Raw genomic sequence first — 121,896 nt, 5'->3', positions numbered from 1 at the left:
AGCAGTTTATTTTCCAGGTTTGACAGGTTACCCTGAGTAACCTGGATCTGTTTGACAAAATGTGATTATTACTTGTAACTTTTGAACCTCAGTAGTCACAGAGAAGCTCCAAGTGGCTCAGGAAAGGCATTTTGGCACCTTTCATCTGCTCCTCATGCTTGTAAAGCCCTCACCAGCACGCTAAATCCATCATCTGTTGGGCCAGAAAGCTGCCTGAGCCCGAAGTCATCTGCTCCTGGGATGATCAGGCCCAGGGATGGAGGGAAGGAAATCCTGCTGGGAGATGGGGAGCTGGCTCAGCCACAGTCCTGCCTGGCCCCTCTCCCAGCACCCTTCCATCCCTGCCAAAATCCCTCAGTCCCACGAAGGTGTGTGGGCAGGTAAGAGCTGTGAAGAGCAGCTGTTGCTTAAAGAAATTCTTGATGCTTGAGGAGCCTTCTTTCCTCTCAGTGTGTCACATTTACCAGCTGATGTTGCATCTAATCCAGGGGAAGCCAGAGCTGGAGAGGAAATGCCCTTCCCTCTTGCCTGCAGCACTGGGGTTGCACAGGGAAGGCAAAGGGATGGCTCACGACTGCACTAGGCTTTAATTTCACTTAAAGGCAGGTTTGTCCATCACCTTTAGGGCACAGAGCAGCCCGACCCCGGGCTGAGCCAAACCCCAGGCTGTCCCTGCTGGAGATCTTCACCCCGTGGGCACCTGGGGTGCCTGCTTAATTCTGACAGCTGGCAAGGAGGACATCATTTCTCCTGTCTCTGCACCCCAGAAAAGCTTCCAATGGGGAACTTGCTAGCAGTGTGTCCTGAGCTTGTTTTTTAAACATCACCCATGAGTCAGGGTGGGCCAAGGCAAACCCAGCAGTGTGGAGCACAGCTGGTCAGCTCTGCAGCACCCACAGGGCAGAAATATGGACACATTGTAAAACTGACATATTGGAAAATTGGCATTTTGCAATATGGACACATTGCAATATGGACACAGTGTAATCTGTTATTACATATTGACGATGTAATAACTGAGATGTCACTGCAGCACACGGCTGTGCGGGTGTGTGACGTGTCCTGGGGCAGTGGCACCTCACCCATGGTTGTACAGGTGTGTGACATCACCCATCATTCAGGTGTGTCACCTCACCCATTGTACCGGTGTGTGACGTGTCCTGGGACAGTGGCACCTCACCCGGGGCAATGCAGGTGTGTGATGTGTCCCTCTGTCCGGGTGTGTGAGGTGTCTCTCTGTTCGGGTGTGTGACGGGTCCTGGGACAGTGGCACCTCACCCGGGGCAATGCAGGTGTGTGAGGTGTCCCTCTGTACGGGTGTCTGAGGTGTCCCTCTGTACAGGTGTCTGAGGTGTCCCTCTGTCCGGGTGTGTGACCCGGTCCCCCCGGGCTCGGTCCCGGCCCGGCCGGAACGGGGGCGCGGGCCCTTTAAGTGAGGCCCCGCCCCCTGCCCGTCCCGGCTCCGCCCGCTCATCCCCTCCCTCCACACCGCCCTTTCCGGGCTCCCATTGGTCAGACGGCGCTGAGGTCCCGCCTCCCGGCGCCGCCAGCCAATGGGAGGAGCGCTCGGCGAGACCGTGGCCAGGTTGGTGCGGGGCCGATGGCGGCGGGTCCGTGAGGGGAGCGCTGGGAGGGGGGTGAGAACCGGGACGCCCTGAGGGGAGCGGGGCCTCTGGGGGGAGCGGGGCCCCAGGGGAAAGCGGGATCCCATGGAGCACTGAGGAGAGCGGGGCCCCAGGGGGGAACGGGACACTCTGAGGGGATCCGGACCCTCCTCAAGTGCTGAGGGCGATGGGGTCACCTGAAGCGCTGAGGGCAGCGAGACCCTGTGAGGAGAGCGGGACCCCCTTGATGTGCCGAGGGCGGCGAGAGCTGAGGGGACCGGGACCCCCGAGGTGCCGAGGGCGGCGGGGCACGCTGAGGGGCGAAGGACTCTCCCGAAATGCTGAGGGGACCGGGAACCCCGGGAACATGGGGATCCCCCTGAAGTGCTGACGAGGTCGGGTCCCCAGAGGAGCCTGGGGAGAGTTCGGCAGCCCCTGAGGAGGGAGCTGTGCCGGGGAGGCCGGGGTGTCCCACAGCAGCGTCCAGCCGGCTCCTGGGTGTTGAGCTCCCTCGGCGCGGCTGAGCCCGGCCCGCAGCTGTGCCGGGGCCGAGGAAATACCATTAAACCGTAGTGGCTTCACCTGAAGAATCCCTGAGGGGTAGATGGAGAACGTTAAGGTCAAGGATCCATAACAATGCGGGGTTTTCTTACCTATACCTCATGCTGACAACAAATTGTTTGTGGAGCTGAGGATTGAAGGGAAAAAAAAAACTGACCCGAACTTGCAGCTGTAGGCTGAGCAATAATTAAAGTGCTCAGGCAGGTTCTAGTCTTCGTGCAGCAAAATGAAGTCTTGTTATTCGGGTTGAAGTTAAGTGTAGCATGAGCTGTTCTTATTTAAAAAAAAAAAAAAAGTGCTTTTCCAAGAACTTAAAATGTGGATTCCTAAAGTGTAGAGAGCTAAGGACTTCTGGAAAGGATAACTTTGCTCAGTTTTTAATGTCTGTTGGTAGACCTGATGTATGTTTTGACCGTAATTAAAGACAGTTTGCTCAAGGGACTGTGTTGCTTTTTTAATAAAATTTAGAATGTAGCATTTAAAATGTTGAGCGACATAGTTATAAAGTGGTTGGTTCACAGGTAGACCAAAAACAAAAATTGGAAAAAAATTGTTGATTGCTGCAGTTTGAGTACATAACTTTTCTCATATTGCTGGTAGAATGACACTCTGGATTTGCCCCTTTGTGTGATGAGTGTTCACACCTGCCAGCTTTCTATGCATTCTCTGAATCTTTCATGCTGAGAGCTAAACACGGGTCTTGAGGAAACTGAACACGTCTGGGTTTTGTTCCAGGGGCTGCTGGTGTGAAAGATGAGGCTGCACGAGAGCCGGACAAGGCCCTTCCAGGCTCCTGCCACTGTCCACACCTTCCCGGGCAGGCAGGTGTTCGTGTTCCCCAACGGCCGCTCCGACTCGGAGGAGTCCTCGGAGGAGGAGCTCAACGTGATGGAATTGCGGCCCCGGGGCAAGGAGCAGCAGCGGGGCAGCGCCCGGGGCAGGCTGGGGGACGTGGTGCTCCTGGAGAGGGAGATCACCGAGGAGGACAGCCTCAACAAGCTGGCCCTGCAGTACGGCTGTAAGGTGAGGCTTCACCGCCCCCCAGGGCGTTCCCCTGTGGTCTGGTGGTTCTGACACCGGCAGGTGTTGGCCCTGTGTGTTGTATGAACGGTCACTGTCCAAGTAAAACCGGAGAAAGGCAAAAATAACCCCAGACAAACACAAAAAGGAGTTGTTCAGCCAACAGCCTGGGAAGATGTCAGCCTAACACCCTGCCTGACCTGCTTTCCTGTTTCATTTCAGTGACTAAGTGCAGGTTGTACTAAGTTATTTCCGTGAGGGCAAACATGAGGGAGCTGAGTGTGGAAATGAGGGCCAGGGCTCTGCTCTCAAGGAACATTGGAGTTTTTGAAGCAAATTGAGCAGTACAAAGAAACACCACAGTTACGGGTGAGTTTTTTTTGTTTTTTGAAAGGTATCAGCTTACATTTTGCAAGGAAGGTCTGAGTCTAACAGGGGTGGATGTGCAGAGGTGCCAAAGTTCAGTCCCAAAGTCCAGCTGGTGTGTGTGTTTGGGTTTTGGTTGTTTGCTGTCATCCCAAAGCGTGCACAGTTCAGGTGCCTGTGGCCAGGAGGGAGGGTGTGTGCACAGTGCGATTTCTGAGTCAGAACAACTACACAGCACGTTTTCTTTGTTCCAAAAAAGAGCAGAACTGCTGGAAAGTTTAATTACCTGCTCTGAACGTTAGAAGCCCCCTGTTATTCAGCAGTTGGAGCTGTATTTTTAGAGCCCCCTTTATCTGCAAGCTGGACTGTGATTTCAGAGTTCCATGATGAAACAATTGGCCGGCGACCGCAGCAGGGATAAGGATACAGCTCTGGCTCCAGTGCTGCCCTGCCAGTGCAGTCTGTCTTGCTTAACCACACAGCAGCTGTATGGTGCAGCTGAGGCAAGAGGCCTTAGAGGGATTGCAGCAATTCCTCCCCTCCCATGCCCTTAGAAACAAAAACAAAACAAAAAAGGCACCCTTGTAGGTTCTGCTGACAAGCCCGATGCGTGTGGAGAAGCAAGTCTGGTAGGAGCTGAATAGGCCTTGATTGGCCCCAGGAGAGCCTGAGAAGGCAGAGCTGAGCTTTGGTTGGGTTTGGAGCTGTGTGCTGCTCTCAGCAGCACCTGGGCAGACTCCCAGCAGTTGGGTGAACTCAGAGGAGGGAGATTCTGAACAGTTCTTTGCTTTATGAAGAGTCCTGCTGTGCCTCTGCACTGTCACCCAGTTCTGTCCCTGCTGTGGCTGCTCCTCTGCTGCCCCACTCCCGGAGCCTTTCAGCCCCTCTGGAGGCTGCTGGGCCTGCCCAGGGGAAAAGCAAGCTGATGGAAGGGACCACGTGACAAAAACTGTCCTGCTGCCTCCCTCCCTTCCAGAAAGGGCACTTCTGATTGTTCCAGTTAAACTGAACAGGTACAGAAGTCCTTGTTGTAGGAGATTTGTCTATTGGTATCTTTAGACTGGCATGACAGTTTTCATGTGTTTTATTTGCACAATTAAACAGCTCCTGAAAGGTCACCAGGACAGCAGTGAGAACTGTAACCACACATATATAGGAAAATGCGTGTAAAAATCCAGGATGAACTTCTCCTTGAAATCAATGAGAACTTGACATTGGTTTCAGAATCTGCCTGGGGAGGGGATTGTAAGACAGTGCAACAAATAGCTCTGTGTGTGTGCCACAGATAACTTGGCAGAGATGCAAAGCACTTCAAAATTCTCATTTTTACTCTTGACCATTTATAGTCCTGGCTTGCTTTTGGCATTGTTCTTAGGCTGGGACAAGAGGAGCTCACTGCAGCCAAAAAATGAGTACAGAAAATAAGCCCAAATGCTTGTGCAGCCCAGTCTCTCGCGTGCTTCCCTTCAGCTTTGTTTGTTGTTTCTGTATGCGTGCTGCTCCACTTTCTGTTTCTAGAGTCTTAGCACCACACTGCAGTATTTGATTGCAGACACCACGGGGGATATTTACTGTCCCAGTAATTTGTTTTAATTGGAACAAATCCAGAAATTGAAGCAGCACCTCAGGAGGCTCTGGGTGAGATTGTTATTTCATAACTAAGAAATTTTGCAGGGTTTAAGTCCAGAGCTGACCCTGGGGCTGGCTGTGAGGAGCCTGAAGCAGTGTCTGAGGATTCCTTTGCCTCAGGGTCCCCAGATCAGGTCCTGGATTACATGTGCCATTTTCAGAGTTCTCAAGCTTTGCAGAGTAAACATGAGATTCAGGCCTCCATCTCCTCTCCTCTCTACCTCTGAGCAGAGTGCTTAGGAAGTAAAGTGGGTTTTTTTTTGTTTTAGCTTCCCAGTTTCCTTGGCAGCCTCAAGCGTGTGTGCAGTGAATGCAGGTCATGCTGTGATTTCTGAAGAGCAAAGCACAGTCCCTGCACTGTCTCCTTGCTGTGATGGATGAGAGGTGCTTTACCTGTTTGTGTTGCCTTTTTCTTTGCTTTGGCTCTGGCTGCTGTGTTTTGTGCCCTCCAGCCTTTTCCTCAAGGTTCTTTCACATCTCCTCAGCTGCAGCAGAGAGCTCCTGGCACTCACTGACATCCTGTTCCTTTCTTCTGACAGAGGGTTTAGTGCAACTGAGAAGTTGCTGTGCTTGCTGGGTGGCTGTGAGTGGCCCCTGCATCTTCTCTAATTAGTGTTAACTGAGGGATGCTGCCTTGCCTTTGTCTTTGCCCTGGCACTGCCTGTCCCTGTGTCTGATGCTGTTTCTCCCTTGCTCCTCCTGCTGCTGCGTGGGGAGGCCACTCACAGACAGGAGCCCTACACAGGAGCACCAGAGGTGGTGTCAGGAGCACAGAGGGGATTGTCCTTCAGCAGGACATGCTCGGGAGGACTGGGCTGGATGAGCTGCTGTCCTGCAAAGAGAGGTGTTCCGTGAGCAGAGGATGCTCGTGCCCGTGCGGGAGATCCTCACCTGCTCTCCAGGCTGTGCCCGTGCTTTCAGAACTGCTGTGCTCCCAAAATGGAGCTCTGATCACTCTGAAATCATTTCCTGAGCAGGAGGTGCTCACACTGGTGTTGTGCTGTTACCTTAAGCACTCGTGTAAGTTATGAAAATGGTTTTTAAAAGGATCTGTTAGTTAAAAAGCTTCTTCTTGCCTTAACTGAGAGAAGGGGAAGGAAGAGCAGTATGGAGCAAAATACAGCAGGTACAAGAGGTGGAGGTTGTAGACTGGTTTCACAGGGGACTGACTGTATCCTGCAGGGCCTGGAGCACCCCTGGAACTGCTGGAGAATCTCTCAGAACATCACACCGCTTGCATCCAGGGCCTGATTTTATTCCCTGACGGTTCCTTGGTTTTGTAGCTGCTTCCTGCCTCGCTCCTGGGCTGTCCTGCCCTCACTGTTTGTGTCCTTTCTGGATTCCTTAGGTTGCAGATATCAAACGCGTCAACAACTTCATCCGGGAGCAGGACCTGTACGCGCTGAAGTCCATCAAGATCCCGGTGCGGCCGCACGGGCTGCTCACGGAGAGCGCCGGGGCCCTGCGGCCGCCCCCGGCGGGGCCCGCCCAGCCCGGCCTGACGCGCGTGGAGCCGCCGGAGCCCGACCCCGGCGAGGGCGGCTCCGCTGGCGGCCGGCGGCTCAGTGAGTACTTCAGGGGCATCGACCAGAGCATCCAGGACGCCGTGCAGGTGGAGGTGCAGCTGAACGCGGAGTACGGCGGGGAGGGTTTGGAGAGGCCCCTGCCCGAGGCAGGGAAGCGGGACGCTGGGAACGGCGCGGACTGCGGAATCCAGTGGTGGAACGCCGTGTTCATTATGCTCCTGATAGGAATCGTCCTGCCAGTGTTTTATATCATCTATTTTAAAACACAGGGCCTGGTGGCCCACACCTCTAACATGACAAATTCAAACGTTTCAACAGCTGGATAGGAAGGGAAATTATCACAAGGCTTGGTCGCAGGAAAAGAAATCCTAAGGTGAAGGGGCAGCCCGCTTCAGCCTCTCCAGCAGTGATGCCCGTATGCTCGTGACTGACTCGAGTGCACCCAAGGGGATACGACAATACTGATTATTTTTATTTTTATAAGTAGCTGATGATGTAATCCTGAATTTGACTGAAAATGAGGTGATATGATTTTGATAGAAAATCAAGGATGCTTTATTGCTCACCAAGGTGGCTTCAGAGTTGGGAACTCTGTTGAGGGAAAGTATTTTATAGCTATTTACTCATTATGGTTGCTTCGGGTATTTCTTAATGCCGTGTCCAGAAGCAAGTTGTTTGCTGCTGAGCTAGAGAGTGCAGTATTAATGTGGTTGGAAAGCTGGGGGTTATTTGCATTTTAAGGAAACACTTTTTGCTAGAATGGAAGTGGGGGACACTATTTCTCAGAAGTGTCATTTTTGTCTCTTGCAGACCATGGTGGTTTTGGCCTGCTTGACCCTAATGATGCCTTCTGGGGCTCTAAGCTGGGTGTGCCAGGGCATGGTGACACTGCCAGCACCCCACCTTGTCACCCCCGTGAGCAAATCTTTGAGCTGTGTTCGGTTGGGATGCATCAGGCCCACCCCTGGGAAAGGTGAGCCCAGGCCTCTTCCCCTCAGTGAAATCCTTGAGAGATGGCTCCTGAGATCAGAGTGCTGAGTGTCCCAGGGTGCTGCTCAGCCCTGCATGGCCCCGGTGGGCAGGGGGTGCTGGATGAGGACAGCAGAGCACGAGACAAGGAGTCACAGGCACTTCTCAAGGGCTCGTTTGCTGGCAGGAGGTCTGGTCAGTATTATTTGCTAAAAAAACTAATAATAGTCCATAGTGGTGCTTCTCAGACACCCAGGCTCAGTCATGGAATTACTTCCTTGTGTGCAGTCTGAGTGGGAGTGAAGTGGGAGCTGGGTGCAGGTTGCAAGGTCCAGGACCGAAGTCCAAGAAGAAAGAAGGGTGAAGCCTTTCTGGGAGAGGACTGTGAAGCTGCTGATTGTGACAGTTTCTGAACTGACCACGTGCACGGGAAAGCTTCACAGGGCACTGGAGGTGTTGGCCAGCCCCAGGGCTGTGCTCTTCAGGGCCACTCAGCAAACACTGCCTGCTGCAAGGGAGCAGCAAGGGAGGCCTTGGGAGCTTTGCTGAAGAGAAGAACTTGCCTCAGAAATTTGATTCAGCAAATTCTGGGCTTGTGGGCAGAGGTAAAGGCTTTCCTGGAACCAACCACTAAATGTGTGGGCAGGTGCTGTTGGTGCCGAGGGCGAGGGCAGCGCTGGTGGGCAGCTGCAGGAAGCCGCTGTTCGTTGTCCCCACCTCGGCCCAGCCCCGTTTGCAGCTTCCCGGCTGCCAGCAGCACCACAGGGCTTTTCCAGCTTCCCCTGGCAGCCTGAGGCCGGCTGGGGCAGAGCAGGGATGGAGAGGGGCTGTGGTACAAGCGCCTGCAGTGCAGGTGTGGCCTCAGCCTAGCCTGAAGAACTGCCTCTGCCTGGCCAGCGAGGACTAACGCTTCTCCAGCAAGGTGAGGACCCCACACCACACAGGCACAGCCGTGTGCTGCTACAGTGAGAACCTGCGTTCCCTGCAGCTCTCAAAAGTGGGAACCTAATTTTATAAACGAACACTCCAAAGTATCTGATACTGAACAAAATCTTGTATTTTTCTTCTGTGAAGAGCTGTATCTCTTTGTTCTGGGGAGGGGGCGGGACCAGGTTCTTACGTTTTTAAATAAAGCCACATGAAATAAAAGCACAAGGGCACAGCTTGTGCTTTATTTGCTACCACTCAGCTGCGCACCTGCCTTAGAACCAGGGGCCCCTTGCAGCCTCACCTCAGCCTCTGCAGTGGGAGCAGCAGGAGGAAGCGGGGCCGAGAGGCAGGACTGGCCCCGGGCTCTCCACTCTCAATGGACCCCGGTTCATCTGCCAGTTTCTCCACGTTTTATAGAAATGTTCTTAGCAGGCATCAGTCCTTGAGTGCAGTAACAAGCGTGCGTGTATCCCTGTGGATGAGCATCCCCTCGGCTGCACTTGAGAACCAGCACCTCGCACCTGGACTGACGCCTGGAGGGACGCGCGGACGGGAGCAGTGCTCTGCAAACACGAGAGAGGCCGGAGTACACAGTAAAAGCCAGTATCTTTACTTTAGTGAATGCAGGATACAAATATTTTACAACAACCTCTAGCATTTTCTTAACCATTTGATAAAAAGTTCACTAGAATATTTATTGTATATTGAAGAAAAAACAACACATTCAGGGAAAAAAATTGAGATTAACTTATTTTTTTTCTTAAAAGATTCGTCTCAAGGATGGCAACAAAGTCCAGCTTGTGCCGCCAAACGGCTTATCAGCATTAAACCGTGAACAGCTTCTTGTGAACTGTTGACTACAAACATTTACCAAATACATAAATCTCTTTTAAAAAAGCCATTTTAAATATAGCAAAGCAGTGTTCTCTTGCACAGCAAAGTGAAGAAAGGTTCTACTAAGATTTAAATGTTTACATTGGTTAAGTCTTTCTTTCACATTCGGATTTAACTTCTGCCCAGGATCAATTGTTAGGAGTTGTTTTGTTCCTTATTTACTATGTATTTCTTGTGCGCACAGTAACTCGCAAGTTTCTGATGCATTAGTGTCCTTGGAGGGAAGGCAAGGCTAAAGCAGTTCTCTCTGACGAGTCCCTGACAACGTGGCGTTCTCAAAACTATCGTGAGAGCTCGAGGATGGAGGTGATTTGTCACAACAGAGATAAAAATCTTAAATCGTTCAGACCTGACTGGGTTCAGCCCAGGATTGGATCCACTTGCACTTCAGTCAGCAGAGATAATTTTAAAAAGTTTTTTTTTTTTTAACCTGTTGAAATATCTGTGCTATGTCATCTCTTTTTTTTTTAATATAAAACATTTTTACAATTTCTAAAAAAGTATGTTTCAAAGTGAGTTACTTGTTATTAAAAACCAGGATTCCCATGTCCTCGGTGGCAGGAGGTGCTCCCCGAGACCGGAGGGCTGTGGAAGGACGTTTCTGCCGGGGCTGGGGCAGCACAGGGCCACTCCCTTGCCCAGCTCTTTAGAACTGATTCTTTTTATTTTTTTTTTTTAATTCATTGGTGCAATTTCAATACAAACTCTAACCCTTGTGTAGCTTTGTCTTTAAGAAAACAGTAGTTAAGTACTGTTTAAAAACCTGCATAGAAATAAAGACTATTGAGATACAGTCAGCAAAGCCATCTGATAAGGCACACAAGAAAATAGACAGTAAATGTGAATGCAGAACTCCCACTCGGATGTACAGCAAAGTTCATACAGGTGCATAAATCATGGAACTCACATCACTGGTCAGAGCAGCAAAAGGTTCCAGGGAGCAGCAAGTGAATTCGGTCACTGGGGACACGGCGGCCATGGGAACGTGTCCCTCCTGCCTCCACCCTCCTGCCAGCCGGGATGAACCCAGGAACGGGAAAGCAGTTCCAAGGCAAGGGCTGGAGGGCACTGGAGCCCCTGCGGGTTTTAACCTTGCCCAGCTGGAGGCCTCAGCTACCGCAGGGACACCGCCCTTCTCACCCCTCCCTGACAGCATCGAGGGATTTTCTTAACTGGAAAAAAAAAAAAAAAAAACAAAAGGCCCAAGCAAAAAAGGTAATAAATATCAGGGCTAACTCTGAAGAGTTTGGGCAACCCCACGGCTCTGCAGCTTCCACCCAGAACCAGCACTGCCAGCCTGGAGGTGACCGGGAGCACCGGTGGGATCGCGGCCCCGCATCCAACACCAAACTGCTCCCGGCCCAGTCTTGGGGCACAGGGGGGCTCTGCATTCCTCCCTCTCTTGGAAGCAGCAAATTTTTCCCAAACCACTTGCCAACTCACAAAACCTTTTGTGCTCCTCTGATATGTGTCATTTCCCTACCATGAGAAATTAGGTCAAGTTTTTCCACTGGTTTTTTTTCCTCCTCAGAAGAGGCAGCTTTAAAATGATGCCTTAAAATGTGTTGTAACAGATTTTGTATATTTATGCAGGATGAACTTAACACCGGATTTTTTTTTTGCCACTTTGCTATTTATATACATATATATAAAATGTATAATGAAGCTTAACCATACAGCACAGAGATTACAATTGAACGGCACACATTCACCACCAGTGAGGGGGCCAACCCCTTTATACACCCTCTGAAAAATCTGGATAATAATATTAATAATAATTAAAATCCAAAGAAAGTACAGTATATTTAACAAAATAGTAAATATTAAACAGTGAATACTCTACTTAATAAGGACCTCGCCTTGTTTCAAGTTGGCGTCAATCCACAAAAATATACTTTTTAATCTGGTGACCGTACAATACATAGGTACTTACACCAAAGGTGATAATATATTTAGGATGCTATATACACAAAGAGTTTGGCTCAAATTTAAATTTACATATAAGTGTTCATGGCTTATTTTTCCCCCAAGGTTCCGCCTGCAAGTTTTTCCTTTTCATCTTTGAAAGCAAAAACTAGAAAGTCAAAATAAGATAAAACTATACTCTACAAAAAAGCTACAACATACAGCTTTGGCTTATATAAATAATTCATAGCAGAATGTGTTCAAAAGTACTGTATATAACTTTATATATAGTCTTCAATTCATTAGGGTATTGTTTTCTTTAATATAAAATATACATGAGCTAAAATCCGTTTCTATATTTTTCAAAGGTATGAACGTAAAAACAAATTTGTCAAACATATTCCAATTATAACTTAATATATTAATTTTATTTTGTTAATGTTCTATTTTCTAGGCTAATATTTTCTGAGTATTTCATGCGAGTTCTCTACGCTCTCTTTCACTCATTAAAAAAATCACTTCTTTGACCCAATACACTTTTTTTTTTTTTTGCACGTGCAAAACAGGGTTTTTGTTTTTTTTTTTATTTCTTATAGCATCAGCCCTTCTCCATGCACCCTCTGCAATAGAGACCCATGCCAGGTTGGGTAATAGAAAGGTCAGTTTATGTACAGTATTGCTTTCTTCTTCCTGCTTTTCTACTGCTCTGCTGCTACAAAGCAATTATTTCTTAACTACGAGTAACCATAGAGCTGACTACACACAGGGACGGTACTACAGGCGAGCCCTCGCTCGGGTGGGTGTGGAGGAGGAGGAGACACTGCGGGGACACCGCTCCGCGCGGGCCGGGCTGGGGTTACACACGAGTCCAGGTAAGTGCCAGACTAGAGATCAAACCTACGGGATTGTTCTGTTACTGTTACCAAGGGACATCTGCAGCTATACAAGAGTTTGTCGTAAGTGCCTGATGATCGGTGTATGCTACACACACTAGCACATATATATGCATGTGAAGATATATATATGCACGTATGTATATACATATAAATATACTTATTCACGTCCTTATTTATAAATTTAGATATGTCAGGACAGTTCATTTTGAGAACACAAAGCTGAGAGGGCGACGCCGCGGGTTTATGTCACCCACGTGTCCATCCTCATCCGTTTTACCGAGGGGCTCTCCCGATCCTCCGCGGTGGGCGGCCGCCCCAGCACCACGGGCGAGTGGAAGTCGCCGCGCGGGTCCTCGCGGTCGCTGCCGTCGTAGGAGCTGCTGGAGCTGCTCAGGCTGTCGACCGGGGAGCGCCCCAGCTCCTGGCGCGACGGCGGCGGCGGCGGCTGCGGCTGCTGCGGCTGCTGCGGCGGGAACCCCGAGGGGGTGACGCGGTCCCGGGGAGGGGAGATGGGTTCCGATTTGATGTTGATGTTTTGGTTGGTGTTAATGGAGAGGTTTGAACCCTGAGATAGCTGGCTGCCAGTGCTGGGGAGAGAAAACCCAAAGGCGCGAATCAGAAAACGCGGAAAGCGAAACCGAGCGGCGACCGACGCAATTCACGCGTCCGTGAGGGTGAGGGCTTGGGGCTCGGCACAGAAATAAATGCAGTTTACTGGGAAGAGCAAAGGTGAAAAAAACGTTAATTAAAGGTCTGAGCTGCATTTACAGAAGTTCAGAACAAACAAATATTTTCTATTGCCAAACAGTCACCACACAGGTGCCCCCTGGGAGAAGCTGAGCCTGCAGGGACACAGCTCATTAGCTGGAGACTGGAGGTGACTGAAGGGACAAACACCCCGACACACGAGTGTTTTCCAGCACAGACACGAGCTGAAAATATGATTCCTGAATATTCCCTTGGTGCAGCTGCTCCAGCACCCCCGTGCTGCCCTGCCCTGGTGCCTGGGTACTTACACAAGAGAGCTGAGGGCCGCGGGACGGAGGTGGTGCTGCTGCCAGGCAGACACCTGCCCCAGGGACAGCATTCCCGGGGAGTTAAACCCCTGCAGGGCAGACAGGTCTGCGCTAGTCAAGGAGTAATCTAAGAGGGAAAAACAAATAAACAACAAAGTCATGTACAGGGGGGTTTATATATATAACATACATATACACATAAACACAAATACAACGGCTTTCTGACCAAAACAAATAAAGGCAGCTGATCCAAAGGAATCCGAATGTGAAAACTCCTGAAGTCAGGGAGCAATGCTGCCAAGCTCGCAGGGAGCTTAACAGTACAGAGGCCTCCAAATGCAAACTTTTTGCATTCTGCTTTCAGGTCCTCCATGCTGCTGTCTGGGAGCTTGTTCCAGCCCCACAGGTACAACACAGTGATGCAGTGTATGTACAGAGGTGTGCACCTTACAGTAGGACTTGGCACTTTGGAAGACATTTCAAAATGAAACAAAAAGGGAAGAATCCATGTGAGTCTAGGCAGGGATGGTGGCAGCTCCTCAGACAAGACACAGAGAGCTCCTGGGGGACTCACCTGCCAGAGCTCCTGGTCCCACAGCCTCCACCCAAAGCCAAGCCCCGAACAGCACTGGCTGCCCAGGCAGGCACAGGGACCCCTCAGTGCAGTCCTGCAGCAGCACATCACATCCCCCCCTCCCCACAATACCATTCCTCAATGTCTGACTAAACTGCCATCTCTGGATCACAGGAACAAATAATGCAGCTAATTGTGTAGTGACAAAAGAAACCTCTTTGTGTGGAGCAAGAAAACACCATTCTTTAGAAATTCAACTTAAATGGAGCCCAGAGGGCTCAATCTATTCCCTCACTCCTCACTTCATTCACAGAACTGAAGTTGTTTGCACTTGATTATTATCACTCATGTTTTCTTTCAGGTTTGAAAACAAAGTCAAACTCGCTTTTAATTATTTTCTAATAAAACTTCCTTAAAATAATTTTTAGTCTCTTGAAATTGGGACAAAATGTGAGCAGCCAAACTCAGGCTGTACTGCCACCAGAGGAACCAAACATTCCACTTCAGCTGGGTTTGGCTTTGATTTGTATTTGGGGGGGACTTGGGATTTTTTTTTATATCATTGTCCTAAAATGCCACCAGCATTACAATCTCTCTCTCCTGAGATGAGCCTTCTTGAACAATCTCCCCCTCCCATCCACTGACCTGTCTGCAGTGGATAGATTCTACATCTCCCTAAAACAGCTCATCTAGGGAGGAGAATCCAGGGCCAGCAGGGCCCTCTGCTGTCAGAGACCCACAGACATCCCTGCAAGAACCTTCCTGAAGGCTTCAGGAGTCCCAGCTGCTCCCAGCAGGTGAAGCTTCTCGGGCTGCCTTTTTCTTTTTGATGCATTTCTTCTCAGCTGTCACTTCTACTGAAGATCTGAAAACCCTCACACGTATTTCTGCACAGCTTCAGAAAGGTTTGTCCCAAGATGATTGACCCAAAAAGCCCCTTTTGCAAGACTAAAATTGAATTTAAAAAATAAAGAAAAAATAACAACTGTGCAGCCCCTGCAGCGACGCAGACATGCACCGAGCCTTCAAAGCAGCCAGGCCTCCAACACCTGCCCAGAGCAGCCCAGGCACGCCTGGAGATGGATGTGCTGGGCTGATGGGATTTGTCAGAGCAGACCTGAAGGAAACACTGACAGGAATTCAGTTCCCATGTAATTTTTTTCCAGTGCAATTACAGCTTTTATGACCATGGACAATTAACTTCTGACACTTCAGCCAGCACGTGTCTGGTGACAGGGCTTTGAGGAGGTATTTTTCCAAAGAGCACACATGTCACTACACAATTAGCTGCATTATTAATTCCCTAAGGAATCACGTATCTGCTGGCAGTGACAGGACAGCCCTGCTGCAGGAGTGACCAGATGTGAGTGTACACACAAGAGCACCCCCTGCACCGCAGACACCATCGCTGCTGGGACCCCCACAAGCAGCGCTGGAAGTCTGTACCTCTGCAAAACAACTGACCTGAAGCCAGGAATTTATGGCTTGGTGTGCTCTGCTCAGGTGTCAATTACTAATTAACTGATTGCAGAGGGTTTTAATTTTTTTTAAAAAGCCTGGATTGTTTTAGAACAGTAATTCAGTTGGTTCTGGCCCTTCCTCCAACAATCTACAGAGTACCAAAAAAGATTACATAAAATAGGGGCTCCTATTTTTTGCACAAAAATTTTGTGGAAAACTGATATCCAACATTTTAACCAAGGATCCAAGAACTGAAGCTCCCCCTTCCAGTCCTGAAAAAAACAACCTTATCAATCCAGAAAAACAATTAAGGTATTTAAATGTTATCTTAGTCCTTGAACTGCAAAACTGAAATTGTGCTGTAAGTGGAGACTACCTTGAGAATCCCCAGGCAACAATTTGGTTTCAACATCAAATTTCTTCCTGCAAATCCCCTGAAAGGTTCAATCAAATAGAAATGATTCTAAAGTGTGTGAAAACCACTAAAGGCTAAAAGCTTTGCACAAATTATTTGCATTCTCAAAGGAAATGGGCTGAGTTCAGGATTACACCGCAGCACTCGTCCATTACGCAGGACATCAGCTCCCACTGCCTTTGCTACTTCTGAGACTGCAGCCCCCCTCAGCTCTTGGTGCTCCAGCCAGCAGCTCCCAGGTCATTGTGAGTGAGGGATGCACCCAGCGCTGCTCCCTGAAACAGCATCCACCTGCACAGAAAGGATGTGTCAGCTGAAACCCAGTGAGGCTCCTCTGAGCAGGGACCAGAAGGGTTTGCTTGGAAGAGCCACTGAACACAAGAGCTGAACCAGCCCTGGGGCAAGGGTCAAACCAAGGCCTGCTCGTCCAGCTACTCCCACTTCAACTGATCGCCCACAGCAAGGCCCCGCTGTGCCCGAGGGGCTGCGGCCCAACTCCTGCACTCCCCGCTTCACACTGCACCCCCTCAGGGCAGCTGTGTTTGCAGCGACTCCAGCAACCGGGCTGGAGCTGCTGCAGGGCAAACACAGCCCTGGCTGAGGGGTGTGGGGACAGCACAGCCCCTCTCCCAGGACAGCCCCTGGCTGGTGGGTGACAGCGGTGACAATCCCTCTCTGTGCACATTCCTGGCTGCTGCACTGCCCAGGGCACAGACAGGATCTCGGGGCACTGCCAGCTAATGAGTTCATTAACACAAAAAGACACAAGAGGATGTGAGGTGCTTGGCTGGCTAAACTAATACTGCAGTGAAGACTTTCAAAGCTAAGAGTGGGGAAAATATATAAAATCCCATCTTTGGAGATGTGGAATTCCACCAAAGCCCTGGTGAATGCTGGACAACCCTTTTGGTGAAGACATTTCCCCCAATATCGAACCTAAACCTCCCCTTGTGCAACTTGAGGCTGCTGTTGCCTCATGGTTCCATCACTTATTACTTGACTTTCATGAACTACTTTCCCAACCAGCAAACCAGTCATCACTTTTACATTACCAAATGCCTTACATCACACCCAGCTTGGATAAAAAGTAGTTTTAAGGTGCTGCAGACAATAAAACTATCTGAAGAAGTGCTGAAGGATCGGCTACTGCCTGAACGTGAGGCACTCCAGTTCCCGGCGGGATTGCTACAGGCTCAGTTTTGATGAGTAAGAGCCTTCATTTGAACTGAAGAGGAAAACAAAGTCAGGCGTCACAGAAATGTGAATTTCCTGGGCTTCTGACTCCCGTGTGCAGTCCCAGCCCTGACCCCAGCTGCGGAGGCCAGTGGGCCAAGAGGGAACAGAACCCAGAATGCTCCCCGGAGGGAGAAGCCCTAAGGCGACAGCCTCCAGTTAGGGTGAGAAGAAAGCTTTTCCCAGCATGCCTTGCTGCTGCATGCAGATGCAGTGTATCCTATTGGTCCTTCCCCTCTGCTCCGCCCCTGTGCCCTCATCCCATTCGCTCTGGTGCTCTGTCCCACCCCTCAAGATCCCTATAAACCCCTGCTTCCCGGCCTCAGGGGCCCTTCAGCCCTGGGCTCTCCCTGGAACCCCACGCACAGTCCCCACGGTCCCTGCAGCCCCCACGGTCCCTCGGTGTGCATCGCCCGGATCCCAGGAGAGTGGGAATGACCCGGGGGAGCACAGGGGGGAGCACAGCCATGCCTGTGCCCCCAGGGCTCTTTTCCAGGACGCTCCTCCAGGAAGGCGCGTGGCCCGCGGCGCTTACCGGTGCTGGGGGCGCTGTCCCAGGTGGCCGTGTACACGAGTCCCTGCGGGGGCAGGCTCGGGGTTGTCACCGACAGCACGGGGGTGGCCAGGGGCTGCGTGGACTGAGAACTGCTTATCCTTTGGGTGTTCTGCAAGGGAGGGAAACAACAAACCTTGTGAGCCCGGGGAGAACAGGAAATGCAGCGCCAGTGTAACAGAGCACTGCATCCCAGCGGGCTGCTCTGCTGCGTCTCTGAGTTAGGAACACATCCTTTTTGTCAGGATTGGTTTTCTAAAAAAGCTAAAATATTTCAAGACAACCAAAAGGATCTTGGCAAACTGAAATGAAAAATTAATTAAAGGCTCACTGGGCGACTTCCCAAGCATGCAGATTTCAACAGTGTTAGCGTTGTGGGACACACAAAAATTAATGCGATTTCTTAGGGATACACACAACAATTCTCAGAAGTTCTTAAGTGATTTAAGAGTTTTGAGTCTTATTTTTAAAGAGGTTTTAGTGCAGATGGTGAGGTGCAGTTCCACCAGAAGAGATTCTCCCACTTCACAGTTGTTTATCCAATTTTCCAAATTTCCGCTGCCAGTTTTGACACTGTGCTGACTACACCTGTCCTGAAAGAAACACAGAGATCTTCTAAATGTGTGTTGATAAGACTTCAGTGATAAAATAATCTTGCTGTTCCCATGGTTCCTGAGAAACTGAGAGAGGACTTGTTATAATGCAGATATGTTTCCAAGCAAATGACACCGGAGTTCACAAAGAGCAACGGTGCCTTTCTGACAGGGAGAATAGCTAAACTAGACTGTCTCGGGTAATTCAACTGTGGGCACAATTTGGCTTTTTATGAACAGTCTTTCTTTCCTACACGCTGGAATGAACATCTGCAGCAAACATATCACTCCAAATAAGCTCTAACCAAATTTGCTGGTTAGAAAATTAATTAAACAGTGTGGTGAACAGCACCAGACAGCAAAGCTGCTGCCACAGAATGTTCTGCTCTCCATGGTGGTAACTGCAAATCTGCCTGAAAAATATGAGGTTCAACACCATTTGGCCATGACAAATACTGTCAAGAACATAAAACGCTAGGGTTTTATTTTTCAAGAATACATATTTACTTTTATTTGCAGTATTCTTAGAAACAGCAGCAGTTCCTACACCCAGGATTTCTACAAGGAGCTGGGTTTCAATCTACTGGAAATACATTTTCTTAAAGCAAACTTCTCTCTATCTCTGAAAAAAATATTTGCTAGAAAGGAGCAGTTTCTCATCTCTTTGGTAGGGATCCATTTCATAACTTTACAAGACTGAAGTTACTACTCCTTTCCCTTATTTCAGACACAGGTATTTCAGGATCTGCAGCACTTAAATTTTTTCTCCACTCTCATCTTGAGAGAACGAGCAGCATTAAAAATGCATCATTCCCTTAAAAATATCGGAATGAGCAGGTACAGAAATGGGGCTGTGTTCAATTTAAAGCTTAAATTTGTGAAGATGAATTGAGGGTTATCAATCTTGTATCTTTCCCATTTAAAGCAAGAAATATATATCACCGCTCCCATATTAAAATTAGCCACAGCTGTCACTGGCTGCCAGCTTCTGATCTCTCTTGTGTCTGGCTGCTCTTGAATTCCCATCTTTGAGCCTCCCAAGGATTTGGGGGCTCTTTGGCATTTGTTGCCAAACACACAGATTGGCAGATGTGACCACTCTGCTTCAGAGCTCCCAGGTTTCAAAGCTCCCACAGAAAGCCCCTCTGATTTTCTGTAATTGATCCCTTTAAATCACTTATGTACTTCTGAAAATCTCCCCTAGCCCAAGTTTATCTGGCATAAAGAGATGTTATTAGAGCAGATTTTTGTGTCTGTCAGGAATTGACCTTTCTCCAAAGCTTTCTTGGATGGCTGCCTATAAAGTTGGGATTACTGCATAATGGAAAAGTAAAGAGGAATATACTGGGAAACAATCCAGACCAAAGGATTTCCTTATGGGATTTTTTTTTTTTGAGTGGCTAATAAAGGTGGTTTTCTGAGGTAAATTCTTTCTGAATATAATTCTTGGAACACTCAGCCACACAAAGACACTAAGCAATACTTAGATGAGCCCAATATTTGCTGTCCTTGCATGAGAAATTTCAGGATTTTTAAAAAATCTTTTTAATGTAGCAGGAAGAATTCAGTATCTCCATTTCATGCTCTGCTACCATGGGCAGCTGCTTTTCACATTCAGTGCTCAGCTCCAGCCACACAGAGCGAGCGCTCACAGCTGGGATTTGGAGCTGCTTCCCCACACGGGGATCAGCAGCAGACAGAACCCTGCAGGTGCAGCCTGAGCTTCTTTGCCACGCCTGAGGCAGAGCCGGCACCTTTCCCGTGCGCGCTCGGGCAGAGCTGCTCCCAGCTCCATCACTAGATGGCCCACGCCGCACACGGGATCCGCGCGGCTCCGCGCTGGGGGAACCCCCCAGGCCAGGGGCTTGCGTCCCAACTCCAATCCCAATCCCAGTGATATCTGATCAGGTGTTTTTACACTGAGATTTCCTTCTTGCACTGAAAACCAGACGCTCCTCTCTGAAGGCAAGAGGAAAGTGGGAGAGCTCTTTCACTGCTCAATTAGCAAGTCATCCCAATAATGCTTAAAAACTCCAATTTGAATTTCAAAAGCCATTTTCCCTTACTTTTTAAATCTATTTCTGATATTTAAGGTAAAAAAATCAACCAGCAGCATGCATTCATCAAGAAATTTATCTAAATCACTAAATTTTCCATGCTTTCATGCAATTAGAGCCTCATATTAGCAACAGGTCCATGTTCGACAAGTCAAGGTCTGCAATAGTCGATTTATTTCTCTCTGATTCTGACACAGCATCTTGTGCCTGGTTTGTGCCACCGCAGCCAAACAATTTGAAATTTGCTCTAAAAATAAGTTACAAATTATTTTAGCCTTACGTTAATTTTCCAGACAGAATGCCAAACGTTAAAACCTTTGGGGGAAAAAAAATAGAAAACACACAAATCCCAAGAGTTTCCTTTTAAAAGCAGAATGTCTTTCCACTGGAAAAAAAGGTAGAATTATTCATTTGCAAGTCTCTGTTCCTTTTGGTAAACAGGGAACACCCCTGTGGTTTGATAATCTCACGCAGGATGAAATAATTCTAACCTCCAAAAAGGTGACCTCACCAGCAATGATGTCATCTCCTTGAAAGGAAGAGAAGTAACACAGAGCTGGTGTTACAATCTGAAGAACTTCACAAGTGAAGCCACTTCCTAAAAATACTCCAATAATTTAGGGGATGGGAAGTGATTATTTGTATTTCATCCTATACACATGGACAGTTACTTTGTAAGGCTCTTTTCCAATGTTCCCTCCAAGAAAAACAGAAACATTTTCAGGAAAAACAATTACAAGTTTACAAATGGCAAGCACTGACTTTGAACGTGTTTTCAACTTGAATTGGTCGGGTTTTTGGTTGATAAAACAAATGTATTTTTGTCTGCTACCAAGGGAACACTGGAATTATTTAAAATATGTAATGAAACTACAGTTAAAAAGCTGTAGTGAAAGACATTTCCAGCATCTTGTTGTCTCTCAGCAAACAGCGGCCCAAACTCACCAACTCCAATTCATCCTCCTCCGACTGTACTCAGCAAACAAGAGGGATAACACAGTTACTAAAAATAGCATTGCTTTCAAATGAAAGAAAAAGTCACATTTGTGCTTCAGGATTTTGATTCATTTTAATTAATAATGTGGATTTGCCACCTGATTCGGTAGATAATACCGCTAGAAATGTAATACTTCATGAAAGTCGTGTCACATAAAACCTGCTGTACTGAGAGAACAATGGCTTTGGGGAATCGGTGCAGCAAGAGCTTGGTGACCCCAAGGACACGGCTGCACACGTGGATGTGCAGCACGGCAGTGTCTGGCTGCACTGATCCAATAAACCAGCTCAGCAACAAAATACTCTTCACATACAACCACCATTCCATGCCAGCATCTACTCTGAAATCTCCTAATTCCCCCAAAAACACAGACAAACCCAAAGCTGAATATGATGCTGTTCTTCACAAGACAGCATTAAACAGATGCTGTGCACTGCTAACATCCGAACTGCATTACTGCTCCTATTTCTAATTAAAAGTGTAATTGTCACTGTAATGATCAGCCAGTGTACTTCCTATCTCTCCTACACTTCAGTATTCCTAGAAAAAAAAATTTTTTTCAAGAATCATTACTCTGAGGCTAATTATAGCTTTTGTTACTTGGATTAATTTGGCATTATTCATCATGAGTACCAGTAACAAATGTAAGCACTTGTTGTAGCTTAAAGACAAATAGGAATTATACAGAGAGTACTTGTGTTGTTTATATCCTGCTCCTCCTGGTTATGGCCCATTCTCCCATGTACAGAAAACATCCACAGAGACACTGAAAATTTCTACATGGCAGCAAAAAACTAGGAGCAAAGGATCTGGCCAAGTAAATTAAAGGAAAAACAGAGCAACACTTCCTGCAAGACCTGTTCTGGGCTTGAGGCCGTGGTTGCCTCATGGCTGACACGAAAGCCGTGTGCTATTCCCAGCCTGGCTGGACAAACGCCGGTGCTCAGATGCCACAGAGCAGAGCAGCACTGCAGAGCACCTCAGTGCCCTTTGATGGCCCCGCTGAGGACACGAGAGCCCCGAGGACAGCCAAGGTCACGTTCCACGGTGCCACATCAGAGCAGTGCTGCTCTCAGCCCTTCCTCACCACAGAAGCTGCACTTCACATCCCACAGCCATTAGGACCCAGGAAAAACAGGTACAAAATGTGCTTTAGGGCACATTAATAGAGCTCACATCACCAATAAGATCAGCCATTCCTCCACGGAATAATGGATAACCCTTTTTAAAACCCACATCCTCCAAACCACCGGAGTTCTCAGTACCAAGTCAGAGGGATGTCAGATCAAAACACCCCGGCCCTGTCTCTTTGATTGCGCTCTTACCACATTCAGGTCAGACTGCTGTTTTACAGCTGTAAAAACTCCTTACAAGCTGAACTTCTCCCCACGTCACAATCTGTACTTCTGATTTTCATCAGTGGCATTTCAGAATACAAACACCCCTCTATTCCTGTACCCTGTGGTAAGCAGGTGAGACAGTTTCTCCCTGTGCACGAGGGCAGAACAGCCCATTTCCACAACACCAGACCCAGAACTTTAAATGTTTGAACTCACCAGTGGCGGCATCATGCCCTTGCTGGAGGGAGGGATGACGACACGGAGGTCGGGTTTGCGGTTGTTCATGCCAAGGTTTCCTCCTCCTGGTGGAGGTGGGGACTTTGTAGGCATGACTTTGCCTAGGCCATTCCCACCACCACTGGTACCAAGTAGACTTGGTGAAGCTCGGGAATTCACAAACCCATTTCCTGCAAGAGGAAAAAACGGATGGACCGTAAGACCGAGGAGAAGGACAGTACAAATTTTGGTGCTCATGTACCAGTTATGAAATATTTATTTTGTAAAACTTCCGATAACAAACCTCCCACGAGGGGCTGAGTATTGAACAATTGAACAAACACAAACCACTCTGACCAGAGGATCAATATGGAAAGGGAATATCACTTCAAGGGCACGCTGTGGCAGCTTAAACGCTGAGAAGAGCAAATTGCCAAAGAACTATTTCTAATAACATCCGTTGTGTTTAGTTTGCCCTTTGAAGCTCCTCCAGGCTGAGCCTGCAGAAAAGTGAGGGTTTTGCACAACCCCACTTGGTCCCCACCCCCACAGAGAGAGCATGGACTCCACTGAATTGCTGCCTGTGAGAACAAAAGATCAGCTCTTAAAGTCTCTGTTTCTAAAATTTATTCTTCATATACCTCCAAGATGTGTGGGACTAATTTCAGTATCAATATTCACTGTCTGATTATTATATTTAGCAACAATGAGGGGAACAAATCCTTTCCCTTCAAATTCATTCCAGATATACAGATCATTTATGCCCAAAGGTTTATTTAGCAAAGTCTTTATCTTACTCCTGGTACTCATTTTAAATGGAATTGGACAAGCCAAAGCTTACAGGTCCAGGATTCAGCACTGAAATCTCCAAGAGTTGAATCCACTCAAGGTAGAGGCCTCAGCTTACACTCAGAACTGACCAGAAAACAGCACCAAGGCAGTAAATCAGTGAAGTGCCCAGTATTCCATTTTCCCATCCTGACAGAAGCACCAATCATATTAACCAAAATATATTTCTCAGAAAAAAAATTCAAAGCCACATTCCAATCACAGAAACATATTTATAGCAACAATTCCCAAAATACACAAACCTTATTCAGCTGCAAACAGGAAAAAAGCCGTTAAGGAGAATTTTGCAACAGGGAACCTCATAGTTCACCCTACAGAAGCTGTGTGTGTGTGTATAAATAAACACAATTCATAGTAAGATTCTGTTTGCACTAACACTGCAGGTCTGAAAGCAGCTTTTATAGGCACAATCAGGGAAAAGTCTGTGAGACAAAGTTCACTGTGTGGGAAATTCTCTCTTAATCGCCCATAGCGCCACGCTGGCATGAATTCTGCATTATTATTCTAATTTGAATAGGCCCCTATGCCCAATCCAATTTTATTGCATTAAATACATATTAATCTAAAAGCAATTAAAATAAGAAAGTTGTCAGTGTCACATTCTACCTTCTTTAGCAACATTTTTAATGCCTTTAAAAGCAAGAAGGAAGAACAGCAGCATGTCTCAGCAAGGGCAAAAAACTTCACGGAGGTGCCTGGTACTACCAAGATACTCAGCCAGGCACACTGAGAACCTCGATGGGAATTCACCAGGATGCTGTGAGGAGGCCTCCTCTGGAGTTACTCACTATGTGGATTTCCCACTGTGCCAAAAGCCTGACCATACATGGACGATCTGATATGTCCCTTGAGTTTTCCAAGGTTAACAGAGCAAGGAGGAGTCATTCTAATTTAGTACTTTCCTGAAGCATTTGCATAGGAGGTATGGGAATATGACTTTTAACTCAGAACTTATGGGGGAAAGAAGGAACACAGCAGAAAGTAAAGTTTTAATGTCAGCATTCTTCCTTCTGTATTAAAAACCACAGCAAAAACTCATTTTGTGATTAAAGGATCTACATTCCTCAGCAGAAAACAGCAGAATTTATTCAGATGCTTCTAGGTTAGAGATAAAATTTAGGTGGAGTGGCTGAAAAGTTGGGCTGGAGCTGAGAATACACACTAGAGCTAAATATACTCTTGACTGGTAGGAGAAAACTCTCCACAGCTGGGTCACATGGAAAAACCAACAAGCCAAAAGAGAAATTTAGTTCTGTGCTACCCTTAAGGTTCCTGAAACAGAGACGGTTTTCGGAGAATCTTGATTTTGTTAACACAGTTATGCATCAATTCCTATCCATTAAAAATGAGAGCAGCATGAGCTACAGTCAGCCTGCAGAGATTGAGAGACATCCTACACAATGGACAGAGTAAAAATTAAATGGATTTGCAAACACTCTAGGGAGGAAAAATACCAGAAAATGGAGTAATTTTCACCAAATTATATCTGAAACTTTGTTATGGCACCTCCCATTTTCAGCAAAAATGCCAGGGCATTTAAAGAACTTACTGTTGTAACGGTAGTAAAGTTTGGCTTTAATGCAACAATAAATAGCATTTTATTACTCACTGGGGCTGTCAGTGTCACCTTTCCATGGCAGGGCTGTGAGTTCTGAGCAGTTTAAGCTGCACAACAATCCCCCTCTGTACAAACAGTGGGGTTCTGTACACTTTGGGCCATCCTGTGATACCATTTCCTGTCCTCCGGTTCAAGTATTTCGGTAGCCCGTGTGTTAAATCTGGACAGTGTCTCTCTTCCACACCCAATCCAGTCATTTCCTGAGCCCTTATTCCAAGGCTCTGCCAATCCTTCAGAAACATTTCATGCTTTTAGTGGTGCTGTCAAAAACAACAAACTCCCTGCCACTGCCTGCTCTGGGCAGTATCAGGCGGCAGCAGGGCAGAGTCAAAGCATTTCTTCTGACAAAAGGCTGAGCACTTCTCAAAAGGAGTGTTTAGAATATACTAAAATGAAAACAGTAATAAAAAATATCCTAAGTGTGCTGTACTATGGGTATGAATCCAATAGCAGCCATTTGTGATAAAGAGCTGGCACTGAACACTGAGCAAACACTGGAGTGTCTGTATTGATCACCTGAAGGATCATATGCTGGGGCTGCAATAAGAGTGCAGAATATTCATTTTTAGTATGAAACTTCAAGCCTTTTTCCTTTTAATAATCTAATAAGAAAATCAAATTACCAGTTAAGAGTGAAAGGATAACTAAATGTGTGGTATTTCTTAGAGCAAGGTCAGGAGCCAGAAAAAGATAATGAGTACAGGATGATGCAACTACACAGCCCTTTGCCAAACCGAGGCCTTAATAACCCCATAAATTCTACTTACTATTTCATATAATACAGAAATTGTTTCTCCTCTGCTCGCTATAGATCTTCCCCAAAGACAATACTTTATGTTTAAAAATGTTTTCAAACTGGAAATCGAAACAGAATATAAAATCCCACATATGTGCAAAAATACAACTGTTTTTACTCCTGAATGAAGAGTTTTATTTAACTCTAATTCCTTAAAACAGACGTGAAAGCATGTTCAAAACAGTCCTTTGGAAAACAGACACCAATGCAAATATAAGCTCTCAATTATATGAATCATAATTTAATTAGATTTGATGATAACAAAACCTGCCAAAGTACATTAGCTTACTTCTTGTTTAGTCAGAAAGTGTTTACTTTTGAAGCAACTTCTTTTCTGAAGTGAAATGTTAGAACCCACCCATGATACCAACTGGATGCTCTGCCTTCAGAGACATAAAACAGCTTAATCTCATTTACTGTCCTGCAGCCCAAGACACAGCATTCAATTACATGAGCCAGACTCATATTTCACTATATAAATCACATCAGCTGAAACAATGAACACACGTGGCTGGAAAGTACTCCATGTACTTATTACTACTCAAGGAATAAATTACAGGCATTGATGCCATTAATCTTTCTTTTTTGGTGTTTTTTTTTTTTGGTTTGGTTTTTTGGTTTGGTTTTGGTTTTGTTTTTTTGGTTGGTTTTTTTTTGTTCATTTTGGAGAAAGACTGAACACAGTTATACATGGTTTTGGAATAACTGTGGGCAAGCAGCTAAACCATGTAAGATTAAGCAAAAGTAAGGATTGTAGTAAATAAATATTTATGCCTCCAGTGACATCATGAAAGCCAACAGACGTCACACAATTAGAAGCAAACTGAAAATTGTGTTTGCAGCAAGCCATTGATTCACAAGGCATCAGGAGGCCAGATGAGATCTACTGGAGGAAAACATTTACATGAAGAACCTTGGGCAGGGGGACATATTGCAAGTAAAACCAACAATAGCATTTCTGTATGCATTAGTTGCTCAATTTGTTTACTCTGGGGTTAGTATGACAGATTCAAGTGCAAATTAAAAACAGCATATGCCATTCCTACCATTTTCAGCTCTGTACAGCACTCACTGCTGATTCTATCATTGTTTCAAAAAGCTTCAGTTCTGTTTTAGCTTTGGAAAGAATTTACTGTAATATCTCAAGGAATCTGAAATAAATGTATTTCTACTTTACAAATCAATACCTCAGATAATACTACAATTAGAATTAAAATATACCTTTGATAGTAATATAAGGTCTTGAAACATGTCTAACATGTAAGACTTATGCTTCTAAGGCAGTACTTCAGATATTAAAAGGCAGCAAAAAAGAAATACACATGACTAAATGTCAAGGGAATGCTTAGTCATGTTACAGAACTTTAAAAAGAGCTCATTTCCCAGGTTGTTGGAAATTTTCTTTTTGCCTACAGCTACATAAAAGGAGAAAGAATTTTCAAGGATATTTAGAATTTAAAGGGGTGGTTATTATTCAGAATGCAATAGCAAACCAAAATAAAGGCATATTGCTTTGTAGCTGAGTGAAACATCACCAACAGCAACTGGATGTCCTTTAGATCTTCTGTCAATTAGACAGATTACAGTTAATTACATCAGTTTACTTCCTAAACTTGCTGATTTCTGTGTGTCTATACAAAGCCAGTGTAAAGAGTGGCAAAGAAAGGAGGAGAGAAATGACATGTTTACAACAACCCGGGATGTGGCAGAGTATCCTGGGCAAGGGGACATTATGTAAATGTTGAGACTTACTTTAACCCAGCTGGGAGATCAACAATTTGTTTCCTATGTGGCAAATTCTAATCAGAATTGTCATGTACCTCTCAGTAAATCAGAAATTTTGGTAAGATAACAAACACATACAGCAGGATATGAAATTTCAAGTGAAACTAAAGGTAGTTCAGGGGCTGAACTGACCTCATGTCATGCAGATGGGTGGTTTCCAGGGAGAAAGAGCTACAGTAAAAAAAAAAAAAAATCAAATACTTTCTTTCTTCTTTCCAGCACATTTTTAATGCCGATTTTAGCCACTCATTTCTTGTGAGCTGATTTAATCAGAGAGAGATGGATGGATCAGCCTTTGTTATGTGCTGACAACGTCCAGCAAAGGAAAAGGGTTCAGCTCACACCCTGTGGAACAGCTGCTCTGCAGCCCACTCCCAGAACTCCCTTTCCTTCAGGAGAGCCTGGAAGCTGTAGCAGTCCAGAGGCTGGACTCTTACTGATTGAGAGTCTTAACAGATGAGGCTGTTCCTCAGGGATGCCTCAGCCCCTTCCCTGGAGGAGGTGAAGCCCTGACTGCTGTACTGACCTGAGCCCTGCCAGAGATCAGAGCAAGGCAAGCCACGATGCCCTGACACCGCTGAGAGCACAGCAGGACCCTCTGTGTGCTGCACTCAGCAGCAGGTGAGCAAACGGTCTGAAGTCAGATCCCCTCCATACAGCTGGGAAGTGAGGAGCTCTGACTAGGGAAGGGCTGCCTGGGACTGCTCCTACCTGTCACACTGCAGAGGAAGCACAGACCTGAAACACCACAGGAGGGCACAGCCTGAAGCAGGAACATGCTCTCAGGGTTCATTTACAGCTGCTTTCCTAAGGTGGTCCTCTCCCACAGGGCCAAGGCCTGTAGCTGACGCAGGTTAACAGGCTGGCAAAGGGGCATTGTGGAAAGGTCAGAGTGGGGCAGAGGCAGAAGAAAGCTGCTTTCTTAAGGAGGAGGCTGACAGGACCAACGCAGAACATTTGCCTGCAACTCCAAGAGGTTTTTTTCAGGAGTCAGTTGGACACCCCTGCTGGGGTGTCTCATTTCACAAAGCAAACTCGACTAGAAAGGTGTGCACAGAGAGCCCTTCTGGTATTGAAGCCTCTGGTGCACTCCAGATTGCTGCAGATTCAGACTTGTGCAAAACCAAGCTCAGGCATTCTTTTATCCTCACAAACAAAAAGACTCCCCCATCAGCCAAGCCCTCAAGACAAAGGGAACCATTTACAGGTGTGGCTATTCTCAGTTCTGTCTTGATCCCTTTCTGGTAACTCCAAGCAGTTTATAGGTGTGTGCAAGCTGTCAGTGCCCCCTCTGCAAAACCCCTCCTCAGGCCAGGATAAAAGACCACACATGATCTAGACTGACTCTTAGTAGAGATCCAACAGCTCTCAAGACACAGCTTTTCCAGCAGACACACCCTTCAGTTTTGCTCTAGAGAAAATCAGTATTCCTGAGGTTACTTCACATTCTCAGAACCTAAAGACTAGTGAGGACATTAGAGAAGACATAGCTCTGGAACAAAGAGCAGAAATTCAGTACTCAAGCAGACCAGATTTTTTTATCCATTCTCCTGGTAAAAAAAAAAAAAAAAGTAAGAGGAAAGAAAATTTCTTTTTCTTCTTTTCTTCTTTTCCAAAAGATTAACTGTGTCCATAATCTGCATTATTGTCAGAAGGGCTATTTCACTGACACAGAAATGTACAGACAGAAAATACTGTGTCTTTGTGAAATCATAAACAGCCTCCACTTCCAAAAATTCCTTAAGAATCCCCTGGGACTGGGAAGAACTTAGGTCTCGAGGTTTATGGTTTTCATGCAGCCCTGGCAATGAAAACCAGCTCAGGTCCTTGGCATGGTTCTGGCTCAACACCACACATGAAAGGTGTGGAAGAAAAAGTAGAGACCGAGTAATTGTGGTGGGATTTCTGAGCTTTTCTGATTCTCAGAGTCCTCAAGGATGGCACAAGGTGACTGCAAGTGCATTTCACTGGGAACCTGTGGATGCTTCATGGCATGATACCAATCTACTGGAGCACAGCAAAGCAGAACTCATGGCAAGCTGGAATGTCATCCATCCATCCATCCATCCATCCATCCATCCATCCATCCATCCATCCATCCATCCACCCATCCATCCATCCACAAGCCAAAGAAACTCTCCCCTGTATCTGGGCACATGAGGCTCTACTTTGCCTGAAGTGTTGCCCCCATCCTGGTGATATGAGACTCCTGGAGCACATTTGATGCCCATCACAAATTGAACAGGGTTTAACATTGACCAGGAGCAACAAGATCATCAATGTTTCTACCTCAGAAACATCTAATTATAAGAAAAAATAAGTTAGCTCTGGAGCAAACTCCATTATAATGCTGGACATTTTTTCCCTCTCAAAACTGGTGTATTTGCCAAGTAAAAATTTTCAGCAAATGTTTTTTATGTGGTGGGTAGAATTTTAAAAATATTACAAAATGAAAATGCTTTTTCAGAGTTATGACAGCTGCATGTGAAGTAAGCTCTCAGTATTATAAAGTGATCACAAAATTTTCTGTTCTGGATATAAAAAACCACCTACCAATCTTTGCTACAACATGCAGATATTTTTACTCAAAGTTATTTTCCACAGAAAAACTGTTAAGTTGGCAGATTGACTGCTAAAGCAAATCATTTCCATTCCAATCAAGTTACACAGGACTTGAGAAAAGGACTTGTGTGAACTCAATATGAGCCATTTTATGCAACATCTTTGTTTGAACTGGGTCCCAAATAAGCAAGATAACCTTTACTTGCTTGTTACTAAGAGATAAAGGCATGCATCTTTCAAGAAAATGAGAACAAAACCTCAGATTCCCAAGAATTTCATAATATCGAAGAAGATGGAGTTTTCCTTTATTTATTTATAAGAGAATATATGGGAATATGGATATGCCAGTATTCCATCTTTACCTCTGACATTGCTCCTATAAACTGTGAGCTGCAAATTTGGCACGTGACCTTTCACTAAATCCTCAGGAGAATTCTCCATTCCTGAGAAGTTTTAAAAAAAATCCAAAAAAACCCTGGAAACTAAAAGCTGAAAATATGTCTTTTAAAAGTGAATTCTACAATAAATGTAGCAAGAAACTAAAACCATTGTTGTCTGCAGACATAATTAACATGAGATACATTTCAACAGCAGCTGTCAAGCTCAAGTTGACAGCAGATTTAGTCAATCTGGTTACGTATGATTTCTTGATTGTGGCTGTAACTGAGAAGGTTCCTGTGCACCTGTCAATAGTTACAAAGTTTTTATGCCATAACTTACAGCAAGTGGAGTCTGACAACTTTGGGTACCCCTCTAATTTAGCATTCTGGCGTTAACCAGGTATTTGAGTTTCACTAGAGGTACTTAAAGATGTTCCCCTGTTCTTGTACAGTCACAACTCTCACTTGCATGACAAACCTTTCTAGAAGTGAGTGGGTACATGTATAACATCTTGGGTGTGATGTTCTGCAAAGTAAGAGATAAGTGATGCATTTTGACTTTTTACATAAACTATTAATAAATGCAAGGAGGAAAACATTTTACTGCATTAAATATGTCCCCCAAGCTGCTGTAACTGGGCATTTCTAGAGTTTGATACCCTATAGCAAGCACTGTAACCACTGTTTTATTTGCTTATTGAAGGAAGGAGTCTTAATTCTGAAGCTTCTCTTAATAAAGCCTGATTTGGGAAAAGAGGCCTGAAACAGCCTGATAATAAACTTATTTAGTCTGACTTGAAAAATTCTATGGAAATCAACATCTGACCTCTACAGTTTCTAAAAATAGTCATCTTTTTTCAACTGAGGAAGCTTCCTCCATTTAAAATCTTGCTTACCTAAACCACTCTTTAATATTTCATATCTTTGCTGCACATAGCCAAGGAGTGGATAAAGAGTGGAAAGTCAATCCTGTGCTTTCAGCCTTGGAGAGTTGCAGCATTTTTTATTCATCAATTCAATTGCCTGACTTGATGTTCAAAGAACTTTTTCCCAGCTGCCACACTAAGTAGCCAGTGGGCAAACACTGAAAGGTCAACAGTTGCTTCTCTAATTCCATGCTATGAACACTTCCCAAGGGGAGCTGGGGTGTGTTTGCAACACTGACCTTCAGCCAGCACGGCTTCCAGAGGCACAGGAGGAATGTGACCAAAGTGGGTGAGCTGTCATTTATTTTGTCTGTCTGTGGCACGACACATTTCAGTGGCTGCCTGCCCCTCTATCAGAGTGCTAAATTTTGTTTAGGGGAGACAAAATATTATTGAAATGAAAAAGTGCTATCATATATTTTTACTGAAGGCCAAAAAATACTGTGGATCTGATTTTTGGCGAGATCTCTAATTTGTTTTCAAAAGAAATTCTGATCATCATCCAAAACTAAGACAGATCCTAGCTATCAGTTTCCAAGATTCATTGCTTTCTTCATGTAATTGATAGAAAATGATTAGCAAGATACACATGGCAATACAAACAATACAGTCTGTATTTGCTTCATTCTCATTGGCACCACTAGCAGCATCAAACATCCAGGTCCTGCAAATACTGAAGTTGAGAACTGAGCTGAGCTGCCTTCAGTACAATAGTTCAGATTTGGCAAACATAAGATGTTTTTGGAATGCTGTAATTACACCTGTAGAGAAACACAAAAGCAGCAGCACGCTACTACTGAAAACCACTAAAATAAAAAAGGCAAATATTACTGAAGTGGAAAGGGCACAGCAATAGAAAGTTAAATTCCTGATAATAATTTATAAAACTTGACAATAACAGTGCAGCTAAAAAAATTACGACCTTTGTTCTCCCACAGCCACTTTTTCCAAAGAGTCAAAATAAAAAATTGCTTTTGAATAACTGAGAAACTGAAACCACGAGACTATTTTTTATAACCAAGACACGATACTGCACTTACCCACTGGACTGGTACCAGCTCCATTTGGCACTGAGAGATCAGTTGTCCCCAGCATTCCACCTAATCAAAATAAGCCAGAGCATTAAACTGACTTGCCCCATGACAGTATCGTGGAATTCTGTACATCAAAACCCCAGCTGTGCAAATGCACTGACAGCACTGAGAACCTGTTACTCGGGAGGGTTCCTATGGGCTCTGACAGGGTGTGCAAGGAGCACAGAGCAGAGCAGAGCTCACCTGCGTTGCCGGCGCTGGGCGGTCTCTGCGGCGCCCCGGGGGACACGTTGCGGTGCAGGGCGCTCTGGGGCGGGGACAGCATGGTGGTGTCCGTGAGAGAGGAGCTGGCAGCCAGGGATGGGGACACCAGGGAGCTCCCGGGGTTGCTGTAGGTTAAAGTGTTGGGATTGGACACTGGAACCGTCACCGACATGGAGAAGTTCGGGGCAGGCAAGCCGGGCTGAGGGAGAGAAGACGAGGAACAACAAGACAACGCCGTTAGCATTAACTGTGTTTGCAGAAACAGCACATTAGAAAAATTCTGTCACAGCAGTTTGTTGCTTTTTATTAAAGTTAATTCTGTTAGTTTTTAAACTCTATTAAGCGTCAAGTTTTAAAACATCCATTTGTTGTAAAGAATGTTAAGAATATAAATTCTTATACATCACATAATTTGCAGTTCCAAAGAATTACTCAAACTTCTCAAATATGTAAAGTTCAAACAGAGAAATCTAAAAGTATTCACATGAATTCACAAGCTTATAAATACAATAAATCTAACAGTTAATTTGGATTATTACAAAGCAATGACAAGCTAAACATGTCTACAAATCAATGAACTGTTGTACCTTCAAAATGTAAGCATAAACATGCACATTACAATTATCACACAAAAAAGAACAAGTTAGTAATAACATTTTCTAGTAACAACTTTGCCAATATATTGCTACTAATCTCTAACACTTTGTTTTTCAACAGATTAAACAATTAAACAGATCTTTAGAAAATCACAAAGTTCAATAACTTGAATTTAAACATTTCAGGCTCCCCAAACCCCTGTTTTAATAACCATTCCATCTTTTTTGCAAATCTAATTTTTTCATTCTGGTTTTTACAGCATCATTTAAAAGGCAACTGTTTTTCTGCAGTATATATGTTTGTTATTCAACAGCTATTGAATCAAAAGCTGAGCTGCCTGCCCATCTATGGTACTCATTTGGTCATGACTAACTTCTTTGGCCTTTGTCTCATTCCTATCCTTTGACAGTGATGGGTTTCTGAAACAAAAGGGACTATTTTTTTTTCACAACTCTCATAATTACTGGAAACAAAACCATGACAGGTACAATTTAAGGACAAAAACGCAGTAGTATTTATTGACAGAATAGAGAGAGATGATAGCTGTGATTAAGGGGGTCAAAGTGACCAACACACATGACCTAGCAAATATACTTTAAAAAATGCAATTTCATCATGCGTAGCTTAAAAATCACTTAGAATGATACTTCTGCATGAAAAGTTAGATAATACAAGAAATATAACAGTAACTATGCTAATAAAGAGAGCAGAATATATTCTCTACAAGAAACAAAATCTCTTACGAGTGAGAGCCAATCACAATGTCCCTACTGAAGCATTCTAAGAATAATCATCAATTTTTGGCACAGATGGAAGGAAAAATTAATGAAGCAGAGCAACACAAAGCTAGCAAATCATTCACAGTATCTAACCAATGACAAGCCCTGCTGGTGCTCGTTTTCAGGGGAAACTACTGGAAACTACTCAGTATCTACCAAAACCAGGGTGTTTTTACACAGCACGCTGTCAAGCAGCTCAAACTGGAAATACCTAAAGTATGCTGAACACACTGCTAGGAGGCAACAGCTGGAACATTTTTTCTGTAGGTTTCTCGATACAGAACCAATAAGTGACAGCCTCCCCCCACACCTTACAATAAGGGCTGTCTGCCCATCTATGGTGTTCATTTGGTTACGACCAAATTCTTCACGCTTTGCCTCATTCCTATCCTTTGACAGCAACGAGTGCTCGAGAACAAGAGAAACTGTGTTCTTATACAGCCCCAGAAGTACTGGAAACAGAAACATAATTGGTCAAATTTGAGTTACAAATACGGAGCTGTAGAGCTAAAAAATAATGTTGCCCTTTTTATTTACAGTGATGTCCACGCAGACATCTGGGCTGCTCACCAAAAACCCATTTAGCTGTAACATACTGAGAGATGAGGCCTGAAGACGACAGAAATGTCAGATATCAAAATCTTCAAAACAGAGAAAACCCAAAATACATTGGCTTTATTCAAGCACAACAGAAGTGATGCTGGGTGTCATGACTGTCAGTTTGCTGTTCAGTCCCCAGAGATCTCTCAGGCTCTGAACGATGAAATGATTTCCAATACCAGCAGTCATTTGGAGGCACTACTCAAGTGCCCCGGGGTCTGTGCAGATTAACCCACCCAGTTCATCTCCTTTAACTGCTACAAGATTTGCATTCTTAAAATATTCAAAGGCTGTGCCAGAGCCCTGTATTATATAGCTCGTAGAAAATACTTAGTAATACTCAACACTAACTGATTTTTGTAGGTGGAAATTAAATGTCACCGTGAACACCTCCACAAAAAACATGCAACATTTCCACTCCTTTTATCCCCAAACTGAAGTTCTGGAGCCAAGTGACTTATGGCTGCACATTGGGTTGGCACTTGGGAGAAAATTCTCAAATATCCTTCAGTGTTCAAGGAAGTATCTGTTAGAATTTCAGAGGAGCAATCTTTTGAGGCTCTCATTCTGCAGCAGCCTTGATTTTAAATATCTAAATAACTTTCTATGTCCAGACTTGAGCAAAATAAATTCTACTGGTTAGATGACAAAATTAATCCAATTCTATGTGCCTGCTTGTCACATACTGTAAAATCTTGATCACCAGAGAGATGAAGACCTACAAGATGTAAATAAAAGATCCTACACCCCACAACAAAAACCTATCTTGGTAAACATATTTTAGGTAGGATTAGGTAATTCAGTAGGCTCCTGAAATTTTTAAATGTCTTGCGTTCCAAAGGTATGAAAAACTGGGAGTGTAAAACCCAAGCTAGAGACAATTCTTCTTATTCTTTACAAAAAAATGTATTTTAACAAGAGCAGGTATCACAATCTCATTCTTCCTCAGAAGTCCTTTTCCCTTCTCAAGCCATTACATCCTCTTGTCTTTGAAGCGGTTTTCAGTGGTAAGCAAACACCATGAAAATTCTCATGCATGTAAGAGAAGCACAAACCATACTTTAGTACTCACTGCGATTTTATGATTCCGCATCATATTATCAAACTCTTCATTAATTTTTTTATATTTTTCTTCTGTATGTGGCGTGAGCACATATGAAGTGTCAGGGTCCGGGCTGTCGCACCCTCTGTGTTCCTTCTTGTTCAGAGCCTAAATAATGAAGTTAATAAAAAGGATCAACAAATAAAAAGTAGAGATAAAATAAAAGTACTTACAGGGCCTCGCTTGAAAATAAAATCACTATCTTCATTTAGTTTGCTGAATCTGTCCTCCGATAGTGGACTGTGCTCAAAGTAATCGTCAGCATCAGGGCTCTCACAACCATTAAGGCCTTTCTTTCTTAAGGTCTGAAATACAATTGGAAAATTCACATACAAATCATACTAACTCGCCAAGAAGTTTTGTACACTACTGAATCATTCAGAGCCCCTGAAACTACATTAAACTTTCACAGACAAAACTCACTGTGCAACAGACAGAATCAGTCTTTCAAGATAGTGGCAAAGTACACAAAGAGAAAAGGTTCACCCCGGTGCCCTCTCACAGGTAACTTCCCCCTACAACCACTTCATCTCCCAGCACTGCATGCAAAATCATTTTTAGACAAAGGCTGATGGAGAGAAGCTTCCTGACAAGGAACATTCAAGCTTGTAGCAAAGGAGTTCATGCCTTCACTGGTAATTAAAAGCCAGTTTACTGGATCTTTAATGAATTTATTTTAACATCCCAATTTTAACATTCACATTTTCAAAAGTATACAGTTATATTCTGACAAACACAGTGGCTAAAATTCTGATCCAGTTAAATAAATGCAGGACATTAATATCTGTACCATTTGGTCTCAAAAGTTGACAAAGACAGGATCTTCCTGTCATCCTGCACGATAACAAGAACTGCAAAAAAGAAATTACATAATGCCTCTCTAAAATGACTTCGTTTGCTAAATATAAGCTTTTTTAGAGTCCTTCAGACTAACTTTATGGAGCTACTTCCTGTTTTCTGATGGAGAACTCACATCAACATCCCCTGGGAAAAAAAAAAAAAGGCAAGCTTGTCTACAATCCAGCCATTAAAGAAAGGATGTGAAACTACAGGCCACGTGACCAAATTACAAGATATGTTTGTATTTCTTGTTTTTCTTTTTTACCCTATTACACAATCAGAAATTTTTCTCTGCAAGCTCTAATTTATAACAATACAATATTTAACGCACTACCTGTGAAAAAAAATCTTTAATTTTTTTTAAAGTTTCAAAAGGAAAGCAGTAAAAATTTTAAACAGATATATGTTATTCATACATAAAGCAGCACCAGGACTATACAGGCATGAGGGAGTTGCATACTTCCTTTCTGTCAGAAATTATCTATATTCCATGAATTTTACATTAAAACCCCTAAAGATCAGAAATCTGCAAGCTGACGTTTCCAGCACCATAAAAATCCCCATGTTTTCCTAAAGAAGCAATTTCCATTAAGCACTGAAATTCTGATTTACAAAACATTTCAGCTCATAGTATTCACCAGCATTTTTTTTCTGTCAACTGATTTTTAGTACAATAAAAAATACATACGACTTCCTCACTATTCATATATATGCAAAATCCTGCTTATTTCTACCGCAATTTGAAAGCAGGAATTGAAAATCCAATTTGCTGCCTGAAATTCTTTAATATCACAGTTCACCATAAGCTGCAATTCCTTCTCAAGTTTCCTGGCTTGCTCCACGTATCCCACACAGTATCTGGAACTCCCACAAAAATGTAATCACTAAATCAGCATATGGGAAAAACAGGTGTAGGCTCCTCCAGCACCTGTCACAGCTCCGATGCCGCTCCTCCAACCAATAGCCGGACACGTAAATGGACTTGGCCATACAAGGGCCGGCTGCTCGGCCTCTCAAGGTCGGAGCCTGTTATCCCTCTCGCAGCCCTTCCCAACAAGTCAGCCTGCCAGTCTGCTACACTTTGATATCAGCAGGGAAAATGTTAACGCTGTGTAATCTGGATTACACTTAACCCCTGCAGCCCACGGCGCTCTGGAAATAGAACCCACACGTCTTCGGGCGCGTTGGGCGTCAGCGCGCGGTGCCCGGCACACGGCGACAGAGCTGCATGGAGGCTCTGCAGAGAAAGGGCTGCAAGACATGCACGCACAGAGTGCAGCTCCTGAGACAAAAACTGAAGTCTTGCAGCAAGGCAGCTTCGGCAGAGCTCCTTTCGATAGTCTAAAGCAATCCAGGGAAAGCTTTTAAATGTAATGCTGCCACTTCATCCCCCAGCCAACGGTAAATTATCCTCCTCCGATTTAAACAAAAAGGAAGAGATTTAAATGTAAAAATACCTCCTTCCTCTCGGTGACTGCGTGTCATTTTTGCTAACAATGGGGTTAACTCTGCTTTGTGTCATGAGGAAGGAAAATGCCTCAGTATCTCCCGTTTCAGGCTCTGGAAACCGTCACTCCAGATGGGGTTCCTGTCATTGTGGAGGGATTTAAGCCACAGTTCCCTGTCACAGATAATAAGGCTGGGTCCAACAGCCAGAGCTCTGCCTCCTTATCACCAAAACACCAAGTGCCACTCGGAGGACCTGACCATAAAAAGCCTGCGAACTTTTATCAGCGCCCAGCAACACAATAGTAAAGCATTCCTGCTCGGTGGCCGGGGCTGCGCTCGGAATGCCGCGGGCTGCTGGCACGGGCGGGCCGAGGCGAGGCGAGGCGAGGCAGCCCCGCCAGAGCCCGGCCCCGGCCCCGGCCCCGCTCGGAGCAGCGGCCCCGGGCCTGCCAAGCGCGCCGCGGGGACGCAGCGAGGCCAAACGCCGCACACAGGGGCTGCCTCCGCCCTCGAGATTCTCCAGGGCTAAAATTCGTTGTTTCTCCAAATAATGTAAATAACTCGGCTCTCCGAGCAATTTCCAAGATGTTATCACAGAGATCAACATTTTACTAACTTTGAGGTTGTTCAGAGGAAAAAATTTGGTGAGACGAAGTAATTTGCGTAACGTGAAGAGAGTTTTATTTCTCTGCTGCGATACACAAGCTTGTGTAGAACAAAACCATAGTATTTGCACTGAAGACTAATAGATATAAGGCATATTTTTTTCTTACCACAGCAAGAGGGGAAAAGAACATTAAATTTCAGGTTTTGTTATTGGATGCTCACTGCAATTACCTTCTGGTGTGAAGTCTTGTTTTCCAGATCATGTAAGGGAATGTGTAGCCCTTTCAGTAAATCTGTGTTACTTTCCACTTCCTCTAAGACTTAGCCAAAATTACTGGAAATTGTTCCAACATGTTTGCCAACACACTGTATTGTGCCCCAGTAACTAAGATTGTGCAGCTTTGATCTCAGACTGCACTAACTGATGAGAGAAAAATACTGGTTTTACTCAGAAAATAATGCTAAGTATTTACAACGAACCAATGCAGGTGTGAAATCTTCTTTTAAAAAGAATGAAGGAAACACAAAAATACATTTTTGTGACACACAAGTGTTCCAGACAGCTCTGGTCATCTTGATATTGCAGAATGACCCAGAAGCTGTGAACTGCTTCTATTCCTCTACTAGTCTAGTGCTGATTTATTTTGATTGGAATGGCAGAGCTTAGAAAACATTGTATGAGAATGGCTGGACCAGCTATGATGGGTTTAAATATTGCAGTCAAGCACATGGTACATGAGCCCCAATATTTTCCTGAACTTCCCCACACATATGCAAAGTAGTTTTTAATTGCACTTTGCAATTAAAATTAGCATTTTGCTAATTTAAGAAAAGAATCATGCCTTGGCAAGAAGCAGCTAAGGAACAGAAGAAGGGCTTCTTGCAAAACAACAACACAAAGGAATAACTGGCTTCTCTCTACGATTCAATAAAAATTTTACTGAAACTGATAATACAAATAGCAAAGAGTATAAAAGCACAAAAGCACAATAAAGTCATTTATTGTTTGATCCTTGAGGAAGCAGAGCTGGTATTCAACCATCTCATCTTCCACAAAATCCAACACAGACACATGGAAGGCAGGAGCCTGAAGGCTGCTGAGCCCCCAGAGCAGGAGATGAAGCCACCACCTTCTCCAGGCTTGTTCCAGCCTGGCTCCCAGGGGCTCCAGACACTGCTCAGGGGCAGCTCTGGGATCCAGAAACTCTGAACCAATAAACATGGATGGGTCACTGCTTCCAGAGAGCAAGTGACAGCCCGCAGCTGGCCCCCTCCCATCCAGACCCTGGCCTTTCCATCCCACTCCAAAAGGAAATGTTGCTGATGATTAAAGAGCACAATCAGCGCGTTTTGTGCTCCCATCAGTGAGTTTGGTTAAAAAGCCAAGACTTCTGATATTGCGATCTGGGCTCCTTACCAGCCCTGGCAGAACTGTAAAGAACTTGATTATGTTCATTGTCACGTCAGGAAATGATATTTTTTTGCCTTAAAGCAAGAATGTAGGATGACCTCATGTGTAAAAAGTGTTATGAAGTGTAAAAAAGTGTCAGGTCATTCAAAACACTCAATGTTTGGTTTCTTGTAATATTACACAAAAAGGAAATGGTTGCTGCTGTCAAAGCTACCATGTATCATGTTAACAGCTCTATTTTTGCACTTACTATTGGAGCTGGCCAGAGAGGATTTTTGTTGGTGTTTCATCCCAAATCACTGGGAAAACCATGTCCAAAATTTGACTAAGACTGAAATGAAAAGTGATTTCCCTTGGAAAAGGAAAACCTTTCACTTAAATCCTGTGGCTAGTTCTCCTTCTGCTCTTGCAATCAGAGCATTAAAAAGCTGCTAAGCAGCACAAATTTGGAGTAAATATGTTTTAAATATCATAACTGTTTAAAGTGTAAATATTCCTCAGGCCTGAAGTAATGGAAAAGCCCTACCAGTACTGCTAAATATTACTGCTGCCCTGGTAGGCACCTCCACCATGGATATCAAAAGGATAAATGATGAAAGTTTCCTGATGCTCTGGAGATGCCATGCAATAGTGGAGAGTTTTTTTTCATTTTAGTGAGACAAAAATAATTCTCCTTGGCCATTCTTTAATTAACTTATTTTTGCTGGTTTATACTCATCTGCAGCAGGAATAGGTGGGTGGCCAATGTGTGGCAGAGGAGGCAGAAGGACTGGCCCAGCCTCGCTGGTAGCAGCAAACCTCAGCCACAGCACCACTGATAGTCACATCCTACATGAAAAGCCACACCTTTTTTTCCTGTGATAGTCACAGAAATGAAGGACAAATAAAGCAGCCACAGCACCAGATTCCCACCCAGTTTTCTTTCTTACTACATGAAAGATCAGTGAGACAAAGCAGGGCATATTCCTTTGCTGCAGCTCAGCTCCCTTCCCACAGCAGGCAAGGACTACTTGTATCACTACAAGCTTTGCATGCAGAGAAACATCCTGCTGAAAGCAGGACAATTGTTTTATTATTTGCTTCCTGATACATATTATTGCCAAGAAGCTGAGCCTAAAATCTGGCAGTTTTTCTCTTCTTTTATAACACAAAATATTCCACTTTCATCAGCCTGAACAAAAGAAAGGTGTCTCATCCTTTAGATATCATTATGTCTCCCCTATTATGTATAAAACATATTCAAGTACCCGAGGAGTATTTTTAGTCACCAAAAGCTATTTTTAGTTTCTTAACTTCCTGCGGGTCAGTTTGGCTACAGAAGCATCATCATTGCTGTTTCTTTCCTCCAAATTAACAACACAGCTCTGCAGAGTCAGACCTTGACCCTACAGTGCCGGGTACACGAATTTACCACTGTCTAAAATCCAAACAGGAGTGAATCCCCACGAACATCCAACGAGAACAGCCAGAGAAAAACCAGATAATTCAACTCGATAAAGGTGTTTTGTCTATTTAAACTCATCAACATTATTTCTGTAGGCTGAAATTTCTTTTTCCACAGATAGATGTAGTGTATTGTTTCATGTGATGTTTACAAACTCAATATATTTTCCTCAGGCTCTATTAATATTCTCAACTTCAACCACTGAAGCATCTGCAAATTTCCTTATGAAGCTGTTTTCCTGTCCTTTGAGTTGGGAGGCTACTTACATTTAGCCCTAATACTGTTCCTTTCAGTATCCCTGACACATTTTCAATTACATTTTGCCACGCTATCAGTTCAAATTTCACATTCTAATTATAGCCACAAACACATCCATCCCAAACCAGCTCAGGGAAGGAGTGGTGCCCGGCTTTCAAAACTTCCCTGAAACGCACAGGAGGCCAAATTAGATTATGACAGACATTTCCATGAGCTAAGCAACTTGGAGAGCTTAACTTCTTAAAGAACAAGACCTTCCAATCTTTCTGGCAGGCTCCCCAACCATAATACTGCATGCTAAAGAAAATTTGAACTATTGACATAGTCTACTTTCAGCTTACTTTAAAAATATTTTCAATACTTGTGCTCAATTAGTAGTGATATTTAAAAAGCAAATAATTGACATTATGCAAAAATACATGGACATGAAAAATTCTGAGTGAAGTACTTAAAGTTTGCTACAGCTATTGTATTTCTTGGCCAAATATTATAGCTTGCTATGGAAAAATAAAAGGAGGTTTAGGATTAATTGCTTATTCCAGGGTTTTACAAATAAAAAACTTCTGAGCCTGCCCAGCATTATCCATAAAATACAAAGAAAAAGCAGAGCCCTTTTAGCCACGCTTTATGTTCGATTTTAGGCAAAGGTGTTCAGCATTTACAAATGAAAAATGTTCATGATTTGAAATTTTATCAGTGTCCCTGCTATAAACCACTCTAAGAAAAGACACTGTCTTGTTTCAAATGTTGGACCACTTCCAGTATCTGGCAAATTTTAACATGTATCCCTGGCTTGCCAAACATGAAAGCTAGCTGTCAAATTCCTCCCAGATATGATAAAGATGGCACTCAGGATTCAAACTCTCATTTATATAAAATAACACATACAAAAGGTTTTTAGACTTGATATGGCATGAAGTTTAAATTCTAGCCTGAAGCATCTTTGCTGTGAAACATTATTTTAAGCAGATAACCACAAGCAATTACTAAAGAATTAGAACTTTCTGGGCTATAAAATCCACACTTCACCCCCAGAATATTACCCAGCTCTGGACTGGAAGGTATGGGAAAGGCAGCTGCATGCTTGTATTTGTGATGTTAGAGAAACACTATCTTTGAACTGTGCACTTCTTAAAGCAGTTGCTGACCTACAAACAAGCTGGATTGCTTGGTCCTAAATGAACTCCTTGAGGCTTAAAATGATTAGTAATCCATTAGCACTGATAATGCTGTTTCCACAGTGACAGCTTAGTCAAGCTCTCAAAGTCCAATTTTTGATGCATTTGTCTTTGTTTCACTTTCTATCCAACTCAGTAGATCATTAAATTTTATATCACTGAGCAGATTTGCATTTTACCTGTTTTACAGACAGAACCATCAACTAGATTTTCCCATTAAAGAGCACTAAAGTGCCAGTTTAACTTGATCTTTTTCAATCTTTTTCTTAAAAAAAAAAAGACAAACTAGACTGATATTCATCTTCAAGAAACACAAATTACCCCTTAGCATATAAATTAAATACATTTTATAGTTCTTCCAGGGACTATAAATTTGCAAGCAAACAAAATTAATGGCAAAATGGAGCAAAACACAGCTCTATGTTAGAACATTCCAAGAGATATTTCATGGTACATAAATGCTTTATTTCAGTCCTCACCCAAATAATAACACATAGATGCACAAACTCAGCCTCCCAAATACAGATCTTCACGTACTTGCAATGGTTAAATTATAAATCAGCAGCAGCAGTAGCTGACTGAAGGCCTCCTTTCAGCAACAGTGCACTGCAGATAAGCCATATGGAACATGAAAAGTTTCCAAGTGCAGCAATCCATCTGCATAATATCCCTCATAATCTTTTAGAAGTTCTTTAGGAAAAATATTATCTCCTACTCAGAGTTTGCCAAGAAAAAAAATGGCTTAACTCTGATCAGAATTCATTTAATAAAAAGAATGGGGTTCTTTAGGTCTACCTGCCCATGTAGTATTGCAATTACAAATACTTTTTGTCCTGAATAGTTCTTTACAGCTTTAAAATTGGAAAGGATAACAGAACTGTTTCAGAGTCTTGGTACTAAAGATAATTTAGTGCTGTCAAAACAGTAATTACAACACGAATGGCAACCATTCCCAAAGAAAATGTTTAGTAGATTCCAAGGATTTATGCTATTGTTAAAATACTGTTCACATGTAAGATTATGGGCACTGACTACATCTCCCAGAACAAGCTCTAACACCTTTAATACTTGTATGGAACCACCACCTTGTTTCACCAAAAAACACCCCAAAAAAGAGCAAGCTGAATAAGACAACTGAAAGCAGGTATTTGGAAACACCAGCTGACACCAGTGTGTACAACAGGAAGCAGAAAGCCTTCCCAAAAATAAGGAAATGGGGTACAACCAATTACACCTCTCGTTTTACTGAACCCAAATAATGAGAATGTGGGACTTCCAAACACAGCTCTAATAATGTCCCAATTCATGTTTCAAATACAGAATTTCTCAGTTGTGTGTCAACACAATAGATTTTAATATGTTTTTTTCCTGCATAGCCTTCATTTAGTGCAAATTATTCAAAAGCCAGAGCACCTCTTTGAAGACTGTCCTGACTTAATGTGAAAAGGGTGGGAAATGAAAGGTGGGACCTTGAGAGGTGGAAAGAAAAGGCCATACAGGAATCAGGAACAGAGAAATTTGAGTAAGATTTTTCATGTAAATCACGTTCAACATTAGATAAAGACTGGCTCTGGAATGTTTGGGGTTTTTTTTCTTTTTAAAAAGTCATTTTAATCAGCAAGTACTGAATTTTAAGTTATTTGCAGGAAAGAGCAGGGCTTTAAATGGTACCAGTTTGTTACAGTTATAGAAGAGTTTACAGTGGGACAATGTGTAACAGCTTTTGTCTAAAAAATCTTTACAACATTCCCAAAATATTTGGAATTTTTAAATAAAAAATATATTATTCACTTTCTGTTGAAATTACCTAGTATTTCCAGTAAAACATAAAATTTAAATTAAAATTCACCCTACTGCCAGTTTAACTAACTTGCCTAGCATTGCATAGTCTACACTATGACTTACAGGGCTCCCATATGAAATATCACATCACTGATATGACACAAGATGTACCAAAAAAACCTGGGTAAGTCACTAACTGGATGTGTACTCATCCACAAGTATTGTGAAGAATGTTATGTCACGCGTTGTGTGTCACATGTCACATGTCAGTCACATGTCACACATTACAGGCTGTTAGGGTATTCAGAGGTCTGTACCACAGGAACTGCCACCACCAATATTTTCCTTCTTCAGCTACAGCTGGTCCTCAAACCACTCCAGGAGCAATCACCAAGGGAAGTGTTTTGTTCAGGTGAGTGCTGAGCGTTACAGCCCCCATGGGCCACAGCACCTGCAGTAAGACCCTGGCAGGGAATAAGCCACAGACTCCCTGAGCCTTCGGCTGCACAAGCAGCATCAGCTCGTGGCACAAACATTAGGATTATTCCAAAGCAACATATTATAAACTGCAGAAATGGTGAGGTCCAACAGGCAGGGAGTAGTGAAGCACTGGAGATGACCCTCCCCTGCTTTGGGCAGCTCATGTAAAACAGAGGCTGAGGAAGAGACACGATCAAGAAGCTGCACTGCTGCTGTCCCTCCTGCAAGGTGGCTAATCCCTGGCAGAAGACACAACCAAACCCACGAGCCTGAAGTCAAAAGATGGGATTACATGAAGTCTCCACTGAAATCAAGCCCACCACACAAAGAACAGTCCTTCATCTTGCTGTAGTTGCAGGAGATGCTTTGTTCTGGGTCTATTCTTTCCACGCACAGCTTGTGTGAAGTCACTCTCTCTTGATCAACAGATGCCATGGTCCTCACTTTGAAATTGCAAAGTAAAAATACACTTTTCTGTCACTACAGAATTTCAAAAGCACCAAATTCTGCAGCAACACAAGGGCTGCAGAATACACGAGACCAGCACAGCTTGAAGAACTTGTTCATACAATAATTATGTCTTTGTGTGACTGCCTGCATGAACTCCAGCACTAACAAGCAATGAGCTGTTGCGGATTTTCTTGGAGTCAATTTTCAATCCTGCTTAACACAACCTCTCCAGAACAGCTAAACCCAGAACTCAATCTCTGACAAGCGTTTCCCGAGCAGTGGGTGTGAGAACTGGACCTTGTGTGTCTGCCCTATAAATGTAAAAAATAAAAATATTCTCCTAACACAGAGCAGAAACAGTTGGAAAAACATCGCTTGCGCAGCTGGGAAATAAAACCAAGTTTCAGACAGAGGAGAATCCAGTCCCTGCCTATTGCAGGGCTGACTCTGCAGAGATTTTTGGTAGAGCACGCAAAAGCTCTGTAGCACTATCTGACACGGATTTAGGATTCTGGCCCTCCCAGCAGCACAGCCTCCAGAGGGGCATCCGATCCAATCTGAGATTGTAATGATGCACAGCCAAGTCAGCTGCCACTCATCACTCAGTGATCAGCTTTTTCTGGTAGTTTATTAAAAAATGAGAACATCACAGCGAATTTCAGTTCACAGCTTTAAAGTCATGTCACTGGTGTAACTGTGACAGGGCTGGCGTAGGACAGAGAGCACCCTGAACTGCAGCTACATAAAATCACTGCTGGCAATTGCGCAGCCAAGTACAGTCCTTATTAGCAAGACTTCAGAAATTGCTATAAAAAGATACATTCTAGACAAACTTCAGTTATCTATATGCTTTAAGTAGTGACTAAATCTGGAATTCATCAAAATTCAGAATACCGGCAGAGCATGGTAAATTTAAAGCACCGGCAGTGTTTTAAAGAGGTAGAAGAAATAATGTATTCTTAATCCTAAAACAAGAAATTTATTCACTGCTTTAGATACAAGGGAAGTACAGCTTTAGATTATTTGCAGGCGAACCAAAGCTGCTTCAAAAAAAAAAAATCGAAGTCTATCCTACTTCTGAAAATTCTTTATATATCAGCAATGAAGGAATGGAAAACAACATTAACTCAGAACAAAAACTTTTTGCTAGCACTGTCAGCTTTCTTAAAGTCACCGGTAATCTGATATTTTGAAATAAATAAATAAAGAGGTACGTTAATCATGTGTATGTCCAAAGCAATTTCAGCACAGCCAAAGAATTAAAATAATACTGTTGAGTAAAACAGTATTACCAAATGCAAGATATGGAAAAATCAATAAGAGTAAACAGCTCCAAAAAAATACTGTGGGAACTAAGTGTTGAATTTAACCTCCCAAACTAAAAAGAAAAAGATGGAGGGAGAAATGAGAGACAAAGACACAACCAGGAGGGGCAATCGTTCTGTTCAGCACAAAATGCACAGCTGTCTTCTGTCACAATACTGAAAATAAGTATTTGCTACCTTGACCACATTTTAAATTTTTCAAGGTAGTTGTTTTTTCCTAAACTATGAGTGGGAATTAAATCCCTAGGTAGAACATGTTCATAAGTCAGGTTTATAGCAAACACTTCTACCAGAAAAAAAATAAGATTCAAACCACTACAGACAGACACATAAAAATATACATGTGTGTGTGTATACATACATATATATAAAAGCTTTTGATGACTCATTCCAGACCACTTCAGTTTTCAAGCACTTTCCCTCTTCTTAAGGTAAGCTAAAAGAAAATTTTAGTCCTTAACCATATATAAATCCTCCTCAACCACCTCCTTAAAATGTCTCAAAGGTATTTGTGTGCCATCTCAAATTATTTGAAATGTTATATGCAGTATAATTACATTTACATAATCATTTAGCAAATCAAGCCCAATAATGCCTACATTTTCTCAGCATCATGGGCAGATTACCAAGTCTTTTCCTTCCTTCACTGAAATAATTTTTAAGCTTCTTCCTTCTTTTAAATGTGCACCACTTATTCCCACAGTGTTTGGAGACCAAATCAAGTGGTTTGAACTACAAAAATACATAATACTACACCAATACATGTTCTTCTATCAGCTCAAAGCTTTTTTCTTTCTTTATTCCCCCAGGTTTTGCTCACTTCTGGCAGTTCTCCATCTATCAAATATGCAGGAATGCAAAACAATGTTAACACATCACAGTGCCAGCCTCCCTCCAATCTCCAGTGTGTGTTTAACCATCAGCATTCCTGGTGCCACCTCACAGTTCTGTAAAGCTCTGCTGGTATTTCACACAGATTTGGAGATTTCAGCCACATACATTCAGCATCAGTTTTCATTTTCTTGGTTGCAGGGCATTTTCTTCTTAAAAATAAAATTTTAAACTTACAATGTAGCTTGTGTTATAAAACATTTCAAAGAAATAATTATTTTTTAAGAATTTGGCCCAGTTTCCACCATTTTACTTTTCAGCTTTGAACAGCAAAATAGGGAAGCCCAAATTGCTTTGCAAATCCTTATCTAGATCGGATACACCAGGTATCCACCAAGGAAGAAAATAAGATCAATTAACTGAAGGTCATTCTCATCTAATTTTGTATGTGTGCATCCAAGTATATATTTAGATACAATTCCCAGATCTTCATTTTCATATGAAGTCAACCCAAATTTAAAAAAAAGGAAGCAATGAACCAATTCAAGTGCTACCAAAACAAACTACTACGCACCAACAACAGTTCAAAATACACATTGGTTATTCCCAGCCTGGAAAAGAAGCAATGCTGGGAGGTGGAGAAAGCTGGATGAAAAACAAAACCAGAGAGCTTTTGGTTTATAAACACAGTGTTTCAACACCAACTTTTCTGTTTATGCTCCCCACACTGTTACACTTGTCTCTTGGCATATGCTCCATCTGGCTGGGGAGATGCATCTGCTTCTTCCTGCTGCAGGCTCTCCACGTGCAGCTGAGCTCTCCGTGCTCACTCGGAGCCAGGAGCCAACAATCCCATCTCTGATCCCAGAGATGTTCCTGACTACAGAACGTGCACTGTTTCTCTAACAGCTCCATTAACATTCGGTGAAAAGGCAGAGATGAAATGTATCTTAATGCAAGAAAACAGCTGATTACAGCAGAAGATTCAACTGGCTTGTTGACCCTGCTGAAAGCAGCAGCAGGGTCATTTACCTGCTTTGTCTGAACTATGACAAAACCACTCTCACACCAAACCATGAAAAATGTTACTCCCCATTACAGTCACCTATTCCCATGGTAAGGTATTTAATACAAACATCCATATCATCTGCTGGAATTCACACCAGAGCAGTCCTTCCACAAGAATGAGTATGATTGCAATAATTATGTGCCATAGTTTAAGATAGATTTTTTTGTACTTTCTAGTTATAATTTTTATTACAGATCATTACCTATTTCAAGGACAGCTGTCAATATCTGGGGTATAACCTAAGCCTTATTCAGCACATTACACTACACTGAAAACAGCACTGAGCTGCAGAGCACAGGAGAGGCTCATTAACTGACACCCACCCGGAATTCTCCTGGGCACAGATGCCAACTGGGAAAGTAGGTCACATTTTACACAGGCTCCTAAAAATCAAATCACCTCAGTCTGATGAGGTGAGATGAGGAACAAGCAAAACCCACCACGGCCAAGTGTAGGTGAAATAAACCCTGGTTTACTGAATCAGTCGAGGAAAATTAAAACATGGAAAAAAGATAAAAAAGCTGAGCTAAACAGGCAGGAAGAGCCATCTTCAGCCCTTGACTCCCTGAAACGAGGCTGGGAGAGAGGGAACAACTGTGCAACTGCTGCTTTCTGAGGCCTTATTGAGGGGCAGAAGGACCCAAAATGGAAGTGATATCTTATTGTAAATAACCTGCAATAATCGTAACATCCTGCTCTAAAGAAAAATATACAGTGCCTGCTCATCTCCCTCTTTTCCTTTGAATTTAAAAACAATGAATGCTCAAGGTCTCAAATCGTCTTTTATACATTAAAAAAACATTTTGTTGACCATATGGATACAGAATCCTGATAAAACCTGAAATTCTTCCCATTTTACTCTGCAGAAATACTTCTTTCTTCAGGAAAAATAATTACTTGTCAAGAATAATCTGTTACAGAAAAGAAGTCCATGAACATTAAAGCATCAAATGCTTTAACACCTACAGCAAGCCCTTCAAATCACAGACAGCACTTCAGCGTAACAATTTGCAACTGTGCCATTATGGGTTCGTAAAACCAAATACATGATCCCAGTATTTCAAGAATTCAAAGCACACACTGAATAAAACTTTATTCTTTTCAATACTTCTATATGGTTCATCTGTGCTGTGCAAGAGCATCACCTTACATTTCAGCAAGCTCATGAAAGAACAGGTATAGGACAGCAGCAGATCATTCCCATCTACCATAACATGTTCAGCAAAAGACATAACTGCATGCATCAAAAAAAAAATTTCTAATATTCATTTAAGATGCCAGTGCTCTCCCTCCCACTATGTTTTCACAAACATTCCAGCAGCAACAGAAGACACCAAGCTCTGGGCATATGAAAGCAATTCCTATGCCAAAACTGAGCAGGAGACAACTACAAGGGGAAGATGTCTCATCGATTTCACTTAATCATTTACAACATTGCTATCTATCCAGTACTGGAAATAAGTAGCAGCAGATTTGTTTCCTCCCTTACCCAGCTTCTGAGCTGTGTGGAATTACCTTCCTTCTAGCCCAGGAAAACCCACCCTCCTGTCATGCACATCAGGACCACAGCGGCTCCAGAACAGTTCCACGGTGAGCCTATGTCCCAGTAAATCCATTTGTCACATTCAAGGAGGTAAGTGAATTACTAAACATCTGTACATTAACTGCAACCCCATAAAATGGAATTACTTTTTATAATTCAGTTTAGTATGAATTTGACAGATTTTAGGTGCTTTGCTGCAGTAATTTTCATTTGTTAAAACAGAATTTCAATGTCATTACAAAAACAGAGAAGCCATTTTACATTGTTCTTTCAGCATGTTTCCAAAATGCTGGTGGTGTCACTAAACATCTATCACACTCCAAGCACCCCCATCAATCCAGAAAGAAAAAAAACCAAAAATATTTCACAACCAGGCTAAAGAGCACACAGGGCTGATCTGGAGAGATAGGAGGCTGCATTCCTAAATTACACTGTATTTGAAAAATGGGAATAAAGTCCCGAATTCCACACCAGCATAAAACATTAAACCCAGAGAAGAAAATTAGAAAGGATCTGCAGATGAGTCCTTGCACGTTCCCCCAGAGCACTTCTGCCCTTGGGTGCTAAGTGCACTTCTAATGTACTGGTCAGGGGTCAAACACTTGACCCTGGTAAAAAGCCCCACCAACAAGAACCCAAAAAAGCAGCCCTGCACAGAATTATTCTGGAAGAGGTCCTTAGTCCTCATGATGTGAAGAAGCACCATTACCATGAGTCACAACACAGAGAGGCCCTGCATGCAGAACAAAACCCAGCTGAACTTGCATCCCTGTCTCAAACTCGTGTCTGTCACCATCAAAAGCTCATTCTACAGGAATTAGGTTTTCCCTTCCTCTCCAGTGGCTATCCCTTATTTATGCTAATCCAGTGACTAAGCCTTCAACTCTGCACGGCTTGTATTATCCCTCTCTTGAGAACTCAATGCTGAAGACAGAAGTCGGGGAGGGTTTTTTTCTGATCATAAAAGACAGTTGACAAATTAGCAGAGAATCTTCTCAGAAAGAAATCTAAAGCATTTGTCTGTATCTCCGTTTTGTCAATCTGATTTTTTGCTTGCACACTCATGTACAAGATCAGCTAGTACCATCCCTGTACTCTGATCCCCTTGGCAGTAGGCTCTTCAGCTATTCAAGGCTAATCATTATTCTGAAATCATTCCTAAAAAGCAAGGCATTTGTTCAGAAGACAACTTCAGAATTTAAATTAAACCCTTAAGTCAGCCACCTGTTTTGGTCTATTTACAGGACTACTGGAGACATGCTCTGAAATGCAGTTACAGTACATCAAGGCTCCAATTGCCAAGAAAATCCTTGAATTCTACTGCACCTAATTTAGAAATTATGTACTGAAAAGAGTTTCTATTTAAAGCTCAAGCATTATAAAAGTAGATGAAACCAATACCTTGGAGTAAATATATTCATGTTATTCTATTACTGCAGAAACTGCAGTCATTCTGCTGCTATTTTAATTGACAATCACTGGACAACAAATTCAATTAAGTTTGTTTATTCCACAGATTGGCTTTTTTGGCTTTTTTTTTCTTTTTTTGGCTGAACAAGGGGCAGCAGAGGTGGTGGCTGATTTGATCCATGTTCAAGATATGACTGGTAAAGTGGCTACTACCTCAGAGGAGAAAAAGGGCCAACTATAATTGTCTGTTAGGCTGAGGGCACTCTTCTGACCTTTCTCTCCCACTCAGTCAATTTTTTCTCCCCATCAAAACCTTGAACATTTCTCCCCCTCCTTCCCCAGAAAAACAACCATTTTTCACACCTCTATTTCCATTGCCAAATGTGATTGAAATCAAACATGTTTCCCAGAAACTGGCAGGGGGTGGAGGGCAGATGGGAAAACAACATGGCTGTAAAGACAAGTTATTGCCTTAGAGAAACCAGACTAAAAGCAGTAGTTTACATTTTATAACACGGTATTAAATAACTTTAAAGGATTAAAGTATCTTAAAATGCTATGTTGCTCTATGTTTTAATTATTAAGGAGATAAGAAGACTGATGTGTCTTCTCAAATTGTTACCTCAACGATATCTGAGTTGGTTCTGCTTTCATGGGGCTCGTTGTATTCTGTGTATTTTAGTAGAACTTTGTCCATGTCAGTGCTGGCATACTGAAAGAGTTTGTTAGAGCTGTTAAAAATGATGAGTGCTATTTCACAGTCACAGAGCACACTCAACTCATAGGCCTTCTTCATTAATCCAAACTTCCTCTTTGTAAAGGTGACCTAGAGAAGAAAGAATAATGATTGATTTATTTTTTTAAAACACGTGACAAGGGTTTGAAGGAAAATAATCAAGGTGCACACTGGTTGAGCCTACACCATTTACTCCTACTGTAATATGCAGCTTAACACAAGAACTGCCTGTAATATCTGGTGCCAATTTTTGTACCCAATGTTTTATATTAGACTAAGTTAAACAACTACAAAACACCCCCAACTCTTCCACTGGTAAATAACTACCAAGAAGAGTTAATTTTCAGTTAAGAGTTTTAGTTAGAATAGGATCATTTAGCTTTATTTCCCCTGTTCAATAGACTGACTTTCCAGGTATCACAATATTTTCTTCTGTGGTACTCAATCTTAATTATAATAAAATCAAAGAAAACAGAACAATCAATGGAAGTAACACTTACTATGCACTATGATTTCTAATTATGTAAAGCTAAGAAATATTGCTATTTTGTTGCTATTAAGTGATCTAATCAGATTAACTTATAATTTGACTTGTTTTCTGTCACTTGGAAACATCGGGAAACGATTGTTCTGTCCAGTTAGAACTGCTGGAGGGAAACAAACCCATTACAGACCATCACACAGGAGCATCTGCCCATCAGGGAAGGAGGAAACAGTTATGGAAGTTATCACCAGTTATGATTTTAAAAAATCATTCCTTTCATAAGACAGCAGCAAAGGATATAAAAGTGTCAATGCATTTGACACCTCCCAATTACAATTCCAAGCACAACCCTCAGGTGAGTGACACACATGCCCCATGTCCCACAGACAACAGTCAATGAGCTTTTGCAAGAGAGGAATGAAGTAAGACACAAGAAACAATCAAACCTGTTTTCTGGGTGTCTGCAGTTTAATTACCAAGCTGTACAGCAAGTTTTTGTGAAAATGGATGGGAAACTTCTTCTATATATACACACCTGAAGGCTTTTTTCTCCTCATTATCTCACACATATTACTTTTTTAATACCATTAATAATACAAAGTATATTCTGTTCTTCCCACCACGTTAACAGTCTCAGAGGATACACAGCTGTTGTTCTTCTGACACTTAAAAGGTTATTACCTGAGTATGAGCAGGTATAGAGAGGAATTACTGCTTAGTGTTTGTCAGGAAAAAGGCATTATAAACAAGATGTGTGTGTGCTGTGTCACCTGGAGAAGTCCTCGGACAAAAGAATGAAGGTGTGCTGCCACTGAGGACCAGTAGGATCCTGGACAAGAGCTCCCCATTTCTTTACTGCAATTTTATCTTTCTCACCTCTTGTAAGGCTGCTTCACTTGTGAGATTCTCAGCTGGCATCAACTCCTCGCTTGGTGCTTGGACAGTGCTTAGCACAAACCCCTCTAGCACAGCACCCTGAGCCTTACTTCAACACACACAGATTATTTTAAACTCAGTTTTCATTTCAGAACCCAAAAGCAGTCTTAGCTCTCTGAATTCCTCTTTTTTTCGCATTCCATTTCGGGCCACATCAAACTCAAAAAATATGTCTCTCTGTTGTAGGTAAATCATTTCCCCAGCACTATTTTAATATTGCTTAGCAAAAAAACGGGTGAGGAGGAGACAGCAAAGGCAGCAAGATTGAGCTCCTTTGATATCTAATTTACTGTGCTGGATTCTCTTCAGCTTAATGAAGATAAATGTCCTACAGCTCATTCAAGAAGATAAAGCTGCTTAATTAATAATACAATGACAGTCTCATGACAATCATAATCCCCCTGAGGAATGGTCTATATATTCTGTTTTGAGCTCACATACAATCCCATCAGAAATAAGATGCTTCTGACAAAACAGTCGTTTTTCTTCCCACACAAGTTACATCAACTTGCTTTGCAGACAAAGCTCTGTCCCATTCTACTTATATTTGCAAACAAAGAAAATCTAAACCTCAAACTAAACACCCAAGCAGGACATCATAGGCGTGTCCATGAGTGACCTCCTCACCAGCTACACATGCCACAGAAAAACTGACAGAACTCAACTGAACTACACCTTCTGTTCAAAACAAACTCTGAATACCCTCCTTATCTGGATCAATGAAAAAAAATCTCTGAGTAAATACCTTATAAATGCCCAGTGCATCAGGGCATTCTAATATGCTGAAATTCCATATCCTGGCTACCAAAACCACAGGACACCAGTGGGGATGAAGGCCATCGAAACCTTTACATATAAAAATTAAGATTCCACTAACAAAAACTATTTAATCTCTCTAAAACCTTTTAAAACCAAGATGCAGTGTGTTTTCATCTGAGTTTCCAGAGAAAAAGTATAAGGCAAGCCTAATTCTACTTTTAAGTTAGAGGTTAAATCCTCTTCCTTATCACTAAGTAGTCCAAAAAGGTGCTAGCCAAAAACCTGCCAGAAACTAAACTAGAATTTAATCTTCCTATTTTGCTTCAGTCACAGCAATGGTGTAAGTGGTCTAAAATTTTATACGAACGCACTGATTCTCTTCCTCTCCATTGTTTCAATCTGAACAATGGGATGGGGATTCAAAAGAAAAAAACAATTTCTCCTGGAAAAAAAACAAAAACCCCTCACCAAAATCAGGGTAGAAGTGTAACACTATTTGTTTCTCAAGCAGAATGAAACCAAGGCTGCCCAACTTAATCCAGATTCATGTAAAAAAAAGGAGTAAGTGGGATCAATTTCCATCTCTTCCATGTGCTTTAAGTTGTAAAGCAAGATCTGAAAAGAACTGAAGTCATTAATTCATCTACTTTTACTACGTGTACTTAAGACATTTATCTACATCAAACATAAAGTCACTGGGTGATTAAAGCTGTTCAAACACAATACTTGGCTTTCTCCCAAACTCCAATAATAATTTTCTTGCTATATATAGACTTCTCAGAGTTTACACTGCTTTAAAGTGATACAGGGAGAAAAACAATCTTGATCTCACCAACAAAACAATGGGCTCTGAGCTGATGTGTCAGCAGCAAGAGAGTCCCATGGAATTCTGACACTACCCCAACGTCAAGCTGCTGCTCAGAAGTTAAAAAAGGAAATCAAACAGCAGGAAGGGAACAGAACAAAACAGCAGCACACTACTATACAAGTCCATATTTTGCCTGCACCCTGAATTCTGGGTCCCTTGGCCATCAAAAGTAATGGAGCGATACTCCAGAAGGTTTCAGGGAAAAGGAGGAAGAGGTGTGAAACAAATTCTGTATTAAAACTAAGCAAGCAATGCAGCTATAGCCTGAAAAAACTTACTTTAAGAGAAAATAAGCAAGTGTGGACAGACTCTAGATAGGGAGTCACTGCTGGCTCTTCCTTACAAGAGCTAAATAATTGGCAGAACCATGACAAAGGGCAAATAAAACAGTGTTTCTTGAAACAACAGGCAATAGACCTGGAGATTGTAGACAAAAGATGTTGTAAATGCTGCAACATTATAAGGGCTCAAAGGATAACTGAACAACTTCCCTGGTGGGGGGCGGGGAAAACAAACAAAAAAGCCCATTAATGGTTACTAAATATACAGAAACCACATCCAGCTCAGGAAATCCCTGAGCTAAGAATAGTTAAAAGCTGGAAGAGGATTACAGGGTCGTGTACATGTGCATCTCCAGCCCACACGTATTTGCTCATGACCATCACTGGACAAAAGACATCAGCCCAGTGGCACCTCTGGCCTCAGCCACCAGCACTGCTCCTAAAGACCTTAAGTCATTCATGTAATAATTTGCCTTAAAAATGACAGCTTCCAGTTATCTCACTATATATTTCAGTATCCAATTAAAATTTTATTTTGCACCTCATGTAGCAATTCAGAAATTAAGAGGAAACATTACTGCAAGAGTCATCAACTTTTGGTACTTTTCACATCCACAGGGCACATCTCTGCTATGGCACCAACAACTAAGTGAGCAGCTTTCCCTGAAACATTCATTTTGAGCCCTCTTCCCTTCTGACTGACAATTTTTAAAGTCTGTTGTCACAAACAGCTCTTACAAGAAATATAAATAGATGCTTTTAAACAGAATGTTAACAGACTTTGTTACTGTATCCAAAGGACTGAGGCTACTGCCCACAGCTACCTCAAACTCTTCTGTGGAAGTGCTACAAAAAACCTTTACTAGATCCTTCCTGAATCTCTCCTCCTTTCTCTGCCTCCAGTGTTAAGTGTTCCTAGTAGTTGGCAGATCAAGTCATGTCTCTGTTTAAAAACACCCCTCCACTCTACTGCTAGCACAGTAAGGTACCATTTAAATAGGAACAGCAATTTTAAATTTTAAGTAGTAAGAGTTATTACTTATAAATAACATTTTTTTCCTCAAACAGTCATAAAATCATTGAGGTTTCTTATTCATATTCTGGCAAGGGCATCTGTGGATACAGAAAGACAAAGCTCAGCTTTAGAACAGTGAATTAGAATGAATGTATTCAAACTTTCCATTAATTTTTAAGATTACTGATGGATCTGTTCACACAGGCTTCTTGTTTCTCACCTGCCTATTCCGTTCATCCATTATTCTCGTGATCTGTATTTTCTTTCTCCCCATTTTCGCCTCTTCTTTCTTTTGTTTAGCAATCCAGAAATAAACTAATCCAAGAAATGTCCCTCTTCAGTGTTCTAACACATGATACAGTTTTCTTTTACTTTGTCTTCAGCTTGAGAAACGGTTCCTACTTCTTCTAAGCACCTAAAAAAAAAAATTGAAAATATTAATGTACAAATTACTAAAAAGGAAGTATCATTAAAAACCCAGAGAGCCAAAAAACATGTGCATCATGAAATTCCTGTGAGAAATCAAGTGTTTTCATTATTAAAGTATTATACTACACACTGTCTTCTAATTAAACTCCCACTGCTTTGCTGCATTCTATGTACAAACTACAGACTTAAAATGGCCAATAATTTCACACACTCCCAACTGAATGCCTCAAAAATACAATTATCAAAGGGGTGGTGCTCATCACTCTAAGCTTTAGGCCTTTAGTTATCTGAGGTTTCACACATTTACAAGTTTTGGTAAACTCCATTCAGTATTTTAGGAAACCTTATAAAGGAACATTTTGTGTTGTTTTCTCTTATGAAATTATCACAAAAATAACAAAGCAAAGCCATGAGAATATCAAATTTCTGTTCCTAAGCCAAATTACATCTCCTTTTGTGAGCCAGTTCTTGGGGTTCCATTGGGAAACAAAAGAGAGAAGGAAAGAGGGAATCTCTCTACTTAAAAGAGACCACAGAAAACAGTTCTGCAACAGAAGTATTTCATGGTTACCATGACACCAAGGAAGACCTGAGACCTGACACAGTTCCTCTCTCTGCAACAACCTGTAAGTGCCACATCTGCCAACACCCATGTGCAGCCCAGTGCCTGTTTCATTGTTCTATTGTTCACCAAGAGAAATGTGCAGGAAGCTTGAAAAGCCAGTGTGCCAGACCATTTAAATCTGCACGGAACTACCTGATATTTAACAAACTTCAAATGTATTTTCATTTAAAAATTGCTAAGCCATAATCCAGACATACTGCTTGAATTGTAGGACAACATTAGTTGAAGAAAACTGGAGAAAAAATTTAATTAAATGACTTCTAGACCATAAAGGATATATACTAGAATGTATAAACATGAAACAGGTACAACTTACTTATCTTCTAATCACCTAATACTCATTCAAAGGGGTACATTCAGCCTAAATATGAGCTGGTAACCTCTCTAACTTCCCAACTCAAAACATCCTCTGAAGTAAAGCCTCGCATATTTTAATCTGGGTGTCACCATGCCATATCCTTGAGGCCATGTGTAGAAAGTGGTGCAACCACATCACCATCAGACAGTTAATGAGCAGAGACAGCAAGAGGTGATTAGTCACAGGCTACACTTCACAATACATTCAATTTACACCGAGGAAACAGACATGATGTTCTTGAGAGGAAAAAAACAGAGGTGGAGGAACATGACAAAACGAGGGGATGTCATTTTCTATTTACCTGACAGCATCAAAGGACTGCTTTAAAAAAACATCACAGAATGCCCAAGAATATTTAGAAATACTATTTCATGAAATTTAAATTAAAACAACACTTACACACTATGATGTCCACTGCTCTAAAGGATTTGCACTGAACACTGTCTACAAAACAAAGCATTTGAAAACATGCATCAACACTGCACTGCTTTTGTTTTCTTCATGAAAAAAGATTTCTTCCAAGGTGCCGCTAAGAAGGCAATTAATAGAAGTGAAGACCAGAGGAAGCAGCCTCTATACAACCAACAGCACCCAGGGAATATCTTCCAGGGAAACAACAGTTGGCATATCGATTTATCCCACTTTTGCTTAAAAAAAAAAAAATTCTCAGCTCATGCTATGATCACACATTAAATTTAGTTCTGGAAAAATCTGGTTGCATCCCTTGAACATACCTAATCAAAGGATCTCTAACCAGCTCCTAAAATTTGTTTTCTCCTACATGTGTGGCTTCATTTTTTAAACCTCTCATGTATAATTGTAACAGTTCTCTGAATACAGAATTATCAGGGTCCTTCCTCTGCTTTTAAAAGCACCCTCCATCACCACCAGAACACAGAAATGGCCACCACATGAGGCCGAAGATCCGTCTGGTGCAGCATTTCATCTGTGGCTTCTTGCAGGTATCACTAGGAGGGTCAAGGAAGAACACAGCAATAGAATAGTAAAATATAAACCACTTATTAAGTGGTTTTTGAATCAGGAACTTCTGGAGTCTTTCTGCCTCCTCAACACATATTCAAAAGCAAGTCTATACAGTGAATAAAATAAGGAACTCTGGAGAAGAGGGAGAGAGAGGAAGATAAATATGATGTGAGATTATGCAATATATATACTAAGGACACAAAATAAGAGATGCACAAATGTTTTGTATGAGCTAATGGAAGGCACAGTAGCAGGGAAACACTGTTATCTGCTCCGTGCACTGTCATACAAAGGGAAATGGGAAACAGTAATTTTCACCAACACTGTTACAGCTTTGGGGTGTCATTTCAGGCCTTTTACAATGCTTATGCTCTACAGAGCATAAAAACCTCAAGCTATTCCCCATTTATGAGAGTTCACTCTCATCTCAGCTCTTTCTTTAACCTTCAATACTTGTATCACTTAGAAACTCCCCATTCCTATCTGCATGTGTGCCCAGCCCGGCCCGGGCTCTCCTCCCTCTCCCCCAGGTTGCTATGGACACCAGAACCTGCCTTGGAATCGCAGTTTCCAGAGGCAGCCCAGCTCCGGGGCGCAGCATCCCTGTCATTCTCAAGTCCCACTCAAGGTGATTTGCAAAGCTCAGAACTGAACCAGAAGTCTGGCTTGAGCTCAGGGCAGAAAGGGCCTTGACTGTGCAGTAAAAAGGCACTTTCCATGCGTGCTCAGAACATCCCAATGGGAAGTTACTGCCAGTGACAAAGGCACCTTACATTTCTAATGGGAAGAATGACTTTGCCTTTTACTCATGCTTGATCATGTCACAGTTGAGTTTTTATTTTCTATCCTGACTAGCAACAAAACTATGTAAGATAAGATATAAAACTGGGTCCAACATCGGGTTCCATCAGAAATGCAACTAGCAAAGTCTTCATTTTTCTAAATCATAGTTGCATTACAAACATACATCAGGTGAAGCTCTTAATTCACAAAGCCACTTCACGTAGATTATCAACACACTTTTGCCCAAATAAAGGAAAACCTGCTGATATACATATGAAGATCAACGCACATTTACATCTGAGACTAAATCTGAAACTAACACAAAGTAACCTTGATGAAGGTAAAGTTCTACTTCCTTAAGCAGCAGAATCCAATCACAGCCACCAAAGCTGCTTCACATTACTTGCATGGGCACACAGAAGCAAAAATAAGTCTGTCTTAAAGAAGGACTTCAGGTATATATTAAACAAAATAATTAGAGTAAGAAGAGAAAAAGAAGGAAAAAATCCCACATGCTTCATGATGAGCTTCAAATAGAAAATAATGTCAGCTTGCAATAAAGGCAAGGAAAATTGTATTTGTCTTGTCCAGGTAATAGCCTCTCTTTTTTAAAAGTAAAGGATTCCAAATTTTCTGGATTTATTCCCTTCCCCAAAACATGTGAAAACAGCACACTAATTACTGACAGACAACAGAACCACATGCAGAAACATACCCTCACAACTGCACATCTTCAGGAGCTCATCTGAATTTGTTGCCAAGATTGCTTTCAGTTTCACAGATTGTTGAGAGAGATGTAACTTTAAAGCAAGGAAACTGTATTTGACCTATTTTAAAAGATTCTTTCAAGGGTTCAGTGGAAACACATTCTATCTGTGCAAAACTGCACAAGGTCTGGAAGCCTCCTGGCAGAACAGGTTAGGAAAAACTGTGTCAGAATCATACTCCTTCCATTTAATTTCCTTTTATTTCCCTCTGACTCTGTTTTCTTGAAACTTCTATTTCACCACCATGGTTACAGGTTACATCTGACAGTCCCAGTCTCCTCTCGGCTCATTTACTGCAATGCACACAAAGGAATGAGCGTCCTGACGTCAGATCATTTGCATGAAAACACAGATCTGCAGAGATGCATCTTACACAAGCCTTGGCTATGGCTTACTAAACAGCAGAGAGTAATTTTTACTGAACCAAGATTAATAGGTCTTTTTCTAGTCTTAAAGGAGCCTGTGCAGATATTTTTGCAGTTATGGCCCCCTCAGCATGAACTGGTGAACACAGACTGATCACAGCTGAGCTGCACAGTGGCGGGTTATTCTGACATTTTGCACACTCACATCAGCAGAATATTAAAATTCCCATTCACAGCAGCACGGAGATGAGCCCCACCAGGTGTTGGATGTTGCACACCAACAAGGCAGATAACACAGAGTATCTCATTTTTCCACAGTACTAATAATGGACAAATGTCAGTGTCCTCTCTCCCTGCCCCACAGCACTGAGCAGAAGTAGCTAGGGGAAAAAAAAAAAAAACAAAGAAGTCATAGAATGTCTTCACCAAAGTAATTTATCTAAAGGTTAAAGGGCTGTGTGGAACATGGCCAAACATGATTCTCAGGCTCCATTTCACTGTCCAGAAGTGGGAAAGAAGAACATTTTCTTCTTCAAAACTTCAAAGTGATGCAAACCATATAAAGTAGGTACACAACTGCAAACACCTTTTTTTCTAAATCCCATATACTAATTACATAAAAGATGTTCACTCAGATATGACTGCACTGACACATGCTGAGGTCCATGGGATGTCACCTCTGTGCTCTAGACATTCCACCAGCCCTGCTCCAAAACTCACTGCTACCACCTGGAAGCTAAATTTTAGAATTAAAATTCCCAGCAAAGGGATTTTTACATACCTTTATGTCTGCATTTAACAGAGAGCACACTCAGATCCTTGCTGGGGTTTTTGCAGAGGTGTGCAAAACCAGTACCAAAGCAGTTTCCTCCAGCCACATTTCTATAGCCCTGTCACCATACATTGCTGTAAGTAATGTCAGATATAATTGTTAAACAATCACACAGCTCCCCTTCCAAAACCAGGGTACATGCTGTCATTTATCTCTCCCTACTTGCAGCACCACAATCTTAGGAAATAAATCTTTTTTCCATCCTGAGTTTTGAAGCCATTCTTCTCCATCCAAGCAGAGCCTCACAGTAAATGAGAGTGGCCTCACAGCTTCAAGGTCCTCTGCCACCAAGTGATACACAAGCATTGTTATAAAACAATAATATAACCCTTAGCCAAAATTACTTTTTTTTTTTTAAGTGGGACAATGTAAAAAACAGGAAGCCATAAACAATTCTTTATTGATATTCTGGTTTTATGCATCATAAAATGCTTGTTTCTTTCAGCTGGGAAGAATAACACACATCTCTGGTACAAGACAATTTAAATAAATTGTACTTTTAAGATTTGTGGAGTTTTGCAACCGAACACGGTCCTCAGCTTCCACACTAAAATCAAATCTATTTTTGAGCTCCTAGTTTGTAAGTAACAGAGCTTTTCAAATTATGTTTTGAAGGCACTAGAAAAGATCATGAAGTATTTTCAAAAAATATCCTTACTGAAAAATTGCACTTTCCAAGCGCTACTTAAATCGACTGTTGCTGGAAAAGGCCCTTTCTGCCATTTCCTACACGCACTCAGTCCTGCCCAAGATGAAGTCGAAGAACTCCATTTTCTTGCACACAGAACTACAGAAATCTGAACTGTATCAAAAGGAACTATGATTCAAATGTCTGTTTTAAAAACAAGTTTTATTACTCCTAGAATGCACTTTCAAGTTAGATTTTCCTGACCTGATGGACCAGTTTTCCAGAACTATCAGCATCACCTATGACAGCACAGGCGCTCCTAGACAATGTGACAAATACGGCCTCGTCCAGGATCAGGGACAGCCAGGAGTTCTGCTCTGGTTAGTTACTTTCAATTCAATGGGTTAAGATTTAATAATACTCAATACTCTGACTATACACTTTTTCTTGGCCTGCTCTTCAGTCCAGAAAATCTCTATCATCCTATTCTGGGTATTTATAATTTATACTCCCTGGAACCAAAGCAGCCATTATCAAGCTATATACATATTTACTACATCTTTTCAAGCAACGCTAAATTCTATTTTATTATTCCCATGCATAACTTTGGTATTTTCTAAACTAATTTATCCTTGCATTCTCAAAAATACATTAGAACATAGTTAGAAAATAAGATCGGGAAACTTCTGAGCTAACAATGGAGAAAGACCACAGAAAGAGAACTAAACTTTCAATACTGGATTAAAATCTAATTTTAGATACAAGCAGAATATAAAATATTAAGTAATCACAAGAATTCTGCTGCCAGACTTCTACAAACAGATTAAGAAAATAACTGCATGACTGAATAGCTGTCTGGAAAACATGCTCCAGAGAGTTTCTCAAGAAACTTGCTCCTAATTTATCATGTAATTTGTTGAAAGAAGTGCCTTTTCCATGGTATACAAAAATAGCCACAAACAAAGATGATTCGGGACGCTGTTAGCAAAACAAACCCCAATATGTAAAAGCTGAGGCCAAAAGCACTGATTTCCTAGTGAATGAACCAGAGCTTTTACAACAACTGTGTCAGTTTGATCACAATTTTAGAACTTTTGATCAGATAAATTCTCCCCTTTTTTCCATTTACAGCTGCTGGAAAATTAATGAACTAGATGCAGAAATCCAAACTTAAGTTTGGATACGATTGCTCCATAACAGAAGAGCATCTGCAGGTATTTAATTAGTGTAAAATTCATGTTTGACAGCTTTCACAATGACAAGGTCAAAGTGCAACTCAAAGCATTTAAACCCAGCTTTTAACCCCATAGACATCTGTATATTATAAGCCACAGAAGGAAGGTTTCTTTCCTGAAGCAAAATATACATACAAAACACATTAAATGTTCCTCAAGATCAAAAGCATTTGCCTCATTCTTATCAGGAATTTGTAATGGCTGTGGAACTTAACTACCATGTGGCCAAAAAGTGGCACAGAGCCACGTTTGTGTTATTACAGCTCCTCTCGGGCTCAAACGAAGGGAGCCACCAGAGGAACCTTCCAAAGTGCTGATAAGGACACGTCTGCCAGAGATGGCTTTAAATTATACACCACTGGACCCACAACAAAAAGCTGCCACAAAACAGCACTCCTTTGTACAGGAGACAAAACCCCATGAAATGTATTTTTTATATTCGTCTTGGGATGGGGAGCACCAATACCTTGCTGCTGTTCTCAGCAGGGAAAATAAATTTCATGGTTTAAAAGCAGCCTAATAATGACTGGGTTAAGAGTCAGCTGAACAAGACACCTTCACATAGCACAGGTAATTAACTAAAAAACAAACAACTAATGGTGTGATCAATTAAAAGATTAATTCTCATATTCTTCTTTGTCTTACAATAAGAGAGAATAAAATACATATACAGTACTGTTCAGTTTCTTATTAATATATTTACCAACCAGAATGGAACTTTCTGGTTTTGCAACATCTTAATACTTCATTAATCTTCTTCAGGCTCACTGATGCATCTTTAGATAACACTTAACATACCGTTAAGTCATGGCTTTAAGAAAAAATATTATCATTGTGAAATCTCATTGCAGAAGTCTTCATATTTCATCAGTTACAGCAGTGACACTCAAGCTTTAATTACTGCTACCTTGGCTCATTACTTCTCCCATCTCAATTTAACTTTATCAATAGATCAGAGAATACAGATAATCTTATTTTGCATAGCAACATGCATCTGGCAAAGGTGTAGCTCATTATCTCCGAGTTCTCACAATGGCTCTGCCCCACTTGTCACATCTCTGTTTATCTCTACGGCAATCAGCAGAGCACAGAGCATTGCCATCCCCAGAGCTACTCACTGTACACACACAGGAGATGTTTCACAGTTCCTGGAACAGAATTCAGCTGCAAAGTCCTAAATTCACCTGGTCAGATTTCTGTGAAATTCTAGATAAGTGGCATACTTTTTTTTTTTTTTTTTGCCATGTGGTCACTAATCGTTTTCCTCCCTTGGTAGATAATTAATTTAAACGTTTGCTCTGTTCCTTTTTTTAACATGGTCATGCCAGGCTGAATTCAGTGGGTGGAGCATTTTAAACATAAACAACAATATGTCAAACTAAACTTAAATTGAGGTTCCTGGCATTTCTATATAGAAATCCTTACCCACACAAAGCACTGTTCTTTCTGCCTTTTGTTTCTGAGAACATGATTTAAGTAGATCATCCTTTCTGAGGAGTACTGAAGCTTTTTGTGTGTGTGTGTTTTGGAGGGGGAACACAATTTTACAACCATTTAGAATCTCTACATCTCTACATGTAAAGAATTGAACATTCATAAGCCAAAGCTAGACAAAAATATCCATCTATACAAGTTCTGACTTATGGTAACCACATCTCACACCAGATTATTTGGCAGAAAAAATAAACACACAAAAGCAACGTCCAAAAAGCACAAATACAGTGCACTGCTCTTACACACAGTTCAAAATTAAACAAGGTGCCACCTGAGCTAAATCAAGCAGCATCCTGACATAAGACTTGAAATGGGTAGAAATTAAGACAGGCAGAAAAAATACTCAGAACACAGCACATACTGTCGGGCAATGTTATGAGATCTATTACTCTTATCCTTCAAATATTCTCTTTAAAATTGCATTCAAATTCTGCAGGTTGCACTTCACTTTCCTCGTAGCAAATGCCAAAGCAGCAATTCTGCATTCAGGTAAAGCAGTGTCTGTGCTCAGTATATCCAAACTGACTGGTGCATAACTGGTACAGTTTTCCCAAGGCAAGAGCAGAAAACACAGCAGATTTCTCCCTAGGAAAGGTGTAAATAAAAGGCATTTCTGTCTGTCTTTTACTTTCTTCTACTGGAAAAAAAAACCCAGAACATAAAATGAGGTAATCTTCTTTAACACAGAGTTTCCCTATTGTAGAAAGCTGTACCAATTTGGTACTACAGCGAACTGATTTTTTGGATTTGCAGCAAGAGCTCTAGAACTCCATCATGTGTGAACACTAACTAGTGAGTAAACTTCTAGTAATTCTTTGTTACCTTTTATGAAGAGGGAAACCTTCCCCTGTGCCTGTGAAGTACAAACTGTTGAGGTAATACAACAAACAGCCGCAGGACAGCAACTTCAACACATGTTCCCGAACAAACATTACAGCAATCAAAAACATTTACAGCTGACTCCAGGAATGTAATGGGATCCGAAGGCAGCCACAGCATTCTGTGGCTTTGCCTGTACCTTATATCCTACAGAGAGCTTCCTCAAGTCAGGCTTCAAACCTAACAATGCCAGATCTTACTGAAGTTCTCAGCAAGGGACAAATGTGAGTAGATGAGAGAATGGAAAATAGAAGGATTATAAACAAGATTCTTCCTTGCACACTGTGCCCTTGCAAGATGGGTATGGCTTCCAAGTTGGCTTCAGTCAACAGTGGCTTCGTGACGCAGAGCGCTGTACGCTCCTGTTCTGTACTTGGGAAACATCTTCCCAAGGTTTGGCTCATCCTCAGTTATCTGCCTCTTCCTGATGTTATAGATCAGCTTCTCTTCATGCTCTGCACAAGCCACAGGCTCCAAGCTTCTTGCACAACTCCCATCTGTGTTGGTTTTTTGCTAGGGTTTTTTTTACCTGCTGTGACAGGCAGTCTCCAGACCATTTCTCTTTCTTACCAACTACACACTTCCAGTCTTCCCGAGGATTCTATGCGACAGGCACCCCACCCTTTAAAGGAAATAGGACAGGAAACCCAAGAAGAAATGCAAGAGAGAACACACATCAATGATCTATAAGAAGCTTTAAATCACTGAACAATTATCCAGAAAGCTTTCTTGATAATTTATTCGATGTCTGATTAAATGACAGCATGCAGTCATATTGTTGAAGTGCAACAATTATAAACCAGACAGACACGACAACATAATGCTTCAAGCAGCCTGCATGCCTCAGAAAGACACTCAGCAAACCATAAAGACGCCTACGTGTTTCTAACAAAGATTAGTGGCAAGTTTCTTACTCTGTGGCTGCCACAGCCTTTGTTCAAAAAATCAATCTCTGCTTTTAAAATTCAGATACACCACCAGTTCAAACTTCTAAATAAAAAATTTTTAAAAGCTATACTGAGCCATATATACTTAGTGTTTCTAAGATATTAAAACCACATTTCAAAGGATTATTCCTCCTGTCTCTGCACTGTTTTAAGCAAATAGTCCCATCATATTTAAATAAAATAAACCACAATTGTTGTTAGTGGGGGAGCTACAGCAGATCACAGAGCAGGTCCTCTCCAGACATGCATGGAGACAGTTTCTTTGTAATCTAAACATTTCAGAATCCAAGGCAGACAGGTAGCAAATAATAAAACAACATACAAGTGAGATAAATCCACTCAGCTACACCTCAGCTGTGATAATCTACAAAAGGATTACATACAGGCAGAACTCAGGCAGCACCAAGGAGCTGAGGAAAATGGTGCTGGGCACCACAGGGAAGAAACTGCCTGACTCCCATGACCTCTCCAATGTCAGCAGCCACTTTTAAAAGTAGCCTAGAATGAAATTCCTTACAGCCCAAAACATTTTATCGATCCAAGTACAAGTACTCCATCCTAACTGTGTTACTGCCCTCCATTTGGATGTCCATATTCTTAAAATCAATCACGAGCTAAAACTGTCCTAATCAAACACAGGGCAAGCCATTAAAACCAGAAGTTTAGTACATTAGGATCCATACCCCAACACCTAAACTTACTGTAACTGGTAAACTCCATTCTTACCAAGAATATTATTCAAATTATATTCTGCTTATAAACATTTTTCTTTTTTGGTAGGTGATGTCTGGTAGTTGGGCACTCTTATGCCATTAAGATTAACGCAGCCACTTGGATTCTCTTGCAAAAATGTCAATTTAACTACACTGATAATGGAACACTGACTCTTCAGATACTTTGAAACTATTGTGTCCTTAGCAAGAAACCAGCACACACAGTTAGTTAAAATGGTTTTAGTTGAGAAATTGAACATCAGGCTGCTACAGTAACTCTGTTACTTGTTATTACCTGCAAGACAGGTGAAATAATTAGATTTTACCGTTTGCTCTTTCTCGCTAATTGCCGCAAATGGAAAAACTAAGTTGTTTGACCCCAAGTAACATTACTGCTTCACAGCAAAGCTATGTGATTCAAGTGTTAGATAGCAACATGTATTCAAATATCTGATTCAACAGCTTCTGGAGTGAAATATTCCATGACTATAAAAAGAAGTGAGAACTCTCATCCATTTGTTCCCATTATTGTATTAAAAACAGAAATCCTCAAAACTTAAAAAAATCTCAATTTCTCTTCCTGTCAACAAACCCTAACAAACATCTTACACGCAGAGGGCCACTAAAAAGGTGAATTGGAAGATTCAGCTGACAGAAGTTTAAGTGAAGGGCCAGAAAAACTTTAATCAAGGTCTCAACAAGAACCAGTTAAGTGATTCACACAAACATATAAAGCCCTTCTGATAAACTACTACATGAGTAATGTATTACATCACTGAGGAGCCCAACAAGAGCAAGGAATATTGAGAAAAGAAAGCCACAGAGGTTGGCTCTTAATGTATTTGAAAGGCAGCTGGGTTGTTTTCACAACTGCATTAAGTAGCCAGGAATCTGACGCAGAAGCTCAGACAGTTTCAGATTATTGTAGACGTCCCTTACTGAAAACCTCTTACGTTTAAACAAGTATATTCATTTACCTTTGACATGAAACATCAGATGCAAATGTGAGCTGTTTGAAACTGGAAGAGAGAGATCTTCATCTTCACCACTTTGCTGGCCAAGCACCACCATGCTGGCCATGCAATGATTGCCTAGACCTGACAATAACCAGGGTGCATCAGGAGTCAGACTGTAACTATAGCTGGCCATCCAGACCCCCAATTATGCATTAAAATGAAAAAAACAAAACTGACAGAAACACCAAGAAGCAGCCCTGAAACCACGTCAGAAGAGAAGACAGCGTGATCTCTTGCACTAACAGACAGGGGGGACATCTCAGCATTTAATTATGGAATCACTGATTTAAACCTGCTCAGAACACACACAAAGCAATGCATATTTCCACACACTGCTGGGTCCCCTCCATCCATGCTGTCTTCTCAATCCCTGACAGAATCCTAGCTAAGAGCCCTTAGGAACCTTATTTGAATTGCAAAGCAAATCCAAAGCAGTTAGTTGTGAATGACTTCTCGAAGGTGTATTGTGGTTAAGAGCAGTTGCATTCTACAATAAACGTGGATGCTGCCTGTAGCCCTGGTAGCTCAAAGTGTGCAATGTGTTAGTTCACACACCTCAGTCAACCCCATGAGCTGGGAGAAGTGAGATCAAGCTGGCGTTGAACTCCTCATGTGAAGTGACAAACTTATTTAGACACTGAAATTATTTTCATTTATCTACCAGTATCATCAGAGCACACATGAAAGCATCTGCAATCTTTTCTGTTCCTTTCTCATAAGATAAGGAATTTTGTCTTTCTGAAAGACCCTACGTACTTCTTTATCTTGGGGAAAAAACACTCAGATATTAGATATTAAATACATTTATTAAAGTGGATTCTGTATACTAGAATCAGATGCTAACTTAATTACATTATCTCATTTTAGTCATTCTACATAACTAACCTGTGAACATGATTACATGGAGTTATATGAACAAAAAGTAAACCACAGCAAATTTTACACAGTTTATACACAGCTTTCAAGAACCTGCTGAGAAGCATTCCTGCACCTGCAAGAAACCCTAACTCCTCTTCAAAAAAAACTTCATTGTTGAGTACTCTGGGCCATCAGGACATTAAAGCATTTCTCTCTCACATGCTGACTGGAAGCCTTGCAGCAGCTGAAGCAATAAATATTGACAGCAAGCTGGCAAACAGCAGATAGCAGCGCTCTGCTCTCCAATTTCACCTGCCTCAGCAAAGACCCAGCCTGCAAGGGACAGCACACCCAGGGCCTCTTCAGCTCCATTACTGCTGCTCTGGCCTCTATTGAAAACGTGTCTTCCCCTCCAGTGCTGGTGTACCTTTGAACATACCTGCTCTTCCACACCCCGAGAACCTGAATCTCCAACACAGATACACAGCAACTAAGCTCTACCTGGCTACAAATCATACTGCAAGAAACTCCCAGCATCCAGTTCCATCCTGTCCTGCTCTTTGGTGATGCTTTGCAAGTCTTGCACGAGGCCACACATTGCTTAATAAAAACTGAACAGTCAACTCAGAGCAAACACTGGAACAGCCATATGCCAAAATACAAGATACTGCTGACAGCTCAAGAGAATTGGAATTAGTGAAGTGGATTTTAATCAGGAAACTGTATTGATGACTGAGTTCTACTTTTCCCTCAATTCTCACCTCATATCCTCTACTTTGAGGCAGGATTATAGAAGCTGCAAGGAAATGCATTCAGACTTGCTTAAAGAAAATTGAAAACAAAACACTATGACTATAAAATTCTGTCTTCCCACTGGGAGAAAGGGATCTTTCCAGCAATTCACTCCCTGCATTCAGACAAACTACAGATTGCTAGTTGGTTTTTTAGCAGACTCCATCCTGCTGCCAAGTTAACAGATTTTTAAACTGAGATTTGAAACAAAGACTTCTTAGTATAACCCAGAAGGTTGAGCACTGAGTTGGACCTACTTCTCAAAACTTGATCTTATGATTTCATCTGGAGCTCATACACTTTATCCCTGCACAGACACACCTATGATTATGGGCTATGTTTAGATTTGTAAGAATCCACCATCATCCAGTGTCATCATTTTCTCCAGCACACAGCTTCACGGAGGGAGGGGTGGAGACATTCTCCACACTATAAACATTTGCCTACTTTCAAAGGAAGATAGGAATCAAAACAAGCTTACCCTGTACTTCCAGCAGACACCACTCTTAACATGTTACATCAACCAACACTTCTGGAGATTCTTCCTTCTAGCTTCTGGTAGGTTTCCTTCCTCTTTGTCTACCACTGAATGTACTTCATTTTGATGGTAATATCTGATTAACAACCTCAGCAAGCCTTCAGAGGCGGCAGGCACTCCCCTTTGTAAGCTTCACTTACCCAAAATAGCACAAACCCTATAGTATTCCACAACAGAAACAACACCACATAAAATCTTAAGGCCACCATCACTGCACAGTTTGGGAAGAGATCAGCGTGCATGAACCAGACCCATCCACAGGAATAACAGCATTTAAAGCAGCACTGAGCTTTGGTTTAAACAGAGTAAAGCAAGAGTTCTGCTCTCACACCCTACTGCTGCCAAACCATTCCATCTGCATTAGCTGCAAGATGTCAGCTTGGGCATGGAAAGGAAGAATTATTTACTGCATTCAGTGAATCCTCTGATTCAAAGATCTCCTTTTAGTGAAATAGGTGTCCCTGCCTGGGTGGAACAGAAGCCACAATACTCCTGAAGAAGATGGTAGTATCCCCTTAAAATTCCCATACAGAGGAGTCATGCTTTTAAGTCTCAGTGCTTTGGTCTTTTTTGAATTAGTCCAATTCCTTCAGGGAAAATGCTCACCGTGCACAGCTGGAAGAAAGGCAGTGAAGGGAAGAGCAGGTCCTCAAAAGCAGAAGTGTGACAGAGGACAGCAGCAGAAAGAGTTAACAATAAGTTTGTCTATGACATTTTATCTAATTTGATGCCACACAGCACAGAACAAAGACATAGACCTGGCATTTTCAATTTAGTAGATTCAAACAGGCATTAAAAAGAAACTGATTTTCATTCACTTTCGAGGATTTCACCTTCAGGGAAGGTCTTTCAAGGATGCACATGGTATTCCTTGCCCTCTGAAAATTAAATCAATTAAGCACAAGACTCAGGTCTTGTAAAAAAATTATTTAGACCAGCCATGAGGAAAGGAAAAGTATATAATGAAACCAAAGAAATTTTTGTCAATAACACTGACTAACCCACTAGAAAGATGCTGCAGCTTTTTCTAGAGGTCTGAGTTTGCACTGATGGTTCTGCTGCGTCTCAGATCCAGGTTGCTATGGGGAAAAAAAAAAAAAAAGGAACTCTAAAGGGACCTTGTTGTTTTCATATGGCATTAACTCAGGAGCTTGTGCAGGAACAATATTGATATTTTGAACCACTTAGAAAGACCAACCATAGCTTCCAGTACAGCTACACCCTCCAGAGCTAGAAATAGGACATATGCTAAGGTACAAACCAGATGCTTTATGGAATAGATTTCAATTCTCTACTATATTTAAGACATTTTAATGCTACTTTATTATGTGCATCCTTAAAGTACACAAAATCTACTGCGCTTCCTTGCAATTCTTCTGCAAATGCAGTATCTACCAAAACTACAGAAATCCACCGAAAGGATCTTCAATCTTTGAAGGAGTTCACTGGTCCATAATGACAGTGCATCTGGAAAACAATAAAAACCCAAAATCCAACAACCAATTATTCAGAAGAAAGTGCCTACAGGGACTTCTCAACAGGAAGAGATGGAAAAAGCTGATAGCTGGAAGAGGTACGTTCAAATCACAGCTGGGGAAGGTGGAACCCTTCACTCCTCTGCTTTCAGCCAAGCCTCACTGGCAGGACATGGGACCACCTGATCTGGGAAGGGAAGGAGCTCCCAAAGCATTCAGATCCCACTTGAATCTTCCAGCTTAAGGAAGACAATCATGCAAGCCTGAGACTGAGGAAATCCTTTAGCAAGGTGTTGGTAGAAACACCATGTCCCACATTCAGTATTAAAGCTCCACTTTGCTGCTTGGATCCAGCCCAGGACGTTTCTACTCACCTGGGCCCACAGCTGCTGTGCAAGAACCACGCTGCTACCACAGGGAAAATGGGATTGTGCAACAAAACACGGGATGATGAGCAAATCACCTCACTCTCTGCTCAGCACAAGACATCAAAAACCCCTAAACTGTAAACCAACATCAACACCACACTTTCTGCAACAAATCAGCAGGGAAAACACTAAATTTTATTAGGATTTTGCATAAGCGAGATTATATTCCATTAAAGAGATTATCCACTTTTTAATGTTGTCTTGATAGAGGACTTATGTGTGCCACTCTTCCCTGCTTATCATCTCCCAAATGGTGTCCTGGTAAATCTGCAGAAGGCACGTCAGTGACACTTTAGCTTTTAAGCACAGATGATACCAAGACAGTCTGACAATACCACAGCACTGCAAAAATTTACAATTGTGGCTTTTCTCAAAGATTAAGTACCTGAGGATCAGATTGCTATTTTCAGATTTCATTTAAAACTTAATCTTTGGTCATCATGGCAGCAGAAAACTGAACTGTAACAGCCAAAAAAACCAAATAAAACACTCCAAAAATTATGGTGGATTAAAAAAATCTAATTATTTTGGAATTCGAGCTCTCTAATACTGATATGCAGAGACACTGCTGCAGCATTCCAAATTCTGAGTTGGTTACGTCCCAGTTACAAACTGAGCCTCTCTAAATAGTTTGATAACATTTTATTTACTGAACAGAACTCTGAAGACATTCAGAGAAATGTTAACTTTTGAGAGCTTCTCTGTTTTATTCACTTGTATAAGATCACATGGTTACTAGACACATGCATGCTAAATATATTACATGCTACCATGGCAGCAGGTCAGTTCTGCACAAGCTGCTTGTATTAAATTTCTCCTGTAAGTGACATTAGGCTTTAGCTCTGCTCCAGCACATATAGGAAGAGGCTTCACATTCCAAACTACCATCTGAAGGGGAAAACTATGCCAACACAGTACAAAGTATGCCTGTGCTACTTTAACCCATTTACTATTTTAACACACACACGCAAGCCTTGCATTTATGTTATCTATATTATGAATTTTTCAGATTCAAAACTCCAAAGCTAACGGCTTTGTCATAGTCTTTTGCTATGAAAATTTAAGGAAAAGGTCACACAATTATAGTCTATAATATGTGACATGTTCAGATTGATGAAACTCCAAACACTAAGTATCACTAACTGGGTAGGGTATTCAACTACATTTGAAGTCTTTTACAGGTTTATTAAATTGCCTGGATACACAGTAACTACTAGAACACATTTAAATAAGGATCACTGCATACTGTTGTAACAATTTCGGAGCAGATGTTCTCCATAAAAGACAGAGACATATTAAAAAATCCCACATATTGTCTCTACATATATATTGACATGTCTAGAAATACACACACTGGCATATACAAAGCACAAACAAATCTGAGTTGTCAAAATTAATGGAGCACACCCTAAAAATATTTCATCATCCTCTGTTACAATGCTTTAATATGTCATACCACAACAGGACACCACTGCAGAGAATGCCAGCATAATATGGTAAGGAACGAAACTCTTCTAAAAGCAGCCTCTAGACCAACACAGGATCATGTATTCCATGGCTTCAGATTGGTGCCTTGGAGAATGAAAAGATAAAAGGGGAATAGACTTGATCACCAGGGTCAAGAGAGGTTATCTGTATTGTGCTGGAGGAATATGTATTAATCCTTTTCTATTCCTAAGCACAGAGGAAAGCCTAACTCAAACACTTATCAGTAAGGGTGTAATCACAACAAGCTTCAGCTGACGTTGGAGGCACAGGGAATCATACAGACCTTTGGTAAATATTTAGGCAGCTAGCCCACATAAAAATCTTGGACTGTTGCTTCTCTAGTGCAACCATATCCACAGGGGGTAGGTGAAAGTTCTCACAGACCTACTTTAGCTGCAATTGCATGTTTGCTGCAACCTAGAAGCACATCCTGGCACTGCTCCTCTTCAACAGAAATTTTGTGAGATGGCTCATACTTCACTGATCTTCCCTTTCCATTGGTGGGGACAGCTGGAAACCAGGCAGAACTACCAGCAGGTCCCAGCCTACCCACAATAAAGATCTGCTACGGGCACCCCAAGAGAACAGGGAGAGGAAAAGGTAGAGGCATGCCTGCATTTTGAGCAGATGATACTTTAAACTAGCTCATTATTCAGAGTCCTCCCTTAATTAGTCTGCAGAGCACACCAGCATTTATCAAATAATGCACTGACAGAAAGATACAGAATACTACATTTTTACAGAAGGAAATTATTATAACACTTTTTATTTTAGTCACCCAAAGGTTAAGCACCAAACTGTAAAATGTCTGCCCTGATATATTGACCAGGTTTCGTTTTGACATTAGAACTTCTGCTCTAAGGGACCATGTTGGAGGCACAAAATCATTTCTAACATAGGAGGGACTTATTTTTTTAGCAGGAGAAGCATTTCTATTAGCTACACAGAGAATATGTATTCATTTAGTGTCACACATTAGCACATGATTGAGAGCCCTTATCCGGTCAAACAGCGTCACATGGACCAAGTGCTAACACACAGCAGAACTCTGCCTGAAGCTCCAGCATCGAATCTGGGCCATCCTTGCACTTACAGGTTTCTGTGCAGCTGCTGGGAAGAGCTCCCCGCCCCCCGACCCAAGGGAGCACGGAAACTGTCGTTGCGAAGAAGAAAGAAAAAAAATCCTCCTCGAGAAGCATTCTTCACCTCTGCAGAGCTGTCACAAACGTGAGCCTGGCTGAATTATCACGTTCCAAACTTGGCATTTGACTCGCTACTGCTCGAATATTTAAGCCATCCCTTTCCTATCTGCATCAGAGCTGAAGCCATTTTTTCATTACATCTTATTTGGTGTTTTTTCCACATTGATGACTTAGGAGGTGCAAGCCATTCTGACCTGCTATTAGTGAAGTCCCAGCATTGAAGAACAGCACAACACAAGTCCAAGCACACCAGCAGTATTCAGTAACTCACATTTACACTGGATTCCTTTCACAAAAAGAACACAGAACCAAAACCAAGAGCTGCACTGATAAAAAAAACCCCACAGAAAAGTCATGAAATAACTGAACCAGTAAACTTCCATATGAAGACAAAACTAGGAATTGGAATCTACAAATAACTTGTCTACAGAAAACATATTTTTCATCTTTTTAAAGAACGTGTTTCTGACTGCACAATTAAAAAGCAGCTTCCAAGTTTTATCAATACAGTAAAAACTAAATAAACAGTGTTTCTTCTGTAAGCAAATAATATTAACGTACCTTACAATCTTACATATCACATGCAACAAGTTTTGACTAAGAAAAATAAATGCTCAATATTATACAAAGCACAAAAAAAATCCCACTGACCTTGGTGAAGGACTTGGAATTAAATTATCTGCAGCTGTGAAGTGCTACAGGTTACTCTCACTTCAGAAGCAAACAAAAACCATCAACAACAGGCAGAAATCAAAACCTATCCAACACGATTATCAACCAAAGCAGAGCTTGCATAATGTAAAACTACGCAGATGCTCTGACTTTCAGATCAGATAATAATTGTTTTATTTCTCCTAAAGTGTTGGTAGCTAATCAGTCAGTTCTGGAGCATCTGCTTCTCAAGACCCCAGGTGAAAAGAAGAAACAAAAATCTGTAAATGTAACATACCCAGCTGACAGATGTAGAACTGTATTCATGGAAACACTAAAAGACACACCAAAAATGGAGGATATTAAGAAAAGTAAAAGAAGATATACTTGCCAAGAGTAGAGTCCACAACATTTGCTTTCTCAGGAGAAAACACACCAGCACTTTAATAGGTAAATCTGCCAGAGAAGTTGCCATCTACCCACCAGGAAGTGAAATGAAAGAAAGCTCAAAAAACCAGCACAGAAAACAGAAGGGAGTGTGGTGGAAATACTTAGTGTTTACTTGCTCAAAAAAAAAAAAAAAATACAGAGAATAAACAGCTGAAATCTGACATATTCACTCATCCAGATCATCACCTCAAAAGTCACAAGCAACACAGCTTCAGCTGCTTCCAGCACTTGCTTTTAGCCAAGTCACACATCACCCCACACCTCCTCTGCTCCTGCCCTGTCACACTGACACAGGACAGAGCTCGAGACTGTTCAACTGCACCCAGGCAGGGAGATGCAGGGTGAGGCATTTGCACAGGGTCAGCAAGGAGTACACTAATTCAAAGGCAAGGCACCAATATTAAATTTTCTCAACGGCAAAACTACTCAAAACAAGGCAAGGTCTGCCAATGAAGTAACCTGCTGCTAATCGAATGGATTAGCAGGCAAATTTGAGGCACTGAGGTCTTCCAGGTCACAATTTGAACTTTTAATTTAACCTACAGGTATCAACTAGAGAACTGAAAACAAATACAAAACCACATCACTTGCACTAGAAAATGATTTCTAATTTTTTATCTTGCGTATTTATAAATAGCAAGAGCTGATGGAAGTAATACTTGGCAGAATACAGTCCTCAGTCAAAGCTCTCAGAGTCAGGCATCCACTGGGTCAGGTCAAATTACAACAGGTAGAAACTGCCACCATCATCATCCAACCATTGCCACACCCTAAGACCGGTGTGCTGGGCACTTCAGAAGCCTCTGTCACACATAAATACCAAAATTAAATGAAATTATTACATCCCCTGGTTTTCCCACTTCGTTAAAGCCCATCTGAGCCAAATCTTTCTTAGAATAGAGACATCAATCTAGACCACAGACAAGTTCTGGAACTGCAAGTTTTATTGAAAGCCACAAGTTTCATTGTAGTTAGTTTAATCACCTAAATTAAATACATAAACAAGATTTCAGTTTTTAAAAGGATGACTGCCTTAAATTTGCCACATTAATCTACTTTTGAAGGCATTTCATGCAGCAACCCCTGCTATACCAAAAAACATTACTATGTTCTCACAACACACCAAAAATGACCAAAACACATCTAATAAAGGAACAAATGGAAAAAGAGTAAAAGTTGGTAGGTGCTGTCACTTGCTTTACTGGAACACATCAAACAATTTCAGCACTGTTCCGCTCAAGATGTAAAGAAGAGCTGAGACAGGAATTCACAGCTACAAACCACACGAGACCACGTGAGAAAATGTATCCACCTCAAAAAGCAGGTGCACTGCCATCCACATTTTGCTAGTGCATAATCACAACTGAACATATTAACCCAGTTTCCAAAAGCCTTAATGATGACAAATATGACACTGAAAACATGTTCTTCATTAAGAAGCAGGTTTGCCCCATTTAGGTGCTACAACTAACGAGCATTTTGTGAAATGATGGATTTTCAAGCAGCAGGGATAATGAACTAAATGTTTTCTGTGTGCTGGCCTGTGTACATGCCACTGACTGGCACAGGTACATTAAATGAGTTTAAAGGTATCCTGTATACATCTACATATCTGCATTTATCAAAACAGAGCTTTACTGTTGATCTGAGAGGGGATCTGAGGTCTGAGGAGATCAGACAGACTACTTCCCCAAATTTGGACTAATCCAGAAGACAGAGCTAATGAGTAATATTTTTCCTATTGTGCTCCTCTTCAGTACAGTGCCCTGCCAAGTCTTTCAAATGACAGTGTTATTGAGATAAGCCCAGGAAGGTACTGCACAGGAAAAATAGGCAAGGCCTGTTAATAGGATACACAGACCTCAGATGTGGGTGAAGGATCTTCTAGCTTGGGAGATTTCATACATAAACTGCTTGAGACTAGCAAAAGAGCACTAGAACTCAAACACTTTTTTTTTAAAATTTTCTTAAAATGGTATGGATATTATCATTCCTCATTATCCAAATGACTCTGAACATCTCCAGATCGAGCGCATCTCCCCACAGGCAGAGCATGAACCCCAGGCAGTAAGAAGGCTGAAACCAGAAACTGCAGAACAGCATCTCGACCCACTGGAAGCTGAGAGTGGCAATCCAAGCGCAGATCTAAAGCTACATTCATTATATTGAACAGTGAGACTTCAATATTTATTGTAGATCTAAAAGAGAAATGTACAGATTCACAAAGAATGACTGCACACATGCTCTCTAAACAATGCTAATCCAATTAGGTATCACTCATTTAGACAGATACATTGCTTTAATTATGCTCAAATTGTCTCCTATTGCTAAAATGAAAGTTAAATAATTTAATTTTGTATGTGAATACAGCAGAGGAGAAGGAGACAAAGACTTGGATTCAAAAGTTCATGTGATTGCCAAAAGGGGAAAAAGACTGTTCCTTCCACACTCAGGAACCATTAAAACCCTTCAGCATTTTTTGCCAAACATGGTTTCACGTATTTTTTTACAGCGCTTCAAAAGGTTTTGCTAAGGCAACTTGTGTATTGACAATAATACAGCCACCACGCTGTATTATAAAGAAGACAATAGCAAGATCTGAGTAATGTGTATTAAAGAAAACACATTCACTACCATGGGAACCCTGTCAGAATTCACCACTACTGCAAGTCATCCACAGGAAGCTTTTCTGTGCTAGACTTCCCCTCCTAATAATCTCTCTACTAATACCTCTACGACATGAACATTAACATCGTAGCAGGGAACAAGCACACAGGCAGTGCCACTGGCCTACAGCATTTTCATCTAAATAGGTCTAACAGACACAAGGAGACAGTAGAAAGAATTCCAGAATAAGATCTCCACCACTTACATCATCAGTACAGCCAAGGATTTCACTGGAACATTGACACTAATTCACTGAAAACTCATTGTAAGCACAGTTAATGAATGTGGGAGAAACCAGGGAAAAAAGAAAAGAAAGGAAAAAAAACCCAACTCCATACACACAACACAAAGAACCAAGCATTACAAGAAATGTCCCAAATCCCACTGGGAGCTGACTTTATCTAAAGTAGTCTAGGAAGTTTCACTGGAATAAGCGGACCTTGTAAAGTATTTGCTACTAAATTTTTACTAACAAACTACACCAGACTAAAATCATGCCTAGACCAAGCTTTTGGGATTCACAGCCTTAACAGGAAGAGAAGCAAGTTCCCCCTCCCAGGCTCAGTTATAGTGCAACTCTATCTGCATGCATAAGGGCACCAGCAACAGCAACAAAATAAAACCAGAGTTAAACATTAAACTACACAGAGGATTGGCCTGGCTACAGCCATTTACAGGAGAAGCTCAAGGAACATTGCAGCATATGCAAGATGTTAATGTATAGTTAAAACTCCTTTTCTCAGTTCCTGCATGGAGGCAGTACAACAAATTCACCTGGAAGCAGAACTCAAATATTACCAGAAGAATTTAACTATGTCTTGCAGAGTCCAAATTAGTTTTTCAATGAAGGTCTGCAAACTCAAATATAACAAAAGCATCTCTTAGTAGATTGTTTTGCAGGGTTTGAGAGATGAAAATGCAGAACCTAAAAGTGTAAACATAGAAGTTTCATGAGACTCCACAGAATGAACAGGCATCAAGCCAAAGAGAACAAACCTTCCCTAAGAAGCATTTTACACATTGAAATAACAGAACTAAATTTTCTCCTTGAAGTCAAGATTTGCCAGTATTGGAGTGCCCTAGCATGAGCCACTATTTCAACAAATAGTGAGTTGTGAAATGCTGAAATCCATTTTTAATCAACAAAAAAGCATGGTAATGGCACATAAATTTAGGGGGTTTATGAATTTCAGAAAAAGTACTCTTCTACTAAAATCTAAAGAAAGGGACAGCGCTCAGAAAATACAGAATAAATCACATCACAAGCGACATGCTGAATGCACTGTAGATCAAGTTCCTTTCCCTGCACAGCAACAAGAAACAAAAAGTATTCTAATCCCTTGTCCAAGACTGTAGCAACCACAATAGCAACTGCAGCAGCAGCTTTTCCAAGAAAGGCATTTTAAATGTAGAGTTTACCCCTCAGAAGCGGTGTACCTACAACAACCTTCATCAACACATGCAATTGTGCCCTTGTCTAAATTTGTATTTGTCTAGAGAGATGGAAATGAAGACAGAAGACGAGACAATTATAGAAAGTATGAAGCCCAGAGATACAGTCTCAAGGAAGTATAAATGTTAATGGTCGGACACTTCAAACTTTAAAGGTCTCAGACCTGAAACACTGGCAAGCTTGAACCAAGGCATCTGAGGTAAGATGAGCCTCACTCTCTCTGAAGTGCGAGGGCTGATAAACAGAACCAGGCACTAAAGCTACAAATATAAAAAAGAACCCAAGGAAAGGAACTGAACTGGAACTTAATTTTTTGTTTCCATTCCACTTGTATCTTGGTCGAAACCAAGGAGAAGCTGCTTTCTAGTTACTTTATCAGGCTGTTGCCAAATTCCTGAAGGAAAACATGTGTAAATCCTAGTACAGGTGAGCTGAATCATTCATGTTCAAGGTCCATTTATACCTTCAAAAGATTTTCACCTACTCCTCCCTTCCTGCTGAGTGGCCCAAACACTGACACATCTCCATGGCTGACTGCGTGTGACTGGGGCTGGGCTGGCTGTCCTGTCATTGTCCCAATACTGCCACCAGATCAGACTATTTTAAGATAAGCTAATTATGCCACTGAAAAATCTTATAAGCCACTAAGACTAAGCAGAGGAGACCACGAAGAATTAAAAGCAGAGAAGCACAGGTTAGACAGAAGCAAGAACTGTGATCTCAGCTCTTGCAGATAAGCCTGGAGGATTCCTTGTCAGATTGCAACTCTGAATTTTAGGCTGCGGTTACTTTTCCTGCTTCTACAGTCCTTACAAGCACAAAAGGAACTTCACACAAAAGGCTGTTGCTCCTTACACATTCAGAAAATTAGTCATTCAAGCCTTAGAAAAACAACACACCAAGACCTTTGTGGCTTGCTTGCAGGCATTATCTACATGCATGCAAGACAGCTACAAAAACCAACTTAGATGCCTTAAAACAAACAGATCTGAAGGAAAATCCTCAATTCGGAGATTGTTGCACAGAAAGATTTCAAGAAGTTTATCAGATCATCTTCTCATTAACATTTCAGTCAAGGACTGAATGACTGAAAAGCAGATAAAAACTTCTTTTGAGAACTCCTCAGCCAGTACCCAGCAATAGGTTTTTGTGATAGGCTTTATTACAGAACAATTCAGCCCTTAAAAAAAAAAAATTGTTAAAAAAATTGGATCCAGAAAGTTCCACATAAAGCACAGATATGAGCATCACATGGGGGAGGAGGTGAGGTGGGGGCTTTAGATAAAGTTATTAATATATCTTAAGATGATAGGAAGACACAAGGGAGAAATTCCAACTATCTTCCCATATACTTACAAGCAGGCCTCATCAAAATGAAGATATATTTATTTTGCTGAACAAATTAATTCCAGCCTAACATGATATTTAGAACAAATCAAATACATTAAAAACAAAGCAAATTAAGAAACTGAATGCAGTTTTAAATCACCCCAACTTTAAGTTTTAAAAAAATTAAATAAAAACACTTAAAATAAGAGTTTGCTGATATTAGACTAGAGCATCATCAATGATAGCATTAAAACCCTGAAGACAGAACTATTTCCACAGCTTTATAACTTACTTTTTTAATAAAATGAGGTTACTTGACCACAGTGTATTCTCCTTCATTAATGGCTTCTGATTATATTGGCCAGTTTCAGGCAAGTGCTATAGCAAATGCATCGATTATTTTTGAGAATCCCCAAAAGTGCTGCAGAATTTTTGACCTGGCATTTGCAGAGAAGCCCTGGGCAGAGCAGTGCCCTGCAGTGACCAAGGTCCTGGGGGATGCTTGGGCAGTCAGCAGGCACCTGTGCTCAGCCTGGCCACAGCTGGCACACATTTAAGACATGTGGAGAACTGAAGAGAAACACACTGAAAAGGGGGAGATACTCTAAAAGATCAGGGAATAACAGAAGAGTTGAAAAATAAGGGAAATGGAAATTCTCCAGGTTTTATTATTTGCAAAATCACTTCTTTACTATCACAGTTCAAACTATTTTTAAATGTACTTCCACCATTTCTCCATATTTTAATAACATAAATGAAATGGGCTACAGAATACAGAATAAAAATTTTCATATACACACTGTCTTTGTTCTTCCCTCTTCCCCAAACCATGCTTCACTTGCTCCTCAGCAACCCAGCCATAGAGCTGGAATCCTTTTATCTCATGCAATCACACTGGTTACGCTTGCCTAGAGCCAGTGTTAACAGGACAGTCTACAGATCCTTTAATGACTTCCATCTCCCCCGAGACAAAAAATTAGATGGTGAAAAGAATAAAACAAAAAGGCAGCAGAACCCAATGGCACCCAAGAGTAACAGCAGGCTGGCCGCAGCCTCGGCTTGCTCCGAAGCGTTTCTTCAGTCCCGTGGCAGGAGCTGATGGTTTCGGAGGCTCGGCCAAGCCCCGGGGCTGCACGGGCACGCCGGGATCACCAGAGGGAGCTGCGGGGGCTCGAACGGGGCTGCACGGGGGATCCGGGCTCGGATCGCAACCTCCTCACTCGGGGCAAGTCCTTCCCTCAGCTTCGAGCAAAAAGCACTTTTGGCTGGAGTCTGTTTGCAGGAACCTTCCGATCCCGTCTCCCATCGCAGCTTCTCAAGGAATGACTCTGTCACTTCCCGCTGGAATCTGGTGCAAGTTTTACATAAGCACCTTGTGCTAATACACGACTCGTTGTAAATATGTGTGTGACAACAACGGGGTGCGCGGACTAGTTCAGGGCATGCTCAGGAGAGAAGTGTAAAAACAAGGACGTCACCACGAGGCTTAACTGGACAGGAGTCCAGCTCCTCAGCAGAAACACAAGGGGAAGCTACAAACAGAGGCACAAGGGACTGCGACCCACGGAAGCAGAGCCGCCTCCCAGCGAGGGCAGGCCCAGGGGATCGGCAGGAAGATTTACTGGAAGCAGCTTGGGGATCACTGGGGGATATCGGGTTACATTTCATCCCACCGGGAACCCAAGTCTCCTTTGGAGATAAGCCTAGGAAAAAATTCAGCCAGGAGTCACCAGGAGCATCAGAATGCCACGACAGGAGCGGTAGTTGAAAAGTGCAACTCTGCCATTACCCTGTTTCACCTCCTGAACAAACCATCGGTCTTTCAAAGGTACCTTCCTTCTGTTTTGCATACGGCACCTAAATGACTCCAATATTCAGGAACATTCCGTTTTAAAATCCACCATTTCCAATCGTCTCAACACCACATTTTACTAGTTTCTTGAAGATACTGGGTTAGCAGTGATAAATAGAAACACTGACCATTAGCTTTTTCTTTTTTTTAGGGAGAAAAAGTCATTTATAAATTACAATAATTCTTCTTGTTTCTGCCCTCCTCAAATTTCATCTCATATTAAACCCAATACAAAGCCTGGAGAGTCTCCTTCAATTTCTCTGTGCTTCAGTAAGAAAAAGTGCTTTCTACATGGTTTTGTAATACAGATTTGATAAAACAGTTTTTAAATTTCAGTTGTTCCAAATGATAGCTTTCCATTTTTTTTTAACAGCTATTCAGGTTAGCAGTTTTCATATTTGTGACAAAGGAAACAACAAGCACCTATTTAGAACTCATTATTATTCTATGACATCCAAAGCCATTACATGTTCCACATGCTCCCCGGGAATTTTCAGGGCATTTGTGCTCATAATTACAACTTCTGTAAATCACCCATGTTCCATATCTCCAATATTCAGCAAATTCTTGCTTCCATCAACTGACCACATCTTTCTTCAGCCATCCACAATTTTGTCTCCTTCCCCAGAAGGAGGAGTTCTAATTTAGTGCTTCCTAATGGAAACCATTAATACTTTTACTGCTGGCACTTTTTTCATAGCCCAACATCTCTCAAAGCAAAGATCTTCACTTACATTTCAAAGACAAAAATTTAAGACACTACCATTTGGAATGTTATGAACAAAGATAAAGAGGACAACAAGAAGACAAAACATTAACAAAGGCCAACACTCAGAAGAAACACAGGAGGATATTAACCAAGTCTCTCGGAGGAAATCCTCCTTCTGCACTCAAAAGCTTCAAATCCCTGAAGCCAACTATTCAAGTAAATATGTGTATTATTAAACTCAGACTAACAAACATAATTTGACAGCCTATAGGCTCAAAAATTGTAGAAGAAAGTGCTTTTCCTTTTTTTGTAGGCATCAAGTGAAACAAATTATCTTGTGCTGTACCTCTGACTTCCCCTCTTTTACCCTGAAACCAAGGGAATTCTGAATATAAATTTAAGACACCTGACTTAATTAAAACCTCATACCATTACACAATAATTTCAACAGCTTCAAGGAAAAATAAAAATTCTGAAAATTTCAGTTTATTACCCTCAGTGCCTGACAAGATAATAAAAGAACAATGATGATGGAACATCCTCTTTTCTCAAACACCCTCAGAAGACTCATTGCTTTGAAAGCTCACACTGGAAGAAGCAACATTTTTAAACTGCTCTATACACCAAATTATTAGCAGTCATTCTTGTCAGCTCACAGCTTTTAAAACAGGATGCATGCAGTCATATCAGGAAGAGGCAGTTACTTGTGAAAGAATGATACCAAAAACAAGATGTCCCTCATGCTGATAACCTCATACAATGCATCTGAGCTATACCATACAAGTTTTTCAGATGGTGGTCTATTAAATACAATTCAAGACATCTGGAGAAAGAGAACCACTTAAAAAACAGTCACTTTTTTCGATATCTGAAGGGGAAAAATATTACAAATTTTTTTTCTCAGCGCTTGGACTCAATTATTGCAGATTTTGTGTGCTACAGGGTGTAAAGACACATTATCCTGACACCTTCCAAAAGTTTCTCTAATGGACATTGCCAAGACAAGTCTGTTGTGCCCTTTATGACCCCTCACCTTCAGGACATGTGTGTATATCTGAGTCCCTTAAGGTCCAGCCTCTTGCTTACTCTCTTCTCTTACAACTGTTTGTAATTCCTCCATATCATAAGGGACACTAAAACAATCTCCTCTGAATTCTGTTTCTCAATTCTGTATGCCACAATCTTCAAGAAAGAAATGTGTAACAGCACAGCCCATTTACAGACATGCTTACACATTTACATAACTAAAAGTTTAATAATTTAACCCCCTTGACCTTCCAAACACGAAGTGATCACAGAAAATGAAAAGATGAGGCCTGTGTATATTGGTATAAAACCTCAGCTCTGGTCCTGACCACAGCCTGCAAGTGTCACTGCACGTACAGATGACACATCTGCTTTACATATTCTCACAGGTCTATGGTGAGCTTTCAAACAATCAAAATAACATCAGTCCAGTCCATGAAATCCTCAATTAGAGTGTCAGAAGCAATTTGGTTTTCAAAGCAAACTGAGTTACACAAACACTCAAAGAGATTTGAAATAAACAGGGAAAAAAATCCTTCCTCACCTCTATTATCATCATAAAAGTATCACGAGCACAAACCCAGCCATTCTACACACCCACTCTTAGGTGATCTCTGACCATGACACATTTTTCTCTGAGTCAATTAGCTCCTGATTAGAAAAAAAGGAAAAGATGCTTTGTCATCAGTGCCTGGTACACAGACACCTACAGCAAGCACCTTTCCACGACTCTCCTGGCTGGTAATTCCTAGCACCTACTTTTTATCTCACTACACTCCATATAGGCATGCAACAATTCTCAGTAGCTCCGAGTGAAATCACAAAGCAATGCAAATGCAGAACACATTTTCAAGTTTCCAGGTTGGCCCATAAGGATTTTGCCAGAATTCAAAAGCTCTCCAGGGACAGAGGCAAATATAACTGGGAGACCTACCTAATTAAGCATCACTAACATTTTGAATATAAAGTAGTTAATTCCCCGAAAAATAATTCAATTCATCACACTCTTATTAAGAGGGATGTATTTTCTTCTGATCATAGAGACACGGTAGTACTGCTGCAACACACGGAACAAAAAGCAAAGTGCTCCCATAGAAAAGGTTCTGTATTCCCCTGCACTACAATTTTGAAAAAGACTGGTCACAAAATTTAGCCTGCCTTATTCTTCACTGTAGACTCACATCAAGAGTAAAATGAGATAAGAAAATATGTGTGTATATATATAAAATATATATATTCTATATATAATTTAAAATATTCCAACTAGGTGATTATCTTGGACAGGCAGGGGTGAAATCTCAGGAACAGAGGAGTCTTGCAAGATATTAATTCCTCTTTAGTGTCAAATGGAAATCCGAGTACACAGTACAGGGGTTTATGTTTCTAAAGAAAGTTATACATTAAATACAAAGAAATCTAGAAACACTTCTGCAGATCAATTAAACAGAAGCCATAACAATACAGTTGATTTAAAAAAAAAAAAAAAAACAATGCCTTAATATGGAGGAAAAAAATTTCATCTTTTCAACTCCCTAAGCAGTAACTCGAAAGATCAAGTGTTAAAATAAGAAAGCACCAGATGAGGGGAGTGGTCAGAGGTAGAAATCTAGATCAGATGCTCACTTTCAAATAAACGAAGCACAATCTATTACTGCAGACCAGGAGCTCATTATTTATTAGCTGGTGCTCCACCTCAGCACACATGCTGGGGGGAGGGTAACTGTCACATTACACAGCTGAAGGCTGGGATGAACTCTCAGTAAGATTATTTTGTTCTGTTACACTGGATACTGCATCAATGACCTAAAATGTATTTTGATCAGCTGTCCAAAAAAAATACCTCAAGTTTTTTACTGGAAGGTCAACAAAGCTAACTCGGGGAGAAGTGAAAGAATGTCTTGTGTCATCTCCCAAACCCCCTAGCAAACATCCAGGGGGAAAACCAGCTACCTTTAGTTATTCCACATCTGACTGCACCTTAAACCAAGGGGATTCTGAGTATGAATTTAAGACACCTAAATTAAAACCTCATACCATTACACACCTTCAAAGTCTTTATTCACTCCAGAGGCAGGAGCAAGAGTTAAACTATCCCCTCATCAGCACCACCCCAGTAACAGTGAGGGGTCCCTTCAGGTAATCACTGCTCGGCCTCGCAGGGCACAGGAAAAAGGGAAGTGCTGTGTTTATACCCCCTGGTCACCTCACCAGGGCTGAAGGACTCAAACCTGAATGCAAAGCACCAAATTCACCCATATTATCACCCAAGAGATTTTTACTTCGTTCCATTTGATCCATTGAAGGACACGTTATTACACATGTGAAATAATGTCTTTCCAATACAATAGACGTGAAAACTTAAAGCGATTTGTGCATTGAGAAGCACATACATTGCCACATGATGTTCCAATTAATTCAAAGGAAGATTTGTTGCAATGAGAAGGGAAAGCAGATCCCAGTGCTTTGCACACATTATCAGGCTGCTGCCAGGACTCAGTAGGCCAAAAGCCCAAGGTTTACACAAAATATTTAATCCTTTAAAAATAAAAAAAATTAAGAATTTGGTGAGGCGAGTAAAATGGGCTAATGGTAATTTTCAGAAAACAGACTTTTAAAAATTCAACTAAACCCCACAGACCTCTCTCAAGCTAAGCATAACAAACCACAGTTATGACTAATTCAAGATATTCCTTATTTAGGAAAAAAAGTTGCCAAACTAATACAGATTTGCCCATTACACAGCATTAGACTACACTTCTTTCAGTACTCAGGAGAATTAATCAGCTGTGTTTTGTTAGGAGGGCATGGCTGAGAGCAGGCAAGGTAGCAGGCATTGTTCACAGAGCAGAGTGGTGCCTCCAGGCTCTCTGAAGCAGCACTTGGGCCCAGAATATACAGAATGACATCAACAAGTTATCTGAGAAACGTGGCCAACATTCTAAAATAAACCCATAAAATCTCTGCTGCCCGCATTAACCAGTTTAAGGTGAACCACACACACTTCGGCTCAAAGGTTTCTAAATGTGATGAGTCCTCTGCCATAATGAGCCGTTTTGTTCTCCAGAATTATTTCAAGTTTGAATGCAGCCATGTCCTCCTCATTGTGCTAGTCCAACATGACTCAATTTCTCTAAGTTCATAAAATTCAATGTTCGCTTTCTTCTCTGGCTGTGGTTTCACAGAGAAAGAAACTCATATTGGAGGGTTCTAAATCCAGGGATCTGCAAAGCATTCGAGGCACCACTCACTCAGAGGTGAGCAGTGACCACATCGGTTTAAACACACACTGAAAAAACAGAGCAGGACAAGCAAACAGCAAAAAAGCTGATGTATTTCCACCAACATCTCCAAATGTCTGCTCACAAATAAATCACAGAAACGCTGCAGTGTTCAAACTGCTTTAGATCAGCTCCAGGGGCAGAGAGAAGGAGTTTTATGTGCACCAAAGCTGTCCTGAGGCAGAGCCTGCCCCTGGCATTGAGGGATTCTTCCCATTTACCGACAATGCTCTGCCACTACACGTGGGCCACGCCAACTACAGATGTGGGAAAGAAGTATGGAGGAGAAAAACAACTGACCAGGGCACTGGGTTCTTTTCTTTATGAAATTCCAAACTGAATGCCCTCAGTCAAAAAAGGCTCATCCCCAGCTGTATGGCACCATCATAATCCCTTAATATCTTGACAATTTGTTCCATTCTCTTATTTTTGATTTGCTGGATTAACAAGTATAGAATTTTAAAATATCATTTAGTAATGATACCCTTTAGTGAACAAAAGCACCGACATTACATCCTTTATTATAATTTATTATAATCCTTCTAAATTATGTAATTCAATAACATGTCATTTTGCACATATTCTAACACCTCAATGAAAAAAAAAATAGTTTAAATGAGGAACTTCACACTTCTCCCCCAAATGCAAATCACCTGTGAGATAGGAGGAAAAAACTCTAAATATTACATTCTCACACGTAAAAGGCATTTGAAATAATTTTAAATACAGACAGAATAGATGACAGGAATGTTGCCCTGACATCTTTTGCACGGGTATTTAAATACCAGATACCAATAAGAAGACACCAGAATTATCTAACAAAATATAGCTGTCTAGTTCCTAAAAATAAAATTAAAAAAAAAAAAACTTGCATAAGGAACAATTGTGTGTAGACAGTTCACATAATAAAGGCTGAAAGCTCACAGCCTCTCTCATGCTAGATAAAAATTTCCCAGACTGTGAAAAGGTTTAAAATAAATGCATTTACATTACCAATTCCATACCAAACCACTTTATTTTCCTTACTACTGTTTACAAATGATTCCTTTTCCTTCCTTCTTTGTACTTCTCAAAACCCCTTTCCCCCCACCGCTCATAACAATTTTAGTCGTATGGCTATGGGACACAATGTTTTTACACTAAACGATTTTAAAAACCCTCTTCTTAAATTATCTTTTTTTTTTTTTCCCCCCCTACAGAACTCCAATTTCTCAACTCTGAAATTAATCACCTGTCAAACAAGGCACTACGGTCAGTTTTTCTGAGCAATTCCACTCTCCTCGCCGCTTAGCATCTCAAAAGCAGGTAAAAAATTTATCGCAAAAGACAGCTCCATGAACTTAAAAAAAATTAAGTCTTCCCAGTCAGAAGCGGACCAGTCCTTTTTCCTCACGACTTCTGCCGCTGAACACAAAATCCTGCCGGCCGCACAACCCCGCTGTACCTTCAGCTTTCTCCCTCCGGACAAAACACCCTGCGGCTCACACACCGGGAGCGCTTCTCCCCCTGCCACTGCCAGCACACCTTCCTGCGGCGCGCACACAACTCCTCGAGCCGTTCCCAGCTCCCCCGGCCGACCCCCGGCCGCTCCCGCCGGCGCATTCCACGGCCGGGCTCCCGGGGAGGCTTTTCCTGTCGCTTCCCCGCTCGCTGCGATGTCGCCTTCCCCAGCGACACCCAGCACAAAGGGTCCTTTCCCCGCACCCCGGGCGCTCCAGGGCCGCGTACCCCACCCTCCTTGGCTCCCTCCCGCCCGGTCCCCGGGCAGATCCGCCGGCCTGGCCCATAAATGTCCATCCCCTCCCGCAGGAAGTTCTGAGGAGGCCCCGGGAACTCGCCCGCTCCGGGACCCCGCCGGCTCCCCCCGCTCCGCTCCCTCAGAGCGGGATGGGGCCGGCGGGGGGGGACCCTCCTTCCTTTCCCCCTTCCCCTCCCGCCAGCCCGTCGGCCGCTGCCCCCGGCCCCGGCCGAGCCTCGGGCCGAGGGAACGCGGCCCGCCGGCCGCGCGGAGCCGGGACCCCGGGACCCCTCGCTCACCGCCGCTCCCCCGCTCGCTCCGCTCCCGCCGCGGCTCCTCAGGAGACACTGACACCGGCGCACGGATACCGCGCCGCGCTATTTTTGGGAAACAAGGCCCGACCGCGGCCGGAACTACAGCTCGTCGCACTCTTCTTTCGGTGTCCTTCCGCACGTTTCGCCGCGCAGCTCCGGCGGGGCCAAGGGCGCTCAACGGCGCCGGGCAGGGGCGGAACGGACCGGGAATGGCGGGAAGGGGCGCGGTGCTCCCGCGGCGGGCGGTGGGACGGGTACGGCCGCGCTCCGCACTCGAAGCATCGCCGGATTACTTTGTTGGACCGGGGAGCGGCCGGGCCTACATTCCTGCCCGCCGACCCGCCCCGGAGTGACGGCGTGCACAGCCAATCGCAGCGCCCGCACGGGAAAACCCGCCAATCGGGGCGCAGTTGGTAGGCGGGGCGTAGCGAAACGTGGACGACTTGAGTGACATCGCAGCGCTCAATCAGAAGGAGGGGGAGGGAAGCGACAGCCAATCAAAGCCCAGTGGAGGCAGGGCCGTTGGAAGGGAACGCCCCTCCTGCCCGAGCTCGGCGGGCGCGCATGCGCAGAGTGCGGGGCACCGGCGGTGACGCAGCGGGCCCGGCCCGCCCCGAGCGGCGCCTGCGCCAGCGCGGGGCCTGAGGGGCCGGAGCGGCTCCGGTGAGCGGGGCCGGTGCCCCGTCCTGAGCCTGCAGCACGACACGGCCCCTACACATAAACAGCTCAGCTGCCCCGGCGTGCCACCCTCTGAAACCACCACCGCCTCCACAACACACACATATATATATGTGTGTATATATATATACCTATATCTATATATCTATATATAGATATAAAAATACACACTCTATACTCTGTAGATACATTAGATGCATTTTTTAATATGGTGTATCTATAAACACAGCGTGTCTAGTATGTGGAATATATATGCAATATAGAAAATATATGTATTTATATATACACTAGTAGATATTATATAATTGTGAGAAATAGCCATTGGTAAAATTGAACAAGGGTGAGGTTGTATAAGCAAAACTATTAATATAAAGTCATTACACTGTTAAATATTTAAATATATTTCGTATAGTATATATAATATACACTATAAATACATGCATGGTATACAGTACATATACACTATATTAATTCTACCCTAAATATTAATTATATACAATCTATCTAATTGTGTGTATAGTGGCTATCTACTGTACAGATATAGATTTAAAAATTAATATTTTTCTGCCTGGCTTGCTGTGAATCTCGCAGCTCTGAGGACGTGAGCTGTGCCTCCATGTTCAGACAAAGGTGACAGTCCAGCTCAGTTCCAGCTCCACGCATCCATCCCCACCTCACATTATCGCTGCCAGAGCTGCCATTAATTCTGCTCTAAGCAGAAGAGACTCGGGAATCCAGAATAAAAGCCATCAAATGGGCGTCTTTCTCCTTCACAGAAGGCGGCAGCTGAAGAGCGACCCAAAAATAAAATTTTGATGATAAAATGATACTTGCCAAAAATCATCTGCGCTCTACAGCTCTTCCAGATTTATCCTGTGAGATACCCACAGGCTCAGAGTGGAGCGCCAGGAGCCATTTCACAGCTCCAAATCCCTGCAAAGGGCACATCTCTAATCAGGACACCAGAACCAAGGGTGCCGTCTCTGAAAAACAGAGATCAGAGGGGTTCTTTGTATTTTAGAATGGTGTCATTAACTGAACACAAAAAGGTAGCTCCACAAAAGGTTAGGGGATGGGATGCCAGAAATGATGACAGAAAACTCCCATCTGGCAGGGTGGTGACCATGCCATGGGATGGGAAAAGGTGGATCCTCCACGATCCTTCCCAAAAAGTGAATGTCAACCTCTGTTGTCAGTTTCCAGAAGTTTAGCATAAATGGAAACAGCAATTCGGAGCTCTCAGAAATGCTGGAGTTCAGGGTTTGTAATGCACAGATTAGTTTGGATTTAAAAGTGCAGCCCGTGAATAAGTTGAACAGCTTCTGAAACATCCACCTTTTGTTCAAAGCAGAGGTGCAAGAACAGACACTTCATCTTGTGGATCTAAGAAAAAGATTGCAAGAAGTGAGAAAGACAACAAAATAGAAATATTTGCCATCCACAATCATATTTCCAAACTGCTTGTTGCTGATCTGTAATAACCAGGAAGATATTTAAATACACACAGTTTTGTTTCAATTTCAAGATGAACAGTCTAAATGTCATTGATTTTCATATGAATGTGATTTATTCTCTCCTTCCTCACTATACCTATCATCCATAATACCTGTAAGGTCTATTACTAGCATCTAATGATTAATACCATGAAATCCTCTCTTGACAGCAATATGCTGAGAAGATGTTAAGATAAAATACTGAATATTTAAGTTATAAAAGTCAGTGGGAATCTGAGTAAGACACTGAAGAAGGCCTGAGCAAGGACTTCTGGATATACTCATGAATTATTTTCAGTACATATTATTCCAAGCTGGCAAAAAATAGAGCAGGAAGCCAAAGAGATAAATAATTGGTTCTAATCTGTCCTTTTCAGTGGCACCACAAGAATAAGCAGAGCATGTGTTGCTCAAGGGATTTCTCTATGAGCCTTACAAACAATGCCTCAGGGGCATGGAGCAGCCTCCTTCCCACTGAAATGCTTTCCTGCCCTGCTGGAAACACTGCCCTGTGTAACAATTGAGAAAAGGAAGTGCAAAATTCAGGTTGCAGTTGAAATTCCAGATGTTTTTTCCATGTGTGATGATGTGCTGCCTGCACATCTGCTCCTGCAGAACCCTCCTGGGACTGGTGGGGAACAAGGATGGGTGGTGGGGAGGGCACAGATGTCCTGACGTGTCACAGAGAGTGAAAAATGTCACCCCTCAGGCTGACAGGCATAAAGTCACAGAAGAGTTGGTGCATCAAAATCCTGAAATCACTCCCTGAGCTGATGGTGCTGCATTGGGTTTAATTTCCGGGACAACTGCAAGGACCAAATTCTCCTGGATAATACAAAAGGGTGCAAAACTGTAGGTAATAAAGAAAAATGTACACTGCAGAGAAAAAATGGCAATCTTTGTAAGACTGGAGAAGCAGCAACATAAGAAAGCCCCAGAGAACATCACACTGGAGTGTCAATATGACAAGGGAAAAATTACCACAAGCATCTGCCAGGATCACTTCTGAGAGAAAAGGGAACAACCGCTGACTGCATTTCTGCCCATCTTATGTACAACCCAGAGACTGAAAAGAGCCCCCTGAAATCCCTTCCCTTGGCCAAATAGCAGGCACTGCAATTTCCATGATATCCAAAGAGAAATAAACTCAGAGCGATAGCAAATATGAAGAAAGATAAGGAAAAAAGATAGCAGTGTTCTTAATTTTAATTGAATGGCCTCAGAGTTGTATAGAGTCATCATCCAGCAGTTGTTATGGCAATAAAGCGTTCCCTTGCATCTCTAATCCAGTGCATTTCCACCCACCCACTCAAGGTATTTTGGAGGCACTATCAGCAAAATCAGATCTCTACTAACTTTCAACTTACATTTTAGGACCTTCTTACAATCCACTCCAGAGACGGACCATGGCTTTTCCTCCTTTCAAATGCTCCTTATATTCCAGAAATCAGCTTTTTAATCTTGTGTCCTGGAGAAGAGAATCTGAGCCTCATGCTTCTAGAGGTGAGCGTTACATAAAACCAAAATGCAGGACTTTTAAAATCATGGCTAAGAGGAGTAGGGGATGCTCTGTAGGTTTTGCATGTTTGCCAAACAATTAAGTTACCCTTCAAAGAGAAGGGGGGGGGGGGGGTCTAAGAACAAGGTTTTCAGAGCAAGGTTCCTACAAATCACAGGCCAGATTAATTCCTAACATTGTTCCACTTACAATGGGGGAAACACTCTGTGAATGAAGATTTTGTAAAGGACTACTGATTGCAACAAAACCGAATTGTACTCACAGCATTTCAGGATGGGAACTCACGTTAGAAACAAAGGAGAGGGGCAGGGGGGACTCCCACCTAGGGAGCAGGAAATCAGAGAGGAGCAGATAATGGTTCCTGGCCATTAAGGCTCTGGGTAACCCTGTTAACCCCGTGGTCACCTCAGCACAAGCACTGCCTGTCCTCTCTTGGGGAGCTGGCTGGGAACAAAGTCCCCTGAGCTCCCTGTCTGTGCTCAGGAGTGCTGCTCTCACACTCTTTGGCTCTGATGTTCCACTACACACAGATAAAATCAAGATTTGCTTATTTTACTGAAGTCCAGGTTCTCTGACAATGCGTGAATTAAATTCACTCGATCCATCCCATAAACTGCTCTCTATAAACCACTAGTATTTCCACATCATTATATGGTATACTCACTAATCTGATTGCCTTGGGAATATTTGTTTTTCCAAAACTTGTGGCCAAGGTACATAAGATTAGATCAGACACAGCTTGTCTAAGAATGCTGTTATGTGGGTGTACAGTGTATTTGCTAGTTTTGAGTTACAGGTAAAGGTACTCTTTCAAATTCTTCCAGCCAGGGGTGTGAGCTCAATTCCCTGAAGTTTTGTGCTGCAGCACTTGGAACTTTACATTTTGCTCTGTTCTTGGTGTTCTGACACTGGAGGATCAGCAGGGAAATGCTAGTGTTGCCTCACCGAGGGCACGCCCGGCCCGGACCTCAGCAAAATTTGTGATATTTTATAGGTCCCCACAAGTCTCTCTGGGATTCACGCTCTTCTGCTGGGATTTTCTCACCATTCTGCATGTTAACATGAACCAACAGCTGGGTTTAGGAGATGGGATATAAATAGCAACACCATGCTGCGAGCAAGCTTCTTGGAAAGTAAAGAAAATACGTTATTTAATGCACTCTGACATTTGCCTTTCCTCCCCTCATTCCTAAGCTGCACTCCTGTAAACACCCCTAATGACAAATGCAAAGAGGTTGACTTGTTCACATGGACATAACAAGTGCTGCCTTGAGCCCAGGAGATGATATCCAGAGCCTTTTACCTCTCCCCTCAGCTGGCAGCCCCTGCACAGCAGGGAAAGGAGGCAGAGTGTGGATGGAAATTCCTGCTTCCAACAGCACTCAAGATTACAGCCTTTGGTATTTTATTTTCATGGTTGCTCCATGTTGCTTCAGAAACTTCCTGCTTTTGCCATATCTTTCCATTCATTAAAGTTGCAGCTTGCAATTAAACATTCTGACATAACATAGCTGAGATTTTTTGGCAGCGGCCTTAACCAGAGGTTTTCAGAGTTTCCTGCAGACGGCTTTAAATTTTCATATCCTCATGAACGCTTGCCACCTTCTTTTAATAACTTGAAAAAATAAGCCTCTCTCAGGAACTTCATTGTTGCTGTATTTCCCCAGCACTCGCTTGCTGCTGTTAGCAATGTGTCGTGCACATGTATATTTATAGAGGGAGCAAAGCCTTCATATGCACTCTATAGTTTGACATCTCACAGGGAACACACAGATTGCTTAGCAGATCTAAAGAAAAATAGTTATGTTCAATATTTTCATTATTAAAATGTAATTTTCTCTTCTGACAGCATTGTGTTGTTTCACCCCTCAAAAACAATCATATTTACTGCATTATTCAAAACTTACAGGCCCTCATCTGTTAATAATTTTGTAGCTTTATACATATTAGGACTGGTATATATTGCAACACTAAACTATTTGTATTATTTTTATGCAACAAAGTATTTCTTAGGATAAATCTTGACCTTTTTCCAAGGAGCTGGAAATCACTTAAAAGGATTTTAAAGCTATTTGCATTTTTAAGGTGTAGAATGTATTTTATAATTTGGAGAGCTGTTCAAATACTGCTTGCCATTATCTCCAATATAGATTTGAAATTTATTTAAAAGGGGATCTTTTTAATGTTCAAACTGACCTTAAAGTCTTTTTTCTTCTAACGTTACCTGGCAAATAAATTCTTAAAGGGATATTATCAATTTAAGAACTATGCTTTAGTCTGGAAAAATTTCCAAGAGATTAAAGAGAAAATGGCTCCTTTTTTTCTGTAAGTTTAATTTCTATATTTGACAGCAGTATGTGTGGTCAGTATCTCATGCTGTTAGGAAACAAAAGGGACAGAAATAGATATAGGAGACCATATTACCTGAAACGTTTTTGAACTACTTTTTTTAAAGTAGATTTGAAGCTGATGGGGCCTCTTCAAGTGACAAAAGACTTGTGGAACTCTTAAAAGCCAGATAAGTTTCTCCTGACTTGTGCAGAGCACCCTCAGCTCCCTCTGCATTTGGCTAAAGCTGCTCTTAAAATGCAAATTTAAGTGTTATTTTTTTCCTGCTTTTCGTCTGCTTCACTTTAAACTCACTGACCAAACTGCAATACAAAAAGGATAAAATACATTTTTTATCCTGATCTGGTAGCCTTCATATCCAGAGCCCACCGTGGCTCTGCAGGATCTGTTAGAGTGTGCAAGGCACAACAAAGAAACTTCTGAAGCAGTTAACTTATGGAATAAAATTTAATTTTTAAACTTGGGCAGTTTACAAGGTACATTTTAGGGTTTTATAATGGTGAACAGACCCCTCAGTACAAATATTTCTTTGGTGCACATCTCATTGATTTCTTTGGGAGCACATGTAGGATGCTTGGTCTGTATCCCACAGGATAAAGAGCACCCAGCAGCTTCCCTGCTTCCCCTGGCCCTTCCAGGTAAAGGCAAAAAAGTCATAGATTCTCTCCTGGAGTTTGGAAAAATCAGCTAAAAATTTTCCCTGGAGCGTTAACGTGGATCAACCGGTGCACGTTTCCGAGCTCTGAATCCCACCAGGCGTTTGTTACGGGGTTTGTGGTTTTCTTGGCTGTGATTTAGGATTATTGCATACTTTCTCAACCCTTTACTAAAAATATGCTCGGTTCTTACCATGAAATGCGGCAGCACATTTGTTGCAATCTCTGAGGATGGTTTCTTATCTGTCAAACAGTTTAGAAGACAAACTGGCACAGAGACAGCTCACCTGTTTTCTGTGGTTTTCTGTGATAAACTCCATCTCAGACCCCATTGTGGCACGGAGGACAAGTGTTCTGAGACAAAGCTCATGTAAGCAGGTCACCTTTCCCTAAAATGCCATTTCATTCCCAAGCCAAGCCAGCTGGCTTTGGACAGAAAGTTCTTTTCTCCTTGCGTGGGCAAACTTTATCGCCTTCCCATCCTTTTTCTCTTGCTGTCACATTACTGCAGAGGTGGCGGTGGCTGATAGCAGAGTGAGAAGCAGTGTTCAAAATGTGTCCAAGATAATAATGCCTGGTCCTGCAGCCATGTGTTGGATCCATCCACGTCATCTCACATACCCTAATCAAATGTCTTCCCTTCCGTTACATGAAAGATGAACTGAGATTGAATTCAAGTTTTTGAGTTAAAAAGTAACCCAAAGTTTTGGTGTTTGGTCCTGTGTTTCATTGGTCTCACTCACAGTTTCAAAGGGTCCAAGCACATACTGTGTTTGGAGCTTTTGAAACTTTAATTTCAATTTAGCAAATCCTGTTGCGTTCCTTGCTGGAAAGAAGCAAATTTCTTCTTAGAAAGTATGATCCTCTCCCACAGGGCAGAGTAAGAAACAGAGTGTTATTTGGGAGGAAAGCTGAAAGTTTGGGATTGTGGGGTTTCTCTTTCTTGCCTTGTGGTTTGTTTGTTAAGATGCAAGCCCATCTTTAGATTCCAAAATGAAAGGCCTTCAAACTTCTCCGTAAAACACTGCTCCAGAAAGTCAATGGAAAATCTCCTATTGATTCAAAGATCTGACCTTCACAACTGCACCATTTGAGCAAACGAGCAAAAGACACAATAAGTACTGTTTAACTGGTGTAAAAGTGGCTTAAATCTGTTTTACTCTACTTAAACCAAGCTGAACTGTCCTAAACTAGGTTAAACCCATCACTGCCGAGGAAGCCAGGCTCTGGATTTGCCATGCCCGAGCTATAGCTTCCCCCTGGGAGGGGAGGAGAGGCTACCTCAGCTCACCCGGCAGGTATGCAGATGGAACAGCTGACACATAGAGGCTCCTTATCCCCGCACTAATTTGTCCGCTGTCCACAGCCATAGTTACCCTTGTTTATAGAACAGCAGTTTAAAAGGACACTTTCAGGGGCTGAATCCATGAATGAGCGATCTCATTCAGGTCCTGGCGTGCCTGACAACTCACCGCGCATCAGCTGAGCCTCGCTAATTGACCGTGTGTGTTTGCTCTTAGCCCGTGGCCATCGGCGATGGAAGAAACCCGTCCAGCCTTCTCTTTTTCTTGGCCTGAGGTCACTCTGACACTCGGAGCTCACGTTTGCTGCGGGAACGCTGCGATTCCCGGGCCGCCCCGGTGTGCGGTGACTGCTGCCGGTGCTGGCGGCAGGGAGCATCCCCAGCTCCCGGTCAAAACGCGGTAACTGAGAGAGAGCGTCACTCAGCTGTGAGCTCGGGTCAGAGCGAGTCACTCAGCCATGGATTTGAAGCAAATCGACCCAAATCACTCCTAGGCCAGAGTAAGAGTGTAGACCCAGCACTAGCTTAACTAAAGTCAATACAGCTGAATCTAACGTGTATGGAAAAACTTTCAACTGATCGTAAAAAGCTAAAAATCTTCTGTTCCTTGCTTTAGGGCATGTGCATTCACTTCAAACAACAAATACAAGTGGACACATAAAGAAGTGAGTCAAATGCACAGCTATCCCTGCAGACAACAATCAGAGATGGACAGAGGGAGCTGTGGAAGCTGTGGAAGCAGCAGAACCTTCTCTGGCTCTCCTGGCAGGTTTGTGACACTCGTTTTGGGCTGTAACCTGCTGAAAGTGAGGGTGAATAGTCTACGTTGCCTCAGAAGTGTGTGCTCTGCCTTTACTTATAGCAAGTATGTAACAACCCTAACACAGCCCTGGTAAAAGTCAACTGTGAACAAACACAAAACAGATGAGTTTGTTTTCATTCCTTGAGTGTGATGAAAAGTATTAAGGATCAGAAGATGATACAGAGGCTGAAAAGTAAATCTAGGTTTCGTACATTTTAATATCCAAAATGTTATTAGTAATTTGATCTAGCAGAAAATTCTCTAATTACTAAAAAGCAAATAAAGCTTCATTTCCTCAAATGGCTTTACTCTTCATCTCTAGAAACTGTTGCTTCCCTAGAAATTAGGGAAATATAGCTGGGATTAGTCATATAGGGACAATTTTTTTAATCCTTTACCGAAGAGAGATGGATTTGAATGAAGGAATGTGGCCCCCTAGTTCCCATTTCCTGGCTGAGTTATCTCTTCTAAGAAATTCTTTCATGGAGAGTGCCCGTGGGAAACTAGTCTGGATTCTTTGTGTTGTGTGAGATTTTAGAAGACTGTTATGGATCAGCATCCCACCAGGGAGGATACAAGATGCAAATGCACAGTAAAATGATAGTCTTGCCCCTACAACATGCTACATAGTCCTGGCTGCAGGCTGTGCTCCAAATTTATTCCTCTGTGGCTGTTGAGAACCAAGGAGTTGTCCTGCAGCCTGTGGGAAGGAATGCAGCCCTTTCTCATGGTGGTTACTCAGCTCATTCAAGGTAAAAATACATTGCCCTGCACACTGTGGGTCTGTGCTGTCCCTGCCCTTTGCCGTGGAGTCAGTTTGGCTCCCTGATTTTTCCCCCTCCCTACAGCACTGTACTCACACTGCACAGTTGCAGCAGACCACACATTTTGAACGCAGGAAAAAAATAAGCATATTATTATCGGGATAATTGAGTGTTGGAAAGAAAGTTGCCTCCAGCACTCTGTCCAGATTAAAATCTCAATCAGCACCATTATCTGGGAAGTATCTGCAGTGACACGTGCATGCTCTGCATCTCAGTCAGCAATCTGGCCCAAGCATTTGCAGAAGCTTTAGCAATTTCTTTAATGACCCTTACAAGTCCTCCATCTATTCAAAAGCTGAAATGCCAGTCTATGTAAGACAAAAACTCCTAAAACAGCAGATTGAAGTACTCCATGTAAATTGAGCAATTTCTGTTAACACATGTCGACTAAATCAGAGCTGCCAATCAGCCAAGCTGCTCCTCTGTGACAACAAACATCTGAGGTACTGGAGCTTGAAGTTAATCGAAGTTATTTATTTTATCATGCAGAACTAAGCCATCAGCCATTGCTCTCACAGACATGGTTTTCATCTTCCCCTTTAACCAGGGTACACATGCTTTCTTCGGAAGAAGATAAATGTTATGTACTTAGCCTCAATTTTAACCTTAAAACTTCAGCTATTAAGAGCTGATGTTTATTCTGCCTCTAGTACCAAATTATTCAGGCAGGCATAATTTGGGATCACTGAAAGAAGAAAACCTAAACCGCAGCTATTGTCAATTCCAGACCAAGCACTTTTGTTTGTATCAACATGAAGCAACCACGAATGTAAGCACTGTAGCTAATACTGGTTTCCTCTCACCATGTCAGTGATCTGAAAGGTTCCTTCAGAGGATTATTGTTTAAGAACTGGTTCAACGGAAGAGTAAATACCTCCAGCAAGCAAAGCAAAGCCATTTCCACAGCACCATTTCTATACCCTACCATCACTTTATTTCTTTTCTTCTGGTGCACAGTGCTGCTTCCCCATCATCAAGAGTGAAATTATCATTTAGTAACATTTCTCTGACTTTGGACTGATTCCACTGACTGTTGATAGTGGTTGCCTCCAAAGGCCCTGGGGATGCATGTTATGCTGCATGCTCTGTGAAGCTCCTCCTGAACAATGCAGAGCTGATCCCTCTCTCCGTGCCAGCTCTCTCGTGAGCCATGCGCTGGGGTAACAGTTCCAACTTCCTTCTGTGTCCTGGGGATTTTGGCTCCAGCCTCGCTTGTTTGCCATGAGAAGGTTCCAAAATAAGAAGCACATTCATTCCTGCTCCCTTCTTTTCACATGGTTACATTTAGCCTTTCTTTTAGTGCTTTCCTCCCATCACAAGGCTGGGAGTATTTGCTGTCTTACTACTTATGGAAATCATAATTTATGCTCTGTCCCAATGATTTGCTTGTATTTGAGCTGCTCTCAGCCGATCTGACTTTATAGCCTATAGCTTTAGGTGCATCTGATGATTCCCCTTTTTCCCCTCATTGTTTTGGTTCGTTAGTTTTAGCACTGCTGACACAAACAGTGCATTTCAAAAGGCATCTTTCCTGTGGGCTCTGTTTACTCGTTAATGTGGCTAAGTGTCATCTGAAGTCCTGGGTGACAGCTCGCTTTACTTTACATCGTGGCGCTCCCATATAAGATTTATTGTGTCTGAAGGAAAACACAGCTACATCTGTAGGAAAGGGAAGAAAGTCATGGGAAAAGGGGAGTTGCTGGAGTTCTGGCTGTGAGGGGGACTGGGGAACTTGACATTTAGGTTCCTGCACAAGATGTAATTTCCAGCTGAACAGCTCAGGCACTTAAACAGCTTCACTTTGGCCCCAGCTGTGCACTAAGTGCAGCCGACATCTCTCTTAAGAGCCATTCACAGCGACCTGACTTGATGTGACTGTTTTGTTTTCAGTAAAAGGCAGGGGGAAAGTTGCTTTAGCAAAGTAGCTGATAGCCCACATGAACTGGATTGGAGCATTTCGTCCGGGCCACGCAGAAGGGAACCAAAGTCGCTGGGAAAATGGCAGATGAATCTGACAGCTTGCAAATAAAGTTTTCCTGGAAACGTTGCACACTGAGTTGATGGCTGTGTAGCTTCTGGTACTGAATTATTGGTACAATCCCAGTTCTTTCCAACGAATCGCATTTTCCTCACTTCAGGATTAATCAACATGTCATTTAGACGTACTCTCAGACAATAAGCACTATGATATGGATGTCAAACTATTTTAGGTCAGGCAGTTTTCCATTTTTAGCTTATATATTCTGTTCGAGGACTAATGCCTCAGATTCAGAAAAGGCAAATGTCACAAGATCTGAGTAAAATCCTGATTCCATGAAGGATCAGTCAGAGTTGTGCCATTGACCGTGCTAGGGCCAGGATTTCACCTGATGGGTCTGTTTTAATTAAAGCTTCTTCCTGCTCAAATTATGGTTCTATCCTCAGTAACTGAGACAGTTACTCAAATTCCTGCTTTTAAAATGCTTCACTGCACCATGACACTGCCTAGCACACAGTTTTTTGCTGTAAATCCTTAAAATCTTTATGTATCATTCTACAATAACCGAGACTGAATTTTGGGTGTGTACTTACATGTAAAGATCCCTGTTTTCTGGTACACTGTGTACACACATGTACCCAAACACATACAGACACAGCTCCTCCTCCATTAACACTGAACAGTAATACATGGTGCAATTTCTCATGCAAAGCAGTCTCCAAAATTGAGAAAGTAAAAAATTTTAGGAATAAAAAAAAAAAAAACCTGCTAATCCAACTAGCTAACATGTGCATTTAAAATGGAGGCAGCCTTTCATCTCAGTCCAAATTGGACACATGTAGGTGCCTGTCCACCCTCAGCACTCAGAATTCACCATGGCCCATCAGGTGTCACATTGTGCAAACATTTTCCTGCAGAATCTCACAGAGCCAGTGAGGACGGAATTCAAACCCTCCCTGTCCACAGCGAGTCTCTGCCATCCAAAACAGAAGAGAAACGCTGGGTATGCCTACAACAGGGAGAGCCAACTGGAGGCCCACAGAATTTGGATACAGCTCCCAAAGCAGTTTTCCTTGGCCAGGAGGATCTGGCTGGCTCCGAGGCCAACCATGTGGTGCTGCTCTTTGTGCTTGGGGCAGGGTGCACAGGGAGCTGTGTCTGCCTGATCTTCCCGGGCTCAGCTAACCTGCCCCAGCCCGTATAAAAATGGCTTTCCAAATCCTATACAAGTTGTCTATCCTTGTCTCCATGCCTTTCTGCACACAGAGGAAAACTTATTTCACTCATGGTCTGAGCTGGCCAGAGCCCTGCGCTCAAGCTAATATCCTGCCTCTCAGCAGGCCACAGTAATTTGGGCATATAGCACATTAGCTGCAGCTCCATGGCTTCTGGTTCTCTTGGCCAGCAGCCAGAGTAAGCTCATATCTGCCTGCAAAAGCCCATGTAGACATCGCTTATGAGCCTGGTAGTCAGAAGACCTGTGACAGGAGTGGAAAAATACTGCTCCTGCACAGTAGGAAGCAGGAGTGTAGCTTGTGCTTTGCAGTCTCTCAGTGTCTTTTCCGAGTGCTGGGGACCTTCACGTCTGAGCTCGGTTGCCCAGTCTGACCAGTCAGGCCTAAAACTCAGCGAGTCCTGCCTTTGCCAGGGTGTGCTGGACATGCAAATGCCCACACTGCAGCTCATGAAGTATTTGCCTACTTGAGAATCCATCACTCTCAAAACCCTGCCTAATTTCTCCCATTAAGTCTCCTAATCTCCAGGCTATCATTTCTTTTTAAACTGCCCCATTGATTTAGTAGCCTCTTTAAAAGGAGCATTAAAATTATTCCCTCTCTGCAGCACTGCTCTGGTTCATTAATTACTTCACATTACCAACATGAAACTTGTAAAGCAAAAGAAAATTGCAGCTCTGACTTGCAACTGCTCTCCCAGTTTCTGATCCCAGGTCTGGGCGCTGGCTGTGCTGGGCAGTTCCAGCCCCTGCCCTCAATGCTGGCTGCACAGACACACTTGGAGCCTTTCACTGCTCCAAAAATACTGACAGCACCACTTTGTGGATCAGGGCTCTCTGCACTTCACTCGTACGAAAGCTGCAAAAATCTGACTGAGAATCAGCTTTTGGGGTCGTTTTGGATTCCTCTTACATATTTTATTTCCTCTTTTTCTCAGGAAGGAACCACATGGGCCTCTGGTCCTTCTCCTCAGCCCTGCAGAATCACACTCTCCTGTGTTCGCAATGGGTAAAAAGACGTATTTCCTTTTAGAAATCTGCAGATGATACAGATTCAGTGGTGGCTCTCCTCATCTGTCAAATATAATGAGCTGGGCAGGAGACAACAAATATAGAACTGCATCCCCACTGATTGTACCTAACTGGCCACAGGGGAGCAGGGTGACAACTCTCTCAAGTGACATTTCTGCCAGGTGACACCTCTCCCATGTGACATCTCTGCCAGGTGACACCTGTCCCAGCTGGCACACTCCAAGCCTGGCTCCGAGGAGTTGGTGTGCCTCTCTGGGAGCAGCAGTGCTGGCAGCACCTGAGCCTTGCCCCTGCAGCAAAGAGAACACGAACGGGTCCTGCAGCCTCCAGTGCCCAGCCGGGCTGGGGGAGCTGAGCCTCTGTTCCACAGCCAGCCCATGCTCGGGGAATTCTCCCCTCAGCTGCTGCAGGAGCCTCAGCAGCAACATCAGCTGCAGGCTGTGCCCCAGGGCTCACCCCTGCCTCCCACTTCAGTGCTCCACGGTCTCCAGCTCCCTCCCTTCTACACCTCACTCTTCAGCCCGGGAGCTTGCAGAATAAAGTTGTGCCGACTGACTATTCCTCAGCCCTAGCAGAAAGGGAACAGCAGAGCGATCATCTTCCCAGTGAGTCAGTGCTTGCTGGAGGATGCATGACTCACTAGTCCCCACACGGGCTGCCTCCCTCCTCCCCCATCGCTGTGCCTCACCTCCAGCCTCTCCTGTTCCAATCCCACCTTTACAAAAATCATCTTTATTCATTAATCCTTCCTGCCGTTACCTTCTTTGCTATGAGAAGCCTGGGGACAGGGAAAACTTAGCGGTACTCCTCAGAAAAAGGTGCTACTCGTTTCCAGCACTCAGGTCGAGGTCTGCTGGCCCCTCTGGACACCAAACACAGCTGTGCAGCCACAAACCTGGCTGCAAAGGGGCTTTCCAGGGAACCCTGTTAGAAACAGCAATTCCCTGCTCCAATACATCCTTCTGGGATGCAGGCAAGATCCCAGTGTTCCTCAGCTTCCCCTCCAGCCTGTTGTTATGATTTCTCAGGGGTATTTCTGTTAAGAACCCGCTCCACTAAGAAATTATGAACCTGGATTAAGGAGAAGCAGTAACTGCTGATTGAACCAAGAGGAGAATCAATGAGCCAGTGTTAGAAATCAAGGAACAGAGTGCTTTTCCTCCATCAGTTCCAGTGCAATGCTGTTCACTACTTGCTTCCTGACTTTTACAGAGGCCTAGTTATTCTCATCTTATCCCACTGAGCTAATTTTCCTCCCAGAAATAAAGTCCTGGCTGCTCGGGATCACAGCAGGAAGGAGTCAGTATTTTATACCATGGAAAGGACATTGGCTATAATGCAGAAATGGGGATGGGAGAAACTGCTGACCTTTAAAAAGGGAAGAAAATGGAAGGTTCTCTTACCTTTTGGGACTTGCAGAAAATAAAAGCACGGAACTTCTGCAAACACAAGCTCATGAAGCAGTGCTGGGCACCAGATTTGCAGCACAAACATGCCAAGCATGGACTCCCAACCCAAGCAGGGCTGCAGTAGCAGCAGGGAAATGTTTTGCAGCAAATGTCATGTAGAGCTGGGTAGAGTGGAAAGAGCCTTTACCCCTTTGTGGTGGGGTCCCTAATGGATGTGCTGAGCTGCAAAAAGGTCCAGGGAGAGTTCAAGCTCCTGCTCCTGCCTCCAGGTGTGACTGCCATGCAGACAGTGATGAAGGTGATAATTTGCTCAGCTATGAAGGTGATCTCTCCACAGGGAGGGACTTGCCCTGCCTCAGCCCACGCTGTGTTTTCCTAGGAAAAAAGGCAGCTCAGCATCCTGCACTCTTTGGAACATAATATCTTTTGCTGATAATAATCACACGTTGTCATCATGAAGGGCAAAACTTCATTAGCCAGCCAGGCCTGGTTTCTTTAGAAAATAATCAGAAAACAGCTAAAACCCAAAAGCCCCAGCACATTTGTGTAACTTTACACTGAGATTTTGTGACAGCCTGAGCTGGATGGCTCATGCCAGTTCCAGCTCCGACCACAACACTCGACAGGGCAGACCCTGCTGGTGGGGGATCCATAAGAGGACAAAAGCCACAAAATCAACTCATCCAACCCCAAAACTGGGCAGTGGTTGCAAAGGAAGGGCATGGGGTGGATAGAGTGATTCAGAGAAAATTCCTCAGCTTTTTAAAATCGTCCCTGCCCAATGGAAATGCCAAAAGAGTAGCAATTCTGCTTGCTTCTGTCTTGCAGTGAAATCTTTTGCCTGGAGCAGACTGGGATTAGCTCGTTACAGGGCAGCATGTATGACACATCCTGGCCACAGCCTGAGTGAGCAGAGGCTGCTCTCCTCGGGGCAATCCCTGCCTCTCCCTCAATCTCGTACAGCTCCACACACACGGAATGAGGCTCGGTATTAAAAACAGCTCTGTCTCCCCTCCTGCTCTCAAATACAAGCAATTTAAATCAGAAGCCTTTCTTACAGGGAAGAGCAGAAAGCCAGTGTTTTGAAGCCACATTCTTCTCACTTGTTAACATTGAGCCCAGCCTTCTGCTCATAAATAATGCATATAGCTCTTTTTCCTCAATTACGCAGCAGTGTCAGATTCCACACTCTGCCTTCCCAGAGTTACTTTCTGTCTCTTCTGGAGACAGCAAGGCCCACTTGGATGTCTGCAAGAGCCACAGACTCATTAGATTTGACGAGGATCCTTTCCGTCCTCCAGTAAAAAGATCCACAACACCTTTGTCCCGGAGTTTTGGTAATTATCCCTCGCTGGACTGAAGTGCTGGGGAGAATGTGTTTACAGTAAACAGGTTTTGCCTTCTCCCAGCATTCGTGGTGCAGAGTCTAAGTGCACTCCAGGATGCCAGGATGAACTGGGCAGGAGGGTCACTGCACAGCTCATGGGCTGGAGTGCACAGAGAGGAGAGAGCAGTTAATGCTCCTGTGGGCTGAGCAGGGAGGCAGAAAAATCATGGGGAATTCAGTTTGTCAGGTGTGTCAAAAATGTAAAAACAAAAGAAAACAACCCCTCTTCTTCTCCTGCCCACCATCTTTTTTGATTAATTTAAACTTGCTGAGATGAGAAGCCAAGATTTCTGCTTTGCTATCAACAGCTTGCTCTCTATAGATACTGACTCATTACTGAGAGGCTGCCTGTCTTTATGCCTTAAACTAGGCAGCCAGAAAATGTTACACTGAAGTATTGCATGTTATAGATTGACAACATTTAAAACCTAGATGGCCAAGCTACTGATATAATTTCCATACTCATTAACCATGACATCTCCAGTTCTCCCCCACAGCATTCTGTCAGATTTAGCCAGACCCAAAACCTGTCTTAGCTGCCAGAAATCATTTCTTTACTCCTCCACGGATTGGCATCGCCTGAATGTGCTCTTCCCCCTCGGAGCAGAAGTTTACAGAAATCCCTTTCCCGTTTCCCAGCTGTGCATCCTGCCTGCCCTGCGCGCACACACGCTCTGTGAGCTGTCCACAGCCATGCCCTGTCTCGCTGGCGAGCTGCCTGCTCACAAGCTGCTCCAGCAATTGCCCTTGAGCGGGAGCCAGTGCCGAGTCCCTTCTCCCTGGAGTTCATGCTCCGTGCGAGCTCTAACGCGATCCTGCTGGATGGCTTCACCCGTGCTGACATCGACCTCTTGGGGACCCCAGGTTTGCCCATGGCAACGAGCTCCTGAGTACTTGGCAGGCTCACTTTTGCCAGGTTGTATTGTCACAGCCGTCTCACAGACCGGCAGTCTGTCAATAGCAGGCTCGGGCTCACAAATGCTGTGTGACACGGGAGTGCAGAGCTCTCAGAGCTGTTGGTATGAAAGAGTGTTCCACACTTGATGTGACACTGGAGAGCAAGCACAGCCACAGGGCCACAAGGTGGGTGCTGGACTGGGCCAGGGAGCCTTATGTGGGCATTCTGAAAGGGAAGAAGTTTAACTGGTGGGCGTTAAAAGGGTGAGAGGCCGTGTTTCCAAATAACTTCTCTTACAAGGAGAGTAACTTTAGCCAGGAACAAATCCTGCCTGTGAGGGGGAAGAGCTTTCCAGGCTGCTGCTGCACACAACCAGGGCAAATGCCAGAGTGTCCGAGGGCAGGTCACCCTCAGTGCTTCACAGCTGAAGTACCATTTGTGTAAAAATTCCACAAAAACCGAGAAAGAAAAGAGGAACAAAACCACCTCTGTGCTACCAGGCTGGGGCATTCACCTGCAAAAGGACACAACTAAACCCCGGCCCTGGCACCACAAGCATTTGATTAATGCCACCAAATGCCACAGCATCAGCGGGGAAAAACATGTTCTCACCCACCTTGTATCTGTGGGGAGAACAAATAGCACAGAGCTCACACGTGCCCGGGTGAAGCCCGGAGCGCTGCCTCACAAGGCATGTTCCTGCCCCGGGGGAGCAGCGTGCTCCTGGCACCTCTCACGTACCACTGATAACTGCTGGCTGTCCCCTCGCCGGCTCATCCCAGGTCAAATTACTTCTGCCAGTGTCAATGTGCTCTGCTCATGGCCAGCAGGAAACAGGGGAAAGATGCTTTGCTCTACATTCTAAAGCTGGAAGAATGAAAATACATGTTCAGCTTAAAAATCTCGCTTAAAATATGGAACTGATCCAAATGCTTCAGATTGGAGCAGCTCAGAGGAACAAAGAGAAGCCTTTCCAACAGACTGGGAACCCAGTCAGGAACAATGGGGCTCAGATTTAAAACACAACCCAGAACTGAGTTCTTGCAGTTCCTGGAAAATATGAGTGCTGGACTGATGCATTTTTTCATTCATTATTATTATCTCCCATAGACATTCATCCTGATCTTAACATCTTTATTGTCCACACAGAGCAAGTTTCCTCTCAAATAGAAATGAATGTTCCAGTAAATTTCCTTAGACAAAACCATAGAAATTTAACCAAAAATAAAAGAGACCCCTTTATAACTTTTTAAAAACCATACACTTCATGTTGTGACTCAAAGTGCTCTTTGTTTCACTAAGTATAAATACTGAATTTTACAAAGGAAAAAAAGCAGAAGTGAGAGGAACAAAACCCTTGTGTCATACGCGAGTTAGGTAACAATTGCAGTGTTAGTTCCAGACTGATTACACCAAGAGGCAAATGCTAGGTAAAGTCAGGGTTGTTATTTTGCCTCAAGGACAACAGATCTTTGTCCTGAACCCTGCAGTCAATACCTATAAATATTCTGAGTGTTGTCATAAAATTTTGAAAAACCTCTCTATCAGGGACACAAATATAAGACCTTCTGCTTTAGAATCAGAGTTCAGTCAGAAGCTACAATTCACTCCTTAGAAGTGTAAGAATCATTTTGCATGCAATTCAGCTGATGTAAAAGATCTTTTTGTCTGCATCAGTCTTAAATCCTTTTAGCTGAACTCACTAGCAGTGGGGACAGGGAGGACTGGTGTTATCTTAAAGCCCTCTGCCAGGGAAGTTAGACCTCTCAGAGAGGGAGCAATGGCCACAGAGGTGTCAGGGCAAGGGCTCTGGACACCTCAAAGCCCTCCCTGCCTCAGCTTCAAACGAGCCTCAATAAATCAGCCCTCCCGCAAAAATGCTGTGTGACCTCTGGCGAGAGAAGCAGCACAAAGCCACACGAACATTTCCTTTTATTATCGGTAAATACTCTTGAATTGGTTGGAATTGTTCCTGCCACTGATATCGCTGATCTCTGAAGAGATAAACACCAGCTGATTGATGACTTGTCTGCAAGATCTATTTCAACCACCCCCAGGCAGGATATTTTCCATGCGGGTAATAATAAATCTTACTATTGAATGTCATCAAATGAAAGAAAATTACTGTAAAAATAGGAACAGTTATGTATTTCTTATTATATAATATTAAGGAAGATTTTTCAAAGATTTGAGGAGTTTTCATTTACATGCCTGATTTTTTGGAATGTACTCCTTTTACCTACATTTAATATATATATATTTTAAAGCCTTGTACAGTCAGCCAATGTAAAGAGACTCTCTCCTCAAAATAGCCTGCTGTGTAGTCAGGTCTGGAAGGTGAGATTCTCATCATGGTTGAGACTGAATAAGAACAATGATGTCCTTTCTCAACAGATGCCAGGGCTGCCTTATCCTAGCACTTTTTATGTGGTATTTTCAGGTATCACTCGCACTATTTTGTTCATTTTATTTGCAAAGGAAGCAAATGGCATCCTTTCTGTCAGTTAATAGAAAAGGTTTGAGGGGAGAACTGTCACTCACTCTTATTGCTCCAAATTCTTTTCTAAAAATGATTGTAGAGTTCCAGCGAAAAGTTCTCTCTTCATTATGAGGGCAGCATTGAAAATGCTCCTGCCCCATTATTTGTGCCAAGAAATAAAGATCTAAGCAACTTTCTAGGACCCGTTAGACACAATAAAGCCAATGCTTTGTACCAGAGTAGCTGTGCTGCAGAGGATGGAAAATGTGCAAATCCAAACCTCACATTCAAGAGGTAAGCATAAGAAAAAGAGCTGTGAAAACAAGATTAAGGTGATCTACTTACCAGATGTTGCATTCCACCATCACATTATCTGTACAGTATCAAAAAAAACCCACTTTGACCCCAAAGGCAATAATCCAGACAGAGAAAATGTGGAGATATGATAAAGGGGCTGGAGACAATATTTAATCTGAGGCAACATTTTCCTGCTCTCTCTGTCCTCAGTCTATGGAGGCCAGGGAAAATTTGGGCTACAGAGCCTGGGGAGAAAAGTGATAGTGAAAGAAGCAACCTGAGGGAGAAGCAACAGCTGGGTAGATTTGTCCTGTGTGATCTCTCCTCTGTGCAAAAGCCACTGCTCCATTCTGGGAGCAATTTGTGCAGAGCATAGGAGGAAAAGAGAAGGAGAATTAAGAGAGATGGGAGAGCTGTGCAGCTTGAAAAGGGAATGGATCAGCTCCTTAGGGATCAGAGAAGCTGTTGGCCAGCAGGATAAGTGGAGGTTCTGTAAAGACTGGGGAAAGCCAGGCAGGAGTTCAAGGCAGTGGAAGGAGAGTCTGGTACTGCCAAAATCCACCACAATATGGATCTCATGAATGGAACAGCAACACATTGCACAGTCATTAATTTGGGGGTGTGGAGCCCAATTAACAAAACCAGAGAGCCTTGGAAGGGTGGTGAGAAGCATCCTGGTCTAGATATTCCTGTTCTAGACAAGAAAAGCTACAGGAAACTTTGGACCTGCCCAATTAAGAACCAAAACCTACCCTGGCTCTGAGTGTCCAGGCAAACCCAGCAGCAGCTGTCCTTCAGCCCTGACTAAAGCAAGCTGTGAGGTGATCTCTGCTTCAAGCTCAGGACTGGGAGACAGAGGCACTTCTAAGGAGCCTTCAGCACATGATCTATAAAAAGGAAGGAAATAAAAGACTTTGGTTTATTGGTTTGTTACTCTCCAATCCCAACCATTACAGGACAGGCACTGTGTTTATGATGGATTCATTTAGAGAACATTTTCTCCCTGGTCACATAACTGTGCTTCAGACTGAAGCCAAAGCTGTATGGGGAGGGGGGATAAAAGCTGCAGACATTTTTCAGGACCACATACAACCCAGAACTTCAAAAGTGCACACAAGGAGATGAGCCAGCAATGAGAAGCTGGCTTGACCTGTAGGAAACTACATCCAATTTTTCATTGTACCAAAAAGTTCCCCTGCAGCTGAGACACGCCCCCCATTGCATGGTACAACTGTGAGAAGAGGACAGGAAATTCATAAAGATTCACACAATCTGCCATTTACTCTTCCAACAAGCAGTTTCTGTGTTCTTGGAAAGGTTTATTTTAAACTCAGCTTGAATAAAATTATTCTCTGACCATCTCTGAGCAGCTCTCCAGCATCTCTGACAAATACCAGGTTTCCAGGTACCACTGTTGCCATTTCACCTGCAATTCGTAGCCCATCGACCTCATCTCTAAAACACACGTACAGTCAAAATCACTGTGCCCACAGGGACCAATTTATTTTTCCATCACCTGTAGCTCCCTTCAGTTTATGCAGGAAGAAGCTGGCAGCCTCTAACAAGGAGTGTTATGAATAGCGTGGTAACGCCTTTCTTCATCCCTGTTAAATTTCTCATTTCATCTTGTGAAGTCAAATCCTGGTTTCTGCAAAGTCCCTAAAACAACCTACATTGATTATAATTGGCTCTGCAGTTGGACTGCATGTACTTTATCTCCAATTTTGCAGATTCATTGCCTACTACTGCTGTCTCCCTACATTTAGACAGTTATCCCACTGCCCTAGAGGTTGTTCTGGCAGCTGGAGGTTGTGACAGTCCTGACACAATCACGGGAGAGGTTCTTTCAGTGGAAAAGTTACCTTTCAGTCCTGTCTGACCAGAATTATGTCTGACTGGAATTATGGCTTTTGCCTTGTCCCTCTACATGTATCACCCCCTCTCCCCATTAGGAGCTGAGGACTCAGGCAGCTGCCAAACTGCATGGAAAAATCCTGGTGCACAGAAGAAGATCCAGTACCTCTGAGTGGTGAAACCAAGTCAAAATATCAACTTATTACTTCAGTCAGACCATTTACATACAATTTGAAAGCACAATAATTCTGAATCCATGTCCGGATCCTTATGCTGATGCATAATACAGGAATAAATAAAAAGGAATAATACAACAAGATAAAACTCAAAGAAAAATGAAGCTTCACATCAACAGGCAGAGCTAATTCCACGAAGATGGATCAAGTTATGGCTGCTGAGGATTTCAGCATTCAGGCACCTTAGTGAACCCCATGACAAATTTGATCTGTTTTCTCCAAGTAAAATCAAAGCCAAGCAAGCTTCACTGGCATGAACACTTCTCACGTTTCTGCTGCTTCTGTTTGTAATGACCGATGTCCACGGCTCACTGGGCTCAGGACAGATGCTGCTGCTCAGCCTGCACCCTTGGCACTGTCCTGTCCACGAGAAGCTGGGGTCACTTCACAGATGGAACAATCCCATTGTGGACCGGGACACTGTTCTCATGTTCCTTCACCGTGTTCTGCTGAAACCCTAACTCTCCAGAGTTCCACGGGTTCGTTCCCATGTATTTTATCCTCTCGGTCACAAATGTATCACAACAGTGCTTCACACAGGTCTCCTGCCGCTAATGCATCCCCTCCCGGGGTTATCTAAGTGCTCCTGGTACAGCCCCTCTGATAAGCTGCACATCCAGCGCTATCAGCAACGCGTTATGAAAGGAATGTCGCGGCAAAGCGCTGCCGAGTCACAAGACAAAAACCACCCCGGTGTTTACAGCAGGGTAGGAAATACCACATTAAAATAAAAGCATGACAAGGGAAGAGCACACGTTGGGGTGGAAAGAAATCCAAGCCATCCCTAAGCTCCTGGTTCCTTTGTCATCGAGTCAGTGCATTACAGAGAAGATTTGTTTGGAGTGAAAGGCTTTTTGTGAAGCTTTATCTTGGCCTCTAGCAGACAGAACTGACAACCCTGAAGTGGCAAAAACCACTTGCGAAGTGCCACATTCAGCGAACAAAGGAACCCAACACCATGCATGGAACAGCAAACTATCAGCTCCCAGGGGGAAGTGTCATTTTCACATCCAGTTTGCTACACCAGAGTGGGAGAGAAGCTCCAACTGTTTTGAATTCATGTGTCAAGTCAATCACAGGAACAGATAATATTGGAGTTATATAAAATTTCGGAAGGAACCCCCACCCACCACCTGTAACACTCACTCGCCACTGTCAGAACAGTTCTGTAACTGAAGACAGCACCAAAGAGAAGTTGTCCTTACGGCTTTCTGCACAGCAGATGATGGGATCATTACAATTTATTCTGCATATGAACTGAGAAAGAGAATAAGTGTTTATTTTTATTCCCACCAGAACAGTATCTGAAAGTTTCCACTGGACTCTGACTATAAGTGTTACTTGCTTGATTTTAGTTTAAAAGAGGAAGGAGGGAGGGAAAGAGGGAGGGAGGGAGGGAGGGAAGGAAGGAAAGGAAGGAAAGGAAGGAAAGGAAGGAGCCATGTCCAGAGGAGAGTGGCCTCAGGACCTCCACACCAGAGCTGGGGATGGTCTCAGACATTCTGCTGGGCACTGCAATGCCATGAGCTAATTCCTGCCCACAACCAATCCAGGCAAACTGCATTAACAAGAGCTTGGATATGCACTGAGGAGCTGAGCCTCTCCACAGAGGATTAGGAGCTTGCATAGGGTAATTTCCGAGCCCAGGCAGAAGAGCTTTGTGTGAATAGTACCTAAAAGCCTTCTTGATGCCATGTGCAGAATCTCAGGCTCCCTGATGCTGCAAGTCTCACCCCTCGACCTTCCTTAGAGCCCTCCCCCCCTCCTTTGTGCACACTCAGTGCTGAACCCATGAACTCGAGTTTTACCCTCTGCTGTGTGACAGGACACCAAGGAGGGATCACACCTGCCCTGATTTCCCCATCCACCATTTCCCAGATTAAAGCTACACCAGCCCTGTCCTCTTTCATGAGCACCGAGTGAGAGCAAAGGGAGAAAACCACAAGGGGAACAGATGCTGCAGTTTGAAGAACAAGAGAGAGAGAGAAAAAGATACCACTGCTCTCTGAAAGCATCCAGAAATGTTCCTATTCAATTCATTCAGGCCTGCACAAGATCAGGGAGAGCACAGGACTACTGTGAGGAAAATCTAGGTCACATATGATCACAGCAGCACAGCTGCCACCATCTCAATGGCCATGTGAAGTGAGTGAGGACTGCAGCAAGGACCTCTGCTGAAGAGGTTTTTTTTTTTTTTTCAGTCCTATTTTACAATTTCCCCTCATTAAGGTGTATTTTCCGGCAGGGCTGTGAGTACATTGGGTCTTCAATTGGGGTGAAGGATTTAGCTATAAATCCCAAAAATGATTCAGTCAGTGGAATTTCTGTAGGATCATTTAAATAGTTTATAGGCTGCCAGGCAGGATTTTAACCTTCTAACAGTGACAGGAACAGTGTTACTTTCCTGTTCTTTTGAATGCCAACACATTTCTTAGTTCTCTTTGTTTCATATCTGTTGTGGATACACATTGCTCCCATTTTCATGAAGGAAACAGCAATCTTATGCTCTTTTAATACACCTGTGAAAACTTCTTGAAATCCTCTCATTCAGTGCTTTCTTTTTGTTAAATACACAGGTCAAACCCTGTGGTCCCTTCTCCCCCTTCAAACAGAAAAGTTAAAATAAATGCATGCACACAGACCAAAAAAAAAAAAAAAAAAAAGGAACTAGGACAGCACAGCCCCAAACCATTATCTTTTTTCTTTATAGTTAAACAGACCCTCCAGCACCTTCTCCTCTCCCCTTTTCTACACCTGAATAAAGCCAGGCAGGATCTAAAGCCCAAATACTGAACACTCCTGCAATACAGGAGATTAGAGGGAAAGGACAAATGTTCCTGGGTGCCATGAAGCTAAGCCAAGCATCTTGGAGCAGCATTCATTAAGGAGCTGTGCCAAAAGTCCTGGCAGCTGGAGCAGGAGCAGCTGCGGAGCAGAGGAAATGCTGCACGGCACAAGGCAGGAAAATAATGCACACAGGGAGCCTTTGGTGGAAGTGAGGATGTTACAGATACAGCATTAATAAGGATTTGTTCCCCAAAACAAGCAGCCCAGACAGCAGAGCAACAGGAAGTCAAATCACCTAAGTGCAAAGGGACTGACTCACACCTATTGTGAGACCTGGCCATTTGTCTCCCAAGGCTTCCCTAGCCTGGTGATGTTGTAGCTCTTTCCAAGCCCTGGGACCAGCCCAACTGCTTCCAGCCTCAGGGAAAAGCAGTGACACTCAGGGCTTAGGGCAAGGACTCCTGTGAATCATGGCTGCTAATTATGTAACTCAGTATGTGTGGAAAAGACAGATATTTTAATGCATAGCGGTTCAAGAGCAAAGGCTCATCTCAGTATCTTAGGTAATATGTCCTTTACCAGGGACTAGAAGTAATATCTCTGCTATAATACTAAAAAAATATGACATGAAATCAATCCTGGCTGGAGATCCTGGGTGGTAGCTGACCCTGGCAGCACAGCCCTGCTGCCCTGGGTCAGTCTCTCCCTGTGGAAGTTCAGGGGGGATTCCAGTGGTTCTTCAGATCCCTTCAGAGCTTTGGGGGGACTGAAGCCTTAACCTGTTCCTGGCTGCCAGGCTCAGGCTTTGCAGGTAGCTGAGAGGCCGTGTTAGCTGGTTTGAATTCAAAATTCTAATCAGATGAACCAAGTAACTTTCAATCAAATTAGGAGAACAGTAGGGTTTGTTCTTAATCCACAACCATTTAATCTTCCGACTCATTAGTTGTGCACGGGCTCGATGAATATGTATATCTGGAAGGAAAAAAAAAAGTCTTTGACCTTGATGGGAATGATAACACACATCTCAAGTAGGTGTGAGCTCTTCTTCCATCACACTCACTTTATTATGTAGATTCAACAATTCCTATTGCTCTGAATCAGGGTACTGAGAGTTACAGGCAATCCCACAGCCAATTAGGGTTCTGATGAACCTGGAATGATTAGCACAGTATTTACAGCCAAGCTGCCTCCTACCAATTTGCATGCAAATAAAAATATATCTGTTTTAACAGGCCGTTCTAGGCAATATAACCAGGCTCCAACAACTGGGGTGAGGAAGAGAGGAGTACATTCAAAGACAAAAGCTTCAGAGCAGGATTTGGTTTAAGATCTTGAATATACTGTTTCAATACATCAGTGTCATTCCTGCAGTCCCTAATGAAAAACTATTCATACAATTTATTTTTTTTTAAAGAATTTAAATCCACATACAAAAATACTTAGCCACACTATTTCTAGAATGAAGATCTCAGCTATCAGGAACATTTCCTCAGTTTAAGAAATTATTCTATACTGCTAAGAAAAATAAACTCATGGGCAAATTCTCTGAGTTTCGTCTGATTTCCTGGCTTATACTTTATTTTTCCTTTTACTGAAATTAATGAGGGAGCTTCCTTTGACTGCAACAGAAGTAGGATTGTAAAAACCCTGTCTTCCCTAGGTCTGTTTTCCTCCTCTTGCGCTCCATTACAAAAGCTCCCAAAACTGACCTTGACTCTTGTCCACAGTTGCTGCAATGAGAGGGGCAGAACTTGTACTGAAGTCAGTGGGAATTAGACACAAGTACCCAATGCATTTTGGGCACTACACCTGGAAAATATTTCAATATGAAACAGTTGTGAAGCACAGACACTGGCTTGGGCTAAAGACAGCCCTAGGGATCAGGGGCTAGGAAAGAATCTGACTCAAGTATCTATGTAGGACTCTTGTGTAGCTCTTGCTGGAAGTCTCCCTCTGGGAGCTGTAACAAAGCTGGGGAGGGATCCAAGAAAAGTCACCTCCTGTTCCCTTTCTTGCTTGGTTTTTCATCGTAGAGAAGACCAAGCTGTCCCATCAGAGCAGTCCAGAGGCAGGAAATTGAACAAACTAAAGAATACAGCAAGGGAAGGGGCCCTAAACCCCAGTCAGACATTAAAGAACCCAAGCAGGACCATGGCAGGAGACTGCAACCTCCCTTTGCCTGCAACAGCTGTAAGGATGAGAAGCAAAATGTGGATCTCTGCTGTGTGAATACCCCAGGCAAAATCCTGCAAAAACAAGGAGGGCAAGGCAAAGAAGCCACTGCAGACTGACTGGCAGAATTAAACAAAGGGCTGTATTAACTTTTGTGTTCTTCTCCTGTTCAGCCACTCTGTTTCTATCTGTTTGCTGCCTCCATTGTTGTTTATTTTAAAAGCCCCCAGGGACCAGAAATTCCACACTTCTGACAGAGCCCCTGCAGAAGTAACTTCTTCCCTCAGCAACAAAGCAAACGCCAGCTGAGAAGGGGCTCCCGCAGCAGAGGCAGTGCTGCCCTTAAGTGAACCAGCATCTACACGTGCAAAGCCTTCCCTCCAAGTGGGGAAGACCTTTTAACTTGACTCTGCCCGTATCAAGGGGATTAAGGGTACCATTTAACTCAGCCCAGCTTCTCAGCTAACAGTATCCTTGCACGCACCTCCACGGCTCTTTGGCAGCTCAGTGCAAGTTCACTTGAGCCAGCTCTTAAGGCTTTTATCTTTAAAGCCGACGTAGATAAAAAGTTCAGGAGGCCACGGAGATGCAACCTAAAGCTGCCCCTCTAAAGTGGCAGGCTCCAGATGAGCAAGGGAGCAGCAATGGCCGGGGCCTCGGCGCTCTCACCGAGGGATCCCAGCCAGAGCTGGCCCTGCCACGTCCGCGGCAGGATTTGCCCGCCCAGCAGCATCCCAAAACCCCAGCTTCTGAGGAGAATCTGCTCACAAACATCATCTGTTTCCAAAGGATGGCTTGTGCTGGGGTGAAATGAAACAAGTCCAGTTGTTGCGTTTCTTTTTCCCTGTGGAGCAGGTTAAGGCCAAAGAAATTTAACCGCTACTCAGCTGTTTTCTGCTGACATCGCTTGCATTCCTCCCTCTTCTCAAATAACATTTGGAACTCCCTGCCAGATAGTGCAACTTGATATATGCCCTGATGATAGAGGGTGGAGGGGAGGAAAGTACATTGGCTAATATTTTTCCATTACAAATCTAAACGACCCAATCTACAGTTTAATCTGCAATAAAAACAGCAATTTCTGAAAGCTGGGTCACTGACTTGAGGCCAACACTCGTACCTGAAACCTTTATCCGCAGCTCACTTTTAAGAGGTTGTGATAAAATGACTATCAGTGCTATTGCCAAGCTTTTGAAGCCACCCAATGGATTCTGAGCCCCAGACTCCTGGACCTGGAGACAAGATGTGACTCTGCTCGGAGCGGTTCAGCTGGCAGCGGTCACCGTGCCAACAGCCTCATTCAACCCCGATGAGAATTTTCCTTCCCAGGTACCTCAGAGATCCTTCAGTATTGAAAAGGATGGTTTGCCTTTCATGAACTCAAGTCTCGGTGGCTGCCACCAACGGAGGAAAAAGCCGGCATTTACCACACAAGGGTTTTCCTATACTAATGGCAGGAAATACCACAAATACCAGGATGAAATAAAAATCCACAGCCCCTCCAAATGCCACATGAATTAGCAAGGTAAGGGCTTAGAATTTCTGGTATTTAGATGTCAATGCTCCTCTATGTGTTTGGAAATTCGGGGGTTTATTACTGCCTTTTATCCACAAATATAAATTTGGCTATTTTTGCCTCCTGATCACAACAGCAGTGCTCTCAGTACCAATATATTTCAAAAATATGCAACGGGAATGATATGTCAGGAAAAGAAGAAAACACAGTTTTGGCTGTGCCTCTGCTCTGCAAGAGAGGAAAGACAAAGTCCTTTCCTTTCTGTGAGGACTGAGCTATGCTGGGATATTTGGTCCATTTACTTTACCAACTCCCTGAGCTTCTCTCCCAGGGCTGGGAGAGCAAAAATATGAGAAATTCTACTCAGCTGGCCAACGTCAGCTGGCCTGAGGACAAGGAGGACAGAACCCTCAGAGGGAATGCAACTCCCCAGGGGCTCACAACTAAGAAGTATTTCAGCTGTAAAAGCTTTGCTCTCCCCGTCACCACAGCCATGGCTACTGGACGTGCAGCTGGAGCTCAGCCCCTGTGAGCTGCACAGACAGGGATGGACAGACAGCCCCTTACATTCCTCACACGCCAGGATTAGTGACCATTTGTCTGGCTGTATGTCCTAGAGATGGAGTCTGAACCCTGGAGCAGGCACCAAAGGCATAAATGTCCTCAGGCTAAACAAAACCCTTAGACCACAGCAAGGTTCCACTTTTTCTACGACCTCAACATTTATCACTTAATCTAAATGATACCACCACCAATCTGGTTTATTCTGTGATCACCTCTCACTTGGTCCAGGGGCCAAATACCACTGGAGCGTGACAGAATGTGCCAGCAATGAGTCCTGGGTCCACCCTGTCCCCTTACAGGCCCCTGAGGGCCCCTGCTCCCGCTGCCAGAGCCTGCTGGCCTAACCTGATACAGACATTGCTTCATTCCAAGCAGTCACTAAAACATCTCTTTGTAAGGGATTTCCAAAGTACATTTATCACGAGGTGTTCTCCAGTCCTTCACCCCTATGGGGACATTCTTGGAACAGCCAAAATTCAGTTCTCCCTATGCCTCAGAGTCAGGAGACAAGTTAGTTGGCTTGGAGCTCGTATGAATAAATCAGCTTTTAGAGGGGATGAAAGAAAAACGTGACAGAATTTGGTCCTTCTCATTCAAAAGACCTTATCTAGCAGCAGAGGGAGCGAGGAGGGCAGATTCACCTTCAACATGATAATCTCCTGCTAGCTCTCCTTACAGCATTCCCAGCTCCTGCCCTTCACTGGATGCTGAGCACGAATGTAGGAATGAATCACTGCTGATCTTGGCAAAATACCAGTCTCCCTCCCTTTGCTCCAGCTTGGAATAATCCCAATTTTCCAAATGGCTTCAGTGAATCCAGGATTTAAGTTCAGCTATTAAAAAGTAGCGGGAACCCATAAATCACAGGCTTTATATCAGTGAGCTCTTTGATGCATTTAAAACAATTACTGGGGAATATATGAT

General features: G+C 42.8%; 2 protein-coding genes across 10 annotated transcripts; one reads left to right on the top strand and one right to left on the bottom strand.

The window, feature by feature from the left end:
- The first annotated feature begins 1,584 nt into the window (after positions 1-1,584).
- Positions 1,585-9,046, top strand: LYSMD4 (LysM domain containing 4). The gene is made up of 3 exons (XM_038147618.1): positions 1,585-1,610; positions 2,901-3,188; positions 6,529-9,046. The coding sequence occupies exons 2-3, from the start codon at positions 2,919-2,921 to the stop codon at positions 7,030-7,032; spliced, it is 774 nt and encodes a 257-aa protein (XP_038003546.1). The 5' UTR covers positions 1,585-1,610; positions 2,901-2,918; the 3' UTR covers positions 7,033-9,046.
- A 146-nt stretch (positions 9,047-9,192) lies between these two features.
- MEF2A (myocyte enhancer factor 2A) lies at positions 9,193-91,843 on the bottom strand. Of its 9 annotated transcripts, none has more exons than XM_038147616.1 (12): positions 91,491-91,843; positions 57,423-57,617; positions 57,227-57,300; positions 52,746-52,949; positions 36,006-36,155; positions 32,949-33,168; positions 32,712-32,771; positions 22,756-22,946; positions 21,148-21,171; positions 17,535-17,664; positions 13,317-13,443; positions 9,193-12,887 (listed from the first exon to the last, which is right to left on the bottom strand). In XM_038147616.1, the coding sequence occupies exons 4-12, from the start codon at positions 52,917-52,919 to the stop codon at positions 12,542-12,544; spliced, it is 1,422 nt and encodes a 473-aa protein (XP_038003544.1). In that variant the 5' UTR covers positions 52,920-52,949; positions 57,227-57,300; positions 57,423-57,617; positions 91,491-91,843; the 3' UTR covers positions 9,193-12,541. The 9 variants fall into 9 exon arrangements, with proteins under 9 accessions (XP_038003544.1, XP_038003545.1, XP_038003539.1 ...); XM_038147617.1 differs by lacking the exon at positions 57,227-57,300 and adding an exon at positions 36,221-36,352 and having other exon boundaries at positions 91,491-91,842; XM_038147611.1 differs by lacking the exons at positions 36,006-36,155; positions 57,227-57,300 and adding an exon at positions 36,221-36,352 and having other exon boundaries at positions 91,491-91,839.
- Positions 91,844-121,896: the final 30,053 nt, after the last annotated feature.

Source organism: Motacilla alba, chromosome 10, assembly GCF_015832195.1.
Source record: "Motacilla alba alba isolate MOTALB_02 chromosome 10, Motacilla_alba_V1.0_pri, whole genome shotgun sequence".
Lineage (NCBI taxonomy): Eukaryota > Metazoa > Chordata > Aves > Passeriformes > Motacillidae > Motacilla > Motacilla alba.
The sequence above is the reverse complement of the archived record's forward strand: the minus strand, read 5'-3'. Positions and strand labels throughout refer to the sequence as shown.

Coding starts and splice junctions, on each gene's coding strand:
- LYSMD4 (XM_038147618.1), top strand. CDS start 2,919: ATGAGGCTGCACGAGAGCCGGACAAGGCCCTTCCAGGCTCCTGCCACT. Junction 3,189..6,528: donor CCCTGCAGTACGGCTGTAAG/GTGAGGCTTCAC, acceptor TGGATTCCTTAG/GTTGCAGATATCAAACGCGT.
- MEF2A (XM_038147617.1), bottom strand. CDS start 57,476: ATGGGGAGAAAGAAAATACAGATCACGAGAATAATGGATGAACGGAAT. Junction 36,156..36,220: donor TTATTTTCAAGCGAGGCCCT/GTAAGTACTTTT, acceptor TTCATTATTTAG/GCTCTGAACAAGAAGGAACA. Junction 32,772..32,948: donor GCCCAGCGCCGGCAACGCAG/GTGAGCTCTGCT, acceptor TATTTTGATTAG/GTGGAATGCTGGGGACAACT.